General features: G+C 44.2%; 3 protein-coding genes and 1 long non-coding RNA gene across 6 annotated transcripts; 2 read left to right on the forward strand and 2 right to left on the reverse strand.

The window, feature by feature from the left end:
• The first annotated feature begins 2076 nt into the window (after positions 1-2076).
• Positions 2077-65058, forward strand: sync (syncoilin, intermediate filament protein). Of its 3 annotated transcripts, none has more exons than XM_070898887.1 (4): positions 2077-2166; positions 22502-23284; positions 31934-32058; positions 64989-65058. In XM_070898887.1, the coding sequence occupies exons 2-4, from the start codon at positions 22508-22510 to the stop codon at positions 65008-65010; spliced, it is 924 nt and encodes a 307-aa protein (XP_070754988.1). In that variant the 5' UTR covers positions 2077-2166; positions 22502-22507; the 3' UTR covers positions 65011-65058. The 3 variants fall into 3 exon arrangements, with proteins under 3 accessions (XP_070754988.1, XP_070754986.1, XP_070754987.1); XM_070898885.1 differs by lacking the exon at positions 64989-65058 and adding an exon at positions 34659-34925; XM_070898886.1 differs by lacking the exons at positions 2077-2166; positions 64989-65058 and adding exons at positions 18361-18472; positions 34659-34925.
• On the reverse strand, positions 39959-71345 carry LOC139279721 (histone-binding protein RBBP4). Its single transcript, XM_070898884.1, has 13 exons — positions 71194-71345; positions 69467-69607; positions 65267-65414; positions 59442-59587; positions 58294-58467; positions 54666-54781; positions 52589-52749; positions 50404-50530; positions 47895-47972; positions 46587-46663; positions 45429-45486; positions 42431-42541; positions 39959-40462 (listed from the first exon to the last, which is right to left on the reverse strand). The coding sequence occupies exons 1-13, from the start codon at positions 71207-71209 to the stop codon at positions 40397-40399; spliced, it is 1419 nt and encodes a 472-aa protein (XP_070754985.1). The 5' UTR covers positions 71210-71345; the 3' UTR covers positions 39959-40396.
• Positions 71346-71611: 266 nt separating this feature from the next.
• LOC139279725 (uncharacterized) lies at positions 71612-88590 on the forward strand. Its single transcript, XR_011596515.1, has 3 exons — positions 71612-71724; positions 87030-87192; positions 88067-88590. It is a non-coding gene; the product is annotated as an uncharacterized lncRNA (long non-coding RNA).
• ccdc28b (coiled-coil domain containing 28B) lies at positions 80615-99172 on the reverse strand. The gene is made up of 6 exons (XM_070898888.1): positions 99053-99172; positions 91970-92166; positions 91418-91581; positions 89041-89195; positions 87163-87185; positions 80615-85667 (listed from the first exon to the last, which is right to left on the reverse strand). Exons 2-6 carry the CDS (start codon positions 92128-92130, stop codon positions 85598-85600), a joined length of 573 nt encoding a protein of 190 aa, XP_070754989.1. The 5' UTR covers positions 92131-92166; positions 99053-99172; the 3' UTR covers positions 80615-85597.
• Positions 99173-124977: the final 25805 nt, after the last annotated feature.

Here is a 124977-nt window from a genome sequence, read left to right on the forward strand (position 1 = left end):
TTCACCTCTTTGTGTCTCCATCTCGCTCCTCTCTTTTAAGACGCTGCATAAAATCATTGACCAGGCATTTGGACACATGTCCTAATGTCTCCTTCTTTGGCTTGGTGTCAAATTTTGCCTGATTACCCTCCTGTGAAGCACCTTGACACATTGTACTACATTAAAGGTGCTATATAAATGCAAGGTGTTGTTGTTGGTGGTAGGGTGATGCTGAACTTGGGTTCTGAAGATCTGAGTAGGAAAGGAAGACTGAGAGACATAAGGAAAGCACAATTTTGAAGTTCTGGGAAAGACAGCGTTAGCATGGATAGTATAACAGGTCACCATTTCAATTATTGATTTTTTATGCATATAGGGATGGCACAGAGGATTGGTGCATTAGCCTTCAACATCAGGATTCAACGCCCCTCTTAGACGACGATGAAATGCAACCTAAAATGAGTTTATCCAATTTCAACCCACTTCCAACTACGCAGGAGCCCATAGCACAATAATTATAGAAATAGAATCATAGACATTTGCAGTGTAGAAGGAGATCATTCAGCCCATCGTGTCTGTGCTGGCTGTAAACGAGCTATCCAGCCTAATCCCACTTTCCAACTCTTGGTCCATAGCCCTGTAGGTTACGGCACTTCAAGTGCATATCCAAGTCGTTTTTAAATGCGCTGAGGGTTTCTGCCTCTACCACCCTTTCAGGTAGTGCGTTCTAAACTCTCACCACCCTCTGGGTGAAAAAAATTCTCCTCAACTCCCCTCCAATCCTTCTACCAATTACTTTAAATCTATGCCCCCTGGTTATTGTCCTCTCTGCTAGGGGAAATAGGTCCTTCCTATCCATTCTATCTAGGCCCCTCATAATTTTATACACCTCAATCAAGTCTCCCCTCAGCCTCCTCTGTTCCAAAGAAAACAATCCCAGCCCATCCAATCTTTCCTCAGAGCTAAAATTTTCCAGTCCTGGCAACATCCTCGTAAATCTCCTTTGTACCCTCTCTAGTGCAATCACATCTTTCCTGTAATGTGGTGACCAGAATGTTCACAAGTTAGCACTAAATTAACAATCTCACTCACCGGGGCGATAGTGACAGCTACTGTGAGAAACGGATAGATTCATTCTGAGGTACTGAGAGGTGCTTGAGGTTGGGCAGAGTCATCATAGGCAGTCCCTCGAAATCGAGGAAGACTTGCTTCCACTCTAAAAGTGAGTTCTCAGGTGACTGTACAGTCCAATACGGGAATTACAGTCTCTGTCAGAGGTGGGACAGACAGTGGTTGAGGGAAAGGGTGGGTGGGGAGTCTGGTTTGCCGCACGCTCCTTCTGCTGCCTGCGCTTGTTTTCTGCACGCTCTCGGCGACGAGACTCGAGGTGCTCAGCGCCCTCCCGGATGCTCTTCCTCCACTTAGGGCGGTCTTTGGCCAGGGACTCCCAGGTGTCGGTGGGGGATGTTGCACTTTATCAAGAAGGTTTTGAGGGTGTTTTTGAAATGTTTCCTCTGCCCACCTGTCGTGTAGGAGTTCCGAGTAGAGCGCTTGCTTTGGGAGTCTTGTGTCAGGCATGCGGACAATGTGGCCCGCCCAACGGAGCTGATCGAGTGTGGTCAGTGCTTCAGTGCAGGGGATGTTGGCCTGATCGAAGACACTGACATTGGTGCGTCTGGTAGGCAGAGTAGGGGATTTGTGACGCAGCATTTGGTCTGCCAGGCTTTACCTGGTCATACTTTATGTTGGTTGTAAAGTTTTCCATTCTTCATACCTTCACCTTGCTGAACTCAAACATTAAAAAGTGCAACAGTTACAATTTAAACTGAGAGCAAGATTAGAAATGTTTCCCTGCAGTGTGTTTTAAATGTAACTACTGCATAACTGATGAAAATGAACTGTTCCCCAAAGGACACGTCCCAATTAAAAATAGAAGTTGTGCTAATATTCATTCATTTATTTATTCAGTCAAATATTCAATCTGAAGCGTGGCACACAAATTATTTTGACTTATGATCCAATCGAAGTGCCATAGATGTGAAGTATCAGTTAACAGCTGGTGATGTAAACCAATCTGTCTCTAAGGTCAACCTCATCCCCACTGGCTATTCTTAACAACAGTCCGCGCTTTATTTTTGCATTTTCTGAATCTTACATGAAGCACGAGTGAGGCTCTTCCAAGACCCGGTAAGATCTTGACTTTGTCCCGCTGCACATATATTAAATAAGGCGGGACTAAATCATAATGTTCTGTTTATGTTCGTCCGTTTCGTACTTACAGTTAACTATTTTTCAATATGTTGACGGTGAACGGTTCGTCATTTTGCACGGCTAAGACTTGTCAATAGCCAGCCAGAGTTTGAAGAGGTGCGCCTTCCCTTGCACTGCACTGTTTGTGTAGCACGTGCAAAGCAGCCCAGTCTCAACAGATTCCCCAACCTGCACAACCCCTTGGAGCACTGCGATCGTTTTATCACTCAGTCCCCCAAATCAGCACTAATCTGCACTTGGGATTTCATATTTCTCTCCACGTATTTTGCTGCATCTGTCATCTTTAAGCTGAATTTGATTTTGTAAAAGAAAATATAGGAAGAAATCTAAGAATTTGAAAAACATGTTTGGTGATAACTACAGAGTGGTCGTCTGAAAATATTGTTTAAATTTGCTATTCGTTTTATTTTAATCTAAATAGTATCTCAAATATCTTTAACTAGACAGCGACTTGCATGTATACACCGCCATTAATGTAGTAAAAGATCGCAAAGCGCTTCACAGGAGCGTTATAAAACAACTTTTGACACCGAGCCACATAAGGAGAAATTAGGGGCAGATGCCCAAAAGCTTGGTCAAAGGGGTAGGTTTTAAGGAGCACCTTAGAATCATAGAATGGTTACAGCCACAGAAGGAGCCCATTCGGCCCGTCGAGCCCGTGCCGGCTCTCTGCAAGAGCACTTCAGCCAGTCCCACTCCCCCGCCCTTTCCCCGTAGCCTGCAGACTTATTTTCCTTCAGGTGCTTATCTAATTCCCTTTCAAAAGCCACGATTGAATCTGCCTCCATCACCCTTTCAGGCAGTGCGTTCCAGAGGAAAGAGGGGTAGAGTGACCGAGAGGCTTAGGGAGGGAATTCCAGACCTTGGAGCCTAAGCAGCTGAAGGCACGGTTGCCAATGGTGGAGCAATTAAAATTGGGGATGCTCAAGAACTCAAGAAGGTAATATTTTGCTCTTATATAATGTCCCACAGTGACCACACTCCAAAAGTACTTCATTGGCTGTAAAGCACTTTGAGACGTCCAGTGGTCGTGAAAGGTGCTATATAAATGCAAGTCTTTCTTTCTTTTAAGCTATACTCATAATGAGCTAGTTCAGTGGTGAGCATGCTGCTTGTAGGATGTCAAGTCAAGGTCACAATTCTCCACATGGCGAGATCCTTACCCCAAGCAGACTGTCAGAGGAAGGTGTAAAAAGAGGGTGTTATTTTCTATTTAAAAACCTTGATGAAAGGCCAAGGCTCACAGGATAAGACACCATCAAGCTTAAAATGATCATCATTTTAAGCTTGATGGTGTCTTATCCTGTGAGCCTTGGTCTTTCATCAAGGTTTTTAAATAGAAAATAACAGGCAGTCCCTCGGAATCGAGATTTGCTTCCATTTAAAATGAGTCCTTCGGAGGCTGAACAGTCCAATACGAGAGCCACAGGTGGGACAGATAGTTGTTGAGGGAAAAGGTGGGTGGGACAGGTTTGCCGCACGCTCCTTCCACTACCTGCGCTTGATTTCTGCATGCTCTCGGCAATAAGACTCGAGATGCTCAACGCCCTCCCGGATGCACTGACTCCACTTAGGCCGGTCTTTGGCCAGGGACTCCCAGATGTCGGTGGGGATGTTGCACTTTATCAGGGAGGCTTTGAGGGTGTCCTTGTAACGTTTCCTCTGCCCACCTGGGGCTCGTTTGCCGTGAAGGAGTTCTGAGTAGAGCGCTTGCTTTGGGAGTCTTGTGTCTGACATGCGGACAATGTGGCCTGCCCAGCAGAGCTGATCAAGTGTGGTCAGTGCTTCAATGCTGGGGTTGTTGACCTGGTCGAGGATACTAATGTTGGTGACTCTGTCCTCCCAGGGGATTTGTAGGATCTTGCGGCGACATCGTTGGTGGTATTTCTCCAGCGACTTGAGGTGTCTACTGTACATGGTCCATGTCTCTGATCCATATAGGAGAGTGGGTATTACTACAGCCCTGTAGACCATGAGCTTGGTGGTAGATTTGAGGGCCTGGTCTTCGAACACTCTTTTCCGAAGGCGGCCGAAGGCTGCACTGGCGCACTGGAGGAGGTGTTGAATCTCGTCATCAATGTCTGCTCTTGTTGATAAGAGGCTCCCGAGGTATGGGAAATGGTCCACGTTGTCCAGGGCCGCGCCGTGGATCTTGATGTCTGGGGGGCAGTGCTGTGCGGCGAGGACAGGCTGGTGGAGGACCTTTGTCTTACGGATGGTTAGTGAAGTCACTAAGTAGTGAATAAGTGGATGGAGTTTTAAAGTTTGTAGATTGTAGGAGGAAGAGAAAAGTGAAAAAGTTAAATCGTTCCAAGATTTGGAGAATTGGAGCCAAAATCAAGCCAGGCCACTTTTACAAACCTTGGAGTGGATGTTTCCAGAGTGACACTAGGAGAAGGAATCTTTCAGCGAGGGAATAGTGTATGATACTGGAGACCTAAAATAAGAAAGAAAAATAAACAAGGAGTTCTTGGCTACTCCCATTAGAAGGAAATCAGGCGCTTTACATTTTTATTGCATTGTTGGACTCATTGCAAGTATTTTTTTAACTCACGGGATGTGGGCGTCGCTGCCAAGGTCGGCATTTATTGCCCATCCCTAATTGCCCTTGAGAAGGTGGTGGTGAGCCGCCTTCTTGAACCGTTGCAGTCCGTGTGATGAAAGTACTCCCACTGGCAGGGAGTTGCAGAATTTTGACCCAGCGATGATGAAGGAATGGCGATATATTTCTAAGTCAGGATGGTGTGTAACTTGGAGGGGAATGTGGAGATGATGGTGTTCCCACACGCCTGCCGCCCCGTGTCCTTCCAGGTGGTAGAGGTCGCAGGTTTGGGAGGTCCTGTCGAAGAAGCCATGGCGAGTTGCTGCAGTGCATCTCGTAGATGGCTCTTTAAGTATTTTACAGGATATTGTGAGATCCATTGGAGTAGAAACCCATCTACGGCGGCAGCACAGAATGGGCGGTATCGTCCGCCAGTTGTAGGCCCACAAGATATTAATTTCAATCGAATAATTGAACGGAATATCGGGTGATGAGTGCCGCCCACTCCCCCCGCCCATTCCCCTGCCCACTCTCCCTGCCCACTCTCCCTGCCCACTGTCCCCACCCACTCTCCCTGCCCACTGTCCCCACCCACTGTCCCCGCCCACTCTCCCTGCCCACTCTCCCTGCCCACTGTCCCCACCCACCTTCCCTGCCCACTTTCCCCGCCCACTCCCCCCGCCCATTCCCCCATCCATTTCCCTGCCCACTTTCCCCGCCCACTCTCCCTGCCCACTTTTCCCCAACCATTCTCCCCACCCATTTCCCCCGTCTATTCTCCCCATCCATTCTCCCCGCCAGCCCATTCCCCCCCCCGCCCATTCCCCCCACCCCTTCTCCCTGCCCACTCATTCCCCCCCACCCGCCCATTCTCCCCGCCCGTCCATTTCCCCCGCCACCATTGCGAATTTCTGCTCCATTATCGTCAGACAACACAGTGATGAAAAGATGGCATGGGAGCCACAGACACTGTAATTCCATGAAATTAAAAACAGCAGAGTTTTGATGAAGTTTGTCTTGGACAGAAAAGAAAACCGGGCGGAGGGCGAAACAGGCGGAGGGTAAAACTATCCCGTGTTTGCTGGATTTAACCCGTTTAGTGTCCTGTTTACATTTTAGGAATTTTCTTGACAATCACCCGAAAACCAGAGCATCCAGTCCAGATTTGTTGGAACTTTCCTTTAAAAAAATGGTGACATCTCAGCGAGCTGCCAGTTTGTTTCTTCAGAATAAAAGTTCTATTTTTATTGTAACTGTAAAAATAAAAGGAGTATTTACGCAGTTGCCATGTTATCAACATGTTATCTGTGTGTGACGACCAACTTCACTGACTGTTGACGGGACCGTTGACCACCTCCCTTTCGAACGTACTGCTGACAATTCGCTGTGTCCCAGTGTCCTCGGGTGTGTTGCTCGTGCAGCACTGCATCACAACACCCTACCCAGACATAGCACTCGCCAGCCACTGCATTACAGTGACGCGCTCAGGCACACCGGGGACTAAAGTGCCCCTTTTTACAGCCCCATTAGTGCCCCGGGGTATGCTAACGGGGGAGTGGGGGGGGGGAAGTCAGTTTTTGCCCGGGGGAGCGGGGCACTGCCATCTCCCGGGAAATTGCCCGGGAGTTTGGGAGGCCCTGCCGTAGCAGCGCCAAGCCCCGCAGTTAGCGTCCCCAGGCCACCGCGCAACCACGATGACTTTATCACCGTGCGCGCCAGCCCCGGGCCAACCCCTCACCGCCCCTCGGGGGAAATTACCTCGTGGGTCATGAAGCTCGCCGACATCCGCTCTCGGGATGGCGATTAACGGGGAGGGCGGCAGCGCCCCGGGCCGCCATCTTTTTTTGCCGGCCAACTCTCGGGTCGGCTCAACGCTGGCAGCCCGTGCGCGGTCTGTCAGAGGCCGTGCAGAGAGCGCAGCGGCCCTCCCCTTTAAGCAAAGAGGAGAGGCGTTGATGTGTGTCAGCACTACACGGAGTATCCGCATAGCGATCGACTCCCTGCCCCAGTAGCGTCCCGGAAACCGCCCCTGAAAGGTTGCAGAGCGCAATCTCCCGCGCTCCACTTCCTTTGGGGGCGGTACCCAGTGAGGGCGGGACTTCTGTGCTGGGCACAGAATGTCCCAGACCCGGAGGGTCACCACCCCCAATCGGGGTGCAGGGCAATTTCGTTCCCGCCGTTTATTCGTCACTTCATGCTAATATGCTATTCAGATGCAGTGTGCATGACTGCCTCCCAATGCCCAGCTTAGACCCACCGCCATCCAATCACTGCCTCCCAATGCCCAGCTCAGACCCACTGCCATCCAATCACTGCCTCCCAATGCTCTGCTCAGACCCACTTCCATCCAATCACTGCCTCCCAATGCCCAGCTTAGACCCACCGCCATCCAATCACTGCCTCCCAATGCCCAGCTCAGACCCACCGCCATCCAATCACTGCCTCCCAATGCCCAGCTCAGACCCACCGCCATCCAATCACTGCCTCCCAATGCCCTGCTCAGACCCACTTCCATCCAATCACTGCCTCCCAATGCCCAGCTCAGACCCACTGCCATCCAATCACTACCTCCCAATGCCCAGCCACTGCCATCCAATCACTGCCTCCCAATGCCCAGCTCAGATGCACTGCCATCCAATCACTGCCTCCCAATGCTCCAAGGCACAGGCCTTGCTCAAAAAATAGAGCTGATGGAAAGCAAGACCTTGTGCTTCAGAAAAAAGAGAGATGGCAAATATTCTCTTTCTAGTCAATATTCTCGTCCTAGTATCACAGAATGTTACGTGCTTCATCTGTTTAAAAACCTTGAGGGCGGAAATTGTATGGTTAGTGACTCCGGTGGTGGTGGTCTGCCTCCCACTGTGGACCTTGTTGGGATTTGTGAGGGTCAGTGGAAGAATTTTATTACCCTGGGGCAGGTTGGCATAAGCACCACATTTGGCCCCTCGAGCCTGCTCCGCCATTCAATAAGAGCATGGCTGATCTGATCCTGGCCCCAGCTCCACTTCCCCGCCCGCTCCCCATAACCCTTCACTCCCTTATCGTTCAAAAACCTGTCTATCTCCACCTTAAATATATTCAATGATCCAGCCTCCACAGCTCTCTGGGGTAGAGAATTCCACAGATTCATGACCCTCTGAGAGAAGAAATTCCTCCTCATCTCCTCAATTGGATAAGTACTTGAAGGAGAAACAATTGCCGGGACATGGGGAAAGAGCGGGAGAGTGGGACTGACTGGATTCCTCTTCGAAAGAGTCGTCACAGACTCGATGGGCCGAATGGCCTCCTTCTGTGCCGTACTGTTCTATGATTCTATGATAATCATTCTGAAATCTCCCCATAAATAACTGGAATGTAACAAATTTAGTCGGGAATAACTTTTAAAGCTGTGAAGGACATTCAGGAGTCAAGGATGAAGTGAATATTCTTGAACAAAATACAATGAAGTGGCTTATACTAGCGCAAAGCTGGGCATTTGGAAACAAACAAAGTTCTCAAATATCTCCCAGATGCTGCTTTCCATTTTCAGAGATGATGCTGTCACGATTAATTTTTGCCCTGACCTTACATATTCTAGTCCGCAATGTTGAGAATTACTTGCATCTGTGCTGCAAACAGACACTTGCTGACTGCTTTCGCCTCTCATGTTACACCTGCTTTGGCTCGCAGAATATTTCCTGGGATGTTTCTTAACAAATCTCCTTTGTCTCAGGCAATCTGGATCATCTAACTTTAATATACACCCCTCTCCATCCCTTGTTTTACGCGGCGATGGGGAATTTTTTAATAAGAATCGTACCGAGATTGCTACATGGAAACGTAGTCAGAAATCCTGAAATGTGACAGCAGGCTTGGGGCAGGAATATTTTAATCATCTGTCATGGAGCTAGTTTAATTTTACAGCACTGTGACTTAGACAGGCTGTGCAAACACAGGCTCCCTCAGTAACTCTGCTTGTTAAAATATTTTATAATTCATTCCTTGGATGTGGGTGTCACTGGCATGTACAGTATTTATTGCCCATCCCTAACTGCCCTTGAGAAGGTGGTGGTGAGCCGCCTTCTTGAACCACTGCAGTCCTTGTGGTGAAGGTGCTGTTAGGGAGGGAATTCCAGTCCTGCCCCGTAAGGCCGCCGCGAGTGATGCCCACACCACCCATCGCGGGCCGAACCTTAGAGGGGAGGTACGCTGCACCGCGTGCCGCCATATTGTATTCCCCCCCCCCCCCCCCCCCCTTACCGGTCGGGCCATTCACCGCTCCTTTCGTGAGGTCCAGCCTGCGATCGTGCAGCCCAGCACTCCGTCTCGCCACTGCACCCATTAGCTCTGGTGTCCCAGTGGAGACATTCAAAGGGCTCCTGAATCTGCGCCTGTAGTGCCCCCTGAAGGAAGTGAGGAGCGGTAACCGGAATTTCGCTGCCAGGCGCAGGAAGTCCCACCCCGACCCGATTACCGCCCCCAAACGGGACGTAAATTAATTTCGCCCCCCCCCCGCCCCAGGTTCAAACCCTGTTCCATGTTGTTGATTGATTTTGGCCGGGATGTGGCTGCTTCAGGGCTCCTGGGCCAGTGAGTATAGTATTAGGCAGTCCCTCGTATCGAGGGTGACTTGCTTCCACACCAAGAAAGGATGAATTCACAGATGTTTCAATGAGGGACCTGACATTCTAGGTCCCGAATTACATATTGAAGGGTGGAAGATGCCTGTGCGTGGATTTTTTTAACATGTGGTGGCCGTTGCACACCAGCCACCACACGGGGCTTGACAGAGCTAGGTCTTGGTCCAGTGGCAAGGGTTAACCAAGACATCTGGAGACCTGCTCTGCTGCATGGGCCTAGTGCGCAGACCTGCTCCTACTGTCCATAGATCGCAGTATGGGCTGGCCTGTGCTGCCCCTGGGCCCTCGCCTCTTCTGGGCCCTGTGTAATAACAAAGGCATGGTCTAGTGTAATGGGAAACGGATCTTGTCAGCCTTGCTCACTGGTAGCACTCTCGCCCCTGAGTCATGGGTTCAATTCCCATTCGAGCACATATTTAGGCCGAGACTCGCAATGCCAGTGCTGAGGAGTGCAGCACTGTCGAAGGTGCTGTCTTTCCAGTAAGTCTTCAAACTGATGCCTTGTCTGCCCTTTCATGTGGATGTAAAAAAATCCCACGGCCACTATTTGAAGAGCAGAGAAATGCTCTCCAGTGTCCCGGGCCAGCATTTAAACCACACACGACTTCGCTAAAAACAGATTAATTTGACATTATCACTTTGCTGTTTATGGGACCTTGCTGTGTGAAAAATATCTGCTGCATTTGTAACACCAGTGAAGGGAACGTCAGGCAGGGTTCTTGTTCCCGAGCGCGACTGAGTGACCCCAGCTGGGGAGGTCAGGATCGGACTCATGAGCCAGCCCTCGGGCAGACATCCCTGCTGAAGATGCTGTGACGCTTGGGGAGACCAGGAGCAGAGAAGAATATGGTGTGCGAAAGAGAGGAAGTTACCACATCCACCCCCAAATTAATGAGGAGGATGTTATGCCTTGAATAAAGAGTCAGACTAGATACTACAAGCTTAAAGTAAGGTGTGACCGTAATCCTTTATTACAGATCTCAGAGTGCCTCTCCAGCCTGTGAGGCCTCCTTGTATACAGGTGCTCCCAAGGGATTGTGGGATCCCTTGGGACTCCAGGGGATAAGCCCTCCTGTGGTTAGACATGGTATTTACAGGTTTACATACATAACAGAGGGGAAACTCATTTCAAGTTACAGGTAAACTGTCAGATTTTAATTGTAATAATTAGGTGAAGTTAGCTAGTCAACTAGTTAATGCAGTGAGCAGTTGAGCCATTCACAAATTAGGGTTGTATTTACTGGAATTTGGAAGGTTAAGGGGTGACCTGATTGCAGATTTCAGAATATTAAGGGAATAGATAGGGTAGATAGAGAGAAACTATTTCTGTAGGTTGGGGATTCTAGGACAAGGGCACATAGTCTAAAAATGAGATCCAGAAGCGAAATTAGGAAATTCTTCGATACACAAAAGTTGTTAGAAGTTTGGAACTCTCTTCCGCAAATGGCAGTTGATGCTAGATCAAGTGTTCATTTTTAATCTGAGATTGATAGCTTTTTGTTAACCAAAAGGTATTAAAGGATATGGACCAAAGGCAGTATACGGAGTTAGGTCGCATACCAGCCATGATCTCATTGAATGGTGGAACAGGCTCGAGGGGCTGAATGGCCGACTGCTGTTGCTATGTTCTATACGAATCAGAAAAGTCCCAGGCTCTGTGCTGCATTAGCTGATCTGATCCCGAGCAGCAGGTGGGCTACAATCACCCTCATTGCTTCTAGGTTGGGGGGTTGGGTGGGGGTGTGGGGTGGGAGGGCAGAAATCAGTCTGCATGTGATCGCCCCCCCGCCCTCTCAGGCGAGCGGTCTGTCGACGATATCGACCAGACTCACAGATTAAATATGGCCACTTGTACAAGGAACCAGGAGATGATCAGCACCCATGGAATTGTATCACATGAGTCACCACCAGCAGGAGAGGAGGGCAGAGACAATTGGGGGGAAAGGAAAGGGAAAACATTTTTTATTTGCACTTGGTCTTATTACAGAGTGCTGGGAAAAAAGAAAAAAGAAAGACTTGCATTTATATAGCAACTTTCACGACCACCGGACATCCCAAAGCGCTTTACAGCCAATTAAGTACTTTTGGAATGTAGTCACTGTTGTAATGTAGGAAACTCAGCTGCCGATTGCGCACAGCAAGCTCCCACAAACAGCCATGCGGTAATGACCAGATAATCTGTTTTAGTGCTGTTGATTGAGGGATAAATATTGAATAGGGATAACTCCCCTGCTCTTCTTCAAAGTAGTGCCATGGGGTTTTTTACGTCCACTTGAGAGAGCAAACAGGGTTTAACATCTCATCTGAAAGACGGCACCTCCGACAGTGCGGCACTCCCTCAGCACTGCACTGAAGCATCAGCCTAGATTTCTGTGCTCAAGTTCTTGGAGTGGGATTTGAACCCACAACCTCCTGACTCAGAGACGAGGGTGCTGCCCACTGAGCCACAGCTGACACGTATAGGAATGGATTGTGCTTCCCACTTCATTTTCTCTTGCAACTTGCCGAATGAGAAACTAATGAAACTAATATTTTATTTTTGCGATCTAACTGATGACCCAACATTGATATTTTAGTGCAATGTGAAATAGCCATTGAGTGAGTTGATTGCCCATATCTGTCGTGGTGTGTTGCAGTTGCTTCTTGATACCTAAACATTTGTTCGACACCAAAGCTATTCTGGTCCCAGTTGGCAGTAAAACAGTACATATTCTTCAGCAATTACAGTGCTAATGAGTCATAGAGGTAGAAATTGAAACCAGAACTACAACAGACCTTTGAAGTATGCTCTACTCCAGCGAACTCAAAGTCACTTTTCGCTTCAAAAACAATTGGGTTATCCCGTAATTCAAATCAAGCACAAAAAACAGAATTCAAATTACCGGGTGTAAAACTATCTGAATTCTATGAGGCATTGAAGGACATTCATGGCATAAGACTCAAAACCAGAATAGCTTTGGTGTCGAACAAAAGTTTAGATATCAAGAAGCAACTGCGACATACCACGACAGATATGGGCAATCAACTCACTCGATGGTTATTTCACATTGCATTAAAATATCAACATTGGTCATCAGTTAGATTGCAAAAATAAAATATTATTTTGTTCCGCTGGTCTTTTGGAAGTGAGGCAAATACTTTACTGATCTGTGCACTATAATTTTTTGTTTGGTAAACATTTTTGAATGATAAAAAAATCTGCCATCTGGAAACTACTTTGTTTTACGCAAATTCTGTGCCAAGTTATTTTGTGCCACATGTAAACGTTAGTGGGATAGGGAATTTGCTGACTAAACTGCAAAAAACAGCTGCAGACAGACATGCTGCAGCGGGAACGCTAAATTGTAGATTTATCAGTGACTAATCGGTTCCACTGAAGGCGCGTATACAAGCACTTAATGTACATGACGTATAGCTTAACTCTTTCAAATCCCTCCATGGTCTTGCCTCTTCCCATCTCTTCCTGCCCTCCAAGAACTCTATGATCCCATAACTCTGGCCTCTTACCCATCCCTCGCTCCCTTCACCCCACCATTGGAGACCAAGCCGGCCCCCAGCTCTGTAATTCCCTCCCTAAACCTCCCACCCCTCCATCTCTCTCCCTCTTTAACACCCTCCTTAAAACCTACTTGACCAAGCTTTTAGTCACCTGTCCTAATATCTCCTTGGCTCAGCGGCATTTTCATAGAATCATAGAACGGTTACAGCACAGAAGGAGGCCATTCGGCCCATCGAGCCCGTGCCGGCTCTCTGCAAGAGCACCTCAGCCAGTCCCACGCCCCCGCCCTTTCCCTGAGCCCCTGCAAAAACTTTTCTGTCAGATACTTATCCAATTCCCTTTTGAAAGCCACGATTGAGTCTGCCTCCACCACCCTCTCAGGCAGCGCATTCCAGATCCTAACCACTTGCTACGTAATTTTTTTTTTCTTATGTCGCCTTTGATTTTTTCACCTTAAATCTGTGTCCTCTGGTTCTCGACCCTTCCACCAATGGGAACAGTTTCTCAGACCCATCATGATTTTCAACACCTCTAGCAAATCTCCTCTCAACCTTCTCTGCTCCAAGGAGAACAACCACAGCTTCTCCAGTCTATCCACGTAACTGAAGTCCCTCATCCCTGGAATTATTCTCGTAAATCATTTCTGCTCCCTCTCTAAGGCCTTTACATTCTTCCTAAAGTGTGGTGCCCAGAATTGGACACAATACTCCAGTTGAGGCCGAACCAGTGGTTTATAAAGGTTCATCATAATTTCCTTCCATCTGTACTCTATGTCTCTATTTATAAAGCCCAGAATCCCATAAGCTTTTTTAACCGCTTTCTCAGCCTGCCCTGCCACCTTCAACGATTTGTGCACATATACCCCCAGGCCTCTCTGTTCATGCACCACTTTTAGAACTGTACCTTTAGTTTATATTGCCTCTTCTTGTTCTTTCTACTAAAATGTATCACTTTGCACTTTTCTGCATTAAACTTCTTCTGCCACATGTCTGCCCAACCTGTCTATATCTTCTTGAAGTCTATCACTATCCTTCTGAGTCTGATTACGCTCCTGTGAAGTACCTTGGGACATTTTGCTATGTTAAATGCGCTATATAAGTGTGAGTTGTTGATGTTATTCTGGGGAAGCAATAAATGATGAGGAATCCTAATGCTGGAAGACAGGGTGGACACAAGTAGCATAAAGCCCAGCAAGAGTTACTGACTCCATTAACACAGCCAATTGTATTCAGCTTGGCTCCATCCATCGAGATTGAATTTCCTTACCCTCTGCATTTACACCGCACTTTGTTCCCGAATCAGCTTCAGAGATGGTTATTGTTTGACACTTGTGCTGCATTGAATACATTAGGGAAGAAACTGAGGGCCTGTAATGTTCCTACACATTAGCAGTATAGTAAATAATTCACATTAATTTAGACCAGCTGACAATCTTGTCGTTAAATATAATGAAGCCAGATTAACACTTCAGTGAATATGGATTTGATGTTCACAGCATCTTCCAGCAAAACTAATCTGCAACACAGGGGCAAAATTGCCCCAAGCACCGCTAGCGCCTCCGGGGAGGGAAGGGGGTGGGGGCCCAACACCTGGGGGGGAGGGGCGCAACACCGAGCGGGAGGGAAGGGGGGGGCACCATCTCCGGGGTGTGGGAGGGGGGCACCAACACCGGCAGGGGGGGTGGGCCAACACCGGGGGTGGGGGGGCGAACACTCTGGGGGGGAGGGGCCCAACACTGGGGGGGGGGGGCAACACCAGATGGAGGGGGCCGAACACTCCGGAGGGGCCCAACACCAGGGGGGGAGGGGAGGGGCCCAACACCAGGGGGAGAGGGGCCCAACACCGGGGGGGAGGGGCCGAACATCGGGGGGGAGGGGAGGGGCCCAACACCAGGGAGGGCAACACTCCGGGGGGGAGGGGCCGAACACCGGGGGGGGAGGGGAGGGGAGGGGCCCAACACCAGGGGGGAGGGGCCCAACACGGGGGGCGGGAGGGGCCCAACACCGGGGGGGGGGAGGGGCCCAACACCAGGGGGGGCAACACTCTGGGGGGGGAGGGGCCGAACACCAGGGGGGGGGAGGGGAGGGGCCCAACACCAGGGCGAAATTGCCCCTTTTTCAGAGGACTGCTAACACCTCCGGGGAGTGGGGGGAGGGGGAGGTGCACCAACACTGGGGGGGGCGGGGCCCAACACTTTGGGTGGGGAGGGGGTGGGGGGGCCCAACACTTTTTGCCCCAGGGGGGTGGCGGGGGTGGGGGGCACTATCGGCTCCCAGGACATTGCCCGGGGGTTTGCTGAGACATTGCCATGGCAGTGCCACCCCCACCTCCCCCCACCCCGCGGGTAGCTGGCGGAAGATAATGGGGAGGTTGCCAGCCTCCTGCACCACCATCTTCCTCGGTTTGCCGACTCTTGGGCCGGCTCTGCTGGCTCCCCCTAGCGTGGCCCGAGCCGCCATCATGCAGCACAGCCCCAGCACCACGCTGCCCTGCTGGTCTAGTGGAGGCCATCAGAGGCTATGCAGAATGCACAATGCCCCTTCCCTTTAAGCGAAGGGGAGGGGCGTTGAAGCACATCAGCGCTATGTGGAGCAGCTGCGTAATGCTGCACTACTCGATCTGTTAGCGCCGCTGGTCCCGCCCCCTACAGGAAGTGAGGTGTGCGAGATTGTGCTCCGCTTCCTTTGAGGGGCGGTAAGCCCAATTCAGCGGCCGGGGCGGGATTTCTGCGCCGAGCGCAGGATTCTTGGCCCCAGCAGGTTACCGACCTCAATCGGGGCGCAGGGCAACTTCGATTAGTTGCAACTTACAAATGTTTAGTTGGAAAATTGTGATAATAGTTCAACTACAACAAAAACAGCTAATTCAATCATCATTTCCCGGATCACATGGCTCCGGATGGGGTGGAATGCAGAATGTTTCGGTGCAAGGGGTCTCACAGTTGTGTGGGGCGGACTGGTTGGGCTGGGTGCTCTTTACCTTTCCACCATTGTTCATTGGTTTATATGTAACCTTCAGGGCTACTGACCGAGGGCCGTGCGGCTCTTTGTCGGCCGGCGCGGACACGATGGGCCGAAATGGCCTCCTTCTGCGCTGTAAATTTCTATGTTTCTATGTTTCTCAAAGGAATAAAAACAGTATTAATCCATGACAGTGGAGTTGAGGTTGAAGATCAGTCATGATCTCATTGAATGATGGAGCAGGCACAAAGGGTCATGGCCAACTCCTGCTCCTAATTCTTATGTTATTATGAATGTCATTCCAAGGGAACCATTCACTTATAGTTACTATTCAGGCTTATCATTTGTGGTTTGCTTGTTTCTGGGATGTTACAGAATAACAAACGCCCGCTGTGACCTCTGACACCAGCTTTTACTGTAACTTTCAGCAGACAAATGACATCGTTGGCAGAGAGTCTGGATTCCTTGGCACTTTGCGGAACATATTTCCACTGCGGCATATCTGTAAAGAGCGACATCTTGTAAAATGTTATATGTAAATATATTACATCACTGATCACATCACTGATCATCATCATCATAGGTAGTCCCTCAGAATGGAGGAAGACTTGCTTCCACTCCTGAAGTGAGTTCTTTGGTGGCTGAACAGTCCAATACGAGAGCCACAGGCTCTGTCACAGGTGGGACAGATAGTCTTTGAGGGTAAGGGTGGGTGGGACTGGTTTGCCGCACGCTCTTTCCGCTGCCTGCACTTGATTTCTGCATGCTCTCGGCGATGAGACTCGAGGTGCTCAGCGCCCTCCCGGATGCACTTCCCCCACTTAGGACGGTCTTTGGCCAGGGACTCCCAGGTGTCGGTGGGGATGTTGCATTTTATCAGGGAGGCTTTGAGGTGTCCCTGTAGCATTTCCTCTGCCCACCTTTGGCTCGTTTGCCATGAAGGAGCATCACTGATGAAATCAGTTCAACGATGCACAAATTTCAATTGGCAGACGAACATAGATGATACAACAACAACTTGTCTTTATATAGCACCTTTAACATAGTAAAATAGCCCAAGCCACTTCACAGGAGCGTTATAAAACAACATTTGACACTGAGGCACACAAGGAGAGATTAGGGCAGATGTCCAAAAACTTGCTCAAAGATGTAGATTTTAAGGAGGACCTAAAAGGAGAGCGAGGTCGAGAGGCGGAGAGGTTTAAGGAGGGAGTTCCAGAGCTTGGGGCCCAGGCAACAGAAGACACGGCCACCGATGGTTGAGCGATTATAATCAGGGATGCTCAAGAGGGCAGAATTAGAGGAGCGCAGGTGGGGGGGAGGGGGGGGGTTGTGGGGCTGGAGGAGGTTACAGAGATAGGGAGGGGCGAGGCCATGGAGGGATTTGAAAATAAGGATGAGAATTTTTAATTCGAGGCGTTGCTTAACCAATATAGGTCAGCGAGCACAGGGGTGATGGGTGAGCGCGACGTGGTGTGAGTTAGGACACGGGCAGCCGAGTTTTGGATGAGCTTAGGTTTAAGCTTAAGTTTAGTGTCAGCTGTGGCTCCCTCACCTCTGAGTCAGAAGATTGTGGGTTCAAGTCCCACTCCAGAGACTTGAGCGCAAAAATCTAGGCTGACACTCCCAGTGCAGTGCTGAGGGGACGCTGCACTGTCGGAGATGCCGCCTTAAGAACATAAGAACATAAGAAATAGGAGCAGGAGTAGGCCATACATCCCCTCGAGCCTGCTCCGCCATTCAATAAGGTCATGGCTGATCCAATCATGGAGTCAGGGCCACTTCCCCGCCCGTCTCCATAACCCCTTATTCCCTTATCGTTTAAGAAACTGTCTATTTTTAAATTTATTCAATGTCCTAGCTTCCACAGCTCTCTGAGGCAACGAATTCCACAGATCCACAATCCTCTGAGAGAAGAAATTTCTCCTCACCTCAGTTTTAAATGGATGGCCCCTTATTCTAAGATTATGCCCTCTAGTTCTAGTCTCCCCCATCAGTGGAAACATCCTCCCTGCATCCAGTTTGTCAAGCCCCTTCATAATCTTATATGTTTCAATAAGATCACCTCTCATTCTTCTGAACTCCAATGAGTAGAGGCCCAACCTATTCAACCTTTCCTCATAAGTCAACCCCCTCATCTCCGGAATCAACCTAGTGAACCTTCTCTGAACTGCCTCCAAAGCAAGTATATCCTTTCGTAAATATGGAAACCAAAACTGCACGCAGTATTCCAGGTGTGGCCTCACCAATACCCTGTACAACTGTAGCAAGACTTCCCTGCTTTTATACTCCATCCCCTTTGCAAAAAGGCCAAGATTCCATTGGCCTTCCTGATTACTTGCTGTACCTGCATACTATCCTTTTGTGTTTCATGCACAAGTACCCCCAGGTCTCACTGTACTGCGGCACTTTGCAATCTTTCTCCATTTAAATAATAACTTGCTTTTTGATTTTTTTTCTCTCTAGATGAAACGTCTCGGTTTAACGTCTTTAGATGAGACGTTAAACCAAGACCCTGTCTGCTCTCTCAGGAGGATGTAAAAAGATCCCATTGCACTATTTCAAAGAAGAGCAGGGGAGTTAACCCCTGTTGGATGAACTGGTAATGTGTAGTGTGATTGTTAAGCCTTTGCTAATAAACCAATTGGTTCTTAATAGCAATGTGTTGCTATGGATTCTTAAACAAAGAACCCATGAAGCAAATAGATTACAGTTTTGAGTGGGCTTTTGAAGTGGGGATAGATTAAAGAGATGGAGGGAAAGAGACAAGATGGCAGAGCAGAGAAAGGAGATGGCTGTACACAGTAAGATCCAGAGTCAGCAGAGTAGAGGCTGGGACACAAGACTAATGGAGGCAGAGTGGAATGAGACTACGGAGGGAACCTGCCAATTGTGTTAATTAGGCAATAATATCTCGGCAGTGACTGCAGAATTTTCTTTTTTTTAGTTTTAGATAAGAATCTATTGCAAGTAATATCTTCTTGAAACATAGAAACATAGAAAATAGGTGCAGGAGTAGGCCATTCGAGCCTGCACCACCATTCAATATGATCATGGCTGACCATGCAACTTCAGTACCCCATTCCTGCTTTCTCACCATACCCCTTGTTCTCTTTAGCCGTAAGGGCCACATCTAACTCTCTTTTGAATATATCTAATGAACTGGCCTCAACAACTTTCTGTGGTAGAGAATTCCACAGGTTCACAATTCTCTGAGTGAAGAAATTTCTCCTCATCTTGGTCCTACATGGCTTCCCCCTTATCCTTAAACAAATGTCCTCCCTCAGTTTTTTCCCCCTTCTCTCCAGATTCACGCTGCATAAGACTCCATAGATGGCAGACATCCTCCAGTGCCTCACCCAAGTGGCTAATCTTTATGTATGAGCTTTAATAGTGAGCATTGGCAGACAATTTCACCTTGGGGAGATGGTGGGGGGAGGGGGCGCGGGGGGCGGGGGGGGAGCGGGAGGAGAGTGCATCACAACCCAATCCTATGTCCCTTGATGCCCACATATTTTGAAAGAAATCCCAGCTAATCTGTCATCTCGCTAACCAGGACCACAGAGGACAATTGTACAGACACTGGAATTGTACAGCACTGGAATACTGCGTGCAGTTTTGGTTTCCATATTTACGGAAGGATATATTTTCTTTGGAGGCAGTTCAGAGAAGACTCACAAGGTTGATTCCGGAGATGAGGGGTTTGACTATGAGGAAAGGTTGAGTAGGTTGGGCCTCTGCTCATTGGAATTCAGGTGATTTTATCAAAACGTGTAAGATTTATCATCATAGGCAGTCCCTTGGAATCGAGGAAGACTTGCTTCCACTCCTGAAGTGAGTCCTTTGGTGGCTGAACAGTCCAGTACGAGAGCCACAGACTCTGTCACAGGTGGGACAGACATTCGTCGAGGGAAGGTGGGACTGGTTTGCCGCACGCTCCTTCCGCTGTCTGCGCTTGACCTCTTCACGCTTTCGGCGTTGAGCTTCGAAGAGCTCAACGCCCTCCCGGATGCACTTTCGCCACCTAGGGCGGTCTTTGGCCAGGGACTCCCGGGTGTCAGTGGTGATGTCGCACTTTACCAGGTAGGCTTTAAGGGTGTCCTTGTAACATTTCCGCTGCCCACCTTTGGCTCGTTTGCCATGAAGGAGCTCCGCATAGAGCAATTGCTTACATAGAAACATAGAAAATAGGTGCAGGAGTAGGCCATTCGGCCCTTCTAGCCTGCACCGCCATTCAATGAGTTCATGGCTGAACATGCAACTTCAGTACCCCATTCCTGCTTTCTCGCCATACCCCTTGATCCCCCTAGTAGTAAGGACTACATCTAACTCCTTTTTGAATATATTTAGTGAATTGGCCTCAACAACTTTCTGTGGCAGAGAATTCCACAGGTTCACCACTCTCTGGGTGAAGAAGTTTCTCCTCATCTCGGTCCTAAATGGCTTACCCCTTATCCTTAGACTGTGACCCCTGGTTCTGGAGTTCCCCAACATTGGGAACATTCTTCCTGCATCTAACCTGTCTAAACCCATCAGAATTTTAAATGTTTCTATGAGTTCCCCTCTCATTCTTCTGAACTCCAGTGACTACAAGCCCAGTTGATCCAGTCTTTCTTGATATGTCAGTCCCGCCATTCCGGGAATCAGTCTGGTGAACCTTCGCAGCGTTCCCTTAATAGTAAGAATATCCTTCCTCAAGTTAGGAGACCAAAACTGTACACAATACTCCAGGTGTGGCCTCACCAAGGCCCTGTACAACTGTAGTAACACCTCCCTGCCCCTGTACTCAAATCCCCTCGCAACATACCATTTGCTTTCTTAACCGCCTGCTGTACCTGCATGCCAACCTTCAATGACTGATGTACCATGACACCCAGGTCTCGTTGCACCTCCTCTTTTCCTAATATATCACCATTCAGATAATAGTCTGTCTCTCTGTTTTTACCACCAAAGTGGATAACCTCACATTTATCCACATTATACTTCATCTGCCATGCATTTGCCCACTCACCTAACCTATCCGAGTCACTCTGCAGCCTCATAGCATCCTCCTCACAGCTCACACTGCCACCCAACTTAGTGTCATCCGCAAATTTGGAGATACTACATTTAATCCCCTCGTCTAAATCATTAATGTACAATGTAAACAGCTGGGGTCCCAGCACAGAACCCTGCGGTACCCCACTAGTCACTGCCTGCCATTCTGAAAAGTACCCATTTACTCCTACTCTTTGCTTCCGGTCTGACAACCAGTTCTCAATCCATGTCAGCACACTACCCCCAATCCCATGTGCTTTAACTTTGCACATTAATCTCTTGTGTGGGACCTTGTCGAAAGCCTTCTGAAAGTCCAAATATACCACATCAACTGGTTCTCCCTTGTCCACTCTACTGGAAACATCCTCTAAAAATTCCAGAAGGTTTGTCAAGCATAATTTCCCTTTCACAAATCCATGCTGACTTGGACCTATCATGTCACCTCTTTCCAAATGCGCTGCTATGACATCCTTAATAATTGATTCCATCATTTTACCCACTACCGATGTCAAGCTGACCGGTCTATAATTCCCTGTTTTCTCTCTCCCTCCTTAGGGAGCCTCGTATCTGGCATGAGAACCATGAGGGGGCTTGAGAAGGTGGATGCAGAGAGGATGTTTCCACTGATGGGGGAGACTAGAACTAGAGGGCGTGATCTTAGAATAAGGGGCCGCCCATTTAAAACTGAGATGAGGAGAAATTTTTTCTTTCAGAGGGTTGTAAATCTGTGGAATTCGCTGCCTCAGAGAGCTGTGGAAGCTGGAACATTGAATAAATTTAAGACAGAAATAGACACTTTCTTAAACGATAAGGGAATAAAGGGTTATGGGGAGCAGGCGGAAAAGTGGACCTGAGTCCATGATCAGATCAGCCATGATCTTATTGAATGGTGGAGCAAGCTTGAGGGGCCGTATGGTCTACTCCTGCTCCTATTTCTTATGTTCTTACAAGGAATTGACCCCAAGATCTCCCTGCGTGGCATAGCTCCGTTCCTCAGTGATGGATCTTGAAGCAGGAGAGGGAAGCGGAGAGCTTTTGTCCATGGTCCTTAGAATAGGTGGATCCACTGGATGGAGGGGAAATCCACTCACCTGTTTGTTTACTTGTTGGTAATCTGAGGTCTTACTACATTAAAGGTGTTATATACATGCATGTTCTTGTTGGTGAATGCAGCATTAATTGTACTTTTGTACATGAAGAATCACAACTATAATGTTGCATATTTTGGATGGTGTAATGCGTGCACCTGAGAGTATGCTCATGGGTTTGTAGAGGTTGGGAGTGGCTTAGCCAGTCACGTGGTGTTCACAAGACTCAATAAAACCCCAGCCAGTTGGGTTCGGGGGATCCACGATGAGGCAGATGGTTGTGAGCCTGGTGGAGGAACTGGTAATGTGTCGTGTGATTGTTAAACCTTTTGCTAATAAACCAACTAGTTCTGAATAGCAATGTGTTGCTATGAATTCTTAAGCAAAGAACCCACAAAGCAAATACATTACAAATGGGATGTTTTTGATATCAAGGATTACCACTTTACTAACTATATAAACTCTAGTCAATGCAAACTAATTATTTAATCTCTCTCTGATCACAGGATACAATGACTGAGCTCCCAGAGGAGGACTCTCCCATAGACATTATTAGGGCAGTCGATTCATTGCAAGCAGCAGACAAACACTTCCAGCAATGTATATATTGTGTGGAAGAGCTCCTGTTAGAAAGGGAGAATCTTATCAAAGAATTCATCCTCATGAAAGAACCTCTGCATCAAGCAATTGGAGATCTGAAGGCAGAACTGCTGAAGCTTTATCAAACAAAATCAAAGGCAGAGATTGAATGCGATAACTTCAAAGAAGAAATAGCATGTACCAAAAAAAAACTGTTTGACATCATTAAAGCCCAAATGGCTTGCAAATATAAACTGGATTGCAAGAAACAAGACCTTCCCCGAATTACCTTGGAACGGGAAGTACTAGAATCCAAAGTACAGGTGCTTTCTGACGAACTGGCTGTGCTTAAAAATCACCACCATGAAGAAATCAGCCAAATAATCCATCGGCTGGAAAATAGTCAGAACACGAATGACGCTCTGTCCCTTGCAGAGAGCCGCCAGACAAGTGGAGATTTTCGAAGCTTTTTAGGGGAGCAGAGGCAATGCCTGGAGAAATACTATGAACCCAAGCTGGAAAAGCTCATGAGATGGAGTAAGACCAGGGCTGAATCACTGCAGCACACACAGCAGGAGATCAGAGGCTTCATCAAACAGCTGCAACCACTGCAGGAGCAGGTGGCAAAGCTAAACACCCAGGGGCGATGCCTTGAGCAACAATTGCAACTTAGGCAGAGAAAATGGGCGGAGGATGTCCTGCAGTATCAGGTAAAGAGACTGCATGGTTTTTGTTGTGTATCTGTAAAGCATGCACTCCCATGTTCCGCCACCAGGGAGCTCATTCCCTTAAGTCCCAAGGGATCCCAGCTTCCCTTGGGAGCACTGTATATAAGCCGGCCCCTAAGGCCTGTTCCTCACTCTGGAGTGTCTTATTAAAGACTGAGGTCACCGTTACTTTAACCTCCCTGTGTGCAGCCTCATATGTGTTAGGAACACAATAACTAGCGACAAGAATACGAATCCAACGCAAAGATGCAGCAAACTGTGGGCATCCTGGAGAAGTTCTCGGAGGATGAGGACTGGGAAGCCTTTGTCAAACAGCTAGACCAGTACTTTGTAACCAACGAGCTGGACGGAGAAGGAAGCGCTGCAAAAAGGAGAGCGGTCCTCCTCACGGTCTGCGGGGCACCGACCTACAGCCTCATGAAGAATCTTCTGGCTCCGGTGAAACCCACAGATAAGTCGTATGAGGAGCTGTGTACACTGGTTCGGGGGCATCTTAGCCCGAGGGAGAGCGTGCTGATGGCGAGGTATCGGTTCTACACGTGCCAGCAATCTGAAGGTCAGGAAGTGGTGAGCTACGTTGCTGAGCTAAGGCGACTTGCAGGATAATATGAGTTTGATGGCTACCTGGAGCAAATGCTCAGAGTCATTTTTTGTACTGGGCATTGGCTGCGAGACCATCCTACGAAAACTTTTGACTGTAGAGACACCGACCCTCAGTAAGGCCATTGCGATAGCACAGGCGTTTATGTCCACCAGTGATAACACCAAACAAATCTCTCAGCACACAAGTGCTAGCAATGTTCATAAATTAACTGGAACTGTGTTTGCAATCAGAAATGTACAGGGCAGAACCCATGAGTCTGCAACTGCCAGCAGGCCTCAGGTGACCCAGATGACTCAGAGTCCCCAACAAAGGACGAATGCAAGGCAATTCACACCCTGTTGGCGTTGTGGGGGATTCCATTCAACCTATTCATGCTGTTTCAAAGGGTATGTTTGCAAGAGCTGTGGAACAATGGGGCACCTCCAACGAGCTTGCAAACAAGCTGCAAGCTCTGCAAAGCCTGCTAACCACCACGTGGCAGGGGAAGATCGGTCCATGGTGGATCAAAGCAATTTCGAGCCTCAGAGAGAAAAGGCAGATGCTGAAGTACACAGGGTGCACACATTTTCAATGAAATGTTCACCTATAATGCTAAATGTTAAATTGAATGTCTTACCCGTAGCCATGGAACTGGACACTTGTGCTAGCCAATCCATCATGAGTAAAAAGATGTTTGAGAAACTGTGGTGCAACAAGGCATTCAGACCAGTCCTGAGCCCCATCCACATGAAACTGAGAACGTACCCCAAAGAGCTTATCACTGTCCTGGGCAGCGCCATGGTCAAGGTCACCTACGAGGGCACGGTGCATGAACTGCCACTCTGGATTGTCCCGGGCGATGGCCCCACACTGCTTGGAAGGAGCTGGTTGGGCAAAATCCGCTGGAACTAGGATGACATCCGAGCGCTATCACATGTCGATGAGGCCTCATGTACCCAGGTTCTTAACAAATTTCCTTCCCTTTTTGAGCTAGGCATTGGAAACTTTTCCGGGGCAAAGGTACGGATCCACTTGGGTCCCAGAGGCACAACCCATTCACCACGAGGCGCGAGCGGTACCTCACAAGATGAGGGAGAGAGTGGAAATCAAGCTGGACAGGCTGCAACGCGAGGGCATCATCTCCCCAGTGGAATTCAGCGAGTGGGCCAGCCCGATTGTTCCAGTACTCAAAAGTGATGGCACGGTCAGGATTTGCGGCGATTATAAAGTAATTATTAATCGTTTCTCGCTACAGGACCAATACCCGCTACCTAAGGCAGACGACCTATTTGCGACGCTGGCAGGAGGTAAGACGTTCACCAAGCTCGACCTGACTTCGGCCTACATGATGCAGGAGCTGGAGGAGTCTTCGAAGGGCCTCACCTGCATAAACATGCACAAGGGACTGTTCACCTACAACAGATGCCCGTTTTGAATTCGGTCGGCTACAGTGATCTTCCAGAGAAACATGGAGAACCTACTCAAGTCGGTACCACACACGGTGGTCTTTCAGGACGACATATTGGTCACGGGTCGGGACACCGTCGAGCACCTACAAAACCAGGAGGAGGTCCTCCAGTGACTGGATCGCATAGGGCTGCGGCTGAAGAGGTCGAAATGTGTCTTCATGGCAACAGAAGTGGAGTTTTTGGGGAGGAAGATCGCGGCGTTCGGCATTCGGCCCACAGACGCCAAGACAGAGGCTATCAGGAACGTGCCCAGGCCACAGAACGTCACGGAGCTGCGGTCGTTCCTGGGACGACTCAACTATTTTGGTAACTTCCTACCGGGGTTAAGCACCCTCTTAGAGCCCCTACATGTGTTATTGCGTAAAGGTGAGAACTGGGTATGGGGATAAAAACAAGTAATTGCTTTTGAGAAAGCCAGAAACATTTTATGCTCCAACAAGCTGCTTGTATTGTATAACCCGTGTAAAAGACTTGTGCTAGCATGTGACGCATCGCCGTATGGAGTCGGGTGTGTATTACAATAAGCTAACGTTGCGGGGAAGTTGCAACCTGTCGCCTATGCCTCCGGGAGCTTGTCCAAGGCCGAGAGGGCCTACAGCATGATTGAGAAAGAGACATTAGCGTGTGTGTTCGGGGTAAAGAAAATGCATCAGTACCTGTTTGGCCTCAAATTTGAGCTGGAAACCAATCACAAGCCCCTCATATCCCTGTTCGCTGAAAACAAGGGGATAAATACTAATGCCTCAGCCCGCATACAAAGGTGGGCACTCGCGCTATCAGCGTATAACTATACCATCCGCCACAGGCCAGGCACCGAGAACTGTGCGGATGCTCTCAGTCGGCTACCATTGCCCACCACGGGGATGGAAATCCCCTGAAGTCCCAAGGGATCCCAGATCCCTTGGGAGCACTGTATATAAGCCGGCCCCTAAGGCCTGTTACTCACTCTGGAGTGTCTTATTAAAGACTGAGATCACTGTTACTTTAACCTCCCTGTGTGCCGTCTCATCTGTGTTAGGAACACAATAGTTTTTTTTTTAAGAATAGTAGGAGTAGAGAGCTAAGTAAAACATTCCACAAACACTTTCATTTTAATTTAAGTTTATCTTTCCCCCTTTAGTACCTAAATCAGATCTGTAGATGTAGAGAGCGAGCACAGCATTAATTTTACATCTTCCTATTTTAATTTCTTTGTACAGCTAAAAAAGAAAAAAAATTGAAAATGCTGACAATCTGAAATAAAAACATAAAGGCTCGAATTTTGTGGTCCAAACTCGCCACTGACCTCGAAGAAAGCTGCCCACAAAGACCTAGCAATCTCTGTGGCATTGATTTCAACTTTTCCGATGTTAATGGGACTATCTATAGAGATCTCCCGTGCCCAGCAACAGTGATGTCTTCAAGCAGGCTAAGCAGCCAATCACATTGAAGAATTCTCACAGACAGCAAGCCAGGAAGTAAAAAGCACTGATTAGCATTCACTTTTTAATCATCTTGCAGAGAGCGAAATAAAGATCGGGACATACACATGGGATTAAGGTAGAAGCTGAAATATCACAAAGAAATTTTTTAAAAACTTTATTTTATATAACACCCTTAATGTCCCAAGGCGCGTCATAACAGAATTACAAGACAAAACAAATAAATTTGACACCGAGCCACAAAAGAATAAATTAAGGCAGCTGACCAAAAACTTGTTTTGAAGAGATAGGGTTAAAGGAGGAAAGAGAGGTAGAGAGAAGGAGAGGTTTAGGCAGGGAGTTCCAGTAAATAAGAAATTTTATTACTTTAAAAATCTATGGATACCTGCTGTTAGCTAGTTCTTTTGATGGTGTGCCAGACAATGAGTGCAGCTCCCCATTTGCATGTGCTGATGGAAATCCTATTTCCAATTAAATTGAGCTAATTGTTCACCCCAGTGGCTCAGTGGGCAACATTCATCCTTCCAGATTGTGGAGGTCTCAGGTTCGGTTTCAGATCTGTGCTGATTAATATCTGTAGTGGTGGTTGACCTGGGATAAGAAACGGCGAACAAACACATCCGGACCTCCCACTCATGACCAATATCTGGCGATTCCACCTAGAAGTCGGCACGTATGAAGATCAGATGAGAACAGGAGCCGCGATTGGCCCAGAGGGTTTTGTTGAGTGATAGTGGGTCTCCAGTATTGACCCCATCATGAGCCACCACCTTCAAATGAGGAGAAAATCAGCAGGCACAAGTGCAACCGGTCAGCACATAAAACCTTGAACATATTTTAAATGTTCACATCGATTGTACAAAGATGTACCTGTATTTACAGAGTAAGGCCACCAGATGGAGCTGTTAACATTTTTAACAACGCTTAACCATGTTTCAGGTCATTGGGCTAGATTTTCCACTTTTTTTCATGCTTAATGCCCACTTTACCGCTGAAATGACGCATCATGCCCATATATCGGCCATATAGCCACAAAATGAAAACTGACAGGCATTTTTTGGAAAATTTCTCCATGTGCATAATGCAGGGAAAAAATAATACCGCCCGACCACTTTTTTTGGGTGGTCTCATCAGAATGGGCGAAATCAACGCCCATAATATCGCCCAGCGTTAGTTTCCGCACAGAATTAACGCCGAGATTCAATAAAACCGCCCGCCCACTTTTTTTTGTCGTAAAGATCACATTTGCTGAAATTAAAGGCCATGAGATCGGCCAGTGTCACTTTCACCACCTCGCACACATATCGCCCACAATATCGCTCGCCCCAAAAAACGCCCAGAAAAAGTGGAACTAACCGGAACTGATCACAGTGTTATAGACGCCATGTTCTACATCACATGTCACATCCTTTAAAAGGCTGCCCTGCTTCAACCTCGGGGGAGATCGGATGAACTCTGGAGGTGATGTGAACATCTGTACAAACATCTTGAGCATACTCTGACCGATTGGAATTTTAATAGGTGTCTTCACCGGGACATTCATTCTTTGTGACCAATCGGTGAAAAACAGAGAGCTATTTGCAATGGGGCCTGTCCTTTCGCACCCTCTCTTGATGACCAACTATATGCTGCAGACTCAAGATGGCCGAATTATGTGCCCAATGTAAGACGTGCCAGACTGATGAGGAGGACCAGACATTACACCCCGCAAGTACAGGGGCAAGCGGTCTTACCTCGACTTGCCCGACACCACCTGCCTTCGGAGACTGCGTTTCCACAAAGAGGTTATCACTGAGGTATGCCAGCTGATAAGGGGAGATCTGCAGCCTGCCAGCACCATCAGTACTGCACTGTCTGTCGAGGTCAAAGTTACCGTGGCACTGTCGTTCTACGCATCGGGTTCTTTTCAGGCCTCAGCTGGCGACATTTGCGGTCTGTCTCAGTATGCCACACATTGCTGCATTAGACAGGTCACTGAAGCCCTGTAGGCACGCAGGAGGGACTTGATCAGCTTCCCTATGACCAGGGAGGCACAGACTGAGAGGGCTCCAGGTTTCTCCAGAATTGCAAACTTCCCCAAGGTGCAGGGAGCAATAGACTGTACGCACATCGCGATGCGGGCGCCTTTTCAGTATTCAGAGGTTTTCAGGAACTGCAAGGGATTCCACTCCCTCAACTTCCAACTCGTTGTCGACCACCAGCAAATTATACTGGCAGTGAATGCTAAATTTCCAGGCAGCATCCATGATGCTCACATCCTGCGTGAGAGCACTGTATCTGACTTGTTTAACAATCAGCCACAAGGTCAATGCTGGATGCTTGGTGACAAAGGATATGCCCTCACCACCTGGCTGATGACCCACCTGCGTGACACCCACACCGAAGCCAAGAGGCGCTACAACGAGAGCCACAGAGTCACTCACAATATCGTGGAGAAAACCATTGGCGTGCTTAAGCAGCGCTTTAGATGCCTGGACCACTCAGGAGGCGACCTCCAATACCACCTGAGCAGGTAATTCAATTCGTGGTGGTGTGCTCCATGCTGCACAACTTGGCTATCAGGCAGGGACAAGAATTGCTTGAAGAGTCTGACAGTCCACCTCACCAGAGGAAGAGGAGGACGAGGAGGCGGACGCTGACATTGGCCCAGACAATCAGGCTGACGCTGAAGCCATGCCCCCGCCCCCTCTGTAGACCGCATGAAAGGGCCTGTGGTGGCACAATAGCTGCAAGAGCCTTACGTCTGGAGCTCATCAATGAGCACTTTGCCTGAAAGAACGTTGGTGTTATTTACAAAGTTGACACACTGCTGGGTGTGCAGGTCATACATCAATGGTGGGCATCACTTTGGTGACAGTTAAAGTTTAAGTTGATTGAAGTTAAGTGTAATTATACCCTTTGATGTTAAGGAATCACCAGCGTGTAACGGTGCAACTATCTGAGCCAATGCGGAACAAGGTTTTGTTAAATAAAAACCATTTAACCTGAACGTTTGTCTGAAATCATCAGTATTTCTATAAAAACCAACCCTCCCCCACCCTCCTGGCTTCTCCTCCCACCTCTACCCCTTCCCCTCCTGACTACAAGCCGCCTGGCCGAGGAGCTCCTCAGGCGATGCTTCATTGCGGTGGGGTGATGGCCGAAGTGTTGCTTGGACGGATAAGGGAGAGGACGGGCACGAGGTGGAAACATGCTCCGAGCCATAAGCAAGATGTTGCTGCTAGCTCTTATGTGTGGTTGGCAATGGGGTGCGTCATCTTTGGGTGCAATGCTGCGCTCCGGGACCACTGGGAGCCCTCTGCCACCAGTGTTCCTGGCTAACAGCTCCAGGGCTTCCACCATCCCTTCCATGTTATATCTATTTGTTGGACAAAAACTCGGTGCCACCTATGTTCTTGGTGCTTAGTAGGCTTTTTGCTGCTGGTGAATCTCCCTCGTGCCTCCCACAACAGCCAAACAAGCACACCCCACAGCCACACTCTTTCAGTCCCTCTAAGCTCCCTCTCTCTCTGTCTCCTTTTCTGCGTATGTCATGATGACCTTTGACCTCCAGAATCACGGGAATCGAGTGTTGCTAAGGACGGCAACACTTTACGGCAAAAGGTCAGAGAGATTTAACGCTACCGCTCATTTCATATCGCTCGCGGTAACAGCCATTTTCAAAAATGGAGACTAGGTACTTTGAGAGTGGGCGAGAAGCCAGCGATCTGAAAACCCATTTTTATCGCCCACGCCGGAAATAACGCCCATTTTTGGCCGATATGCACAAAAGTGTCAAATGTAGCCCAATGGTTTCTGATGAAAGTTCATCGGCCTGAAACGTTAACTCTGTTTCTCTCTCCCGAGCCGGTGAATGTTTCCAACATTTTCTGGTTTATTTCGGATTTCCAGCATCCGCAGTATTTTGCTTTTATTTTGATGACTGCATTAATACTTGCTTAGCTGTCCAGATTCCCGAATTGCCAGCATGCAACAGCAGTGATTAGTCCAGCCAACATTTGCTGTCAGATCTCAAGTGGAGTTACAATTCCTGACAGCACGTGTAATGTAGCCGAAATAGTTTAAACCCACCCCCACAGCACTAGTTAACCTGCTGGTAGGATATTGGTCCCTCCATCTTGAACAAAGCTCTTCTGCCACAGAACTGGTCCCAATGTCCCAGGAATCTGTAGCCTTCCCTCCTGCACCATGTCTCTAGCCACGCATTAACCTACCATATTCTTATTTCTACTCTCTATATCTATATAGAGTATTACTAATGAAAATTTTACTGAAACCTTGCTACAATTTGCTGTTTGTTATTGACTTCAAAATTCTTGTCCTCATCTTCAACTACCTATATCTCCATGGCCTCGGCCCTCCCAATTTCCCCCCGCTCTATCTCCAACAAACTTCCCTCTTCTAGTTTGCTGATTGTTCCCCTTCCCTCTTTATAAAACTGTTTGTCGTGACACAACTCTCCCCACTTTCCTGCTCAAAACCACCTCATCACCTCTGCCTTCAACCATCTCCCCATATTTTTTCCTTCCCCCGCAACTGTGAAGTAGCTTGGGTTGTTTTGCTCTGTTGAAGTAGCAATATACAAGAGAAAGACTTGCATTTCTATAGCGCCTTTCACAACCACCGGACGTCCCAAAGCACTTTGCAGCCAACAAAGTACTTTTTGAAGTGTAATCACTGCTGTAATGCAGGAAACACAGCAGCCAATTTGCACACAGCAAGCTCCCACAAACAGCAACGTGATAATGACCCAATAATCTGTTTCAGTGATGTTGATTGAGGGATAAATATTGGCCAGGACACCGGGCATAACTCCCCTGCTCTTCTTCAAAATAGTACCATGGGATCTTTTACATGCACGCGAGAGAGCAGACGGGGCCTCGGTCTAACATCTAATCTAACAGACATCACCTCCGACAGTGCCGCACTCCCTTAGCACTGCACTGGGAGTGTCAGCCTAGATTTTTGTGCTCAAGTCTCTGGAATGGGACTTAATTGCAAGTTGTTTTGTCAATTCAAAAAGACAGGAATTTTCTGAAAATGCACTTTTACTATGAAGGTCAAACTACTGTACTGTATTTCTGTAACATTTTTGTAGAAACATACTGCAAAAATGTTTTTAATGATCTTTTCTAATGGACTTTTATGGATCTAACAGGGGCAGAAAAGGGAGCTGGAAGTAAAAGTCACTATCTTGAAAAGCGAGCTTGCACAGCAGAAGGAAAAGAACAGCGAGATCAAGTACTTGAAAGGGAGTCTATCTGAGGAATTATCTGTTTACAAGTAGGTGCCAACTCTCTATTTAAAAGTAGCTGCAGTTGGATGAGCATGTTAAAGCAATGCCTGCTTAAGGGTTTTGAAAGGTGCTTGCCATCAAGGTTAAAGGATTTCTTACAGTGGTTCTCAAGGGCTAAAAGTGCATATTCACTGCACAATATTACATCAACTAACAGAGTGCATCAGGGAAAAAAAGATTCTGGGCTAGAAATGAGCCAGCCTAACACACATTTTAACGCCCTGGTGCAAGGCAAAACACTATCGTTCCGCCTAAATTTGGCCATTTGGCAAACCTGTACTCGGATGGAAAAGAAAACGTATGAGAAAAGCAGCCTCAGAAATGTTGGTAAGTATGAAGACCTGCAAAAAAGATAAGTTAAAGTTTTTATTTTTTAATTCTTTTCCAGCGATTACTTAGTTAAGGATCTTGTAAATGTTTTGTGATTTTTGATTTTTTGCAATTTTTTTTCTGCGTGTTTTCTCCCCTCCCAGATTCACAAAGATTAGCCACTGCAACAGCTGAAATTCTATATTATTGATGAGATTCTGAGCAATTAAATAATGGCATTTTTGTCCCATCTGTTCTTAATTCCTTGGTTGATTACGTACAAGATTATGACGGGTTTAGATAAGATAGAAAGAGAAAAGCTATTCCCATTAGCTGATGGTACAAGAACTAGGGGACACAGATTTAAGTTTTTGAGCAAGAGATACAGGGGGATGTGAGGAAGTCCTTTTTTTAACGCAGCATGTGGTAATGACCCGGAACTCGCTGCCGACGAGGGTGGTGGAAACGGAGACAATCAATGGTTTCAAAAGGAAATTGGACAGGCACTTGAGGGAAATAAACATACAGGGCTACGGGGATAGAGCGGGGGAATGGGACTGATTGGATTGTTCTACAGAGAGCCACCATGGGCTCAATGGGCTAAATGGCATCCTTCCATGCCGTAATGACTCTATGATTCATTTAAATTAGGCTCGCAAGTTTCAACATGCATTCGCTGAAATTACACAATAGAGCAATTACATTGTCTCTAATGGACGAGGGTTTGTTAACAATATTCCTTTCTAACTTCAACTCAGGAAAAGTTGTTTATACGAACATCAGCAAAAAGTTGAGAGCAAAGTCACAGCCCAATATAGAACTGAGTCATGCAGAACAGAAAAGAGAAAAGCCCCAGATTTGATGTAGACTTGAGATTTCAGTAGGGAGACAGCAGTTGGCCTCTACACCCAGTTTTTGGCTTTGTAGGGGGGACAGCTGGGGTGGCCAGTTCTGATCACTCACCATGAACCCCGCTGGAAAGTGCATGTACGTGGATAGTGGGGAGAAACGTGAACTCAGCAGCGATGCCCCGGAATAGCCTGCCAATGCTCAATGTCTAGACCTCGTGGCTCAAAGAATGGCCAGTTGCGCAAGGTACCTGAAGGTTGCTGCCATCTCCAGCAACCAAATACTAGCAGCAGTGGGGCGATTTTGTGGTCAAAGCCTCGCTCAAAGAACTAAAATTCAACACAATGGTAAAATGCAGCGCAGTCTCATTATTTGCCCCCAAATCACCAGTTGAAAAATCAGATGCCCTGCAGAGCAGTCACACAAGGGAGGGCGTATGATTTTGCAACACACACCCAATGCATGCCTCAAAATTGTGGCTCGTGTTCAATTGCCACAACTTCTGACGCAGACGAGGGTGCTACCAACTGAGCCAAGCTCATGCTAACCCCAGTGTTTTGCAAGGTTTTTGAAAGGCGTAATAGGGTGCTGTATAAATGCAAGCCAGATACAAAAGATTACCTTTGAGCAGAAGATGCTATAAACCAAATAGATTGTGATAGCTTTAGATGCTCTGTAAACAAATCACCATTTACAAGATTAACTTAATTACCTTTTATACAAACATCACGTTCCCTCAGTGTTCAAACACTTAGAAGTGTTTTACATTTTTTTTAAAGTAGACAATGGTCACTTGAAATGTATGAACAGTGTTTAGGAAAGTTATTTGTTGTAAACTACAATTCCTTTTATCAGCTGGCAGGATTTTAGTCATCAGATACTCGATCCATTGCTCGAATCTGGAACTTTTTTTTACTGTATACCTATACTTCAAGGAAAATACAAAAACTGAATACCAAAATTCATTTCACTATAATCCAATTAGACACTGATTTCATTCAGGAGTCAAATTTTCTACTGAATATTAATTTCAACAACTTCACAACTCATCGGAAAGAACTTTACATGCTGTAAATTCTCTTTTTTTGAAAACACATCTTTAGGACTTACCAGGGAAAATTTGCAGACTGCTACTGACCAGATAATGTCCCACAGTCAATCCAAGATCTTTGTTCAGTTGGCTATTCTCATCATTAGCAGCAATAGAGGCACTGCAATTGGAGAGGGAGGGAAATCAACCAGGGCTCTCAATTATTATTCAGTAAACTATGATGGAAAGTGTCACTGGCTCCATGTTGAATTGGGCTCAGCTGTGATCTCATACTCAGAGTTTCCTCGGGGGCAGGAGAGAAACAATATGAGTCTACTAAAGTACTTCAAATCTACTTTCCCTTTGAAAAATTTCTTGACAATGTGTTTTTATTTGCAGGGAACGTTTAATAGCATGTGGAAACCTTATTGAATCTTCAGACAAGTTCGATTTGAAGAATCCAAAGTGAATTAAATGGTTTCGAGATAGTTCTTTAAATAACAAAGTGATCACATTCATTTTTTTCTTGTTAAAGTGAGAAAGGTACTTGCTTAAATGTCAATTATCCAGATTCACAAGGGGATGTCGTACTTACAAGTAGAGAATTTTTTGTAACCTATTTTCTTTCAGATGTTAATAAAAATAATGTTTTGAATTAAAAACAAAGTTTTGCCACTTGCAGCAAGATTGAATATAAAAGCGGATCACTGGACAACACTTCTGAATAACCAGCTAAATGCTCCCTCAGGAGATCTACGGCTGGAATTTGCGGTGGATAATAACGGCAAACTAACAGCATTCGCTGTCATTAACCCTTTGAAACTGACCACAACTTCAGGATGTAGCGCGTGCGCATCTAAACGCGGAAATCCTGAGCTTGTGGTCGCTCATTCACTGCTCCGACACTGGCTGCGCTGTGGACAGCTCATTGACGTCACAGCAGATCGCGGTAGGGATTCCCCATTACAGAGCGTGGCAATCACGTAGGCGTCAGAAAATGCAAACTTCTCGCCAGAGATCGCGAGATGTCTGTGGGCAGCTTTCTTCAGGACCAGCGGCGCTGGCCACAAACTCCGGGCCGATATTTTGACCTTTTTTGGAGCGCAGGATCACCAGAATGATACTGGGGCTAAAAGGGTTAAATTAGGACAGGCTGCATATACTAGGCTTGCATTCCCTCAATTATATAAGATTAAGGGGTGATCTAATTAAGGAGTTTGAGATATTAAAGGAATTGAGAGGGTAATAGCAACCATTTTCTCAGGCAGGGGAGTCTAGAACAAGGGGGCATAACCTTAAAATTAGAGCTGGGCTGTTCAGCGGTAATGTCAGGAAATGCTTCTTCTCAAAGTCTGGTGGAAATCTGGAACTCACTCCCCAAAAGCTGTTGAGGCGGGCGGGAGATCAGTTGATAATATCAAGACTGAGAATAAGATGATTTTGGTTAGGCAAGAATATTAAGGATTACAGAACAAAGGCGGATAAATGAAGATAAGATACAGATCAGCTATGATCTAATTGAAGGGCGGAACCGGCTCAAGGGGCAGAATGGCCTCCTCCTGTTCCTGTGAGAGGAACCAATAAGCTGGAACTCTTACATAGATCGATTTTAGTTTATTTTGATAGTAGAGTTCCAGTAGTCACAAGACTAGTTTTTCAGAAACTACGTCTTGTGGTAAAAAGTAAAACGTGCTATACTAGTTCTGAATTGGGTGGAAAGATTTTTTTACAGTGAATCTCTACGAGCTACAAGAGCCAAATACAACTTGCTTTTTGACTTGTTAAATCAATCCAATTAACTTCTGGAGGTGTTTTTATTCGTTCATGGAATGTGGGTGTCATTGGCAAAACCAGCATTTATTGCCCATCCCTAATTGCCCCTTAAGGTGGTGGTGAGTTGCCTTCTTGAACCGCTGCAGTCCATGTGGTGAAGGTACTCCCACAGTGCTGTTAGGGAGGGAGTTCCAGGATTTTGACCCAGCGACAATGAAGAAACGAAGATATATTTCCAAGTCAGATGATTTGTGACTTGGAGGGGAATTTGCAGGTGATGGTGTTCCCATGCGCCTGTTGCCTTTGTCCTTCTAGGTGGTAGAGGTCACGAGTTTGGGAGGTGCTGCCGAAGAAGCCTTGGCGAGTTGCTGCAGTGCATCTTGTAGATGGTGCACACTGCAGCCACAGTGTGCCGGTGGTGGAGGGAGTGTATGTTTAAGGTGGTGGATGGAGTGCTTTGTCCTGGATGGTGTTGAGCTTCTTGAGTGTTGTTGGAGCTGCTCATCCAGGCAAGTGGAGAGTATTCCACCACTCCTGACTTGTGCCTTGTAGATGGTGGAAAGGCTTTGAGGAGTCAGGAGGTGAATGCCCAGCCTCTGACCTGCTCTTGTTGCCACAGTACTTATGTGGCTGGTCCAATTAAGTTTCTGGTCAATGGTAGCCCCCAGGATGTTGATGGTGGGAGATTCGGCGATGGTAATGCTGTTGAATGTCAAGGGGCAGTGGTTAGCCTCTCGCTTGTTGGAGATGGTTATTGTCTGGCACTTGTGTGGCGAAAATGTTACTTGCCACTTATCAGCCCAAGCCTGATCCAGGTCATGCTTATGCAAGCATGGACTGCTTCATTATCTGAGTAGTTATAAATGGAACTGAACACTGTGCAGTCATCAGCAAACATCCTCGCTTCTAACCTTATGATGGAGGGAAGGTCACTGATGAAGCAGCTGAAGATAGTTGGGCCTAGGATACTGCCGTGAGGAACTCCTCCAGATGTCCTGGGGCTCTGATGATTGACTTCCATCCAGCACCACCACCATCTTCCTTTGTGCTAGGTATGACTCCAGCCCGTGGAGAGTTTCCCCCGATTCCCACTTACTTCAGTTTTACTCAGGCTCCTTGATACCAGTCATACGCTGCCTTGATGTCAAGGGCAATCACTCTCAACTCACCTCTGGAATTCAGCTCTTTTATCCATGTTTGGACCAAGGCTGTAATGAAGTCTGGAGCGGAGTGGTCCTTGCGGAACCCAAATTGCACATCAGTGAGCAGGTTATTGGTAAGTACTGATTGATAGCACTGTCAATGACACCTTCCATCACTTTGCTGATGATTGAGAGTAGACTAATTGGGTGGTAATTGGCCAGATTGGATTTGTCCTGCTTTTTGTGGACAGGACACATCTGGGCAGTTTTCCACATTGTCAGATAGATGGCAGTGTTGTAGCTGTACTGGAACAGCTACTAGATCTGTTCTGAACCTATCCCATTTAGCACAGTGGTAATGCCACACAACACAATGAAGGGTGCCCTCAGTGTGAAGACGGGATTTAATCTCCACAATGAGTGTCATGGACAGATGCATCTGCAACAGGTAGATTGACAAGGATGAGGTCAAGTAGGTTTTTCCCTCTGGTTGGTTCTCTCACTACCTGTCGCAGGCCCAGTCTGGCAGCTATTTCCTTCAGGACTCAGCCAGCTCAGTCAGTAGTGGTGCTACTGAGCCGCTCTTGATGATGGACATCGATGTCCCCCACCCAGAGTACATTCTATGCCCTTGCTACTGTGTGCTTCTTCCAAGTGGTACTCAACATGGAGGAGCAGGTTTCCTTGCCTATGCTTGACCTGAAGCCATACGACTTCATGGAATCCAGAGTCAATGTTGCAGACTCCCAGGGCCAATCCCTCCCTGACTGACTGCCACTACTCCCTGGTGGGTCTGTTCTGCTAGTGTGACAGGACATACCCAGGGATGGTGGAGGAGGAGTTTGGGACATTGGCTGAAAGTATGATTCTGTGAGTATGACTATGTCAGGCTGTTGGTTGACTAGTCTGTGGGACAGCTCTCCCAATTTTGGCACAGGTCCCCAGATGTTGGTGAGGACTTTGCAGGGTCGACTGGGCTGGGTGTGCCATTGTCATGTCTGTAGCCAGTGCTGAGGTTGATGCCAGGTGGTCCGTCCGGTGCTAAAGCTGTTGACTGATGGATTTAATTTGGTTCAGGCCCATTAATAAAAGCTTTACAAATTTGGTACAGCTAGGTCAACACTATATATCCTGAACAACCAGTTCGACCAAATATTGTAACAAATTTTGGACCAGCAAACCAATGCTGATCATCTTATAACCCAATTATACTGCACATCCATTGAAGTAATTGTTCAAAAAGCTGAAATCCACATCTAAACACTTAGCACATCACACTGGGGCTTCAATGCACTAGTCCATTGCTATCTCTTCCACCAATTTACAGTTGGGATTAATGATTTGTGCTGGACGAACTGATCTCATTTGGGGTACATTTGGAGTTTTACCCTTACCATCGGTGCCCCTATGCTAAGGGAGGGGAAGAGTCAGCCAGTGTTCCCACTCCCAATCACTTTGCTTGGACGAGCGTTGTATAAGTGGATGCTGGATCTAATAGAATTGAATTGGACTGCGATGTCTACTCATGGTCATTAAGCTTATACAATATATGAAACCACTTTGGCAAGGCACAAGAGCAGTGATGCGTAAAACATTGACCAATTATTCATTGGAAAATATCTCTGAAAATTGCAGGCTGCAAAAATGAAGCAGTGAGGATCGGGGAGGAGGTGGGACCAGAGTGTTCACATTCAGGTTCCTACCAAATTCCTCATTGGTGTCTGTGGGTGGAGTGCGGCGGTTAGCTGGTGGGTAACGCGGCAAAGGGAGACTGAAAAATAGAAATGTTTCTTTGAGAGTCGGTAAGTTTTAAAGTTCAACCAAGGACGAGTCGCCATCGTTCACTGAATCTCGTGCTGGCTTCACGTGGTTTGCTGGAAGGTTTTTATTCGCTGCGCAAACTTTTCCCGAACCAGGTGTGTGGGATAATCTTGGATCGTTGGCAGTGAGCTGGGCCAAATCGAGGAGAAATCCTGTTACTGCAGCAGCGCCGGTTCATGAGCTGGAAAGTTCTGGAAATGCTGCGGGCTGGTGGAGACCCGGAATCTGTCAGGTTGGCCAGCTGTTATTTTTTGGGTTGGGGGGGTGGAGGTGAAGAGAGTTTGGGTTCGCGTGTCACTGGCTGCAGATGGCAGGGTGCAGACTGACAAGAGCTGGAAATGCAAGGACTCGTTCTTGACCTGCTGGGATCACCCTGTATGCAGGCTTTGGGGGGGGAGGGGGGTGGAAGCAGATGATCACTCAAGCAGCTGTATGTTGGAGAATATTACACAGCATTATAATTTAATGGGGGGAGGGGGAATGAATACTATTCAAATGAAAAGGGGTCCTTCAACTAAAAAAGCTAGAACCACTGCACTGAAGGACTGCCGCACCTACGGAGGAGGAAATTAACTGATCAATCTTTTGACCTATGCTTTGTGGTTTTTCTTCCTCCCCCCACTTTAAAATGCACCAGTTGGATGCAGAGGCAATAGGAAAGTAAAATTCCTCTCAATAAATTGGAGTGTGATGATTTTACTTGCTATTTATCAATCTAACCAAATGAGGCTCTCCTGGTCAGATCACTGCAATATGGCAAAGGACAAGAAATTATTATTTTTTTTTTGTTGAGGAATTTCAACCCAAGGGTTTTTGTTCCATACAAGGTGGTGGTCAGAGAGCATTTTACTCATCAACCTAATGTAAAATTCAAACCCCATTTTCTGTAGGATCTTTATTTATAACGAATCACTACATCAAGGCAATTTAATAAAAGACAGGTGAAGAAATCCACATGTAATATTTTGTGTAGAAAAACATATGCATTTTATTGGGACTGGTGCACTTTTTATTTAGTAAGACCCTCTCATAGAGAATATTCAATTGGTTTAACTGACTTGTATCTCAAAAGAAACAATGAGCACAACACACTGCAGCATCCAGATATTCCGGGCTAAGCCTTTAAATATGTATTGTACACAACAGGACAAGCTGCTTTCCTTTCTATTAGCCAAATAGAAATGCAGGCATGTCCGCACATTACTGTGATGGCCACAAAAATGGGACATTGGGCGTGTGGGGTAGAAGCAATCATAAAAATTTAGGTCCTTACTGGAGGACATACATTTTATCCAAACTCCCGCATTTGGAGAAGGTGGCCATACACCAACCAGCTCTCCCAAAACAGCATTAGCAGAATTCATGTCTGTGTAGAAAAAGTATGTTTGAAAACTCGACAGACTAGGAGCCTTGGCCTTCGGGATCAGGGGCACCCTCAGGATCCTCGTCATTGTAAATATTTTCAGCCTAGCGGAGAAATAAATAGTTTATTAAAAAAAATTAAAGCAACACAAATTTATAAAAGCACTAGTACATACTGGATATGAAGCAAGTATTGTTTGAAAGTGTCACGGATGTAAAAAAAAAAGCACACTGCCCGTAAAACAAGCAGTCCACTACTTTTGTCAACAAGGCCCTATTCCAATCTGTCTCAAGAATTGAAGCATTAGAGACACAGCAATAGGCCACTCAGATGGCCGAATGAGCAAAGACACTCTGGCATGTCACCAAGACATATTTGAATCCTAGTCTGTGTTAATGGATTTCAGTCAGGGTTATGGTAAATGTGCTACAAAGTTGCATTGGGGGGGGGCGGGGGCTGGGGAAAGAGAAAGAGAGAGAGAGAGAGAGAGAGAGAGAGAGAGAGAGAGAGAGGAGGAAAATTAGCCAGGGCACCCTGTGCTAAATAATCCAGATCTCTATCCAGGAGGAGAGAATTGGCAAAAGCATGAAAACAGAAGCAATTTCCTGTGATTTTTTTTTTTAATGGAAATTTGAATGGAATGATCTTCCCAATGTTATAGTTGAATCAGTCACCTTTTGTTTAGTAAATGTACAAGTCAGACCGTAGGAATGCAAATGTGTAATGGGAAAAGTTTACAAATTGACAGTTTAATACATTTTTAACAGCAAAAAGTGTAATCCGTCTTGAACGTTGACCATTTCCCATAATGCATTGCAAATTGGCCAGACACAAATACAAAAGTCGGCAGCAGCATCAAACAATCAGTTCGAAAGCATCCTTCACCCAGGTGCACAGACAGCTGTGATTATTCAGTCAGAGTAGAGGCGCAACACACAGGGCCCCAAGTTTGCCCCCACGCTTAGATTGGCGCACCTCCGTGAGGTGCGGCGACTTAAAAACAAAATCCGCGCCTAAAAGTTACCGTGGTATTCTCCACACGGCTGGAATGATGTATGCCCCTGACGTAGCGCAGCAGAAGAAGTGGGGGAGTGGTGGGGGGGGCGCGCGGCGGGCTATGGCCATGCTGGATCAACACAGCTGGCAGGGGGGCAGGGCTAGGGCCTAGCGTGTTTGAGTGCCAGCAGCATTGCTCGTTGGAGCGTGCGCGCATGCGCAATGGCTCACTAACATTGGCAATCAGCCATTTTTAAAGGCCTGGCCGAACAGCTAGCCGCTGCTGCTTGTTCTGCCCCGGAGGGCTCTCCCGGTGCTTGTTGTGTGGGTCCCGCCCCTAGCCCTGGCCGAACGGCTTGCCGCTGCGTGCTGCAGTCAGCGAGGTAGGACTTTTTTATTAATTGATTTATTTTTCATTTATTATTGATGATGGTTTTTATGCTTCTTTAATGTTGTTGTGAAGGTGTTTAGTGCTGTGCAAAATCCTCTCACTTCCCTCCCCTCCCCAAATCTCTGGCTACCTGTGCTGATTTCTTAAATCTCCGCCAGGTTTTTCTGAGCGTACAAAAGTGGCCACATACGCTGGCCTAAGTTAGTTTTTAGGAGCAACTTTTCGCTGGCTAAACTTGCTTAAATGGCCAAAACAGGCGTAAGTGGCTGGTAACATCCCCTTTTGAAAAAAAAGAGGAACTAAAAACAAACTGAACTAACTTACTTAAACTGGAGCAAATTAAATGGGGAGAATTACAATTTTTAAGATGCTCCAAAAATATCTAGAGCAACTCCTAGGGAAACTTGGGCCCATACAAACTAAGTTTGTAAAGCTATCTGCAATACAATTATAGCAACTACAATTGTGCAGTCAAATGCTAAGCCTGCATTATAGCATGAGATCAGATTACCAATAATTTCACTACATCTGAATCGGGTTCAACATGACCAGACGTTTGAAGTACAGCAATTGTGCTTCCCAGTCATGTCAATAGACACACAAACCTAGCAATCACATTGAGGTGTTTTCAATCGACAAGGTAAGGGGGAAAGTAATTTGCCAATGTGGCAGTATCAACACTCACCATCTGCCACACTTGCATGATATTGTCTTCAGATACAGAGCAAATTACCCATGGTTCATTTGGGTTCCAGGAAAAGTCTGAAATCTTAGCCGTGTGACCACCATGAATAAACTGAAACACAAAACAGATTATCTTGCCTCTGTTGCACCAATCTAAATTAGCACATCCAAAACGCTTTCTTCACTTCCCTTGTAGCCTTTTTACTTTCCCTTTTTCTGCTACCCTTTGTTACACTTGGTTTTTATCTTTTTCTCTTTTGTCCCTGCAACAGTCCCCTTCCCCCATTTCCTGTAGCATTCCCACTGTTGCGTGGGGAGATTGCAAGAGCAGGAGGCTCGGCTGGAGCAGACTGCTGAACTGAATGTACACACCACAGTAGGATGCTGTATTAAACAAGCAAATGGCATGAGGCTAGGGCAGGCCCCGGAGCTGAATAAGGAACAAGCTGTGATATTAGCAATCAGGCTGGTAAAAAGCATTAGGGGCGTTGATTCTGTCACCCTCCAGTTAATTCCCATCTCTCAGTGGTGGGGTGTGTTCTGAAATCCAAGAACCACTGATCCAAACCCCATAAAATTGGGAAGGACAGAACAATATATCGGGTGCGTAAGTCTCAAACTGCAGCTGGGCTGTAATGGGAGGTAAATTCTGAGTGATGCCATTGTAGTTTTCTGAAATCCCATTAATAGCAAGTCTGAATATTTTGAAGAAATGCACTGTGGCCACTTTTTGTCCTTCCCCACCACTGGAATTTTAATAAAGTATGATGCAATTGTGATATTTTCATACTGTGTGCATTTGAAGTCTAAAGAACACCAAGATGATGAGTCCTGGATGCAGATAATGGTTCTCTAATGCAGGGTTTCTCAAAGAGGGGTAATTTCAAGCCCACTAATTCAACCAAGCAGGTGGCCCACTATGGTAGAACTTGGAATATATTATTTACCAGAAGGCCAGCATGCTAGACAGCACCAGTCTTAAGGATTTTCTGAAAGCCATTTTAGGACGAGTACTCGGTCACAAGTGCTGCAACCACAGCAGAAACCGGCTTTTGGAGATATGCAATGGAAGACAGGTCGCTTGAGCAACTTATAGCAAAGATTCGAGGACGATATGGTCAGTATTACACTCAATGTAGAAATGCTTCTAGATAGAACAAGGGGTAAACCAGAATCAAACTCAATGGTGTTGTCCTTCAGTGTCCTTGACTACCCTCCAGCAGGAGAGTTGCTGAATAATCAGCACAGCACCAATTTTTCTTGCCTCTCTAGCCCATGGGTGCTGGGGCTAATAATGTATTCCATTTGAATTTGGCTAACCCACTATAGATTTGGGATTAGACCTTGCAGTCCTATATAGCGCAGTGCAATGCCACATTTACCCACTGGGTCCACACGGAGCTGAAACTAATTTTAAATTCTCCCAAACTGGGACTGTAACACATAATTTAGTGTTTAATACAATATACACATACAACTGTACACCGAGGATGAGCATACCAAAGTAAAATGAAACTCTCTGTTGTGGAGTGTCCCTAGTGCAGCTGCACATGAACTCAATGCTTCTGGCTTAGGCAGGAGGAAAATCAGCCACGATTCCGTGGTTCAGATTGTTACCCAGTAACATTCCTTGTGTGCAGCTGTGTGATGGCCCTCCATGTTGGGATTGTATTATTGATGCACTTGCCTTTTAATTTTCACATGAAGAACAGCTGTTTGGGCGAGATACTGGAGGTTTTTTGGCACCAAGAGGATGGATGAAAATTGAGGGTGGGGGCAAATCCATGTGTTTCAAATCGTTATAAGGCCCTAACTTATAACTGCCCTGGTTCTAATTTCTTGAAAGATATTATACCCACCAAAAAATGATACACTATGTTGTAGATCAATGGTTCTAAATCTGTAGAGACTTTGCAGGGGGCCCACGACCAGAGGTAATTTCAAGCCCACTCCTCTTTATAAAACCGACATGGATTCAGTTCTTGTGAATTATTCTCAACCGCTGGGCCCATCTCCTCAAAGAGGCCCACAGCTCTCACTCACTTTGCAATGAGTGCTCCCTGCCGGTCGAGCCAATTCCTCCCCCTGGCACCATGACCCTGCGCCATGCTCCAGACACGTGACCAGAGCACCTGCGGGGCTCTTCAAACACGTGCCCGAACGTGTTCACGCAAACACGTACAATCCCGCAATGCTGCTGTTACAGAACATGCCAGTGGGACAGTATGGCTGTGATTCATGCTTTCAGCAGCGACCCAGCATGTGTATGGGTGTGCATGCCCTCTCTGATCCTGGCCAGCCTGCTGGCGGCTTTAAAAATTGTCCAGCACTAAGTGGCTAATAGTGGCCATCAGTTGTTGCGGAGTCCGCAGAATTGGTGTGAGAAGGCGGCGCACACATCTGATATTTAAGTAAATACCCATTTTCTGAAAACATTCTTTATATGAGTATTATAATTTAGATGGATGGGGAGGGGGTGGGGGTCCATGATTACTAATCGATTTGAAACAGTGTCCTGCAATCAAAAAAATCAGAACCACCGCTCTAATGCTACTAAAAGCGTGATGTGGTAGTTCCCATCATGGTTTAGTTGATAAATGCACTGCTCCATATGGGACTGATTCATAAACAGACATGCAAAGTCCCCAGTCTGCACCAAGTTAGCTGACCTCAGCCAGGGGAAAGGTTTGGATGAGAACACCCTGCAATGAGGCAAAGAAACACACACCAGTGAAGAACTGCTATCCATTGACCCTGTTGAAACACACATTCTTAGGCACATTGAAGAACACGACTGAGCTCAGCCTCCCAGAGCCAGATAGCCTCATTGTCCAGGCTTCTACATGAAGTCGTCACTTGGGGCAAGGCTTCAAGTTGCTGCTGCCACCTGTGGACCTGCAGCCCAGCACAAATCACTGCCTTTGAACAAAATCAGAAGTGGAAAAAGGAAATCAAACTGGATAGCCAGAAAGACTGAGCATTGTAAATTTATCACTCACCAACAGCTCTGGAGGACCATCTTCTGCATCTTCAGGTGATTGTTCCTCTCCAATTTTACTAGAACAAAAGCAAAGAGGAATAAGGAACCCATTAAAAATATTAATACTAGAAAAAAAAAGGCTTGGAACTTTTACGGTGCTTTCCTACTGTTTACTGATACGCAGTACACCTGCCATCAACAGCACATACCACATAAAGGAGGTAAAATCTATACCCCTCACTGCATTCAAGACTCAATTGTCCCATGAGTGGCTGTCAAAGGCAATACTAGATGCAGGAGGTTTTTCCTGTTCCAAATCAGCCCCAAAATGTACCAGTGCCATGCTAGAAAAGAAAACTATAGAAAGTGCCACTTGGAGATAATGGGCATCAAAATAAAAGTAGCTTAAAATAAGGATTTGTAAGGATAGCCTAATAGGTTTTTAAAAACAGTTTAAGAATTTAGTGTGAATATTTGTGTGCATTGAGCAAGACTAGCATAGGGGGAAAAAGTATTTACTGAAGGAATATTGAGGTATAATAAAGTTGAGACTCACCGCCAACAGTAGCAAAGATATGGTCTCTGGAGCAAAGCTGGCAATTGTTGGAGTTTGCTGATTTCTAAGTTTTGTACCACTGAGCCATGCTCAGCAGGATTATCTAAACTAATTTAAGTTAGGACCTTTACCACATACACAGGAGACTTTCATCCCATCAGAAGGGCCCACACCGAGGTGCCTGAAGTGCTAGCGTTCCAATCTACTGAGCTACCCAATCTCCACACTCACTTTAAAAAGCAAGTCATTACCATATTTGAAGGAAAAACGGGTGTCTTCAAATTCTAGTTTTATAAAAAATCCCCCCCACAGCTATCTTCAGCAAAGGGAACAGAGAACAAGCTACGTGAGGTTTTCACCAACACACATGGCATTCCCAGTTGAAAAAAAGCTGAGCTGCACTTGTTCAGGGAACTTCAATTTTCTCTTTCCATCAATCTTGTCCTTTCCTCCTGCTCACAGGTGTACTGCACTTGTACAGTACTTTTCTATCCAAAAATAAATATAAAATGCCATAAGCCCATCCACTAGTATAAAGCACAAGATTTGAACCCACAACACAAAACTACAAGAGTTGTAACTCTAGGTTCAGTAACCGCAGTCAAATAGGGAAACACCGACCTCAAATCCCATACATTCAGTCTGCGATCTGTTCCACTTGATGCCAGGATTGTTTCATTGTGAGGAGACCATTGAACCTGTTGGTATCAACAAAAGCCCTATATGGATACAGTTCTTTTAAAAATTGGACCGTTACCCCATTCTCATGACGTACATAGTCAAAGACCTCAACTGTATTTTGGGGGGCTGGAGGAGGGGAAAGAGAAAGAGAAGGTTTATCAAAGATAAAGCAGGAAATGCCATATCCTGCTCTTGCCCAAACTGGAAAATGTCATCAACTTTGCTTCCAATTTCCACCCTTCCCATCACATGGTTCATCTCACTCCAGCCTTCCCTTCTCTACTTCGGTCTCCATTATATCCACTATAAGCCCACTGACTCCCACAGCTACCTTGACTACACTGCAAATCGCCCCCAATATATCTTGGCACCAGTTACAAATACTCTGCAGTCTTGCTGCAGCCAGGTATAAGAGGCACAAGTCACATTCCTGAATTTGACAAGTTTTTGCCTAGCTCTTTCTACAGCAAGTCATTTAGCAGTGAATAGTTAATTTAACACCTCAATTAGCTTTCTTGCCCCCCTGCTGTGCCACTAAGCAGAACATTTCTTCATTTTGACCAATTAATAAAATTAATCCCTTACTTGATTCTTCACTCTCCTAATAACTAATGCTGCAAAACAAGTTAGTGCTACATGCCTGATCTTACAGCCAATCTGCCAGCAGACCATTCCCAAAAACCGTGGTAAGCTTTCATACATGTAAACTTAATTCGGAAGACAAACTTGTACAACTGTAATTTAAATGTTTTCAACTATGTCACTGTTAAAGGATCTGGATTTCTAAATGTCATGGCACTTTTAAAACAATATGCATCCTAATAGTATACCTAGTTAAAAGACACTACTTTAAACCAGAATAAGTATTTAATTAAGGAAGGATTAACTCTGCACCTTTTCAGGATGGAATTTGCATTCATCAAGGTGGATCACGCATCAACTTGGCCCTAATTGCCCTTAATTAACCGTTGGTGCATTAATGTAATATTTTATTGCACACCACATGGACACAGTGCAAAACTGCCATTTAACACCATTGCACATCCCCAAAGATCGAGACTTGCCAAATTCACCCCCTCAGGATGGACCAATTACATAGCAAGATAAGGAGGGGACTTTGATCCCAGTGAGCCCAAAGATAAAGGGACAGGTGTCTAAATCAATGTTACCCGCAACCACAGCGACTAATTCTGTCCACAATGTAATGTGTTTAGAGTGTAGCGTGGGAAGAAAAGGCAACAGTTGTACCTGGAAGATCTCGTCCTTGTGCGATTCAAAGGAATGTAACTTCAGTTTCAGGTTTCTTAAATCCCACAATGCAACAGTCTGGAAAAACAATTCACATCCATTTTGAGCAATATTGTACATCAGCAATTAACAGCTACAGCAAGGATTCACAAAACATGGATGTCAATGAATAGATAAACTGATTAAAAATTGAAAATGCAGATATAAAAGGAACTTTTCAAGCTGGAATGTGATTATGGCGCCATAGGCGACAGTTTCAGAATTCTTACAAGCATCAATAACGTTTGAAGATGTGGAACAGTGCCTAACCTGCCATTAAGACTCCAATAAAAGGGATTAGCTGACATAATGCAATGTCACCAACTACAAAGCCTTTGCATAACCAAGTTAAATAAAGAAAGTTAGTTTTTACAAATGATGTATTTTAATCACAGGAATGTCCAAGCTTTTTTCTTCAACTGCTTAAATGCATGCATGGGGCTTCTTGGGCCACACATGAAGCTTAAATCATTATTTCCTTTAATTTTCATATACATCAAACTGCAGACATTAACAGATATTGGGTGCTCTAATCCATGATTTATCGACCAGTGAGCAAAATTCATGCCAGAAATGACTGGCTGCCCGGGCCAATTTAGCTCAGTGTAAAGAGGCAACAGCTTAAATTTGCAGCATCAACTAATTCAAATAATCATCACAACCTCCTGGGCACAACTTAGGTTTTGCCAAGTAGGAATTTGAAAAATATGGATAGTAGCAGCTATTTAAAGAGAGACGTACCCAGTTAAGAGGTAAATGGATGCTAATACAGTACATTTCTAAAACTTAAAAATTAATTTTTAAATATTTGGCAGGTTTGGTCAAGGCTTGGGGATGTGGAGAAAGAAGGGACGAGCAAAAGTGAAATTCAATGCACTACACAAAATGAAGTCTCTGCTGTGGCTGACTCCATTCGACAGTTGGCAAAGTGGATATGCCGCTGTGCAATGTGGGTTTGAGGAGGATAGCTGATTGGCAGTTAAGGGCACCCTCTCCAGAGGACAACAATGCCCTTGCCTGTCAGAAGGTAGCAGCCAAACTCAACACTATGCTCTGTAATTTTGGGTGCTCTGGCACCCAAAAATGTTCTGTGCCCTATCGAGCTGATACTCCATTTCCACAAGGAAAATAATGAACTTACTGCCTCTTACAAACAAGGCCTCTGTAACTTTGATGCATGTGAACAGCCAACAGATTGATTTTGTATTTGTCACTGGGGACATCTGAAAGGATTAGCTGGTGGTTTAATCCACATCAACAGAACCAGCCAACTCCCTGCTACAATGTGGTCAGCCTCCAAGAGGTGGCATAGCGACATGGCAGCTTCCTTTGAGACGCAATGTAACCAAAAACATGTCTCCTCTGACACATCCAGAAAGGCTGGTAAATGTGGGTCCTGGGGAAAAGGTGCATTCAAAACACACGCAATACGGGTGCGCCTGCCTTTGTAGTCCCCCTCAAGAACTGGTCGTTATCCTCCAACTATAAGAGCACCAAAAGAGTTCCCATCCTGGTCACTTTAGTTGCAGCAAGTAAAACAACAGCTGGAAGCAAGATGATTATAACAAGTTGATTTGGAAAGGAGCATTGTAATGCAAACACAATTATATCCAAGCAGCAACAGAAATAAAAATGGATATGAACCATTATATTATGCAACAGCCAAAAATTAAGTGTAACTTACCTTTAAGGAGCCGAGTCCCATAGGCCAAGATATCCACATACTGCTATGCCCATTTTAAATGATCTAGCACTTACAAAATCCAGTAAGGAACCTATTCAGAACAATTTGGAGCCTTAAATGAGGCATGTGCTGGCCATCAGAGCCTCCAAAATGCCAGCTGCTTTCTTGATCGCAAAATATAGCCCGTTACAAATCAGACACACTCACCCTGTGTACAGATTTTGCACCGACATGCCGTACCAATGGTGCTCTAATGGGAATGAGATTAAGGACAATTGGGGACAAGTTGGTTTTTTCCCCCTATATATAAAATTAAGACTAATAAACAAAGGGACAAGTTGTTTTTTTCCCCCCTATATATAAAATTAAGACTAATAAACAAAGTTATCATGGCCTTATGGTCTACATACAGCCTATGGCCATAGTTTGAAGACCTTAATTTTAGGGGAATGAAGCAATAGTTATTTTATTCAATCACACAACTAACAGAACTATTTTCTAAATCGCCATAGGTGACAGTCACTTTAAAAAAACATTTTTCACTCAATTTCCCCATTCCTGCCAATAAACTATTTGCCACACTTTTCATTATAAAAAAACAGCAATATGAAGGCAGCAGCAGCTAAAAAAAATTACGGACACAACTAGTAATTAATAGATTTGTTTAAAAGTTGAATCCAAAGACAGTTCGGGTTAAGTTCAGTGGGGAATAAAATATTTTGCCATCACATTACCAATGTAGATTTGACATATTAAACTAAGCTAGCACAAGCTCAAGTGTCCCACCTTATCGGCAGAACCAGTAGCCAAGATGAATTCACTATAAGGATTGAAGGAGAGACAGTTCACTTCTGCTGTGTGTGCATCAACTGAGTGACTTGGCTTCGATGTGTTGTTCGATCTGGTATCCCAGCTGCAGAAAAACAAGAGAGATTAATTTGAATTGAAAGGAAAAAAGCAAATTTTATTTTTTTTTTCAAACCGTGCACCATGAAATCTAGAATTTTTCACACTATATTTTCCAGGATTAGCAACTTGGGACTTCACAAACAAAAAACTCCGAGTTCCCTGGTCGTCCACAAATACAAAAGTTAATATGCGTTTTCAGTGTTTCAGCTACAACATAATCAGAAATTTCTGTCAATTATTTTAAGTGGGCATTTAGTCCGAGAGCTAGTGCCTGGCTCACCATCATTCAGGGATAATGCATGGTACATAGGATCATAGAATGGTTACAGCACAGGGGGTCATTTGGCCTGTGCCAACTTTCTGCAAGAGCATTTCAGCTAGTTCCACTCCCCCGCCCTTTCCCCATAGCCCTGCAAATTTCTCTCTTCAGGTACTTATCCAATTCCCTTTCAAAAGCCACGATTGAGTCTTCCTCTCTCACCCTTTCAGGCAGTGCATTCCAGGTCCTAACCATTCACTGCGTAAAAAAGTTGCTCCTCATGTCACCATTGGTTCTTCTGCCAATCACCTTAAATCTGTGTTCTCTGGTTCTCAAACCTTCCACAAATGTGAACAGTTTCCCTCTATCTACCAATGATTTTGAACACCTCTATCAAGTCTCATCGCAACCTTCTCTGCTCCAAGAAGAACAACCACACCTTCTCCAATCTATCCATGTAACTGAAGTCCCTCATCCCTGGAACCACTCTCGTCTTTTCTGCACCCTCTCGCATCCTTCCTAAAGCGCCGTGCCCAGAATTGGGCACAATACTCCAGTTGATGTTGAAACTGTAACTGTTCACATTTCCTCTGGGTCTCTGATACATCTTGTGTTTTTCCAATTTCTTGCACCATCTTATGTATACATTGATACCAAAGATTAGGTATGGTTTAAACCTCATGAATAAGAATTTTGCTTTCCTTTAACTTGTTGATTTGTACTTGCATAAGAACATAAGAATTAGGAATAGGAGTAGGCCATCTAGCCCCTCGAGCCTGCTCCGCCATTCAACAAGATCATGGCTGATCTGGCCGTGGACTCGGCTCCACTTACCCGCCCGCTCCCCGTAACCCTTAATTCCCTTATTGGTTAAAAATCTATCTATCTGTGACTTGAATACATTCAATGAGCTAGCCTCAACTGCTTCCCTGGGCAGAGAATTCCACAGATTCACAACCCTCTGGGAAAATAAATTCCTTCTCAACTTGGTTTTAAAGTGGCTCCCCCGTATTTTGAGGCTGTGCCCCCTAGTTCTAGTCTCCCCGACCAGTGGAAACAACCTCTCTGCCTCTATCTTGTCTATCCCTTTCATTATTTTAAATGTTTCTATAAGATCACCCCTCATCCTTCTGAACTCCAACGAGTAAAGACCCAGTCTACTGTACCTAATGTACCAGTACTGTACCTAATGAAATGGTTAAATCTATCAGTACACATTTTAGCTGCCTGTGCAGTTCGTTTTCTGTTGCAGTGCAGGAAGTACTGGTTTATGCCCGTTGACTAAACTTTGTCAATACATTGTGAAACGAGATAAACAAGATAGTCTCAAGATAGGAAACTGGACTATGGGTCGAAGTTAGCATCTGGCGTTTTGACAGGAACCACCTCATTTCTGTGGGGACTTGTTTAAAACAAACTCTCATCGGGCCATAATCAATATCATGGTTACATGGACAGTGTGCATGATTAGAGGCCTATAAAGATCTTAAGCGTTCCTTCACAATCTGTAGAGAGACAAGAATGAAAGATGCAATGACGGTTACATCTCGACCCAGAGAAAAAACACAGGTTAATCAGTTGCCCATCTGCAATATCTTTCAGCTCAGACAATATTAGTTCACAGACCTGAAATATTAACCTTACCTTCCTCTCGCCACAGATGCTGCCTCACCTGCTGTGTTTCCAGCATTTTGTTTTCATTTCAGATTTGCACCATCTGCAGTACTTTGCTTTTTGTTCTTTGAAAATTGCTTTTTATTCTCTGAAAACTTTTAGATAACTGTGAAAAATTGATCAGCTTACATCATTAATTTCTGATCATCTGCCACAGAACCAAATAGAGACTCGTGCAGCAAGTGCCATGACACATCTTCCACTACTGCTGTATGACCAGTAAAGATGGTTTTTGCATCGACTATTTTTCCTTCTTTAGGTACAGCACTGATATCCCATAAGCAGATGGTCTGGGGAGAAGGAAAAAACAGTTACAGATGAAGCCTACAACATGTTTATTACCTGCTATACAGACATGCCAACTTATTCTATTAGTGATGTTACATTAAAATTTTACTTGCATGCCATACTTTAATCCAAAAAACAAATTCTAGCAAAAGGGCAGTAGGTTGTAACTGGCATTAATAAAATAAGCAGGATTATTATGCAGAAATGCACACAACTCACTTCAAAGAATACATATATTTAAAGGAATCTTGCATGAATTGCAATTTGTTCTACACGTGTTTAAAATTGCACAAATGTATAGTTATTCATAGCCACTGTATATCAAAGTACGTGAAATGTTTAAAGTACTACTGCTCTGAAGCAGAAAGCGAATATGCCAGCTTCAAGACCTCAGTTTCTGCCAAGTGAAATTAATATCACAGTATCAACAGACTGTGGTCTGAAACCAACAGACCAAAACATTTTGATTGCCTGCAAGCAGATTTCATGACCGGCATTTTGATAAGCTTATTTTACATCAATGGTACACTGCTTTTATAGAAGTATAAAATGGCCAGCACAGACATCAAGTGCATAGCATCATGGCCCACCATTTCCAAAGCAAATTAGAATCTATGGGCCCAATGTTGGCCTTGACTTACATTAATTTTTTTGGAGCAAGTTGTTTTTTCTGGCATAAGTTTAAAAAAAATGCCATTTTCCCCCAAAACTTTGCTCCAGAGTAAGTCAGTTCGGCACGATTTTTTTTCCCAAAAGGAGGCATTCCCAGACACTTATGCCAGTTTTGGCCATTTATGCCACTTTGGCCAGCAAAATCTTACTCCAAATCGACTTAGGTCAGCGTATGTGGCCAGCTCTGAAAAACCTTGCGGGCAGTGAAGAAAAAGCAGCGCACATGCAGCAGATATTAGGGCAGAGATAGGGAAGGGAACTGGAGAGGACCTCAACAACCAAGCACCAAACATTGCAAGGAAAAGCTCAAACAATTAAAATACTAATAAAAATTATGTAAACCCTACCGGAGAAATGAGAGCTGCTGGCCGCGATGTCACGGGGGGGGGGTTGCCAGAGAGAGAGAGAGATATATATGCTGGTATACAAAACACTTTCTTTCCCTCTCCCTCTCCCAAAACTCTCTCCCTCTCCCTCTCCCCCAATCAAAAGTCTCAAGCACAGCCACTAAATAAAAAACAGAACCGAAGTCCTGCCTACAAGTCGGGCCGGCCGGCCAGTGCAGGAGGCCACTTCAGGTCAGTACGCCGAAAAAACGGCTTGGGCAACGTTGGGCCCACAGAATGGTTACAGCACAGAAGGAGGCCATTCAGCAAGAGCACTTCAGCTCGCCCTAGTCCCCCACCCTTTCCCCGTAGCCCTGCAATTTTTTTCCCATCGGGTACCTATCCAATTCCCTTTTGAAAGCCACAATTGAGTCTGCCTCCACCACCCTTTAAGGCAGTGCATTCCAGATCCTAATCATGCGCTGCGTCGCCTTTGGGTCTTCTGCCAATCAACTTCAATCTGTGTCCTCTGGTTCCCGACCCTTCAGCCAATGGGAACAGTTTCTCGATCTACTCTGTCTAGACTCATGATTTTGAACTATCAAATCTCCTCTCAACCTTCTCTGCTCGAAGGAGAACCTCAGCTTCTTTGCTGCAAAGACAACATCGCGCTCAGGTTTAAGAGTCAAGATTTATATACTTTATCGGTAAAGAGATGGAACCATCAACTTCTCTGTTTACATGACTCCATGAGTTGTCCAATTGAATGATAAAAGGGGACCAACATAATTTTGATGGGAATTATTAAAAGATGATGGGTATTAAATCCTTACCAGTTACTCAAAGCTATACTGTTAATTCAAGACACTTTTTTTTGCTCTCCCTAATCCACAAAACAAAAGTGACAATACAATTCTCACATGATCATCTGAAGCACTAAGTAGATGGCCACTAAGGTTTGGATTCCACGAGAGCCCATAGCCTTCCTTCTGGTGCCCACGTAACCGAAGATCTGGATTGCATTCACCGGAGGGATCTGTGTAGTTGTAATGCACAATTACTCTTCCATTTTACAAAAATAAACAAGTCAAACATTTTTCAAAACATACCATTCAAGAAGAATTAGTTGGTAAGCAGATAACTAAATGGCTTTTACATTATTTATTTAAATAGTTTGTTGAAACCTTCACCAGCATTCAAGCGTTAACATCTGTAAAAGGTTAAACAGCTACCCAAAGTTGGGGAGTGGAGCAAAGTTGGATTTTTAAAATTTGGTCAGAGTTTTTTCATTTATCAAAATACTTGTGCAATTTACCAAACATTTCAATCTAATTTTTCAAAATATTTTTGGCCAAGAGTAGAAACTACAGCAAACTGACCCTTTAGTTGCCTAGTCAGCCGAAGCGGAATATTCACGATATTCTGATGAACCACACTAGGGCACCACAACTTGGAATTTTAATCATGCTTCATGCATACAGAGCACTTCAAAAAGGACAGGAGAAAGGGAACTGATGAATGTTTTGGCAGCAGAGAGCAAATATGGGAGAGGAAGTTGGGCACAGGGTTGAGCTGAAAGCCAAGGTTCTGTACATCTGGGATCAGCCTGAAGTGGAAGTCGAGGTAAGTTGATGGGAGTTAAGATTGAACCATTTGGTGTTTTTGGGAGCTCAGCAGTATATCAAAGGTGACTATGGACAGAGGAGAAGCCATTTGAAGTGATAACGGCAGCTACAATCTGCAAAACAGGTTAAAAAAGGTGAACGTGTGTTTTGTTTACTTCAAGGGAGTTATTTACCTTTTTCCTGGAGAAAGTTAGCCTAAAAGGCCAACTATAAAATTTCAGGTCCTGGAATTTGCAGACGTTAACAAAATGCAACCCTGTAAATTGATCCCTGCTATTAATTTCAAAATCAGAAACTTGTATAAGTCTGACATGAAAGAATGAAAACACATTTATGTCTAACATTGTACGGTGTTTCATATCTAAAATGAAGAAGGTTCACAAGATACAGAATTTTGCATCATTACCAAGAGGGTAATGTGTGTGTGGAGGCAGAAGATGTGGTTATGCTTCTTAATGAATACTTTGCATCTGTTTTCACAAAAGAAAGGGGCAATGTAGATACTGCTATCGAGGAGGAGTGCAAAACTCTGGATGAAATAAACATAGTGAGAGGAGGTTTTAAGGGGTTTAGCAGCTTTGAAAGTGGCTCAAGTCCCCAGGCCCGGACAAAATGCATCCCAGGCTGTTGAGTGCAGCAAAAGGTGAAATAGCAGAGGCTTTGACCATCATTTTCTAGTTCCCTTTGGGTTCAGACATGGTGCCAGAGGACTGCTAATGTACCCTTGTTTAAGAAGGGAGAAAGGGATAGCCCGAGTAATTACAGGCCTGTTAGCCTAACCTCAGTGATGAGAAAATTAATGGAAAAAATCCTGAAGGACAGGATAAATCTACATTTAAAAAGTTAAGGATTAATCAGGGAAAGTCAGCTCGGATTTGTTAAGGGAAGATCGTTTTTGACTAACCTGATTGAATTTTGCGAGGAGGTAACCAGGAGGGTCAATGAAGCTAGTGCATACGATGTAGTGTATATGGACTTTAGCAAAACTTCTGATAAGGTCTCACGTGGCAGACTGGTCACTAAGGTAAAAGCCCATGGGATCCAGGGCAAAGTGGCTAGCTGGATCCAAAATTGGTTTAGAGATAGGAAGTAAAGGGTAACGGTTGATGGATGTTTTTGTGACTGGAATGATGTTTCCAGTGGGGTTCCGCAGGGCTCAGTACTGGGTCCCTTGCTTTTTGTGGTATACATCAATGATCTAGATTTGAATATAGGGAGTATGATTAAGAAGTTTGCAGATGACACTAAAATTGGCTGTGTGGTTAATAATGAAGAGCAAAGTCATGGATTGCAGGAGAATATTAATCTACTGGTCAGGTGGGCAAAACAGTGGCAAATAAACTTAATTCGGAGAAGTGTGAGTTAATGCCGGGGGGGGGGGGGGGGGCTAATAAGGAAAGGGTTTACACATTAAACGGTCAGCCACTTAATAGTGTAGATGAACAAAGGGACCTTGGAGTGCTTGTCCACAGATCCCTGAAAGTAGGCCAGGTGGATAAGGTGGTTAAGAAGGCATACGGAATGCTTGCCTTTATTGGCCGAGGCATAAATACAAGAACAGGGAGGTTATGCTTAAATTGTACAATGCACTGGTTAGGCCACAGCTGGAATACTGGGTACAGTTCTGGTCGCCGTATTATCGGAAGGACGTGATTGCACTAGAGAGGGTGCAGAGGAGATTTACTAGGATGCTGCCTGGAATGGAGAATCTTAGCTATGAGGACAGATCAGATAGGTTGGGTTTGTTCTCCTTGGAATAGAGGAGGCAGAGGGGAGATCTCATTGAGGTGTATAAAATTTTGAGGGGCTTGGATATAGTGGATAGCAAGGGCCTATTTCCCTTGGTGGAGGGGTCAATTACAAGGGGCATAGGTTTAGGATGGTTGGTGGAAGGTTTAGAGGGGGTTTAGAGGGGATTTGAGGGGAAGCTTCTTCACGTAGAGGGTTGTAGAAGTCCAGAACTCGCTACCTGGAAGAGTGGTGGAGGCAGAAACCCTCGCCACATTTTAAATGCGCTTGGATGTGCACTTGAAGTGCTGTAACCTATAGGGTTACGGACCTAGAGCTGGTAAGTGGGATTAGACTGGATAACCTGTTGGTTGGCGCAGACACGATGGTAAGTACTTCAGGGAATCCAATACGGTCAGAGTGATCTCCTGGACTAGTTTTGATCACCTGGATGAGTCGGAGAGGAATTTTCCCAGATTTTTTTCCCCCCCAATTGCCCTGGGTTTTTTAATCTGTTTTTTTACCTCTCCCAGGAGATTGCATGGCTCCAGGTGGGGTGGACTGGTTGGGCCGGATGCTCTTTACCTGTCTGCCATTGTTCATAGGTTTATATGTAACCTTCAGGGCTGCTGACCAGGGCCGTGTGGCTGTTTGCCGGCCAGCACGGACACGATGGGCCGAAATGGCCTCCTTCTGCGCTGTAAATTTCTCATTTTCTATGTATGTGAAGTTTTTTGTAGACGATTTGTGGGAGCCTTGTCTGACTAAACCATCTAACAATACATCAAGAGTCTAACCATTGCATTGGCAGGGACAATTTTATTAAGATGTGTTTAATTTGTCATATCAGTGGCTTTGGTTACAAGTCTGTGCATTTGTTGCAGATTGTTTGGTATTTGCTAGATTCTGAAGACAGACAGACCATTTAGCTCCTGATGAGAGATGTGACGCAAGAAGACTGGACTGTTAACTGGGAGAGCACACCTCCTATCAGTTGTGGAGCAAAACTGGTAGCGTTCTGCTTCAATAAATGATTTTTGACACGATATTCTAGGAGGTTCCAATACTTGCCCCTCTTTCCCAAGGATGGTGCTGACAAAACTAGTTTACAAAATGTAATATAAATGCAAGGAACCTGATATGATTAAGAATGTATCAACCTCCCACCTCCCAATTCAAAGTCCACACTGCTTACCTGGTTTGGAAGGATGTTTGGTATAATCAAAGACCAGCACATCACTGGAGGGCGTCTTTGTTGCAATAATACAAGGATTCTGAGGCATGTAGCGAGCACGATTTACTTCCCCTTCATGGTTTATTTTTATTTCAATCTCTATTTTTCCACTAACTGAACCAAATCCACCAAATTCTGCAACAGAAACAAGTTATGAATAAAAACAATGTTCCATAGCTCAAAAAAACAGCCTCAGTGACAATCTGCTCAAGTTATTAAATCAAAGACTGCTGCAAATTAAAGACAAATGCCATCTTGAGTATTTGCAAAAATTTATTTTTATCATTAGGATGTCTTGGAAGTTCAAAATCAGAATTAATCAATCAGGAACTGTGATATTTACACAATAGTTTTACAAACAATACTACATATATCTCCTTTTCAGGGTTTTAAACAGTACTAGTATGCTGTGATAGACTGCAAAATGCAAACACCAGCTTTCAATAGCATCCTGAAGTGGAGGAAAAATGGGGAAGTTTCTGCTGGGCTGAAGTTAGCATGTCACGGCTTTCCATTTGTTTGCAAGTTGTTTCCCACACCCTCTTGAAAGCACACATGGTACTGAGACACATAAATCAGGAAAGCCCCAGGCTTTAGCCCTGGTTTATATCCCAATGCTATTAATCACATTCGTCCAGTGCATGTTTGTGGACACAAGATCAGGCTCAACTGAAATTGCCATGTCCAGATTTACATTTGAATAGCCACTTAAGTAAGGCAAGTGTCAGCATGTGATACCCCAAACGGGACAACGTTTGGGGGGGGTGGGGGGGAAAGAGAGAAAGAGAATGAGACACTGACTTTTAAAAAAAGGTCCGTACAACTCGCAGCACATAATACGTATCAATTATAAACAAGACATGGGCTTTGGCTATAGTCATTAGATGTAAACCTTCGGCAGTCTCATTAATAAAAAGAATTTTAGGGAATCGCAACGTGTGCAAACTTTTAAAACAAGTGGGTACCCACATTATCTTATTCTATTAAAAAGCAGAGTTCCAGGATTGTGTAGGTCACACTCCCAATGTTACAAACCTAAACAATATTTTGCTAATCTACCTATGCAAGCCACAAAACATTATGTGGCTTGACAATAAAGACCATCTTACCTCCCTTCTCACTATCATAATGTGAAGCATCAAACTGTGCATCATCATTTGGTAGTTGAACACTGGCAATCACTAAATGGTTTTGCTCATCAGATGTATGGGTCCCCAGCACCAGCCTGTGAACACTGTAGTCCTTCCCTTCAGGTCTGCGGATCATTAAATATTACATTACTAGATTAGCCTTGGTCATACATTCTTTTGTCTGTAGAAAAAATAAACCAATAAAAAAAAACAGCACATTGCAAATGGACCTGCACCATCACTGTTCACTTTGAACCAGTTTTGCCAAGGAAAACTAAGTCAGGTATGAAACAGACTATATATGCACCAGAATCTTTTTGAAAAGCTCATTCCCAGATTCAAATCCAAAACAGAATCCGAGAGATTAACAGGATACAATTCTCATACTGTGCTGCTAAATATATAAAACTGAATGTCATAAAAATGCCATGGTACCCAATATGAGAACTGGTGCTGCGAAAGAGTCAGGTTTGCCTCAAGGTATGGTAGCATTTTGATTTGTCTGAGAGAAAAAAAGATACAAACAGAAACCAACTTCCTTGCCAGATTCTGCTCTTTCCAGGGGACGAGTGGGCCCGAGTACTTACTCACCCTCGCAGGAAAAGACAGCACCACGAAACCAACAAAAGCTACATTTTAAACAAGCTGGTTTTAAGGGTATGAGAGAATGTATGGGAATGGTAAAATTGGAAAAAAAGCTGGAAGGAAAAGATGGTAAAGGAATTTATCCCTGAAATAGAATAAGAGAGCATCTTAAGAACAGGAGGCCTTTCAGCACCTTGAGCCCATTCCGCCATTCAATGAGATCATGGCTGATCTTAACTCCATCTACCCGCCTTGATTCTGTCATGCTCAATAATCTTGCCTAGCAAAATTCTATCAATCTCAGTTTGAAATGTTCAATTGACCCCCCAGCCTCAACAGCTTTTTGGGAGAAAAGATTTCCAGATTTCCACTACCCTTGTGTGAAGTAGGGCTTCCTGGTAACACCCAAAAACAGCTTAGTTCTAACTTTGTTATACCCACTTGCTCTGTTCTCACACACCAGAAGAAAGAGTTTCTATCTACCTGATCAAATCCTATCATCTTAAACACTAATTAGATCACCTCTTAATTTTCTATACTCAAGTTAATACAAGCCAGTTTATGTAACCTGCCCTCATAATTTAATTTTGGTGAAACTAGCAAAAACCAGTTTGGCATACTAACAAAGTTGTGAAAAGCATTTGCAAGCAAGAGAAAGCACATAAAAAATGTAAGCTTTCGGGAAAGGAACATTTCTATAAAGATAGACTGCTGAATGACAAGAAATGGATATGGGCTGCAAAGCAGGGTCGCAAGGAAAACATAGCAGAAGGAAAACATAGGAGTAAACTGAGTGGAAATGACAATGTGGAAGTGGCATCGAAGCGAGAGAAATTTCTGAAGTACTTAACCGTTTTTCCCCAAAAAGAATTCACAAAAGAAATGAGGGGAGAAATGCCAGAATTGGTGGAGCAATTTAAAAGGTGAATGTAGACTGCTTAAAAAAAAAATCACCACAAGGATATATTGGGATGGTTGAAGCTCAAGGTAGATAAGGCTCCAATGACTTCCATTCTAGGGTTCTGAAGCAGTTGGTTAAAACAGGTATTTTTCAAAGTTCACTGGACTCAGACCAAGTCTCAGAAGATTGGAAAATAATAAATGTGACTCCCATCTTCAAAACAAAAGGGATGAGAGATGAAACATCAAATAATAGACCTGCAAGCCTGACTTTCACTGTTGGGAAGGTGTTTGAAAGGATCATGAGGGATGATATAAAGAAGCATCTTGAGGGGCATGAGTTTAACCACGACAAGCAGTATGGTTTTAGGACTGGGAGGTCATGCTTGATTGATGTATTGGATTTCTTTGTGATGACAGGCCTAGTAGACAGTGTATGTTATCTAACTGGATTTCAGGAAGGCGGTTGATTCTGCCTCTCAGAATAGGCTTCAATACAAGGGATAGATGGGAATGCATTAACCTTCACTGCAAAATGAACTGGCAAATAGTTGGTTAGTTGATAACTAGTAGTGCATGGGCAGGTATCCGCTTGGCAGCAGTGTCACAAGGTTCAGTTTAGGGGCTGCTGCTATTTATAAATTTTATAAATGATTTAGAGGAAGGAATTATGTCCAAAAGTATCCACATTTGCAGATAATACTAAATTGGCAGATGGTGACGATCAATGCACACAATTCAAAAGGATCTCGACGAGCTCAGTTGACAGAAAAATGGCAGATACAGTTCAACAAGGGGAAATGCAAGACTGTAAGATTTTACAGAGATATGGTTGGGTGGTGTTTATCAATCTAATGGGAATGTACTTACTTCAAGTATCAGAGCAGGAGAGAAATCATCTGGCTGTTTCCAAGCAGTTAAAAAAGTAAACAGAATATTGGGATGCATAGCAAGGGGCATAATACAAAATCCAGAGGGGTCATTTTAAAACTGTATTTGGGTCCTAATGAAACCACATCTGGAGTTCTGCATGCTGTTTTGGTCTCCCTATTTCAAAAAGGATATTGAGTTATTGGAGGGGATACAGAGAAGGGATGCATAATTGATCCCAGAAATTAATGGCATGTCCCATGAAGAAAGATTGCCTTCCTGGGTTTTTCTCTCTCTTGAAAAGTGAAGACGTGAGAAGGGATTTGATTGAAGTGTTTAATGTGATGGGTTTGGACAAATTGGATCCAAGCAAGCTTTTCTGCCATATACAGAATTTAAGCACAAGGGGTGGACGTGGTGTATTTGGACTTCCAGAAGGCATTTGACAAGGTGCCACATAAAAGGTTACTGCACAAGATAAAAGTTCACGGGGTTGGGGGTAATATATTAGCATGGATAGAGGATTGGCTAACGAACAGAAAACAGAGTAGGGATAAATGGTTTATTCTCTGGTTGGCAACTAGTGGGGTGCCGCAGGGATCAGTGCTGGGACCCCAACTATTTACAATCTATATTAACGACTTGGAAGAAGGGACTGAGTGTGACGTAGCCAAGTTTGCTGACGATACAAAGATGGGAGGAAAAGCAATGTGTGAGGAGGACACACAAAATCTGTAAAAGGCCATAGACAGGCTAAGTGAGTGGGCAAAAATTTGGCAGATGGGAGTATAATGTTGGAAAGTGTGAGGTCATGCACCTTGGCAGAGAAAGAAAAATCGAAGAGCAAATTATTATTTAAATAGAGAAAGATTGCAAAGTACCGCAGTACAGCGGGACCTGGGGGTACTTGTGCATGAAACACAAAAGGATAGTATGCAGGTACAGCAAGTGATCAGGAAGGCCAGTGGTATCTTGGCCTTTATTGCAAATGGGATTGAGTTCCATATTTACGAAAGGATATACTTACTTTGGAGGCAGTTCAGAGAAGGTTCACTAAGTTGATGCCGGGGATGAGGGGGTTAACTTATGAGGAAAGGTTGAGTAGGTTGCGCCTCTACTCATCGGAATTCAGAAGAATGAGAGATGATCTTATCAAAATGTATAAGATTATGAGGGGGCTTGACAAGGTGGATGCAGAGAGGATGTTTCCACTGATGGAGGAGACGAGAACTAGAGGACTAGAAATCTTAATGTGTTTCAAGGAATTAGACAGGTTGTCAACAATTGGGATTTAGGATTATTAAAAATACACAGAGAATATTGTGAAAACATAGAATCATAGAAAATAGGTGCAGGAGTAGGCCATTCGGCCCTTCTAGCCTGCACCGCCATTCAATGAGTTCATGGCTGAACATGCAACTTCAGTACCCCATTCCTGCTTTCTCACCATACCCCTTGATTCCCCTAGTAGTAAGGACTTCATCTAACTCCTTTTTGAATATATTCAGTGAACTGGCCTCAACAACTTTCTGTGGTAGAGAATTCCACAGGTTCACCATTCTCTGGGTGAAGAAATTCCTCCTCATCTCGGTCCTAAATGGCTTACCCCTTATCCTTAGACTGTGTCCCCTGGTTCTGGACTTCCCCAACATTGGGAACATTCTTCCTGCATCTAACCTGTCTAACCCCATCAGAATTTTAAACGTTTCTATGAGGTCCCCTCTCATTCTTCTGAACTCCAGTGAATACAAGCCCAGTTGATCCAGTCTTTCTTGATAGGTCAGTCCCGCCATCCCGGGAATCAGTCTGGTGAACCTTCGCTGCACTCCCTCAATAGCAAGAATGTCCTTCCTCAGGTTAGGAGACCAAAACTTTACACAATACTTCAGGTGTGGCCTCACCAAGGCCCTGTACAACTGTAGCAACACCTCCCTGCCCCTGTACTCAAATCCCCTCGCTATGAAGGCCAACATGCCATTTGCTTTCTTAATGGCCTGCTGTACCTTCATGCCAACCTTCAATGAGTGATGTACCATGACACCCAGGTCTCTTTGCACCTCCCCTTTTCCTAATCTGTCACCATTCAGATAATAGTCTGTTTCTCTGTTTTTACGACCAAAGTGGATAACCTCACATTTATCCACATTATACTTCATCTGCCATGCATTTGCCCACTCACCTAACCTATCCAGGTCGCTCTGCAGCCTCATAGCATCCTCCTCGCAGCTCACACTGCCACCCAACTTAGTGTCATCCGCAAATTTGGAGATACTACATTTAATCCCCTCGTCTAAATCATTAATGTACAGTGTAAACAGCTGGGGCCCCAGCACAGAAACTTGCGGTACCCCACTAGTCACTGCCTGCCATTCTGAAAAGTCCCCATTTACTCCTACTCTTTGCTTCCTGTCAGACAACCAGTTCTCAATCCATGTCAGCACACTACCCCCAATCCCATGTGCTTTAACTTTGCACATTAATCTCTTGTGTGGGACCTTGTCGAAAGCCTTCTGAAAGTCCAAATACACCACATCAACTGGTTCTCCCTTGTCCACTCTACTGGAAACATCCTCAAAAAATTCCAGAAGATTTGTCAAGCATGATTTCCCTTTCACAAATCCATGCTGACTTGGACCTATCATATCACCTCTTTCCAAATGCACTGCTATGACATCCTTAATAATTGATTCCATCATTTTACCCACTACCGATGTCAGGCTGACCGGTCTATAATTCCCTGTTTTCTCTCTCCCTCCTTTTTTAAAAAGTGGGGTTACATTGGCTACTCTCCACTCCATAGGAACTGATCCAGAGTCAATGGAATGTTGGAAAATGACTGTCAATGCATTCACTATTTCCAAGGCCACCTCCTTAAGTACTCTGGGATGCAGTCCATCAGGCCCTGGGGATTTATCGGCCTTCAATCCCATCAGTTTCCCCAACACAATTTCCCGACTAATAAGGATTTCCCTCAGTTCCTCCTCCTTACTAGACCCGCCGACCCCTTTTATATCCGGAAGGTTGTTTGTGTCCTCCTCAGTGAATACCGAACCAAAGTACTTGTTCAATTGGTCCGCCATTTCTTTGTTCCCCGTTATGACTTCGCCTGATTCTGACTGCAGGGGACCTACGTTTGTCTTTACTAACCTTTTTCTCTTTACATATCTATAGAAACTTTTGCAATCCGTCTTAATGTTCCCTGCAAGCTTCTTCTCGTACTCCATTTTCCCTGCCCTGGTGGACTAGATGGACCAAAAACTCTCCTGTCTGGAACTATTACTATGCAAGTCACAAAAAGAAAAATGAGGCACCTTCTGTACAGATGTTACCATATCCTATTGTCTCAGAATCTAAATCTACACTTATTGTAGATATCCTTGCCTTGTGTTTTGCTCTATATGGATATTCACTGCAATTATCCTTCTTACTTTAAAGAGTCACATCCATACCTAGAAACATCAGGTAACCACTGGGCAGTCAGACTTGGCCATTCCAGAGCATGAGTCATAACCAGGTCATACAAGAACGGAGTATTTTTCTTCCAGATCTTGTACTCTTCATTAATGACACGTTCTTCCACAGCATCATCAAAGGCTGCTGCAAATGCACAACTAGTCATTAGCAGCAGACAAAGAGCAACACAAAAACAGAATTACTTATGTTATTCCTATTTTGCCACTGGATCAAAATTTATTTCCTACTAACCAGTAGCAATTTTTTTTTTTACACTTGTGGTTAAAACAGTCACTAGAGGAAGTTAACATTTCTATTCACATTACTACTGTGCATGTCTATTATTAGATTAACGCACTAGATTAGCTACACATCTCCAATATGTCATAAAACAGTCAGTAATAAACTACATAATAGCATTTACAAATGTTTAGTGATCAAATAATTTAGAATACAACTTGGGTAGGGCCTGGGTACAAACCAGTGATGTGTTTTTGATGTTGGTCAATGCAACAGGGGAAAAGATTTAACAAATGTTGTCAGCCAGAGGAATTAAATATATATTTTTTTAAACTGGACCTGCCTCAACACCCCCTCCCCCCCACCCCCAAACATGTGGCAGAAGTCTGAAGCAGGTGGATCACGTCACCCACCCAACATCTCAGGTATATATAAAATAAAAAAGGTGGATGGAGGCAGGGAAGAAACAAATATAAATGTCAATGTTTAAAAGTTGTAACCTTCTCTCAAGCCAATATCAGCAAAAGACAAATGTTTCCAGCCTAATGAATTCTAAACTATTAGTGTTCCTTGTATAACTTGAGTAATTTCAAAAACTGAGTGACTCCTGCCAACGAACCAGAAGCTGCACATGAGCATTCTGCGCATAACTGTCAGGTCCCAATTTTTTTTAAATAACAGTAACAGACGGAGGATCTGAGAATTACTTAAGCACATCACTAATAAAGTTTCATTAACATTACTGTGGTTGGATTAATTTAACTGTTTCATTAATGTTACTACCGATTTTTCCAGTTTAAAAACCGCTGTCGAAGGATCAACAACTTTTTAAATAAAATTTGAACCGAGATAACTTTTTAATTAACATTTCTAACAGAATTCTCTCAATCCGCTTCTTTATTCCTCATTTCGGGAAGTACAGCGACAACATAAAAAAAACACTGGAACTGCGCATGCGCAATGACTTCCGGTTCGTTGGCAGCAGTGGCCTTTCAGAAATAGTGAGACATATTTTGTTACAATTGTGCCAGCTAGTAACCAATGTTCCCGATAATGTTTTTGGACCTGCACAGATCCTTTAAGGGGCATGCGCGATTTTTACATTGAAAAGTCGGCTGCGCAGGTTCCCTGGAGCGTTGCATGGCCACGCAGCTTAAAGGGAAGATTGCTAGTAACTGGATAACTACCAACCAATTCTGTTTCTTTGGAGCTAGTTTTGCTGGTTAATAAAGAGACATTCTTGCATTTCAGCAGCAACTTATTGCGTCTCTCAGGAACCTCTCACATAAAATGGATTACTTTGAAGTGCAGTGACTTTATATGCAGGCAGACACAGCAGCCATTTTGCAAACAGCAAGATCCCATAACAGTAATGAGATGAATGACCACTTAATTTAACGATTTTTTCTGGCAGCGTTGCTCGAGGGATGAACTTTCAGCAGAACACTTCCCGTGCAGAGAGCGCCAGCATGGATTTGTAACGGGCAAGTCATGACCAACAAACCTAGTTGAAATTTTTGAGAAGGTAACTAATGTTATAGGTCAGAGATGTTATTAATATAGCCTTCCAGAAAGCATTCAATAAGGTTTCACATAAGACGGTTAACAAAAATGAGTGCATGTAGAATTGGAGGCAATCTATTAACATGATTAGAAGGTAGGAGACAGAGAGTAGGGATAATCATTGCATCCTCCAATTGACAGGATGTGACTAGTCGTGTTTCCCCCAGGGATTTGTACTGGGGCCTCAGCTTATCACTATTTATAAATGACTTAAGATGAAGGAATAGACGGCCATATATTCAAGTTTGCTGACAACACCAAGTTAGATGGCACAGTAAGTAGCGTAGATGGGGAGCAGAAAGTTGCAATGGCACATTGTAGATTACATGAATGGGCAAAATTGTGGCAGATGGAGTTCAATGTGAAGAAGTGTGAGGTCTTCCACTTTAGACCCATGAAAGGTAGATCAGGGAATTTTCTAAATGGTGAGAAGCTAGGATCTGTGGAGAAGCAGAGAGATTTAGGGGTCCATGTACAGAAATTACAAAAAAAAAACTAGCGGACAAGTACAATAATTTAAAAAGTTAATGGGTTGTTGACCTTTATCTCAAGGGGACTGGGCGTCGTTAGTTATATAAAGCTCTGGTGAGACCCCATTTAGAGTACTTCGTTCTTTTCTGTGCTGATAGGATATATTTGGAGGTGCAGCACAGATTCACCAGAATGATAACAGAGCTAAAAGGGTTCAATTATGAGGTCAGGTTACATAGACTAGGTTTATATTCCCTAGAATACAGAACATTAAGGGGTGTTCTAATTTAGGCATTTATGATTAAAAGGAGTTAAGATAGATAGAAACCATTTCATCTGGTGTGTTTTTTTTCCAGGGTTGGGAGAGTGGGAAGAGGGGAGACAGAGTTCACAATAAGGGGGCATATCCTTAAAATGTGAGATAGGCTGTTCAGGGGCGATGTCAGGAAGCCCCTCTTTACACAAAGGATAGTGGCAATCTGCAACTCTAACCCCCAAAAACCTATTGAGGCTGGAGGCAAGGGTATGAAGTGCTACAGTATAAAGGCAGGTAAATACTGAGCAGCCAAAATGTAACTGAATGGTGGAAAAGGCTCGAGGGGCTGAATGGTCTACTCCTCTTTCTGTGCTCTTATTTGAACACCACCACGGGATCTGATCCACTCAAGGAGCCTGACTGGGCCTCAGTTTAATCTCTTCTCTAAAGCGCAGCCACTCCAAAGCAGCGCTTCCTCAGTACTGGAATTCAGCGTCATCCTAGATTATGAGGTGTAGGGCTCGAACCCGCAACCTTGTTGTCCATCAATGATTTTACATTACTTTTGTTTCTAACAAAAGCAAAACAGCAACACGGACAGAGTTGGTTTAAATCATGTTCTTGAAAAGCCTGGCTTTTGCCCTCAAATGATGCTGATAACATTAGAGAAGGATGAATTTCAGGACCAAGGATAGACACAAAAAAACTAAGTGGATAAATATTGAGCTGGAAGAATTAAGATTGAAACGTGCAAACTTTCAAAACACACGTTTTTCATTACAGCGGGGACAGTGTAAGTAAGGGCAGGAGATTGTTGCAATATAAAAGGCAATATGTTGCTATAAGAGCTTGCATCAAAGGTTGTTTACAACAAAGTTATGGCTCGGGAAAAGCACTAATAGTAACAGTATGAAAAGGCATGGGGCTTCTCATCTGTTTGGCAATCAGTTTGTGAACAACTGGGTGGTCATAAAAAAAATCAGAGTGTTGCATCCAGCAGGAGGTACACCATAAAGAAAATATATAAAAAGAGATACCCTGATTTTACTTAGTTAGAAAGAGAAACCTTGCTACCTTAGTAACATGAACAAGCTTGGGGAAGCCACCTTCACTATTCCTCATTAAAAGTCATGCACCCAAGTGTTAGGCGTGAAACTAATGTGCGCTACTGTGTTTAAGATTAATGTTTTGTCAATAATAAATCAGACATATTACTGTTTCTAGCTTTATGAATCTGTCTGAAGGATAAAGGACTTATCCACTACTTGTAACCCAGAAGCAAGTGTTTCTGCAAAGAGTATATCTAAAAATAAACTTACTATCCTTGCTCATGAGTCACAAGTCAAATTGGAGAGGGCCATATAACAAATTTACAAAATAACAATTTTAAGGGGAGATGTATAACATATAGTACAATATACACATTGAAAAGCATTTAAGTACATTTACTGCACAGTTGTTATGCTTCACAACATTAAAAACAAATAATCAATGGCATGAGGTGAATTACAGATGTGTTTTGAGTTTTGGTTGGATTGGGGCTAATGTGGGCACCGTGTTATAGCTACTAGTGGATATACAAGGACAAAATTTAATGGTGTATCCCATGCACGTCTCCAATTCATCTCCTGACCATCCGTTATTTTGTATAATATATACAAGGTACTTTTTTTTCCTCGTTTCCATTCATGACAAATGGCTGGCGTCGTGTCGAGATGAGTGGACTGCACAGGTGAGGCGGCCGTCAGTAATGAAGAACAGTGGGTGTGTGACGTCACAGGTGTAACATCATAATGGGCATCTGATGCTAGAGGTGCAAAATTAAAGAAAAATAATCTGAACATTATGACAATAGTACATGCAGTTTACAGGGATACAAATTTACATAAAATACAGGACAGAGTACCTTGCATACATTATATATTTGCATTGTAATTGATTCTTTTCTCACATCCCCTTAAAATATAGTGTCGCTGAGGCCCAGTCTCAACAACTTGAGCGCAAGAACTTGACTGCCATTCAAGACCAATATTCATGCTCAGGCTTGGCTTTTTCTGGGGAATGGGGAGGGAATCCAGGTGAGTAAAGCAGCCTCAGCTAAATCATCTGGGATAATGAGGAAACAAGAAAGCTGCCCAGGATAGTGTGCCTTTCCACATTTCTCAAGTGCACCTGCTGATGAGGGTCACTGACAGCAGTATCCCACTCTCCCAATTGAGGAGGAAGACAAGGATTGGGGGTTATAAGTGAGGGAGACAAAAAAAAAAATTCTAAAAACTTTCATACAAGTTCATTCGGGTTTTTTTTTTGCACTCAGCACAATACAAATGAAAATTAAAAAGTACAGCTACCTGTACCTCATACTTATTTTTAATAATAAGGACATTCAAATACAATTCTAGTGAAATTGTTTTAAATTGTGAGTTCTCAAATTCTTAAAACTGTAGCCAGTCTGGTGATGCAAGACACTGGATCATTGACACATTGGGCCAGACAGCGAGAAGGCAAATTTGTGCCCAATTCCCAATCTCAAGACTTCCACATAGTAAAGGACAAGTCAAATCGTAAACCACAAAAATTTAAAAAGCACATTCTGATACACTGCTGGAAAAAAAAAAAATTGCCCAAGGGGGTAGCTAAGGTATTGAAATAAGATTTCAGCAACTAGGGTAAATTTTGTTAAACAAAAATGTGTAATCCGTGAGTTATCAGGCTGTACTCAATAACATGCCAAAATACTAAACCAAGCAGAGCGCTGCAAATAGCCCAGGACCCAATGGAAAGGTGGTTTTAGTGAACTTCACCCTGCGGCCTCCCATTCCCCACAAGCCGCTCCACGAAGTGTGGAGCAGAAGCGCTGCCCAATGAGACCCCCCCCACACCCCCCATCTCCTCCTCCTCCTCTTCTGCCCCTGCAGCATGTGTTGGTGGCGGGGAGCCGGTGCAGGGCGCAGCGCTGAGGGGGGGGGGGGGGGGACCGGCCGCCGGTTTAAGGTCGAATATTCCGGGTGGGGAGGGGGGCCGGAAGAGAAGCGATTATCTTGCACATATTCACTATTGTTTTTTTTATATATATATATATAAAGAATAAAATGCGGGGCGGGGGGTCCGAGTAATCCTGACGCACGAGCCGAGCCTACAAACCGCAGCCATATCCGGGTCTTTGCACCGCTGCCGGAGAGCGGCGCGAACTAAAAGCTTGGCAAGCCAGAAAATCCATGCGCGCGCTGGCGCCAGGAACAAGGCCGCAACCCCCGCGCGCCGCTCCACAACATGTCCGCCGCTCCGCAACGTAAATAATCATCAACGGGACGGAGAAGTTTGCGGTGTGCGGGGCCGTATGCCTGCACCCACCCCGCTCTCTCTCACACTCCCTCCTCCTCGCTCGGTTACCTTCTTTGTCCGTCATGCCGCCGACTGAGAGTGATTCCGGCGTTCCGCCCGCTTGGTGAAAGCTTCCCAGACTCCGCCGCCGCCGCCGCCGGCCGTCTCCCCGCCTTTGTTTGCAAGCCGCTCCTCCTCCTCCTCCTCCCGACCCCCGACACACGCGCATGCGCCATCCTTTCGCGCGCCAACTCGCCGGGGCAGGACGCGCTTACTCCGCAGCCGCCCAATTGGACGCGCCGATCCGAAGGCGGGCGGGCGCGCGCGCGCGCTCTCTCCCTCCCTCCCTCTCGCTCGCTCGCTCATCATCATCATCATCAGCATCAGCCGCCCAATCGGACGCGACTTCCTCAGCCGTCCAATGTGACCCGCCCACCAGCTCCCCGTCTGCGCGCGGAGCCGGAATGTTGCCGGTGGCGTTGGTCACGTGGCGGTGGCGGCGAAGCTGAGCTGAAGAGCGCCATTTTGCGGGCTCAATTGATGCTGACCATCAAGAGAATCTCATCACTTCACCGCCATGGTCATAACCGTCTCATAGTGGTCAGTGTTATCTCAGTTTGCTGCTATATTCTTTATTAAATAAGCTAAATAAATTATGACAACCTTTAGTGCTGGTGTAACTGTGACAAATGCAAACTATCCCTCCTCATCCTTCTCGACTTGGCTGCAGCCTTGGACACGGTTGACCACTCCATCCTTCAACGCCTCGCCATCACCGTCCAGCTGGGTGGGGCTGCACTCGCCTGGTTCCATTCTTATCTCTCTAATCGTAGCCAGAGAATCACCTGCAACGGCTTCTCTTCCCACCCCCGCATCATTACCGCTGGTGTCCCCCCCCCCCCCCAAGGATCTATCCTTGGCCCCCACCTACATGTTGTCCCTTGGCGACATCATCTGAACATAAGAATTAGGAACGGGACTAGGCCATCTAGCCCCTCGAGCCTGCTCCGCCATTCAACAAGATCATGGCTGATCTGGCCGTGGACTCGGCTCCACTTACCCGCCCGCTCCCCGTAACCCTTAATTCCCTTATTGGTTAAAAATCTATCTATCTGTGATTTGAATATATTCAGTGAGCTAGCCTCAACTGCTTCCCTGGGCAGAGAGTTCCACAGATTCACAACCCTCTGGGAAAAGAAATTCCTTCTCAACTCGGTTTTAAATTGGCTCCCCCGTATTTTGAGGCTGTGCCCCCTAGTTCTAGTCTCCCCGACCAGTGGACACAACCTCTCTGCCTCTATCCTGTCTATCCCCTTCATTATTTTAAATGTTTCTATAAGATCACCCCTCATCCTTCTGAACTCCAACGTGTAAAGACCCAGTCTACTCAATCTATCATCATAAGGTAACCCCCTCATAGAAACATAGAAAATAGGTGCAGGAGTAGGCCATTCGGCCCTTCTAGCCTGCACCGCCATTCAATGAGTTCATGGCTGAACATGCAACTTCAGTACCCCATTCCTGCTTTCTCACCATACCCCTTGATTCCCCTAGTAGTAAGGACTTCATCTCCGGTATCAGCCTGGCGAATCGTCTCTGTACCCCCTCCAAAGCTAGTATATCCTTCCTTAAGTAAGGTGACCAAAACTGCATGCAGTACTCCAGGTGCGGCCTCACCAATACTCTGTACAGTTGCAGCAGGACCTCCCTGTTTTGTACTCCATCCGTCTCACAATGAAGGCCAACATTCTGTTCGCCTTCCTGATTACCTGCTGCACCTGCAAACTAACTTTTTGGGAAGAGTTTCATGCACAAGGAGCACGACCCATCTCCTCTATCTGGGAGTCTACCTTAGCCCCGACGAGGAAGCCTGGCCGGCGAACTGGCAGGAGCTGGAGGCCAAGGTCGCCGCTCGCCTAGGGCGCTGGACAGGACTGCTCCGAGTGCTGTCCTACAGGGGTCGAGCGCGAGTCATAAACCAGCTGGTGGCCGCCATGTTGTGGTACCGGCTGGTCACTTTGACCCCCTCCCCCTGCGTTTGTCGCCAAGATACAGAAAAAGCTGGTGGACTTCTTCTGGAACAACAGGAAGCACTGGGTCTCTGCGGCGGTCTTGAGGCTCCCGCTTGGGGAGGGCGGTCAGTCGTTGGTGTGCGTCAGCACCCAGCTCGCGACTTTCCGTCTTCAAACCCTGCAGAGATACCTTTACGTCGAGCCCCCTCCTAGGTGGCGTGCTCTGGCGACGTATTTCTTCCGCCAGCAGCACGACCTCAACTACGACACGCAGCTCCTGTTTGTAAGTGTGGGGGGCGTCAGGACTGCCCTCCGGGAGCTGCCTGTCTTTTACAAGGAACTCATCAGGGTCTGGAACAAAGTCTCCACCAAGCGCAGCTCTCCACCAGCTGGAGTGGCGGCCGTCCTGCAGGAGCCGCTGCTCGGGAATCCGTACCTCCACGACCAAGGTTTTAGGTGGCGGTCGGACGAGAGGGCTGGTGAGGTGACCAGGGTCAGGGACCTGCTCGATGGCGGAGGAGCGGGCTGGATGGCGCCAGACACGCTGGCGCGGCTTCTAAATTCTGCCAACGTCCGCCGTGCAGCCGATGCCATCGAGTTGCTAAAAACAGCTCTGGGCCCCGACTCTGTTAGGTGCATCGAGGAGGCTCAAGCACGTGGGGAGATCCCGTCCGAACTGACCCCCGTCCGGACGGAATTCCTCATTGGCGCCAAACCCCGGAACCTCCCTCGGGAGCCGGCGCCTCACAACTTGAGCCGCCTCGAGGAAATCCCCTCCGTGCCTTTCAGTTCTGCGCGGAGGGGTTTCCTGTACGGGCTGCTCCTGCACACTCTCAACTTTGCCATCCTCGCCTGCCGTCCGGACACGCCATGGCGTACCATCTTGCCGTCCGGAGGAGGCGGGGGTCCCCGATGGAGGGCACTCCACGCGGGAGTCCTCCCAGTATTTATCGGGGACTTGGCCTGGAGGGTGGTGCACGGAGCAGTGCCGTGCAATAAATTTTTAAGCCGGTTCACGGGCTCCCAGGCCGCCTGCAATTTCTGCGGTCTGGAAGAGTCCGTGTTCCATGTTTTTATGGAATGCACGAGGTTGCAGCCCCTGTTTTATTATTTAAAGGGGCTGCTCCTGAAATTCTGGCTGCACTTCAGTCCCACACTCCTGATCTTTGGGCACCGTGTGCGGAGGGGAGCGGGTAGGTCCGAGGGCCTCCTCGTAGGACTGCTCCTGGGCACGGCCAAGGGTGCCATCAGCCGGTCCAGGCAGCGGGCGGTCGTTCAACCTGACTGCCTGCCTCTCTTCCGCGCGTACATCCGCGCCAGGGTGTCCTTGGAGATGGAGCACGCAGTGTCCACCGGTACGCTCGCGGCCTTCCGCGAGAGGTGGGCGCCGGAGGGACTGGAATGCATCGTCACGCCCGGCAACCAAATTTTAATTTGATTTTATGTTTTAAAGTTTAATTTGTTTTAATTGCCGGTGTTTTTTTTAGTGTCCCCCTCCCCTTTTATAGGGGGCACTTAGGAAAATAATATTATTTTAGTGCCCAAAAAAAAAAATGGCCGTTGTAAATGTTTGGTGCGTCCCCCAGATCGGGGGGCCAAGGTTTAATGTTTTTGTTTACTCCAAAAGAGTTTCATGCACAAGGACCCTCAGGTCCCTCTGCACCGCAGCATGTTATAATTTCTCCCCATTCAAATAATATTCTCTTTTACTGTTTTTTTTTCCCCCAAGGTGGATGACCTCACATTTTCCAACATTGTATTCCATCTGCCAAACCTTAGCCCATTCGCTTAACCTATCTAAATCTATTTGCAGCCTCTCTGTGTCCTCTACACAACCCGCTTTCCCACTAATCTTTAGGTCATCTGCAAATTTTGTTACACTACACTCTGTCCTCTCTTTCAGGTCATCTATGTATATTGTAAACAGTTGTGGTCCCAGCACCGATCCCTGTGGCACACCACTAACCACCGATTTCCAACCCGAAAAGGACCCATTTATCCCGACTCTCTGCTTTCTGTTAGCCAGCCAATTCTCGATCCATGCTAATACATTTCCTCTAACTCCACGTATCTTTATCTTCTGCAGTAACCTTTTGTGTGGCACCTTATCGAATGCCTTTTGGAAATCTAAATACACCACATCCATCGGTACACCTCTATCCACTATGCTCGTTATATCCTCAAAGAATTCCAGTAAATTAGTTAAACATGATTTCCCCTTCATGAATCCATGTTGCGTCTGCTTGATTGTACTATTCCTATCTAGATGTCCCGCTATTTCTTCCTTAATGATAGCTTCAAGCATTTTCCCCACTACAGATGTTAAACTAACCGGCCTCTAGTTAACTGCCTTTTGTCTGCCCCCTTTTTTTAAACAGAGGTGTTACATTAGCTGCTTTCCAATCCACTGGTACCTCCCCAGAGTCCAGAGAATTTTGGTAGATTATAACGAATGCATCTGCTATAACTTCCGCCATCTCTTTTAATACCCTGGGATGCATTTCATCAGGACCAGGGGACTTGTCTAGGTAGAGTCCCATTAGCCTGTCCAGCACTACTCCCCTAGTGATAGTGATTATCTCAAGGTCCTCACTTCCCACATTCCCGTGACCAGCAACTTTTGGCATGGTTTTTGTGTCTTCCACTGTGAAGACCGAAGCAAAATAATTGTTTGAGGTCTCAGCCATTTCCACATCTTCTAAGGGACCAACATTTACTTTAGTCAGTTTCCACATGTACACTGATGACACCAAGCTCTACCTAACTACGAGTTCTCTCAATCCCTCCAACACTCTCTAAATTGTCAGACATCCAGTTCTGGATGAGCACAAATTGTCTCCAATTAAATATTGGGAAGACATTGTGGCGAGGACCGAAAACAAACTCCATTCCCTGGCCACTGACTCCATCCCTCTCCCCAACTTCTATCTGATGCTGAACCACACTGTTTGCAACCTTGACCCTGAAATAACCTTTCGACCACACTTCCACAGCATTCAGGAACTGCTCATGATGAAGAACCACATGTGAACAAAAAAAAAAGTTTATTTGACTCTTGGGACACTATGTTGGAACGCCTAGAAAGTCAAAGTTTTGCACTTACGCAATACAAGAATGCAGTAATATCAAAAACAAAACAGTACAATACTAAAAATTGATTTTATTTAATTATATACAGCAATGATTTCACAGAATTAGTTTCACACAAATAGAATATGACAGTGTTAAGTAAGGTAGTTGCTGCTTTTGTTCGTAATCCCCAAGCAATACTTGTATAAATTCCAATAGAAAACACTTGACTATATAAACCTGAGTGGTTAGAATATGGAACTCGCTACCACATAAAAGTAGTTGAGGCAAATAGCATAGATGTGTTTAAGAGGAAGCTAGATAAGTACATGAGGGAGATAGGGATAGAAGGTTATGCTGATATGGTGAGATGAAGAAAGGTGGGAGGAGGCTCAGGTGGAGCATAAACACCAACACGGACTAGTTGGGCCGAATGGGCTGTTTCTGTGCTGACTGTAGTCAGAGGTTAGCAGGTCATAATTACCCTCTGAACCAGAGTGCTAAGTAAAATAGATTGGAATGCCTTTGTGTGTGTTCATTTAAAACTATTGTATACAAAACCGGATCCTTATGAAGGCACTTGAATTATACCAGCACATTAATATAAACAGTGGAGTGAATTGATGTTGATGCATTGAAATTATTTTTTTATATTATAAAATAATAGTTTACAGCTATAGCCCCAGCGCTGTTGCACAATGTGTTTAATATGAACTGAATATAGTAACAATCTAAACAATTCAGCAATAACCAGTCCAAATAACTCATTCCTTATTAACGCATTATTTGCATGGTGTAACTAGAACACTAGCAAGAGACTAGGAAAACTGGTAACAACCATCACATTACGTGTTGGTAACCAAGCCCCAAGTGATTTAGAACAGAGGTCAGGAGAAAGTTCCTTACACAGAGTTGTAAGGATGTGGAATTTATTTACAAGGTTAGTGGTCAATGCAGAAACTATGCCAACATTCAAGATTAGATTGGAATGATGGATGGAAGGAAAAGGGGTTCAGGAGATATGGGACCAAAGTGGGTAAATATCATTAGAACTACTTGGAGATTAAACACCAGCAGGGACTGGTTGGGCCAAGTGGGCCATCTCCATGTTGCACTTCAATGTATTTCTAGGCGAGCCTAGTCAGTTAAGTCAATAACCACATCACTCAGCTGCCATAATGTATTTTCACTTTAAGCTGATAGACAACATCAGCGGCAAAAAGTCTACTGTGAACTATAACAAAGGACAATTAATGCAGCCTTTCTAGGGCCACCCACATCTTGAGCACTTTTTTTTCTCTCCTCTCCTCCTACAGACCTGGACTCTCTTACTGGGATGTGGTTCGTATCTCACCCAAGTCCCTTAAATTCATGTGAGCCTTCATAGTGAGCATTGTAGGCTTTTTGACTGCGAAGGACATCACAGCCTAGCAAAATCCTGGCCTGAGTTGGTGTCCATACTGGGACATTACAGCAGGGGTCACTGGATAGAGTGCAGAGGGGGAAATCATGGCTGATTTTTCCCTTCTCTAACCCAGCAGGACTCGAGACTAATTGTAGCACCTTCAACGTTGTAGAAATCTGAGAACTCAGCGCAGACTGGGAATCAAACCAGTCTGGTCTGTGTGAAGATTTCATATTTTTTGAGGAAGAAAAGCAACAGGTAAAATTAAACAAATACTGACTGAAATTTTGATGCTACACATTGTTCAGAAATGACCGATAGCATCTGCAACAATGTGTGAAACTGACACAACCTTTATTATCTTTCGGATGAGATGTTAAACTGAGGCCCCGTCTGCTCTCTCAGGAGGACGTAAAAGATCCCATGGCACTATTCCAAAGAAGAGCAGGGAAGTTATCCCCGGTGTCCTGGCCAATATTTATCCTTCAAATCAACATAACAAACAGAGATTATCTGGTCATTATCACATTGCTGTTTGTGGGAGCTTGCTGTGTGCAAATTGGCTGCCGCGTTTCCCACATTACAACAGTGACTACACTCCAAAAGTACTTAATTGGCCGTGAAGCACTTAGAGATGTCCGGTGGTCATGAAAAGCGCTACATAAATAAAGTCTTTCTTTAGTTATTAAGGCTAAAAGGAAAACCTTTATACTATTACAAAGCAATAGTTATACTCTACAGACGTAACTTTTTATACTTGATAGTTTATAGCATGTGAATACAGTGAGACAGTATTTTTCTCAATTCAGGAAATACCCCAGAACAGATAACTACTTCAGATAACTGTCTGTGTATTAATTACAATGTTGTACCATATTAAATATTAATTCAGCGTGGAAACTGATTTCCAGTTTCGTTAAATAATGAAACATATTGGAGATACTGGGAGTTTCAGCCAGTTATAAATTCAGCAAATTAAAGTAGGTGACATTTAGGTTATCAGCTTCTTTTCTGTACATTTTAGCAAACCAGTGTTAAGATTCTAGCCACGCACAAGCCCACAGGCTATTTCCCTGTAATGTTACATTATGATGTCTCATTTCCATAACTGCAAAACCACGAAGACGTCTAATAAAAAGACTTATGAAAAGCAGTGTTAGTAATCATGAATAGGTTGAGCTAACTATAGTTCACTACACTATATACAACATCAAAAAGCTTCCCTATTACTGTTGAGCAGGTCCTTTCGTTCCTGGTGCATCATAGTCACATTGCTCTCAGTTACACTGAATTGTTGCCATGGCAAATCTATTGTCCCAAGATACAGCATGCTCAAATAAGGATGTGCAGCATATCAGATGCCCTGATTTCTAAAGATCCTAATTCAAGTAAAACCTGCTGTTAAACTTCAAAGCAGCAAATTTAACTCTAGTTTCAGTTGACGTTCAGAACAGCTATACCCTGGAATAACCTGAAGTCTAATTAAATGGTGACTTTTTAAAAAATATTCCCAGCACATAGGGGAATATCTGAATAACAGGATTAATGCTGTAGTATGGCTTTCAGTGTCATGCAATGCACCATTCTCTAAGCAAGAGTGCAGGGGAAATCCCTGTTCACAGCTCCTCGCCAATACCAATCTATCCAGAAGCCAGGATGTGTGAAACAGTAGCTTAGGGTACAGTTTTTATCCTTCACCATGAAGAAACACCTGACCTCCACTCTGTGGCTCACTGCGATGGCATGGGCAACATTAAAAACTCCCCTTGAAGGGGCAGCATTTTGGTATTGGTTTGGCCCTGTCACATTTTTATATGTTTGTAACAATGCACAAACAATACGCTGTGCACACTCGTATATAAGAAGAATAGTAGAATACCCATATTTCCCCATACGGGACACAGATACTGACCATGTCCAAGCAAAGTTCTGAGGCTCATGATGCTAATCATTGGCCCAGATTTTGCTGTAATAATAACGGGGAGACTATCAGTGCTCGCCATTATTGCAGGGTAAATCTGACAGCAACTTCTGGCGACCACACATGCACAGTTATACACGGAAATCCAGAAGTTTCTGTCAGAGATATTGGCGTCCTCGCCGACAGACTCAGTACTGACATGAACTTAAGGTAATTACCTACTAGTCTTGCATTAAAGCCGAATGAAAAAGATAGGTGCATTCAGGAGTAAGTGAGTTTTTAAACAGCATAAAAAGTGACACTATTGAACAACCTCTCTGGCCCTGAAAAATTAATTTTACAAATGTGGAGTCTCAGTCCCTCAGAAGAAAATTAATGTTGGAGTTATTTAAAAAATTTAAAGAATTAAAAAAAAATGTTTCTGTTTCTCTCTCCCTTAATCCCACGTGTATGCCCCAATCTTTATTTTGCTTCCTATACAATGATTTAAATGAAATGTATATTTTCTGTTCTTTACTTCCTAGTTTGCAGTCTCGGTGAGGATTGTTCAATCTAATTAGTTAAAGAGCCTCCCTGCTGTTTTCCCAACTCTCAGATACCGCAGATCCCCTGTAGAGAGCGCACAGCGTATCAGACATGGGATTAGTAAAAATCTCCACTGACAAGCCCGTGAAAAGTTTTTGGGCAACTGTACGCGAGGTGAATGGGGATAGCCGCTTAAGAGCAAAACCTAGGCCAGTGGATTGTTACTGAAAATGCCAAACTTAAGAATTTTATGAGAAAGTAGATAATAATTTGAATAGTACTGTATTAAAAAGCGCAAAGATGTTTGCAGGGGTGTTTATTCAAATCCATCATCTCTTATCAAAAGTCTCAGATATTCCTGGAAGTACCAGAAACCCTACTGAAAAGTGTCAAAATGTAAACATTTTGAAACATTAATAACATAAGATAACATAAGAATTAGGAACAGGAGTAGGCCATCTAGCCCCTCGAGCCTGCTCCGCCATTCAACAAGATCATGGCTGATCTGGCCGTGGACTCAGCTCCACTTACCCGCCCGCTCCCCGTAACCCTTAATTCCCTTATTGGTTAAAAATCTATTTATCTGTGATTTGAATACATTCAATGAGCTAGCCTCAACTGCTTCCTTGGGCAGAGAATTCCACAGATTCACAACCCTCTGGGAGAAGGAATTCCTTCTCAACTCGGTTTTAAATTGGCTCCCCCGTATTTTGAGGCTGTGCCCCCTAGTTCTAGTCTCCCCGACCAGTGGAAACAACCTCTCTGCCTCTATCTTGTCTATCCCTTTCATTATTTTAAATGTTTCTATAAGATCACCCCTCATCCTTCTGAACTCCAACGAGTAAAGACCTAGTCTACTCAATCTATCATCATAAGGTAACCCCCTCATCTCCGGTATCAGCCTAGTGAATCGTCTCTGTACCCCCTCCAAAGCTAGTATATCCTTCCTTAAGAAAGGTGACCAAAACTGCACGCAGTACTCCAGGTGCGGCCTCACCAATACCCTGTACAGTTGCAGCAGGACCTCTCTGCTTTTGTATTCCATCCCTCTCACAATGAAGGCCAACATTCCATTCGCCTTCCTGATTACCTGCTGCATCTGCAAACTAACTTTTTGGGATTCGTGCACAAGGACCCCCAGGTCCCTCAGCATGTTGTAATTTCTCCCCATTCAAATAATATTCCCTTTTACTGTTTTTTTCCCCCAAGGTGGATGACCTCACATTTTCCGACATTGTATTCCATCTGCCAAACCTTAGCCCATTCGTTTAACCTATCCAAATCTCTTTGCAGCCTCTCTGTGTCCTCTACACAACCCGCTTTCCCACTAATCTTTGTGTCATCTGCATATTTTGTGACACTACACTGTCCAGAGTACTTAAGGAGGTGGCCTTGGAAATAGCGGATGCATTGACACTCATTTTCCAACATTCCATTGACACTGGATCAGTTCCTATGGAGTGGAGGGTAGCCAATGTAACCCCACTTTTTAAAAAAGGAGGGAGAGAGAAAACAGGGAATTATAGACCGGTCAGCCTGACATCGGCAGTGGGTAAAATTATGGAATCAATTATTAAGGATGTCACAGCAGCGCATTTGGAAAGAGGTGACATGATAGGTCCAAGTCAGCATGGATTTGTGAAAGGGAAATCATGCTTGACAAATCTTCTGGAATTTTTTTGAGGATGTTTCCAGTAGAGTGGACAAGGGAGAACCCGTTGATGTGGTATATTTGGACTTTCAGAAGGCTTTCGACAAGGTCCCACACAAGAGATTAATGTGCAAAGTTAAAGCACATGGGATTGGGGGTAGTGTGCTGACATGGATTGAGAACTGGTTGTCTGACAGGAAGCAAAGAGTAGGAGTAAATGGGTACTTTTCAGAATGGCAGGCAGTGACTAGTGGGGTACCACAAGGTTCTGTGCTGGGGCCCCAGCTGTTTACACTGTACATTAATGATTTAGACGAGGGGATTAAATGTAATATCTCCAAATTTGCGGATGACACTAAGATGGGTGGCAGTGTGAGCTGCAAGGAGGATGCTATGAGGCTGCAGAGTGACTGGATAGGTTAGGCGAGTGGGCAAATGCATGGCAGATGAAGTATAATGTGGATAAATGTGAGGTTATCCAATTTGGTGGTAAAAACAGAGAGACAGACTATTATCTGAATGGTGACAGATTAGGAAAAGGGGAGGTGCAACGAGACCTGGGTGTCATGGTACATCAGTCATTGAAGGTTGGCATGCAGGTACAGCAGGCGGTTAAGAAAGCAAATGGCATGTTGGGATTTGAGTATAGGGGCAGGGAGGTGTTGCTACAGTTGTACAGGACCTTGGTGAGGCCACACCTGGAGTATAGTGTGGAACTTGAGGAAGGACATACTTGCTATTGAGGGAGTGCAGCGAAGGTTCACCAGACTGATTCCCGGGATGGTGGGACTGACCTATCAAGAAAGACTGGATCAACTGGGCTTGTATTCACTGGAGTTCAGAAGAATGAGAGGGGATCTCATAGAAACGTTTAAAATTGTGATGGGTTTAAGACAGATTAGATGCAGGAAGAATGTTCCCAATGTTGGGGAAGTCCAGAACCAGGGGTCACAGTCTAAGGATAAGGGGTAAGCCATTTAGGACCGAGATGAGGAGAAACTTCTTCACCCAGAGAGTGGTGAACCTGTGGAATTCTCTACCACAGAAAGTTGTTGAGGCCAATTCACTAAATATATTCAAAAAAGAGTTAGATGAAGTCCTTACTACTAAGGGGGATCAAGGGGTATGGCGAGAAAGCAGGAAGGGGGTACTGAAGTTGCATGTTCAGCCATGAACTCATTGAATGGCCTACTCCTGCACCTATTTTCTATGTTTCTATGTCCCCTCTTCCAGGTCATCTATGTATATTGTAAACAGTTGTGGTCCCAGCACCTATCCCTGTGGCACACCACTAACCACCGATTTCCAACCCGAAAAGGACCCATTTATCCCAACTCTCTGCTTTCTGTTAGCCAGCCAATTCTCTATCCATGCTAATACATTTCCTCTGACTCCTCTATATAGTTTGCATTATAGGATGAAACATACTTAGTCCAATTTAGAAAAGAAAAGAAATGGTTTGGCTGACCACCTTTTCGATGAGGCCTGTAAAAAGACTCAGCACTAGTATGCCCTGCAAAGATTTTCTGAATGCTTGTGCATGTACGGATCAAGTTTTATTTGCCCAAACATTTGGTCTGTTGCCCAAATTCAAAAGATCACGCAGAACAGAAAAAAAGCTCAGTTGGGGGGACATTTTCACTTCCAAATCATAAAAGTTATGGGTTGAAATCTCACTCTTGAGACTTAAGCAGATAATATAGGCTAACATAATAATGCAGTATTAAGGGAATGCTGTATTGTTCGAGTTTCTGGGTAAAACATTAAACTAAGGCCCAATCTGCCTGTTCAACTGGTTGTGAAAAATATTATAGCACTGTTCAGAGAATTCTGCCACTGCTGTGTCTGAGAACCATGGAGTGCTCTCTCTGGCCTGCTCTGCCATTGCTGAATGCTTCCTAGTTGAAACTGCCTTCTGGAATGACTTCCAGCACCTGATCTTGTCAAACTGCACCTCCCTTTTGAGGTGTAGGCTGGCTTTAAGAAGTGCAGGCTAGCTTTAATTGGTGCTAGCCTTGTGCGAACTTGTGCCTCGTGGTGATTGTGCAGCCTCTCAGGGTTAATCACACATCGCGATCCCCGTACCTGTTTTTGGAGGCTATTGAATCTTTAGTGTTTAACTTTTGAATGGCATACACACTTTGTGCAAAATATTTTCCTCCTGGTCATCCAATAGAAACAGATGCTGCAAATGGTCTAATAATGTTTAAACATTGAAATAAAATTTTAAACACAACTTTGCATGAGTCACATCACCACTTGTACTCATTCAAAACATTATGAGCCTGGTTTTATCTGTTACAATTGTACTGGAGCAGACTTGACTAAGATTGCCACATTTCCGGCATGTTTCCAGAAGGGTTACAAACACCACTTTGTTGAACTGAAACAACATTCTTTGTGCAGCAACTGTACATACGTGAAGTAAAACCCTAGAATAGTAGTTCTCAAACTTTTTGAATTGGGACTTACCAAAATTTCTTATAAGAACATAAGAAATAGGAGCAGGAGTCAGCCATTTGGTCTCTCGAGCCTGTTCCGCCATTCAATGAGATCATGGCTGATCTTCTATCTCAACTCCACTTTCCTGCGCTATCCCTATATTCCCTGATTACACACCCTGATTGATTATATACCCTGTCACCTCAGTCAGTGATGGACATTTCTGATGGGAGCCAAGTAACACGCAACTATTTTTGGGGAGTGGAGGTCTGGGGTTCGCCCACCCACCAGAAAATTGACTTGTGGCACTTTATTTGGTGCATTCTCCAGGGGTGGACTGAATTTTCTGTTCCTGGTCTTGCCCCCCTTTCCGATACCTCTCCCCGAGTTGAAACAAATAAATGGCCCCAGCTTCACAATACTGTTGGAATGTGTACAAAGTGAAGGGGAACCCACACGAGCAGCACTTCTGCCCAAGGGAGCTGTAGTAAAAGTTGACTAATCTGAAGAACTATAACTTTGAGCTGTTTGGGAACCAGCAGTCTTGGATTTGGGCTGCCTTTGTTTCAGTGCTGAGGCAGAGGCAGAAACCTGATTGGAGAGATTCGAACATAGATAAAAGATTACATGCAAGATAATTAGGACAGAGAAGAGGAGAAAGATTTTCTTTTACATAAAGTGTTGTGAGAGGCTGTGGAATGTACTCCCGGATTTAGTGACTGAAGCCAAGACCATATCAACATTTAAGAATAGGATAGATAGGTTTTTGAAGGAAAGGGGGAATAAAGCGATGTGGGAACAGGAAAGACAGATGGGATGAGGACTCCATCTCGTGTGAAGATAAACATCAAGGCTACGGTTGCATAGTGGTTATGTTACTGGACCAGTAATCCGGAGACGTGAGTTCAAATCCCATTAAATAAACATGGCATTTTTTTTTTAAAGCGCTAATTATCAGTAATGGTGACCATGATTGTCAAAAAACAACTGGATCACTGGTGTAAAAGCAAAATACTGCGGATGCTGGAATCTGAAATAAAAACAGAAAATGCTGGAAATCTCAAAGTGGTTCATCCCAGTCACTGGCTCTGAAACATTGTCCAATTGCATGTAGCCCAGTGAGGACAAGGTCCGATTTGGATTCAGCTGTGATGCCCCCACTCACAGTTCAATAATCCACTGAAATTTACTGTCAAGGCTCACTGAGTCAAGTAATGGCCTCTGTAGCAAAGAGTCAGTGTTTTCAGGAGATGAAGGGAGGAGATAAAAGTGACAAGAAAACACACTGCTCCCCCTTAACAGTCAGCTTTTAAATCAGGTTCCCACCTTCAATGTAAAATCCAATAATTTTATGCATTATATCTTCCCCCTCCAGCAGTGCTTCCATTGAGGAGTGCAGTCCATTTTCCATTATCCGAGGTTCCATTGAGTCTCATTAACCACAATCTCTATGAAGTAGGTGGCTTCAGTTCTTGGTTTTTTGGCAGTTCTTGATTTTCTGCTAAGTGTAGTTTTTGTCTGAATTTTTACTAAGGATAATTTCCTGAGATTATATGGAAAAATTATGCACCTAATCAACGGTTAAAAAGCTCTTACATGAGCTCCCTTAATAGCTCAATAGATGAATATAGTGCCCGCTATAACACTAAGACACAGAGGCCAGGAGATGTCTAGTTTGGTTCATGATTAGGTCTCCGCTGTTGCTCAGTGGGTAGCACCCTTGCATCTAGAGTCAGAAGTTTGAGAGTTCAAGTCCCACTCCAGAGACTCGAGCACATAAAATCTAGGCTGGCACTCCAGTGCAGTACTGAGGGAGTGCTGCACTGTCAGAGGGACAGTACTGAGGGAACACAGCACTGTCGGAGGAGCAGTACCGAGGGATCACCGCACTATCGGAAGGGCAGTACCGAGGGAGCACCGCACTATCGGAGGTGCTTTCAAATGAGACGTTAAACCGAAGCTGTCTGTCCTCTCAGGTGGACGTAAAAGATTCCACGGGACTATTTTGGAAGAAGAGATGGGGAATTATCCCCGGTGTCCTGGTTAATATTTATCCCTCGATCAACAGCACGAAAACAGATTATCTGATCATTATCACATTGCTGTTGTGGGAGCTTGTTGTTTGCAAATTGGCTGCCGTGCTTCCTACATTACAACTGTGATTACATTTCAAAAAGTACTTCAATGCTTGTGAAATGATTTGGGATGTCTGGTGGTCGTGAAAGGCGCTATATCAATGCAAATAATTTTTTTTTTCTTATGATTTGTGCTGAGTTTGCTGATCTCAGGTGGAGCACTATAACTGGTGTTCATGATCCTGGATTCAGGAGACAGAAAAGCATTCCTTTAAGGCTTGTAGGGGGGAATCTAGAACTAGGGGGCATAGTTTCACAATAGGGGGTTGCCCATTTAAAACAGAAATGAGGAGGAATTTCTTCTCTCAGAGTGTCATGAATCTTTAGAATTCTCTACCCCAGAGAGCTGTGGAGGCTGGGTCATGGAATATATTTAAAGGTGGCGATAGACAGATTTTTGAATGATAAGGGAGTCAAGGGTTATGGGGAACGGGCAGGGAAGTGGAGTTGAGACCAAGATCAGATCAGCCATGATCTTATTGAATGGCGGAGCAGGAGCTAAAGGGCCTATTCCTGCTCCTATTTCTTATGTTATGACTTGTTCCCTTCTAGAATAGCGTGTGTGGACCTCAGTTGAGCACAGGACTGAGATTGTCTGGAACGTCCTTCACAATCAAAAGGCCTCCTGATGCACAGGGGTAGATTTTGACTTTGAGAGATAGTGCAAAATGGGCGATAGTGAGTTAGCAGCCTGGTTTATATCTCTACCCCATTTTTATTTCCATTGACATCCATTTTCATCCAGATAAAAATTGGGAATACTCATTACCAAGCAGTCCTGGAACTTGAATCTACAACCAGCTATTACTAAAGTAGCTAATTCTTGGAAGACAACTGACTATAGATAATTATTGACAGGAATCATTTGAAAAGGATACATTGAGGTGCTAAGCTCCTCCAACTGTAAGGTAGGCAAAATTAAAAATATATTAATTAATACAATCAGATAATAAATCATTAAAAACTAACAGCCATTCAAGATAATCAGTGTTTAACGTCATTAAGTCCATGCTGCTGACACCCACTTAACAATGGCTTCTTTGTGTAAAATGGTGGGACAATTTCAACCACACTTCTTTACAGCTGTTGTCAATCCAATCTAAGGTTACTCAATGGGAGAAGCATTTCTCCACCTCTGCGACCGGTGGGCATCGGAGGGACTGAAGTGCTTTGTCACTCCCCAAAATAGAATTTTGATTTAATTTGTTAAGTTTCCATTAATTTTGGTTTAAGTTGCAGTTTTATTGGTTGTGTCCTTTACCAAGGGGCCACTTGCTTCCTTTATTATTGGTGATGGCAATTGGCATCAATCACCAAAATTAACAAAAACAGTCGTATTTCTTCAAAGCTGAACTGGTCTTTCCTGCATCAATTCTTCCACCAACATGGACGGGTGTGGTCCCCGAGTAGAACTCACTCACTAACTAATCAAGAATCAAGTTGCTATTTCTTTCAAGACTGGGTTTCAAACTTCCCAATAGGAATACAGCACTGCACTATTTTTATTTCTAATAATCTGATCCACTCCCACTTATACTTGTCCACTATGAACTCCTTCAGAATGGGAAGTTTTAGCATGTAAGCTATTTACCTCTCTATAGCTTTTGCACTAGTGCAGTTTCATAATAAACCACTTGGAAATACATTTTCTTAAGGTTAAGATTGTCAAGTCTCTATTCCACAGTGAACACTGCACTGCTGTGAGTTGCTTTTCTGAAAGCTAAGAAATCACAAAACTTTTTTACTCCTGCATTACAGCATCAGAAAATCTTTTTATTTCAGAACAGCTGTAGTCACATCAATCGCAATGCTGCCAGCAATGCGATGAAAAGCTTTGTAAAGTAGTATTTACATTGTAACAGGAGCAGTAACAAGTTACTTTGATGCCACACTACCATATGTGCTGAGGCGTGGCCCAAAGCCAGAGTGAAGAAACAGGGTTAGAGAACCAGGAATAAAGATCTGAGCTACAATTGGCAAGGTTCATTTAACAACACGGGAGAGGAAATATTCAGCAGAACATGTGGAAAACAGTCAGAGACAGACAGACATGAGCAAGAACTAAAGCCAGCAAATAAATTGGACTTACAGAGCCTGTTATCAACAAGGTCAGCAGTGGTCCAGTCTGGATTTAAATGATCAATGAGGCTCAAATTTGTGTAAGTAGCCTGTTCAAATGAGTGTTAAATGATACAACTATGCTTGAGCGAACCCACACTATTAACTGTTTCAGTATTGTATGTGCATGCTTTTGAAATATTTTAAATGCTTTCCATTAAGAACCTGACAATTTATTTTCTGTAAATGTCTAATAATAGATTAAAACAATTAGAAAAACATATCAAACTTGCCCACTATTCAGTGTAGTATTACATTGTATTCATTTAAAAGTGTGGTGGAAAATATTACTGACGTTCTCAAAATAATTGCCATGCACAAGATAGATCAATGACTACGTTTCACATTAGTTGTAAAAAGAGGGAGATATTCCATTTCCTTGGAAAAGAGAGGTGCGCAAAGCCTCACGTTCCCCATGTGCATCAGTGCTTGAAGAGTTTAAGAAGCTATAAAGTCAATGAGTGCGATTTGTACGCTCTCATCTCTGGGACCTATAATTGAATTCATTCCAATCTGATTTCTCTGATGTCTTTTAATTGTTCTGATCAAAGTTATATCCAGATGTTGTCATTACGCAACAGACTCCATAGCAGCATACCCTCACTAATGACATCGAACAAAAACACTCCCTTACTCACATTAGTCAGAAGCTGTTCAAGATTCCTGTCGGATGCATTTTTTTTCTTATCCTCAGAAAGCTCTTCCACGTGGCTGTCGAGGCTGAAATGTAAACGAGCCATTTTTTCCTGCATCTCTCTCACATGCTCCATCTGTTCAAAGGAGCACTCTTTCCCTAAAGATATTCAGCATTTTCACAATTGGAAAAAGTAAAAAAAAAAGGAATTCAATAAACTGCAGCAGCACATGTTTCTGACGCGGTTTGCTCATAAACTGAGTCCCATGGACCTACAACAACAAGTTGTGGTTTATATATTTATATAGCGCTTTTAACGTAGTAAAACATCCCAATGCGCTTCACAGGAGCATTAAACAACAAAATGTGACACTGAGCCACATAGAGATATTAGTGTTATATATTCTTACGACCTCACAAACACACACTCAAAGATGACTCCATTACACAGGAACTTGTCAGGTGACCTGAGACCCGATGCTTTTATTCTTGTAAACAGCAATGGCTGCATTACTACAGTAGTCCACTAGGTGGAACTATATATTACAATTAGGGCAGATGATCAAAAGCTTGGTCAAAAAGGTAGGTTTTAAGGAGCGTCCTAAAAGGGGGAGAGAGAGAGGCGGAGAGGTTTAGCAACAGAAAGCACGGCCCCCAGTGGTTGAGCAATTATAATCATGGATGCTCAAGTGGCCAGACTTAGAGGAGCACAGATATCTCGGAGGTTGTGGGCCTGAAGGAGATTACAGAGATGTGGAGGGGTGGGGCCATGGAGGGATTTGAAAATAAGGATGAGAATTTTGAAATTGAGGCACAGCTTAACCAGGAGATAAGTCAGCGAGCACATGGGTGATGGTGTGTTAGGACACGGGCAACCAAGTTTTGGATCACCTCTAGTTTACGTAGGGTAGAATGCGAGAGGCCAGTCAGGAGTGCATTGGAATAATTGAGTCTGAAGGTAACAAAGGCACGGATAAGGGCTTGTTTCACTCCAAAATCGCATCTCACGATGGAATTGCAATATTGATTTGCCAATACTGAAGTTATTTCAACTTACTTAAATTTTCAGTTCGTATAGCAGCGTAATGGTTGTGCACTGGAACACGATTCACAGAGGTGATTGGTTCATGCTAACCACCACATGAGTTTGGCATGAATCAACCAGAAAGGAAAGACGCAATCTGTACCGCTACAATCAGACATTCCCACGGAGACAAAGCGCACACACACACACACACACACACACACACATATATATTTCCATATGTATATACATTTACATGTTTTTTTTAAATGTATAGATTGCTTTCTTAAAATTGGATTTGTTTTGATACAACTATAAAGAGAAACAAATACATTTGCCAATGGTCAAGGGGTTATCAATTGAGTAGCTGACAAGATACTCACAGCCAAGCAATAATAGTAGCACAACAATTGGATTCAGCATCCGGAGTTGGAGGGTGAAAACATACTAGCCAAGTTTTCCTGCCCTGTGTACAGTGCAGTGATCCCTGCTGGAAGCATTGGTCTGGATTTTAGGCAAAGTAATGGCGCTCACCGCTGACCTCGAAGAAAGCTGTCCACAAGGATCTAGCAATCTCTGTGGCGTCTATTTTACCTCTCCCGATGTTCATTAGAATCTGGCACCAAGTCGAAGGGATCTCCAGCATCCAGCAACAGTGATGTAATCAAGCTGGCTAAGCAGCCAATCACATTGAAGAATGCTCACACAGCAAACCAGGAAGTAAAATGTACTGATTTTCCTTTACATTTTAAGAATTTTACAGAGAGTGAGATAAAGATTGGGACATTAAGGTAGAAGCTGAAATGTCATACAAACTTTTTTTTTTTTTAAAAAGAATATATATAAATAAAAGTCCATGGAATTATCATAATGGAAAAATGACATTCCACAGATATAAAATTAGTAATTCAAGGCCAGAACAGTTGTTTAGCAATTAATGCACCGTTAAAAACCCAGTTACACCTCTTTCAACAAGGCTTAACCTTTTTAGCAGTTTGTAATGGCAATATTCCAGTGTAAGTGGAGAAGTTTTCATCAATTCAGTGTGATTTGAATTAATTGCCAGTTCCAGAGAAGCATAGAATGACGGACAACAAATGCTAGATTTTCTGCATTTATCTGCGCATGTGCGGACTCCAAAAGTTGCTGTTAGTTTCAGAGGAGTACGCGGTAAACGCTAAGAAAATGGCCATCAGAATTTAACTTAGGAAGTCTGGAGCAAAATATTCATTGTCAGGTTTGAAGATAATCACAATGTTATCTCCATCAATCCACACATACATTTTACTAATCATACCATATAGTTATATTGCTCATTATTTTTAAATGTCACAATCTCTTCAGTCAAATAACTCACCAAAGGCCTGCAATTTCCCAGAGTGGAAATCATTCAGTAAATTCAATAAGCCACATTCCATCTCTCTCACATCAGAAACATCGGTCAGGAATGAATGCTGAATTGGAGCGGACTTTATCATCTTCCCCGTTGAAGGTGGGGGCTTCACTTTTTCCTTGTTTGACCTGCTCAAATGTTCAAACAAATGTGGATTGAAAAAAGTAGATCAAAATAAAATCATCTTAATCATATCAACTACTTCCTACCAATAAAAGGGAAAATTGGCACTTTTTTTCCCCCAAAGGCAGGTAGTCTCCTAATACTGTTTCAAGTCTGTTAATTTAATTTTGGGATTAACAATAAAAATGACCACTAAGAACAGATTTTCTTGCTATAAGTGGTCCTTTTTCCAAGTTTAATTGCTTATATATTAAAGAGATATTCATGGTGACAGATCAGCAAGCAAAGGATACACATATGAAATCAGTCGGAACAGATTACACAGAGAAAATACTCATTACACTGGAAATCTCAACGGGATTTAGAGTTTACACCAGTTAACTTGGCACTTACCGTTTCAACTTTGACCTTAGTTTTGGTGAAGGAGGCTGAGGTAAACCAGTGGTGAATGTGGCACTCTTACTGGCTGGCACAAATGGTTTCCTGGGGTTGCCCTGTGGCGCATGCTGGATCAAAGTGACCCTTGGACTTTGTTTCCTTTTCTTCTCTTCCATTCTCGGGTGTTTCACAGTTGGATTCAGAGATCAAAGCTAAAGTGAATAGGGTCATCAAATTCATATTTTTTGAAGTTTTATCCACACAACAGCAAAACTATTTTTCAAATATTTTAATGCATTCACCGAATGTATTCATCTGACATTTTGTAAAGACAGGCAGAATGGAAAAGGAGGTGGGTAGCTCTGATAATAAAGGACGACATAAGGACATACAGGTAGAGAGAAAGGATCTTGGTTCAGAAGATCAGGAAGTAGAATCAGTATGGGTGGAGGTAAGAAATAACAGGGCAGAAAATACTGCTGGGAGTTGTTTACAGCAGCTATACCATTGGACAGAGTATTAATCAAAAAATAATAGGAGCTTGTAATCAATGTTCCCCCTCATTTTGGGGGGTTTACACGGCCCATTCACAGTTTATTGAAAAAGCCAGTCCTGGGCTACACGGCACTGGCAGAGAGCTGAGTGGCCGCCCAGAGGGAACATTGCTTGTAACAAAGGTAATGCAATAATTGTGGGAGGTTTTAATTTTCATATAGACTGGGCAAATCAAATTGGTAAAGATTGTCTGGAAGACGAGTTCATGGAATGCATTTGAAACAATTTCCTAAAACAATACATCGTTGAAGCAACCTGGAAACAGCTATTTTAGATCATATTGTGTATTGAGACAGAGTTAATTAGTAATCTCATATTAAAAGGATTCTCTGGGGAAGAGTGATCATAATATGATAAAATTTCACTTTGAGTTTGTGTGACAAACTTAACCTGAAACTTAAGATGTCTCTCTAAAACTCAATTTAAGAGTCTTAAGGGGTAACTAAGCAGAGTGCCGGGCTGAGCGATCGCAGCCACTACCCCGCGAAGAAACCGCATCAGGAGTGGCAACAAAAAGGTAAATTTTTTTTCCAATTGGGCACCTCCTCTTTAGTTTTTGCCCTGGTAACAGTCAGTCACCCGATACATGTCCCCTGAAGCAGTCGGTGTTATCGTTCACCGCTCTTCAGGGGTCGAAAGCCAATTTCAGGGACAGGGCGATGCACATGGCGATGACATCATGATCTCTGGGCTTAGGAGATCAGGGTGAACGCCATAGCACCGCCACTAAACTCCTGCCCAATATGGTGGGAGTCGTCGTCAGTGTCTTGCCCGAGCGGTAAGGCATTTGCGCCCCATTGCCCCCCCCCCCCCCCCCCCCCGGCGGCGCAAATGTACAGAATTTCTAGCCCTGGAATTTAAATAAAGTCATACACTGTATGATGGACGAGTTGGCTAAGGTGGATTGGGACATTAGATTAAAAGGTCTGATGGTAAATAAGCAGTGGCAAACATTTAAAGATATATTCAAAAATTCACATCGAATATACATTCCACTGACAAGTAAAAATTCCACTGGAAAAGTGATCCATCCATGGCTAACTAAAGAAGTTAAGGATATAGTAGGTTAAGAGAGGCTCATAATGTTGCCAAGAATAATAGTAAGCTTGAGGAATGGGAGAGCTTTAGAAACCAGCAAAGACTGATGAAGATATTGATTAAAAAAGGGAGAAAATAGAATGAGAGTAAACTAGCAAGAAATATAAAAACAGATTGTAAGAGCTTCTACAAGTATGTAAAAAGGAAGAGAGTAGCAAAAGTAAATGTTGGTCCCTTAGAGGCAGAGACAGGAAAATTATAATGAGGAATAAGGAAAAGGCAGAGACTTTAAACAAATATTTTGTATTTGTATTCACAGTAGAAGCATACCAAACATAGTGGGGAACCAAGAGGCTAATGAGAGTGAGGAACATGAAGTAATTAGTATCAGAAGGAAAACTACTTGACTAACGAATGGGACTAAAAACCACCAAATCCTCTGGACCTAATGGCCTACATCCTAGGGTTCTAAAAAAGATGGCTGCAGAGATAGTGGATGCATTGGTTGTGATCTTCCAAAATTCCCAAGATTCTAGAACTGTCCCAGCGGATTGAAAGGTAGCAAATGTAACTCCGCTATTCAAGAAAGGAGGGAGAGAAATATAGGGAATTGCAGGCCAGTTAGCCTGATAATCAGTTGTCAGGAAAATGCATTATTAAGAAAGTGCTAATAGGGCACTTAGAAAATTGTAACATGATTAGGCAGAGTTAGAGGCATGGTTTTATGAAAGGGAAATTGTATTTAACAAATTTCTTAGAGTTTTTTGAGGATGTAACTAGCAGGATAGAAAAAGGGGAACCAATGGATCTAGTATATTTGGATTTCAAAAAGGCATTCAATATGGTGTCGCATAAAAAGTTGGAGCGCAAGATAAGGGCTCATGGTATTGGGGGTAATATATTAGCATGAATAGAGAATTGGTTAACAGACAGAAAACAGAGAGCAGGGATAAACGAGTCATTTTCAGGTTGGCAGGCTGTAACTAGTGGGGTGCCGCAAGGATCAGTGCTTGGGCCTCAGCTATTTACAATCGATATAAACAACTTAGATGAAGAGACAGAGTACAATTTATCCAAGTTTGCTGTGAGGAGGACACAAAAAGCCTGCAAAGGGATATAGACAGGTTAAGTGAGTGCGCAATAAGATGCCAGATGGAGTATAATGTAGGGAAATGTGAGGTTATTCACTTTGGTAGAAGGAATAGAAAAACAATATTTTTTCAAATGGTGAGTAACTATTTGGCATTCAGAGAGATTTAGTATCCTCGTACAGGAAACAGAGAGTTAGCATGCAGGTACAGCAAACAATTAGGATGACAAATGGCATGTTGGCCTTTATTGCAAGGGGTTTGACATACTAGAGTAAAGAAATCTTACTACAATTGTACAGGGCTTTGGTGAGACCACACCTGGAGTACTGTGCACAATTTTAGTCTCCTTATCTGAGGAAGGATATACTTGCTTTAGAGGCAGTGCAACGAAGATTCACTAGATTGATTCCTGAGATGAGAGGGTTGTCCTATGAGGAGTGATTGGGTAGATTGGGCCTATACTCTCTGGAGTTTAAAAGAATGGGATGTGATCTTATTGAAACATACAAGATTCTGAGGGGATTTGACAGGTTAGCTGCTGAGAGGTTGTTTCCCCTGGCTGGAGAGTCGAGAATTAGGGGTCACAGTCTCAGGATAAGGGGTCAGCCATTTAAGACTGAGATGAGGAGGACTTTCTTCACTCGGAGGGTTGTGAATCTTTGGAATTCTCTACTCCAAAGAGCTGTGGATGCTGAATCGTTGAGTACATTCAAGGCTGAGATCGATAGATTTTTGGTCTCTAGGGGAATCAAAGAATATGGATTTTCGGGCGGGAAAGTGGAGTTGAGGTCGAAGGTTACCCATGATCTTACTGAATGATGGAGCAAGCTCGAGAGGCCGTGTGACCTACTCCTTCTCTGAATTCTTCTGTCATGTTCTTATGTTTTATTATTTTTGTAACAAGACAGGAGTTTAAAGACAGGACATTAAACATGCTGTGAAAAATGTATAATCTAAATGTAAAAATACCCTTGTCACTCACATCAATAATGAATTTCCTTCCTTTTTTAAGCTCACTTGTTTTAAAATAAAACATTTCAACTTTAGAATGCAAAAATTTTAAAATGTATTCCCCATCAGAAAGGTCTTAAAATGACAGTGATATAATCCTAGGTGCCCTGCAGTATCCTATTATTTCAATCATTACATGACTTACATTGGGATCGGGCGAGGGGGAGAAATGATTGTGCCCGCTCACATTTTTTAAGCAATATCATAAGCATCGGTGTAAACCCAGTGTTTATATTTGCTCTACAAATTGTACACTAAGAAAACCTTCCCCCAGTTCAATAAGCTAAAATTACAAAGTAGGGATCAATGAATCAAATATGGAGACATGTCTCCAAATCATTTACCATTGTCTCATGGCTATAATGGAGGTACAAAGCTCCCAGGTGGTCTAGTGGGTAATGGCCACTGAGGCACTAAGCCACACAGACCAGAAGGTTTGATTCTTATTCTGCGCAAAGTTGGGCTTATCTCAGCTGGACAGCAGCTTGAGCACTACAACTGACCTCTAGCATTTGTCGGCTAATGAAGGGAAAGCTCAGACAGGTTCCCACTCCCAATCATTTCCAATGGTCCCTGCTGAAAGGTGTGTCTGTGTGGGTCAAGGAGGAGCAGATTTGGGCTGAGCGCTGATCCCTTTCGCAGTCAAATAACCAGGCAACACTCACTGCAGGAGCTCACAAATGAAGATTGGATGAGATACTGGAAGACTGCTTGTGCCCATAAAACCACAATGCAGCAAAGTTCAACGCCTCCAGGAAAAAAAAAGGAGACACAACTGAAGCAAACACAACAGAGATAAGAAAATATGTTTGCGTGCTCATCAAACATCCTCTTAATCAATGATCCTCACAATTGTAACCATTACAATTCAACATTGTTTCAACGAACCTGTTGATTCATTTAGAGCTAATATATTTGTGTAATACAAAGAAAAGGGGTCTATAAACAACTCCCACTAGTGTGTTTTGCCCTTGATTGTTTTTTTTAGCTCCACCCATACTGATTCTACATTTTGATTTTTTGAGCTAAGATCCTTTCTCTCTACTGTCTTTATCCTATCCTTTATTATCAGGGCTACCCCTCCTCCTTTTCACCTATATCTTTTAAAAGTCAAGTATCCTGGAATATTTAGTTCCCAACCTTAGCCACTCTGTAACCACATCTCTATAATGGCTATTAGATCTTTTAAAACAAAATTAGATTGTTTTTTAATAGGACTAGTATATGCTCATTGCAAAAGTGTCTGGAGTTAGTTACCTGCAACTGCACAGCTCTAAGTGTTCCTATAAGGCCCAAACCATTCATGGACCACTTATATTATACTAATTGCCTAAGTACCTCAAAGTCACCCACACCATAATTGTTACATGCTTGTTATCTTTATTAAAACAGCTGCCATTTTGTGAGTTTGAGGCAATAAAATAGCTGGGAACATGGCTTCTAATAAACATGTGGGATTAAATATAGGAATATTCTAATAAATAGTTTGATATGTGGTATAAAGTACATCCCCAATTACCTCAAAGCGTAAGACAATTCACCATGTTACACATACTTCCAAGTGTCCATTTCTGGAATGTAGTGTGTTACATGACAGTAATTCAATCAAGCAGTTCTCTATGACAGCATAAACAATGAGAACACTCATGCATTTTTTCCTTCCATTTTCTCGCTTCCTCCCCATCAATTCATTGATGCCAGCAATCCTGCCAGTACCCCACCAAAGTGGCTATTTCATTACTTTTTGTGTGTGTGATTCAAGACCTTGAATGGTGGCAGGCTATTCAATCACAACTTGGCCTGATCCTATCCTCATGCACATTTTTCAGTTTGGAGGGGAGGAGAGGGAGGGGAGGGGAGGGGGTTATTGGATGGCGATTAGTAGTAGTAACACTGGCTATTTTCTTCTTTGTGTCTCTATTACTACCCTAGTTGAGATCAGCTAGTTTAGCATAGCCTGTTGGGCAGACCAGGACAAAAGGCTGGAGGAGAATTAAAGGGGGTTTACACTCAAATTAATAAATTGAGGATATGATTATTTTAACTGAAAGTAAAACTGATCATCACTGATCATTTTTAAATATTTTGCCTAATTAAGTTTTAATTTGAAAATGTTTTAAGAAATAAAGCTCAGAATTGGATACATTGTACTGCAGGGATACCGGTTCTATTCTACAGACAATGTTACTTCACACTGTATCTCCTGTGGCATTGCTCATGGGTTCAGGTCTGGAACGCAATTGTTATTTTTAGATGGTAACCTGCTCTCTGCCTTTAAGAACACAGTTCTGAATAGGCAAACCGGGTAATTGCAGCTACTTGTAAATTGCTGAGGTCCATTACAAGCCTGTAAATATAGGCGTGGGGTCAATGGCTGGTTTTCTTTTTAAGACGTTTGCTTTACATCTGTAACAAAGTGACATCTGGTGTTTTTGACAGACACGTGCTAAACATAAGACTGTATTTATTATAAGTATCTGTATATCTATTTGAGCTTTTCAAAAAGGCCAAGAATCAGTTGAAACATAAATGAACTGTAAATGCCAATCGGGCTGCATTTACATTACAACCAGAGGGACACTGTGAGGGGAAGTGACGCTAGGAGGTTGTTGTGGTGTGAGGGCGTGCGGGACAGAATGTCATCCCCCTTCACTCGGAACTCAGGCCAAGAACCCTGACTCCAGATTTATACAGTAACTGTAGGGTCCATGAAAACTGGCCGATGCAGCCTCAGGGAATCACAGCCCTGATGTAAGAAACTGTGTTCCCGATCAGTTGTAATGTGAGTCACAGGTTTGGGTTGGTCGGATAATTAATTATTAGATTGTATAACGCTGCTCTGGTCATAACTGAAATTTCAACGTTTCATTATTTAATGAATTATTTTTTTTCACCTTACTTTAAACTTTCAAGACTGACTTTTGTCAAATGCATTCAAACCATTAAAACAGTACAATTAATTTAAACTTTAAAACTACTCTCCGTTGAAAAATACAGTGTGTCCCAAAGACAAATCGCTCGAATTGATTCTCCCCAGCTTTCCCAGCCCGAGGACAGTGCAATGTTTGGTCCACAAGGCGAAAATAATCCGTACCGACTCTCACAACATTAGCAGTCACCAGAGGTAGGCCCAGATTTACAAACACTCGCAGGACTGATACTGTTTGTTATGGTAACGGCAGCCATACACGATTAGTGCAGCCGAACCATTCATGAGTAACCTAACCATCTCTGGGCGTGTTTTATTTATCCCGTGTTACTTTAACAATAGCATACCAATCTCGTTCACAGTAGTTTGAATCTTGTCCTCGGCCGCTAAACAACGCTCTGCTTGTTCCACAAAACAGTTTGCCCTCGCAGTAAAGTTTTTTAGAGGCTGCATTTATTATAGACGAATCTTTACCTGCAAAGTCAAATCAATCGGAAATGTTTTTTTTCTAATCCTGACACAGGTTGTCCTTCTATTTATTTCTAGGCTCAGCGAGAACGATCCTTAAATTAAATGCTTCCATACAATGTAGCTTCGTCTTCCGCCCAGTGTGACAATAATTGTGTCAGTTTCCTCAGTGCTGGAGTGGGGAGGGCGCCTGTCAATCACCAGCCTCGCTCAGTATTGCTGCCCGCCTCTCTCCCGTCATCAGTGCGCTGCAGGACTAATGCATTAACAGGAGAAAGCACGGAATCGAACTACAATTGATTCACGTGCAATCTGTTGCCACAGACCAGACTCAATTTATTTAAGAGGGCGAGGGTGGTGAGGAGGTTCTCCCTGACCCACCAGAAGAATGCAATCATTTACATTTACATTTACGCGCTGCTCTTACCAGGGGACGACCAGAAATGGGAGCAATTTGGGAAGGTGGGGGAGCGGACCTCGTTGAAGATAGATTTTTAGGAGGCTTTGAAGTCAAAAGGGAGGAAGGAAGTGGTTTTGGAAGGGTTCCAAAGGGTAGGGCAGAACAGTTGAAAGACCAACCTGAGATGATAGAGGGACCAGAAATATTAATCTGGAATCAGGAGTGCCGAATGTGGGCTCGGTTACATGGCTGGAGAAACATAGAAAATAGGTGCAGGAGTTAGGTGCAGAAGATTTACGGATGTGAAGACAAGCATCCTGAAGATTTTCTGTAGCATACGGAATGATGCAAGAGGGAGGGATTCAAATTCCTGGGACATTGGAACTGGTTCTAGGGGAGGTGGGACCAGTACAAACTGGATGGTCTGCACTTGGGCAGGGCCGGAACCGATGTCCTAGGGGGAGTGTTTGCTAGTGCTGTTGGGGAGGGTTTAAACTAATATGGCAGGGGGATGGGAACCTACAAAAATAAAATGGGGGCAGAAGCAAAAGATAGAAAGGAGATGAGGAAAGGTGAAGGGCAGAGAAATCATAGGCAAAAATCAAAAAGGACCACATTACAACATAATTCTAAAAGGACAAAAAGTGTTAAAAAAACAAACCTGAAGGCTCTGTGTCTCAATGCGAGGAGCATTCGTAATAAGGTGGATGAATAAACTATGCAGATAACTGTTAACGGATATGATGTAATTGGGATTACGGAGTCATGGCTCCAGGGTAACCAAGGCTGGGAATTCAACATCCAGGGGTATACAATATTCAGGAAGGATCGACAGAAAGGAAAAGGAGGTGGGGTAGCATTGCTGGTTAAAGAGGAGATTACCGCAATAGTAAGGAAGGACATTGGATGATGTGGAATCTGTATGGATAGAGCTGCGGAACACCAAAGGGCAGAAAACACTAGTGGGAGTTGTGTACAGACCACCAAAAAGTGGTAGTGAGGTTGGGGATGGCATCAAACAGGAAATTAGGCATGCGTGCAATAAAGATACAGCAGTTATCATGGGTGACTTTTATCATTGCAACCTATGTATAAGCTGACCTAAGTTGTACACCTTGAGAACATTGACCACAAGGGGCGAACTTGTGGGAGATACTCCTAACCTAGACTTTCAGGTATAAAAGGGGAAGCTCCACCCACCTTCATTACTTGAGGTCTTGGTAATAAAGGTAACTGGTCACAGAGTGATCTTCTCTCAAGTATGGGCCTCGTGTGTATTTATACTGTATAGTAAGGATATATCATTGGCAACGAGAAACTGGGATTTAAACCACGCGAGCATGGCCACTAGCAGCACAGAAGAGAGGTACTGTGTTGGTGATGATTGGGACGACTTTATTGAGAGACTACAGCAAAGTTTTGTCACTAAGGAATGGTTGGGACAGGATTCGGCTGACAAACATAGGGCTCATCTCCTGATGGTTTGTGGATCCAGAACGTACTCCCTGATGAAGGACCTTCTAGTGCCAGAGAAGCCGGCGGACAAGACGTTCGAAGAGCTCAGTAAGTTAATTGGGGAACACCTTAAACCGGTGAGCAGCATGCACATGGTGAGACACCGGTTTTATACGCGCCGGCGGCGATAAGGGCAAAGCGTTCCAGACTTCGTGGCAGATCTCCGGCGACTGGCGAGCCTATGTAAGTTCCCAGGTGCATGCAGAGCGGAGATGCTGCGAGAGTTTTTTATTGAGGGCATCGGGCACGCTGGGGTTTTCAGGATTGAGACCAAATACTTGACCCTGGAAACGGCGGCTCTGATAGCCCAGACATTTATCTCAGGGGAGGAAGAGATCAGAATGATGTATGACAAAAATCTTGGCTCTAGTGCGGCAAACGACCAGGAAGTCAACATTGTTAAAGCAGCACACAGTTCTCTAGGCAGACAAGGGCAATCGGACATGCCCCAGCATGTAGTCAAACCCAAAGGGGGAATTCAACAGAGGCAATGGCTAGCTGAACGGCGATTCATGCCATCGCAATGGACAATGCGGCCAGTAATGGGACCATCAACACCTGTTAATGGTGCGCTTAAGGACAGTTACAGAGACAGTCAGAGACGATTGACTGGTAATGGACCTTTTGTTTACAACAACAGGGCCTCCCGCTCATGCTGGAGGTGTGGAGGCAAACACCCAGCCAGAGCTTGCAGGTATCAGCAATATACCTGCAGAAACTGCAACGTCAACAGTCACTTGCTGCGTATGTGCAGGAAGCCTGCAGCCAGGTTGATATACGAGGAGGACGGGCCCGATGTAAGCCCTACGAGGCCAAATGAATACTGGGGGAAATTGCTGGAAGCTGAAGTTCAGCGAGTTCATGTGGAGCACATATACCAGGACGCCAGCTGATGAAAGTGCTCCTCAATGGCATCCCAGTATTAATGGAGCTAGATACGGGGGCCAGCCAGTCCTTGATGAGTATCAAACAGTTCGAAAGGTTGTGGGTGTCCAAGGCCAGGAGGCCAAAATTATTGCCGATTGACGCACAGCTACGGACATATACAAAGGATATCATTCCGGTGCTAGGCAGCGCCACGGTAGTCGTGACCCACAAAGATTCGGAGAACAGGTTGCCACTCTGGATTGTTGCGGGTACGGTCCCGTACTACTGGGGAGGAGTTGGCTTGCTGTCATGAACTGGAAATGGGGCGATGTCAATGCAACTTCTTCTGTGGAACGAGCATCATGCTCACAAGTCCTGGATAAATTCGACTCATTATTTCAACCTGGCATCGGCACTTTCATGGGGGCCAAGGTAGTGATTCACATAAACCAGGACGCCAGGCCAGTACACCACAAGGCCAGAGCGGTGCCGTACGTGATGCGGGAAAAGATAGAATGCGAATTAGACCGCCTGTTGAGGGAAGGCATCATCTCGCCAGTCGAATTCAGTAACTGAGCGAGCCCGATCGTGCCGGTGCTCAAGGCGCATGGGTCAGTCAGGATATGTGGCGATTACAAGGCCACCATCAATCGGGTGTCACTCCGAGAACGGAGGACCTCTTTGCGACGCTATCCAGTGGCAAACTTTTTTCAAAATTGGACCTGACCTCCGCTTACATGACCCAGGAGCTGGCGAGTGAGTCAAAGAAGCTGACCACCATCACGACACACAGGAGGTTGTTTGAGTATAACAGATGTCCGTTCGGGATTCGTTCGGCCGCCGCGATCTTTCAACGGAATATGGAAAGCCTCGTCAAATCGATTCCAAGGACGGTGGTTTTTCAAGACGACATCCTCTTCATGGGTTGCGATACTGAAGAACACCTCCATAACCTGGAGGAGGAGCTACGCAGACTGGACCGGGTAGGGCTGCGATTGAAAAAGGCGAAGTGCGTCTTCTTTGCTCTAGAGGTAGAATTCCTGGGAAAGAGGGTAGCAGCAGACGGGATGAGACCTACTGCGTCCAAAACGGAAGCGATCCAGAGAGCACCCAGACCCCTTAACACGACGGAGCTGCGTTCGTTCCTGGGGCTCCTGAACTATTTTGGTAACTTTCTTCCCAAATTGAGCACGCTGTTAGAGACACTACACGTGCTACTACGCAAAGGTCGCGATTGGGTCTGGGGGAACAGCCAGGAAAGGGCTTTTGATAGAGCACGTAATTTGTTATGCTCCAACAAAAGGTTAACGTTATATGACCCGTGTAAGAAACTTGTTTTAACGTGCGATGCATCGTCCTATGGGGTCGGGTGTGAATGCCAATGGTCAGTTACAGTCGGTAGCTTATGCCTCCAGAAGTCTGTCCCAGGCAGAAAGGGGCTACGGGATGGTAGAAAAGGAAGCACTAGCATGTGTATATGCAGTAAAAAAAATGCACCAGTACCTGTTTGGCAGGAAATTTGAGCTGGAGACAGATCACAAACTCCTAACGTCCCTTTTGGCCAATAACAAAGCCATAAATACGAATACATCGGCCCGCATACAGAGGTGGGCACTCACGTTAGCCACCTATGAGTACACAATTCTGCACAGACCGGGCACTGAAAACTGTGCCGATGCACTCAGCAGGCTCCCACTAGCCACCACTGAGGGGGCAACTGAGCATGCTGCTGAGATGGTCATGGCTCACCTGTGACAACCCGTCAGATTAAAGTCTGGACAAATAAAGACCCGCTACTGTCTTTCGTTAAGAAATGTGTCCTGAATGGGGACTAGGCAGCCACGTACGGGGCATGCCCTGAGGAATTTAAACCGTTTCATAGGCGCAAGGATGAACTCTCGATTCAGGCTGATTGTTTCTCCACAGTAGGCAATGTCCCAGATGGGCAGAGAGGTGTTTATCAGAGAACTTCACAATGAGCACCCAGGCATTGTCATGATGAAGGCAATTGCCAGGTCACACGTTTGTGGCCAGGGATAGATGCAGACCTGGAACTTTGTGTTCGCAGGTGCAACACGTGTGCTCAGCTGGGCAACACACCCAGGGAAGCCCCCCTTAGCCCCTGGTCCTGGCCCGCCAAGCCATGGTCACGCAACCATGTGGACTACGCAGGTCCTTTCATGGCAAAAATGTTTTTGGTTGTAGTAGACGCCTACTCCAAGTGTGCCATTTTAAATTCAAACATATCCTCTGCCACGGTAGAAAGTCTACTGGCAATGTTCGCCGCCCATGGTCTACCGGATGTCTTGGTCAGCGACAATGGCCCGTGCTTCACAAGCACTGAATTCCAGGACTTCATGGCAGGCAATGGAATCAGCCATGTCAGAACGGCACCGTTCAAGCCGGCCTCAAATGGCCAGGCGGAACGAGCAGTGCAGATAATCAAATGGGATGCTCAGAATCCAAGGGGGTTCCCTACAAAGCCGTTTATCATGCCTCTTGTTGGCCACACTCGATCACAGGGGTTCCACCCGCAGAGCTGCTAATGAAAAGGATGCTCAAAACCAGGTTATCCCTTATACACCCTACTATGAAAGAAATTGTTGAGAGCAGGCGTCAGTCACAATGTGACTACCATGACAGGAATGTGAGGGCGCGATGTATTGATGTCAATGACCCTGTTTTTGTCCTTAATTATGCTGCAGGGCCCAAATGGCTTGCAGGCACTGTGATTGCCAAAGAGGGGAATAGAGTTTTGGTAGTTAAACTTACCAATGGACAAATCTGCCGCAAACACGTGGATCAAATTAAAAGGAGGTTCAGCAACCCCATAGAAGAAGCAGAGGAAGAACACGACGTAGAGTTTACTCCATCACAGGTGACCGAACACCGGAACCGAGTGGAGGAAAGCCCAGTCACTGTGGGCAGTCCGGACAGGCCTGAGGCACCGCAAACAGCAGACACTCAGGCCAGTGCCCAACAACCAGAGCCCCAACTCAGGCGTTCTACAAGGGAGCGTAAACCACCAGAGAGACTTAACCTGTGATCCCAATAAGACTTTGGGGGGGAGGTGATGTCATGTATTCAACTATCATTGTAACCCATGTATAAACTGACCTAAGTAGTACACCTTGAGAACATTGACCACAAGGGGCAAACTTGTGGGAGGACACAAACAACCTTCCCGTTATAAAAGGGGTCGGGGGGTCTAGTAAGGAGGAGGAACTGAGGGAAATCCTTATTAGCCGGGAAATTATGTTGGGGAAATTGATGGGATTGAAGGCCGATAAATCCCCAGGGCCTGATGGACTGCATCCCAGAGTACTTAAGGTGGTGGCCTTGGAAATAGTGGATGCATTGACAGTCATTTTCCAACATTCCATTGACTCTGGATCAGTTCCTATAGAGTGGAGGGTAGCTAATGTAACCCCACTTTTTAAAAAAGGAGGGAGAGAGAAAACAGGGAATTATAGACCGGTCAGCCTGACATCGGTAGTGGGTAAAATGATGGAATCAATTATTAAGGATGTCATAGCAGTGCATTTGGAAAGAGATGACATGATAGGTCCAAGTCAGCATGGATTTGTGAAAGGGAAATCATGCTTGACAAATCTTCTGGAATTTTTTGAGGATGTTTCCAGTAGAGTGGACAAGGGAGAACCAGTTGATGTGGTATATTTGGACTTTCAGAAGGCGTTCGACAAGGTCCCACACAAGAGATTAATGTGCAAAGTTAAAGCACATGGGATTGGGGGTAGTGTGCTGACGTGGATTGAGAACTGGTTGTCAGACAGGAAGCAAAGAGTAGGAGTAAATGGGTACTTTTCAGAATGGCAGGCAGTGACTAGTGGGGTACCGCAAGGTTCTGTGCTGGGGCCCCAGCTGTTTACACTGTACATTAATGATTTAGATGAGGGGATTAAATGTAGTATCTCCAAATTTGCGGATGACACTAAGTTGGGTGGCAGTGTGAGCTGCGAGGAGGATGCTGTGAGGCTGCAGAGCGACTTGGATAGGTTAGGTGAGTGGGCAAATGCATGGCAGATGAAGTATAATGTGGATAAATGTGAGGTTATCCACTTTGGTGGTAAAAACAGAGAGACAGACTATTATCTGAATGGTGACAGATTAGGAAAAGGGGAGGTGCAAAGAGACCTGGGTGTCATGGTACATCAGTCATTGAAGGTTGGCATGCAGGTGCAGCAGGCGGTTAAGAAAGCAAATGGCATGTTGGCCTTCATAGCAAGGGGATTTGAGTACAGGGGCAGGGAGGTGTTGCTACAGTTGTACAGGGCATTGGTGAGGCCACACCTGGAGTATTGTGTACAGTTTTGGTCTCCTAACCTGAGGAAGGACATTCTTGCTATTGAGGGAGTGCAGCGAAGGTTCACCAGACTGATTCCCGGGATGGCGGGACTGACCTATCAAGAAAGACTGGATCAACTGGGCTTGTATTCACTGGAGTTCAGAAGAATGAGAGGGGACCTCATAGAAACATTTACAATTCTGACGGGGTTAGACAGGTTAGATGCAGGAAGAATGTTCCCAATGTTGGGGAAGTCCAGAACCAGAGGTCACAGTCTAAGGATAAGGGGTAAGCCATTTAGGACCGAGATGCGGAGGAACTTCTTCACCCAGAGAGTGGTGAACCTGTGGAATTCTCTACCACAGAAAGTTGTTGAGGCCAATTCACTAAATATATTCAAAAAGGAGTTAGATGTAGTCCTTACTACTAGGGGGATCAAGGGGTATGGCGAGAAAGCAGGAATGGGGTACTGAAGTTGAATGTTCAGCCATGAACTCATTGAATGGCGGTGCAGGCTAGAAGGGCCGAATGGCCTACTCCTGCACCTATTTTCTATGTTTCTACGTTTCTATGACACTCTTAACCTGGACTTTCAGATTTAAAAGGGGAAGCTCCACCCACCTTCATCACTTGAGGTCTTGGTAATAAAGATAACTGGTCACAGAGTGACCTTCTCTCAAGTATGGGCCTCGTGTGCATTTATACTGCAGGTAAAGTTATATCAACTTTAATCTACATATAGATTGGGCTAACCAAACTGGTAGCAATACGATGGAGGAGGATTTCCTGGAGTGTATAAGGGATGGTTTTCTAGACTAATATGTGGACGAACCAACTAGCGAGCAGGCCATCCTAGACTGGGTCTTGCGTAATGAGAGAGGATTAATTGGCAGTCTTGTTGTGCGAGGCCCCTTGGGGAAAAGTGACCATAATATGGTAGAATTCTTCATCAAGATGGAGAGTGACACGGTTATAGAAACATAGAAAGTAGGTGCAGGAGTAGGCCATTCGGCCCTTCGAGCCTGCACCGCCATTCAACAAGATCACCCACCCCAGCACCTCCCCACGCCCCCTCCAGACCCCCCCCCAAACGCAAGGACCACATCCAACTCCCTCCCGAACACATCCAACGAACTGGCATCACAACTCTCCGCAGCAGGGAACCCCACAGATCAACAACACCCCGAGTGAAGAAGTCTCTCCCAATCCCAGCCCCAAACAACCCACCCCCATCCCAAGAGCGTGCCCCCCACCGGCTCCGGACCCACCCAACACCGGGAACACTCCCCCCGCACCCAACCCGCCCTGTCCCGTCAGAATCCTTCCCAAATGCCGAACACCCCCGGATGTCGAGCCCCCAGGAGCCACGTCCCCGCGACGCCAACCACACCACATCCACCAACCGCCATCTGCGCAGTCAACCCGTCCACCCCACTCCGAACACTCCCCGCACCGAGGCACAGAGCCCCCAGGCCCACCCCTCCAACACACTTCGCCCCCCCAGATCTCCGCTGCAATGTGGCCCCTGCTGTCCCCCGCCCTGGGTTTCTCCGCCCCCCCCACCCCCAGTCTCCCCTCAACTTTCCTCTGCCTCCCTGCACAGGCTCCCATCTTGGGGGCGGTAACCTTCTGGGGCAGGGAATTTTAGCCCCCAGAGACTAAGATCCTGAACTTAAAGAAAGGTAACTTCGATGGTATGAGATATGAATTGGCTAGGATAAACTGGCAAATGATACGTAAAGGGTTGAAGGTGGATAGGCAATGGCAGACATGAAAAGATCACATGGATGAACTTCAAAAATTGTACATCGCTGCCTGGCATAAAAATAAAATGTGTAAGGTGGCTCAACCACGGCTAACAAGGGAAATTAGGGATAGTGTTAAATCCAAGGAAGAGGAATATAAATTGGCCAGAAAAAACAGCAAACCTGAGGACTGGGAGAAATTTAGAATTAATAGAAACATATGGCAAAAAACGTTAGTGGGAGTTGTGTACAGACCTCCAAACAGTAGTAGTGATGTTGGGGAGGGCATCAAACAGGAAATTCGGGGTGCATGCAATAAAGGTGCAGCAGTTATAATGGGTGACTTTAATATGCACATAGATTGGGCTAGCCAAACTGGAAGCAATACGGTGGAGGAGGATTTCCTGGAGTGCATAAGGGATGGTTTTCTAGACCAATATGTCGAGGAACCAACTAGGGGGGAGGCCATCTTAGACTGGGTGTTGTGTAATGAGAGAGGACTAATTAGCAATCTCATTGTGCGAGGTCCCTTGGGGAAGAGTGACCATAATATGGTGGAATTCTGCATTAGGATGGAGAATGAAACAGTTAATTCAGAGACCATGGTCCAGAACTTAAAGAAGGGTAACTTTGAAGGTATGAGGCGTGAATTGGCTAGGATAGATTGGCGAATGATACTTAAGGGGTTGACTGTGGATGGGCAATGGCAGACATTTAGAGACCGCATGGATGAATTACAACAATTGTACATTCCTTTCTGGCGTAAAAATAAAAAAGGGAAGGTGGCTCAACCGTGGCTATCAAGGGAAATCAGGGATAGTATTAAAGCCAAGGAAGTGGCATACAAATTGGCCAGAAATAGCAGCGAACCTGGGGACTGGGAGAAATTTAGAACTCAGCAGAGGAGGACAAAGGGTTTGATTAGGGCAGGGAAAATGGAGTACGAGAAGAAGCTTGCAGGGAACATTAAGGCGGATTGCAAAAGTTTCCATAGGTATGTAAAGAGAAAAAGGTTAGTAAAGACAAACGTAGGTCCCCTGCAGTCAGAATCAGGGGAAGTCATAACGGGGAACAAAGAAATGGCAGACCAATTGAACAAGTACTTTGGTTCAGTATTCACTAAGGAGGACACAAACAACCTTCCGGATATAAAAGGGATCAGAGGGTCTAGTAAGGAGGAGGAACTGAGGGAAATCTTTATTAGTCGGGAAATTGTGTTGGGGAAATTGATGGGATTGAAGGCCGATAAATCCCCAGGGCCTGATGGACTGCATCCCAGAGTACTTAAGGAGGTGGCCTTGGAAATAGCGGATGCATTGACACTCATTTTCCAACATTCCATTGACTCTGGATCAGTCCCTATGGAGTGGAGGGTAGCCAATGTAACCCCACTTTTTAAAAAAGGAGGGAGAGAGAAAACAGGGAATTATAGACCGGTCAGCCTGACCTCAGTAGTGGGTAAAATGATGGAATCAATTATTAAGGATGTCATAGCAGCGCATTTGGAAAGAGGTGACATGATAGGTCCAAGTCAGCATGGACTTGTGAAAGGGAAATCATGCTTGACAAATCTTCTGGAATTTTTTGAGGATGTTTCCAGTAAAGTGGACAAAGGAGAACCAGTTGATGTGGTATATTTGGACTTTCAGAAGGCTTTCGACATGGTTCCACACAAGAGATTAATGTGCAAAGTTAAAGCACATGGGATTGGGGGTAGTGTGCTGACATGGATTGAGAACTGGTTGTCAGACAGGAAGCAAAGAGTAGGAGTAAATGGGTACTTTTCAGAATGGCAGGCAGTGACTAGTGGGGTACCGCAAGGTTCTGTGCTGGGACCCCAGCTGTTTACATTGTACATTAATGATTTAGACGAGGGGATTAAATGTAGTATCTCCAAATTTGCGGATGACACTAAGTTGGGTGGCAGTGTGAGCTACGAGGAGGATGCTATGAGGCTGCAGAGTGACTTGGATAGGTTAGGTGAGTGGGCAAATGCATGGCAGATGAAATATAATGTGGATAAATGTGAGGTTATCCACTTTGGTGGTAAAAACAGAGAGACAGACTATTATCTGAATGGTGACAGATTAGGAAAAGGGAAGGTGCAACGAGACCTGGGTGTCATGGTACATCAGTCATTGAAGGTTGGCATGCAGGTACAGCAGGCGGTTAAGAAAGCAAATGGCATGTTGGCCTTCATAGTGAGGGGATTTGAGTACAGGGGCAGGGAGGTGTTGCTACAGTTGTACAGGGCCTTGGTGAGGTCACACCTGGAGTATTGTGTACAGTTTTGGTCTCCTAACTTGAGGAAGGACATTCTTGCTATTGAGGGAGTGCAGCGAAGATTCACCAGACTGATTCCCGGGATGGTGGGACTGACCTATCAAGAAAGACTGGATCAACTGGGCTTGTATTCACTGGAGTTCAGAAGAATGAGAGGGGACCTCATAGAAACGTTTAAAATTCTGACGGGTTTAGACAGGTTAGATGCAGGAAGAATGTTCCCAATGTTGGGGAAGTCCAGAACCAGGGGTCACAGTCTAAGGATAAGGGGTAAGCCATTTAGGACCGAGATGAGGAGAAACTTCTTCACCCAGAGAGTGGTGAACCTGTGCAATTCTCTACCACAGAAAGTAGTTGAGGCCAATTCACTAAATATATTCAAAAGGGAGTTAGATGAAGTCCTTACTACTCGTGAACCTGTAGAATTCTCTACCACAGAGAGTTGTTGAGACCAGTTCGTTAGATATATTCAAAAGGGAATTAGATATGGCCCTTACTGCTTAAGGGATGAAGGTGTATGGAGAGAAAGCAGGAAAAGGGTACTGAAGTTTCATGTTCAGCCATGAACTCATTGAATGGCGGTGCAGGCTAGAAGAGCTGAATGGCCTGCTCCTGCACCTAGTTTCTATGTTTCTATAGATATTAGGTGCAGGAGTAGGCCATTCCGCCCTTCGAGCCTGCACCACCATTCAATAAGATCATGGCTGATCATTCAACCTCAGTACCCTTTTCCTGCTTTCTCTCCATACACCTTGATCCCTTAAGCAGTAAGGGCCATATCTAATTCCCTTTTGAATATATCTAACGAACTGGTCTCAACAACTCTCTGTGGTAGAGAATTCTACAGGTTCACAATTCTCTGAGTGAAGAAGTTTCTCCTCATCTCGGTCCTAAATGGCTTACCCCTTATTCTTAGACTGTGATCCCTGGTTCTGGACTTCCCCAGCATCGGGAACATTCTTCCTGCCTCTAACCTGTCCAATCCCGTCAGAATTTTATATGTTTCTATGAGATCCCCTCTCATTCTTCTAAACTCCAGTGAATACAAGCCCAGTCGATCCAGTCTCTCCTCATATGTCAGTCCAGCCATCCCTGGAATCAGTCTGGTGAACCTTCGCTGCACTCCCTCAATAGTAAGAACGTCCTTCCTCAGATTAGGAGACCAAAACTGAACACAGTATTCCAGGTGTGGTCTTACCAAGGCCCTGTACAACTGCAGTAAGACCTCCCTGCTCCTATACTCAAATCCTCTAGCTATTTGCCGCCTTCACTGCCTGCTGTACCTGCATGCCAACTTTCAATGACTGATGTACCATTACATCCAGGTCTCGTTGCACCTCCCCTATTCCTAATCTGTCACATCATTCAGATAATATTCTGACTTCTTGTTTTTGCCACCAAAGTGGATAACCTCACATTTATCCACATTATACTGCATCTGCCATGCATTTGTCCACTCACCTAACCTGTCCAAGTCACCCTGCAGCCTCTTCGCATCCTCCTCACAGCTCACACCGCCACCCAGCTTAGTGTCATCTGCAAGCTTGGAGATATTACATTCAATTTCTTCATTTAAATCATTAATGTATATTGTAAATAGCTGGGGTCCCAGCACTGAACCCTGTGGCACCCCACTAGTCACTGCCTGCCATTCTGAAAAAGACCCATTTATTCCGACTCTCTGCTTCCTGTCTGCCAACTAGTTCTCTATCCACATCAATACATTACCCCCAATACCATGTGCTTTAATTTTGCACACTAATCTCTTGTATAGGACCTTGTCGAAAGCCTTTTGAAAGTCCAAATACACTACATCCACTGGTTCTCCATTGTCCACTCTACTAGTTACATCCTCAAAAAATCCTAGAAGATTTGTGAAGCATGATTTCCCTTTCATAAATCCAGGCTGACTTGGACCGATCCTGTCACTGCTTTCCAAATGCTCTGCTATTTCACCTTGAATAATTGATTCCAACATTTTCCCCACCACCGATGTCGGGCTAACTGGTCTATAATTCACTGTTTTGTCTTTCACTCCTTTTTTAAAAAGTGGTGTTACATTAGCTACCCTCCAGTCCATTGGAACTGATCCAGAGTCAATAGAATGTTGGAAAATGATCACCAATGCAGCCACTATTTCTAGGGCCACTTCCTTAAGTACTCTGGGATGCAACCTATCAGGCCCTGGGGATTTATCAGCCATCAATCCCATCAATTTCCCGAACACAATTTCCTGATTAATAAGGATGTCCTTCAGTTCCTCCTTCTCGCTAGACCCTCGGACCCCTAGTATTTCCGGAAGGTTATTTGTGTCTTACTTACTGAAGACAGAACCAAAGTATTTGTTCAATTGGTCTGCCATTTCTTTGTCCCCATTATAAATTCACCTGATTCTGACTGCAAGGGACCTACGTTTGTCTTCACTAACCGTTTTCTTTTCACATATCTATAGAAGCTTTGGCAGTCAGTTATTATGTTTCCTGCAAGCTCCCTCTCATACTCTATTTTCCCCCTCCTAATTAAACCCTTTGTCCTCCTCTGCTGAATTCTAAATTTCTCCTAGTCTTCAGGTTTGCTGCTTTTTCTGGCCAATTTATATGCCTCTTCCTTGGATTTAACACCATCCCTAATTTCCCTTGTTAGCCACGGTTGGGCCACCTTCCCCGTTTTATTTTTACTCCAGACAGGGATGTACAATTGTTGAAGTTCATCCATATGATCTATAAATATCTGCCATTGCCTATCCACCGTCAACCCTTTAACATAGAAACAGAGAAACATAGAAAATAGGTGCAGGAGTAGGCCATTCGGCCCTTCGAGCCTGCACTGCCATTCAATAAGATCATGGCTGATCATTCCCTCAGTACCTCTTTCCTGCTTTCTCTCCATACCCCTTGATCTCTTTAGCCATAAGGGCCATATCTAACTCCCTCTTGAATATATCCAATGAATTGGCATCAACAACTCTCTGCGGCAGGGAATTCCACAGGTTAACAACTCTCTGAGTGAAGAAGTTTCTCCTCATCTCAATGCTAAATGGCCTATCCCTTATCCTAAGACTATGTGCCCTGGTTCTGGACTTCGCCAACATCGGGAACATTCTTCCCGCATTTAACCTGTCCAGTCCCGTCAGAATCTTATACGTTTCTATGAGATCCCCTCTTATCCTTCTAAACTCCAGTCTCTCCTCATATGTCAGTCCAGCCATCCCTGGAATCACTCTGGTGAACCTTCGCTGCACTCTCTCAATAGTAAGAACGTCCTTCCTCAGATTAGGAGACCAAAACTGAACACAATATTCCAGGTGAGGCATCACTAAGGCCCTGTACAACTGCAGTAAGACCTCCCTGCTCCTATACTCAAATCCCCTAGCTATGAAGGCCATCATACCATTTGCCGCCTTCACCGCCTGCTGTACCTGCATGCCAACTTTCAATGACTGATGAACCATGACACCCAGGTCTCGTTGCACCTCCCCTTTTCCTAATCTGCCGCCATTCAGGTAATATTCTGCCTTCGTGTATTTGCCCCTAAAATGGATAACCTCACATTTATCCACATTATACTGCATCTGCCATGCATTTGCCCACTCACGTAACCTGTCCAAGTCACCCTCACAGCTCACACCGCCACCCAGTTTAGTGTCATCTACAAACTTAGAGATATTACACTGAATTCCTTTATCTAAATCTTTAATGTATATTGTAAAGAGCTGGAGTCCCAACACTGAGCCCTGCGGCACTCCACTAGTCACTGCCTGCCATTCTGAAAAGGACCCATTTATCCCGACTCTCTGCTTCCTGTCTGCCAACCAGTTCTCTATCCACGTCAGTACATTACTCCCAATACCATTTGCTTTGATTTTGCACACCAATCTCTTGTGCGGTACTTTGTCAAAAGCCATTTGAAAGTCCAAATACACCACATCCACTGTCCACTCTGCTAGTTACATCCTCAAAAAATTCCAGAAGATTTGTCAAGCATGATTTCCCTTTCATAAATCCATGCTGACTTGGACCGATCCTGTCACTGCTTTCCAAATGCGCTGCTATTTCATCCTTAATGATTGATTCCAACATTTTCCCCACTACTGATGTCAGGCTAACCGGTCTATAATTACCCGTTTTCTCTCTCCTTCCTTTTTTAAAAAGTGGTGTTACATTAGCTACCCTCCAGTCCATAGGAACTGATCCAGAGTCGATAGACTGTTGGAAAATGATCACCAATGCATTATTTGCCAGTCTATCCTTGCCAATTCAGCAGAGGAGGACAAAGGACTTAATTTTTTGTGTCTTCGACTGTGAAGATCGGTACAAAATATTTGTCTAATGTCTCTGATATTTTCTTATGTCCCATTATAATTTCTCCTTTCTCTGCCTCTAAGGGACCCATATTTGCTTTCATTAATCTCTTCTTTTTTACATATCTATAGAAGCTCTTACAATCGTTTTTATGTCTCCAACTAGTTTCCTCTCAAATTCTATTTTCTCTTTAACAATTTCTGGGTCCGCCTTTGCTGAATTCTAAAACCCTCTCAACCCTCAGACTTAGTACTATTTTTAGCAACATTATAAGTCTCTTCCTTTAATCTAATACTACCTTTAATTTCTCTTGTTAGCCAGTGTTGGACCACTTTTCCCATGGGATTTTTATTCCTTAAGGGAATGTATATTCGTTGTGAATTATTAATTAATTATTTAAATGTTTGCCATTGCATTTTCTACCATCATATCTTTTAATCTAGTTTCCCAGTTAACCTTAGCCAACTCACCCTTCATACCTATATAGTTTGCTTTGTTCAGATTTAAGACCCGAGCTTTGGAATTAACTAAATCACTCAAAGTCAATATAAAATTCTATCATATTACGATCATTCTTCCCGATAGGCTCCTTTGCTACAATGTTGTTAATTAACCCCTTCTCATTGTAGAATAGCCTGTTCCCGAGTTGGTTTCTTGAAGACTGAACTAGAATACTGATCTAGAAAAAGGAAGACTTCTCTCCCTCGGGGCGGACTAGCTGATATAGATAATCAACACCTCGCCCTTCTCCTCTGTATAACAACCACGGAAGTAACCAAACGATAACCATAGGTTTAACTGGCTTTATTTCGAGCAATGCAAGGGAAGGTTCGGTCGTGGAACCTTCAAAATACAAGAGGTTTTGAGTATAATTTATACAGGTTTTGGAGAGGAGCTACCCTCCCACAAAATCATCAATAGGTCTATTGCTATCAGTGGAGTTACATTGATTTGTCAATTCTTATCAGACTGGCTCTGAGTGGTATATACAACTGTCCATCTCCCATCATTGTGTTGTTCCAGTATTTGCCCTCTACCCTAGTCTGCATGTCGCCTAAAGAAACTGTTCTCAAAATACTGGCTGTTTTATTTATCTCTTCCTCAGACTTCTAATCAAGATTGTAATTGCTGACTTGCATGTGTTACTAAGGTTAAGGATAAATTTTTAATGCGTTATAAGTGTGCTTATACCTACATAAGCAAGTGTTACATACATAGGCAATTTCTCAGACCCCCTAATACTGATTAGTTCACCACCACCAGCATTGTGTTCTGATCACCTTTCTGTCTGCTACAATTTATCCCTTACAAAAACTATCTTTTGAATGCATTCCATGAACTTATCCTCCACATGATTACTGCACATTTAATTTGCTCAGTCTATATGAAGATTAATGTTCCTCATGTTACAGTATTACCCTTGCTTCCTGCACCTCTAATTTCCTGATTTATACTATGCCTGACACCAGAACTACTGTTAAGGGGCTTTTAAACTACTCCCACCAGTGTTTTCTGCCCCTGGTTGTTTGAGCTCCACCCATACCGATTCTACATCTTGATTTTTTTGAGCTAAGATCTTTTCTCTCTCCAGTCTTTATCCTATCCTTGATTATCAGGGCTACCCCTCCTCCTTTTCCATTTTGCCTGTATCTTCTAAAAGTCAAGTATCCTGGAATATTTAGTTCCCAACATTAGCCACTCTATAACTTCATCTCCGTAATGGCTATTAGATCAAACCCATTTATTTCTATCTGTGCTATTAGATTTTTTGCTTACATAAAGGATTGTGAGGCTGTGGAATGCCAGGGTAAGTGATTGGAGCAAAAACCATGTTAACATTTAGTAATAGGTTAGATAGTTGGTTTAAGGAAAGGAGAATGAAGGGATTATGGGAAAAGGGCAGCAACATGGGAATATGGCTACTGTTCACATTGGACAAAAACACCAACACAGATTGGTTGGGACAAATGGCCTGATTCTGTATTGTAATTTCTATGCAATATGAAGAAATAATTCACAGAGGAGTGAGTGAGGAAAATCAGAATTATGATTTAAATTGGGTTATGAAAACGGTAGAACTGCTTATAGTTATGCTATTGGTAGAGGCAGTGAAAGAACAGGGGTAATACTGGGGGACAGTTCCACAGGTGCCAAGAGACTTTGGTGCCTCACCCGAGTGGCTATTCCACAAGTAGCAGCTGGAACAGACTCTCCAACTGCAGGGGCATCACAACAAAGCCCATTTCTATCCTCACCTACTGTAATGTATGCACCTGTGAGAATGCTCAGAGGGTTGTAGAGCTGTTGCCCCCTGGCAACCAAATGTTAATTTGATTACTATTATTTAAAGTTTAATTTGTTTATTGTGCCAGTTTTTAGTGTCCCCTTTTTAGCCAGGGGCTACTTGTATAATTTGTGTTTCAGTGCCCTCAAAAAAAAGGGGGCACTTGTTTGAAAATGTTTGGTGTTTCCCCCCCTCCCCCCACCCCCTTTAACCAGGGGGCAGTTGATTAATTAATTGTCTTCAACTAAGAGTTTTAGAGCTGTTGCCCCCCCCCCCCCTCTTTAATCAGGGGGCACTTGATTTAATGTTTTATTTTGTTCACAACAAAAGAGTTGTAGAGCTGTTGCAGGTTTAGCCAGTCACGTGATGTTCCCAAGACTCAATAAAACCCCAGGCAGTTGGGTCTAGGTCATCCACCATGAGGTATGCAGTTGGGAGCCCAGTGAATGAACTGGTAATGTGTAGTATGAAGTGTGATTGTTCAACCTTTGTTAATAAACCAACTAGTTCTTAATAGAAACATAGAAACATAGAAAATAGGTGCAGGAGCAGGCCATTCAGCCCTTTTAGCCTGCACCGCCATTCAATGAGTTCATGGCTGAACATGAAACTTCAGTACCCCCTTCCTGCTTTCTCGCCATAACCCTTGATCCCCCGAGTAGTAAGGACTTCATCTAACTCCCTTTTGAATATATTTAGTGAATTGGCCTCAACTACTTTCTGTGGTAGAGAATTCCACAGGTTCACCACTCTCTGGGTGAAGAAGTTTCTCCTCATCTCGGTCCTAAATGGCTTACCCCTTATCCTCAGACTGTGACCCCTGGTTCTGGACTTCCCCAACATTGGGAACATTCTTCCTGCATCTAACCTGTCTAAACCCGTCAGAATTTTAAACGTTTCTATGAGGTCCCCTCTCATTCTTCTGAACTCCAGTGAATACAAGCCCAGTTGATCCAGTCTTTCTTGATAGGTCAGTCCCGCCATCCCGGGAATCAGTCTGGTGAATCTTCGCTGCACTCCCTCAATAGCAAGAATGTCCTTCCTCAAGTTAGGAGACCAAAACTGTACACAATACTCCAGGTGTGGCCTCACCAAGGCCCTATACAACTGTAGCAACACCTCCCTGCCCCTGTACTCAAATCCCCTCGCTATGAATTCTTACACAAAGAACCCATGAAGCAAATAAATTACAACCCACTGCCCACAAATATGCAACTTTCAACTGCATAAGCAAGCAAGATCAGGAAGCTCAACATATCCTAACCTCCCCATTGCCTAGCCCAGAGCACCAAAACCAATTGCTGCCTGAGCTGAGATGAGTCAACCCAGCGCAGACACTAGTATTAAAGCACAAGTACATTCACTCACAAAGTGAAAGGGTGGCTGGGAGCAGCAACAACTTCTGTGATATCTAAAGATAATCCCTGGCCTTAAATAGCTTTTTACATTCACAAATGTCACTCATGATCCTGTGACTGCTTTGATGAAACAGGAGCACAGTGACAGCAAACAGTTGGTTTCCAATCCCTCCTTTCTCTAGGGGAATGTCTGGCTCCTGGCTAACCTTTCCTCACAGTATCTTGAAGCAAGTTCTCTAAAAAAAAAAAATGCGTCTGTCACCACTATTTTTCATTAAGTTTCATTACTGGTGATCCTGATTATTACATTTAATTCTTAAGTAATCCAGATCTTTTGTTTTTAAACCAAAGTATGCATTCAGTGGGGAGAACAACTGCATTCTTTACATGACTGGAGATAAGACTTTGCTTTTCTCACTTGTCATCAAAATTGATAACTTATCAATGGTGTTGAGCTGACTGTATCCTGGCACCATCCACCAATAGAAGCCTCATGAATATTTATGCAATCCACTTTAAGTATGTCCGCAGCACAGAAATTGTGCCAGTTTTCTTGATTGAATTAATATGTATTTAAGCCAATCAAGTGCAGATAGGCCAGAAAAGCTACCAGTAGCCAAACTGCTTCCTCGGCTACCCTATTTATATACTCTTACAAATAGAATTTATAACATGCACAATTTAAGATTTTCAAAAACAATTACAAGACTTCCCAATACAATCATTTGTTTTCACCTCCACTGACCTCAACTTTCTCAGAAGCCTTAGCTTTCTTGTTTGCACTGTTTCTGGAGCTGCTATTTTTACCCTTCATTACATTAACTCTGTGCTTCCCAATGTTACTCTAATGGTCTTCCGGCATGAAATTCCGACATCTCCTCTCTCAGCCTTCGACCCCTTAGTATCTATACATTTGTTTTATTGCAAGGGGGTTGGAGTACAAGAGTAAGGAAGTCTTACTACAATTGTACAGGGCTTTGGTGAGACATACCTGAAGTACTGTGCACAGTTTTGGTCTCCTTATCTGAGGAAGGACATACTTGCCTTCGAGACAGTGCAACGAAGGTTCGCTACATTGATCCCTGGGATGAGAGGGTCCTATGAGGGGCGATTGAGTAGATTGGGCCTGTACTCTTATGGAGTTTAGAAGAATGAGGTGTGATCTCATTGAAACATACAAGATTCTGAGGCGGATTGACAGGGTAGATGTTGAGTTTTTGTTTCTCCTGAGTTGAGAATCCAGAACTAGGGCGCATTGCGTCAGTATAAGGGCCATTTAGGACTGAGATGAGAAGGAATTTCTTCACTCAGGGTTGTGAATCTTTGGAATTCTCTACCCGAGAAGGCTGTGGATGCTGAGTCACTATATTCAAGATGGAGATCGATTTTTGGACTCTAAAGGGAATCAAGGGATATGGGGATCGGGCAGGAAAATGGAGTTGAGGTCAAAAATCAGCCATGATCTTACTAAATGGCAGAGCAGGCTCAAGGGACTGTATGGCCTACCATGTTCCCAATTCTTGTGTTCTCATACTGCTGCCAACAGGTACCACTAGTGTAAGGTGTAACCTACTACTGTCACTTCCTGTGAGCAGTGCCCTGGAGATCCACTTGTAGGCAGTAAATTACCCATCTCCTAATCAGATGGCCATCAATATGGTTGCGATGCCAGGGTTCTCCATTATTCATAGAAGCTGCACCAATTCTCAACACTTCTGGTGCATTCAACATCTTACTGCAGTGCAGCATTTTATTTTGAGAAGAATAAGATCTTAGATTATGAAATAGCATCATTGGCCGTGGAATACTCAGTTGCCACACAATATTCTTTCCACCACACACAGCTCTGGGGCAATAAACAGCTTGTGTGGGGATAATTTGAGAAGTTGGGCCACATTATCTTATGATTGAATACAAGGTATTAATTTATCATAAGCACTTGGTTATTAGTTTTTTTTTTAAGTGCTAAAGTGGTTGCGGTTAAAAATCACAGAAATTCAATTCATTGGGCTATCTAAATGGGCCCTGCATGAACCATTGCACAACAGTTATAGAAAATGTAGCCAAGATGGTAACTAAACTGATTGTATGTGACTGGAGCTTAAGATCAATGAGATGTAAAGTTAAAAGGAAAATGTAGATCTGTACAACCCATTTCCCATTCCACTTATCAATAATGTTTTAAACTCGAGATAAGAGTTACCTTTATTTGACATTATATATTACAGTTTAAAGACCAAATTATTTTAGTGCATCATGAAAGATTTACTTAATGTTTCAACATTATAAATACATCAAGTCAAGCATTGATACAGCTTCACGTGTTGACTTACTATATTTTTTATTAATGTACACCAGAAGATAATGGAAATTACAAAAGGTGAATTGCCATCACTGTTATTTTTCTGGCTTATACAAAATACTTCAAATAACTAATTCTATCCTTAAGAATACATGCAATTGTTGAGAAGACAGGGTTATTACAACAAGAATGCTGTGTAGATTATTTGCAATTACTGTGGAAAGTAGCCCACGCAGGCTGCCGAAAAATTAAAACAACTGGTCTCTTCAACCAACGTACAATATTTCAACTACATGATGCATGGACCACAGCTTCCAATTTTGGACCCAGTTTCGAAACAGATAAAACCATCATGATTGTCTCTCTCTCCCTGTAAGGTTGCTCCACAGAGACTGCCCAGAGCAGTTCCATTCAGACAGGCCTTAGGGCTGCTTCACCCATGAACTACACTATAGTCTGAGAAATTTGCATTGCCACTTGTAAACCAGGTATTGAACCGAGAATGTTCTTAGTCTATATGCCTCAGCTACTTCCTGGTTAAACTTGCAGAGTGGGGTGAGGGGACACACACAACCTGATACGGTTGTAATTTTTCCAGCCCAGGCAGATCAAATGAGACCACCTAGCATAAAGTTGAACAACCTGCCAGGGAGGGAGTCCTTATCCCATTATAACCAACCGGCCAAAAGATCTGGTGGTCACTACAGCTATTTTCCTTATTGGGGTGTGGGTACAGCTTGCATCAATTGGATAATCAATCATCATTGGGCTCTTGCGCACAATACTGGTCAATGGAACTGGGTGAATTAATTCTGACATTTCTTGCAGTGCAATGACATTTCACAATTATTTCATTAAATTAAAATCAAAGCAGAGCTTGAAAGTCCCTGAAGCTTTGAAAGCCTAAAATGAAGACCCTATAAGGGCACAAACTTATTGGAGTTCAGCCCCCACAGCAGCCAGAGGTGGCTTGATTAGTTCATCTAGGGCCTGCAAAACATATAGATCAGGATCGTCACAGGTATGTAACACTAATGTATTTAAGTGTGATCCTTTATGAATCACGGAGAATCCCCGTTAGGTTAAAATAAAATTAGTATGGCAGGTGAATGGCCTTTGAGCGGAATTGGGCTTAGATTGGTAGCAGTCCTCTGATGAAAAGGGTCACTGGGATAGTCTGGCAAGAGTAAAGCAGAGAGACAAAATTGGAGGGTTTTCTGTTGAAGTACATCATGTAGTTATATTTCTCAAAGAACATACACCTCCGACAGATTACATTTAACAGCAACTTTTGCCTGTGAAGGGTCACTAAAGTCTGACAAAAAGCATTAAAACTGTGAGCATCATATCTGGTGATCTGCAGTATCAAAACAAGTGCAGCTTCTGGGAACAAAGCCCTCAATATTTGGTTTTCTTTTTGAGGGATAATGATATTATTGGGAGAGGAAATTCCAGTGGAAAGTAATCTCTGTCCTGGGAAAGCTGTAGAATGTACAGGGACAAAATTTACAAATGAAATACTAGAATTCCTATCTTTCCCAGATAGTATTTGAAACAGGAACACCCCTGTCTGAAGGTAATACATTTACTTCAACAAATTGGCACATCAGCAGTTTAATTTTCAAAATAGTGTGTGACCTACTTGGATTCTTCAGCACCAACAGCTTTCATCAGGATAAAAATAGATCATAACTAAGTGGCCTTCCATCTTACACGCTTTAGCTATATTAATCTGTACACAGCTGTGATTAATGCACTTCAGAATCAGTTCAAGCCATGTTAATTAAGCTAAAAAAAAAATTGGGAATATATTAGCAAACATTCATTAATACAATCATATTGCCGGAGGGGGTGGGGGTTGGGAGGGAGATGACCTAAAATAAAATTTCAACGGGTTCAGGTCAGCCTTCGAGGAGAGTGAACGGAAGGGAACTTGCCACAATTACTAGGTCTGACCTGAATGTGGCTTTATCCCCACTCTGTGGTTGAGTCAGTGCCCTAAGCAAGCCACTCATTTGTATAATCATTTTTAAGGCACACCATAACAAAGCAACTAGGGGGCAGGTAATAAATGTACTCATTCCAACATTGCCCATATGTTGAGGGGAAAAAATACAAATGAAAGTGTATGAAAATTCAAAATGTGAATGCCAACTCAATTAACCTATTGTTGGAGATGCCCCTTTTCTGTAGCAGTTAACAATCCACTTTAAGGCCAAGATTCGTTACATGTTCTGCCTGTCTTGTTTTTCCACATCTTTGTAAGGATGAGTGAACTAATCCAAGATGAGTGGAGCAGTTAGGAAGGTAAATGGCATGTTTGCAAGAGGATTTGAGTACAGGAGCAAGGATGTCATACTACGGTTATACAGGGCCTTGGTGAGGCCGCACCTGGAATAGTGTGTGCAGTTTTGGTCTCCTTACTTAAGAAAGGATATACTTGCCATAGAGAGAGTGCAGCGAAGGTTCACCAGACTGATTCCTGGGATGGCAGGACTGTCGTATGAGGAGAAATTGGGTCGACTAGGCCTGTATTCACTAGAGTTTAAAAGAATGAGAGGGAATCTCACTGAAACGTATAAAGTTCTGACTGGGTTGGATAGACTGGATGGTTTCCCCTGGCGGAAAGTCTAGAACAAGGGGTCACAGTCTCGGGATACGGGGTAGGAAATTTAGGACCGAGATGAGGAGAAATTTTTTCACTGAGGGTTGTGAACCTGTGGAATTCTCTACCACAGAAGGCTGTGGAGGCCAAGTCACTGAATATATTTAAGAGGGAGATAGATTTCTAGAAACAAAAGGGGTATGGGGAAAAAGCGGGAATATGGTGTTGAGATAGAGGATCAGCCATGATCATATCGAATGGTGGTGCAGATTCGAAGGGCCGAATGGCCTACTACGGCTCCTATTTTCTATGTTTCTAAAATCTAAGCCAAACTGTCATACTCCACTCACACCTGGATACTCAAGAACATTTTCCAAAGATTACTTCAAAAAATTGAAACCATACATCTTTTGCTAGATTTTTTTTGTTGCTATTTAGATACTGGTTATTAAAAAAGAGTATCAAGCAACAGTTGAACATTGGATTTTGGTCTTTGTAATAAAATGGTCCTTCAATTAAGCAAAGGCAACCAATTCAAAGATATACAGTGGAAGGTAGGATGGAATTCTACTTCGATATTATGGAGTTTTACTCAAATCGGCTTTCTGTTTGGAGGATGGAGGGAAAAACATATCCTCAGTTGACACAGTAGTATTGGACTTGGTCTATCAAAGATTGATGAGGCAAATTATCGTTTTTTTTTGTTCCACACTTTGTTCTGCAGAGTGCGAAGACACAAGATGTGCATAATCTAAACACATTGCATTTCAAGCATCCATTTCATGTTCAACAAAATGCATTAGAAACCCTCGTCAACATTAAGGGAGAAATGGTCTGATTGTGCAATCATTAATTTATCACGGCCTGAAGCCAATTGGGAGAAAATAGTAAAATCAAGGTGTTATTTTTTGGTTCCTGTGAAAAGGAAATATTCCAGTTTTATGGACTAATTTAGTGTTATACACACACACTATAGAGATTTCTACCACTAGATAATGCGCACAGACAGAACACACTGATGGTGGCTGGAATGAAATAAAATGCCAGTTTTAGTACATCAACATAACACTGCTAAGAAATTGGATTGCTCAATTGCAATACATGCAAAAGGTACAAGTGTGTATATACATACACACATACGTACACTGCAGTACCTTACAAGAGATGTGATCAGCATCATGCATTTGCTTACAGTATAATGTTGTCATTGATTGATGAAATACACACGTTGAATATATGTACAAATATCAGAAAACCGGTGCTACTGCAGTGCATTCCATCCATCCTCCATCAATCTAAATCGGTATTTCTTAAATTGCTGTTTCGAACAATTAGTTTTCTTGTAGCATAGTTTCCCATCTAAATATTTTAATTAATTTCCATCCATATTTTAAGGTGTTTTGTGACATTTTGAACTTGCGTCAGGTCACTTACCAAGTGATAATTGGTGCAGTTCGACAGACCACTATGGCAGTGAATACGAAGTAACTTAATTGGCCTCGCAGTCACTGAATTCATACTGACCACCAAACTGCATCTTGGAACCTAGATCATTAAAAGCCTATGTCCTGAAGTTGGTCTAAAGAAGCTGATCTTCTCCCTTTCAACCTCTACTCTCTCTACAGTTTTTAGTTTTGGCTTTATTTTTCCTTTCTAAAAGGAGGACAACCTAAAATGGAAATGATTTTCACTGCATTTGTTTCTAAAATGCATTTCAGTAATAACGTTAAATCCTTCAGTGTTAAAAAGTCATAACAGCACTAGAGTGCTAATCATACGGCTAATTGTTTGAGACCTGCTTTAGTGTATTTTTCTTACAGAACAGTATGTTCACTGTGGCAGAATCAGCACATTCTGTTACTTAGCAACCTATTTGTCAGTTAAAGGTCAGAATTTTTCCAGATACAAAAAGAGGTTTTATCATCCCCTCCCCACCCCCAGCAGAGTGACACAAGGACACACCTA

The sequence above is a fragment of the Pristiophorus japonicus genome, chromosome 14 (genome assembly GCF_044704955.1).
Source record: "Pristiophorus japonicus isolate sPriJap1 chromosome 14, sPriJap1.hap1, whole genome shotgun sequence".
NCBI lineage: Eukaryota > Metazoa > Chordata > Chondrichthyes > Pristiophoridae > Pristiophorus > Pristiophorus japonicus.

Excerpts from the sequence above, each read along its gene's own strand:
- sync (XM_070898885.1), top strand. The coding sequence starts at position 22,508 with ATGACTGAGCTCCCAGAGGAGGACTCTCCCATAGACATTATTAGGGCA. Across the intron at positions 23,285-31,933 it reads AGGATGTCCTGCAGTATCAG|GGGCAGAAAAGGGAGCTGGA; the intron begins GTAAAGAGACTG and ends TGGATCTAACAG. Across the intron at positions 32,059-34,658 it reads GAGGAATTATCTGTTTACAA|GGAACGTTTAATAGCATGTG; the intron begins GTAGGTGCCAAC and ends TTTTATTTGCAG.
- LOC139279721 (XM_070898884.1), bottom strand. Across the intron at positions 59,588-65,266 it reads TGGTTACCTGATGTTTCTAG|ACCTGAAGGGAAGGACTACA; the intron begins GTATGGATGTGA and ends AATGATCCGCAG. Across the intron at positions 46,664-47,894 it reads ACAAGGACGAGATCTTCCAG|GTTCAATGGTCTCCTCACAA; the intron begins GTACAACTGTTG and ends TGATACCAACAG.
- ccdc28b (XM_070898888.1), bottom strand. The coding sequence starts at position 92,130 with ATGGAAGAGAAGAAAAGGAAACAAAGTCCAAGGGTCACTTTGATCCAG. Across the intron at positions 91,582-91,969 it reads CTAAGGTCAAAGTTGAAACG|GTCAAACAAGGAAAAAGTGA; the intron begins GTAAGTGCCAAG and ends ACATTTGAGCAG. Across the intron at positions 89,196-91,417 it reads TGGGAAATTGCAGGCCTTTG|GGAAAGAGTGCTCCTTTGAA; the intron begins GTGAGTTATTTG and ends GAATATCTTTAG.